The sequence below is a fragment of the Cryptomeria japonica genome, chromosome 2 (genome assembly GCF_030272615.1).
Source record: "Cryptomeria japonica chromosome 2, Sugi_1.0, whole genome shotgun sequence".
NCBI lineage: Eukaryota > Viridiplantae > Streptophyta > Pinopsida > Cupressales > Cupressaceae > Cryptomeria > Cryptomeria japonica.
Window position 1 is genome coordinate 531,462,404 of NC_081406.1, and position 144,179 is coordinate 531,606,582.

At 35.7% G+C, this 144,179-nt stretch overlaps 1 protein-coding gene across 1 annotated transcript; it reads right to left on the reverse strand.

Moving 5' to 3' along the window:
- Positions 1 to 39,524: 39,524 nt before the first annotated feature.
- On the reverse strand, positions 39,525 to 103,510 carry LOC131865151 (uncharacterized). The gene is made up of 6 exons (XM_059215315.1): positions 103,385 to 103,510; positions 102,818 to 103,168; positions 53,384 to 53,529; positions 40,552 to 40,827; positions 39,834 to 40,431; positions 39,525 to 39,743 (listed from the first exon to the last, which is right to left on the reverse strand). The coding sequence occupies exons 1-6, from the start codon at positions 103,508 to 103,510 to the stop codon at positions 39,525 to 39,527; spliced, it is 1,716 nt and encodes a 571-aa protein (XP_059071298.1).
- Between the last annotated feature and the right edge of the window lie 40,669 nt (positions 103,511 to 144,179).

A 144,179-nucleotide genomic window follows, 5' to 3' on the forward strand; every position in this document is an offset into this window, starting at 1 on the left:
TTCACAGCATTAGCCCAAATTTACGGTGCACAGAGGAGTCATCTCAAGAATGGGCCTCTTAAGGATTTTTTTGTGAAAATAGGAGGGTTAACAGTTGTAGGACCCAACACACAAGAGCCCTTCTCATTAAGTATGTTCACCCTGAGGGATAAAGGAATGTATTGGGCACTTTGCCAAGTTTTGGGAGAAGATGCTGAAGCAAATATGCCGAATCATTACTTGTTAATGATCGCTCAGATTTTGAATCCTTCTCTTGCAATCACATTTGATTTTGCCGCTTATATTGTTGATGCTATTCATGGAGGATTGATAGGAATCAAGAATGGAAAGGTGGACAGGCCTTTCGGATGGTACTCACTCCTAATGCATCTTTTTCTCTTCAAAGGTGGTGATTACTTTGCCAGTGGACTGGACCTGGTTAAGGAGAAGGAAGGAGAAAAAATGTCAGTACAATTATGGAGTACTGTATTGTCATGGGACAGAGAGGATGCCAATTTTTTGAAGTTTGATAAATATTTTGCATCTAAAATAAGGACTCTCCTCTGCTCAGAGAACCCAAGAATCCCCAAGGTTCTTCTGGAATTCATAAGACCAAAAGAATTCGCAGAGAACATAAACATTATTCATAACTGGGGTGACATTTATTTATATCCAGTTTCCACAGTTTTCAGAGTTTTTGGTTTCAAAGGTACTCCATTTTTGTTACCTTACCAGGTCCCTCTCAAAGTGGCAATCACGGAGATCCTCAGACAAATTGGTGGCTTGCAAGAGGCAGAGTTGACAGGCAGGGGTAAAGGGACTATTTTCCCTGCAGCTACCATAGCCCACCAATTTGTAATAACAAAGGGAGGCTGGAATTGCTTTGAGGATTTCCTCAAACCTTATCATTTATCTACTTTAGTGTCCAGGTGTGGCGATCTAGAGGACTTCTTCAACGGTATGTTTAGGAAGAAGGTAGCATGCAGAGGTAGGCCTCATCAATTCCAGTTTCCTGAAGACCTCATCAGAAATGAATTTGATCTAGATGAGCAAGAGCTAAGAAAAGAAAAGTGGGTGGCTTATAAGAAAGCCTTGGATTTTGTGCATCAGTTTGATGCTAGCTATGACCCATTGTCTAGCTTTTTCCCACTAGAAGAGAAAATAAAGTTTTTAATTGTTTGCTTTGAGGATGTGATGCAGACATTGAAGGAGAAGAGGGAAGCTGTAATCAAGAGCAACCCTGAGAAAGCCAAAATGATCCTTAGTAGGTTAGCTTCTAGTAAGCCAATCCCTCCTGGTGATTACACACTGCATAAGAAATCAGGTTATAGTGTGCTGGTGCCTACAACAGGGGAGCCCTCTACCTCCAAAGGAAAGAGGAAGATGCAAGATGTCATCGACATCCAAGAGAGCCCAAAGAAGGAAAGGGTGGGGAAATAAATACAATCAGATACACCTTTATATTCCCCATCCCAATCCCCTATCCATATAGGAAATGAGCAACCAGCAGCTGAGCAACTCCTACAATTGGGTAGTCTAGGGGAAATTGCATACACCTATGATGAAGTGGAGGAAGGGATGCCGGAAGAACCCATTGCTGCTGGAATGGATATTACCTCCACTGAACTTAAAGGCCAGGAGTGAGATCCTAAAATAAAACAGGCAAGTAGTGCCTTTCTAGCTGACAACAATTTTGTCACATCAGAAGCATTCATGTAATTTATATGGAAGCAACACATAGATAAATATAATGCTAGATGTGAAACAAGAAAGGCTGAGCAGCCTAATAAAGATCCAGCCTTGGTGGAAGAGGAAATAAAGCAGGAGATGATGGAAGAATTCAAAACCATCACCCCTAAGCAGGGAAGAGACATGGTAGCACAAGCTGGAGTGCTCATATTACCTGAATGGGATATTGCAGATGCCCTGGTATTAGATGCAGTAAGAAAAGAGACAAAACCCATGGAGGGGGTTACTTTCAATAAGGACAATGTTGCGCTTGTCATGTGGTCTCTCAAGAGAAATGAGAGCAAGAAAAGCAAGGACACCCCAGGGTCAAGTTACCTTGGTGGAATGATGGTGAAGAGAGTGCAGAGTACACGGGTAGTAGAGGCTGCCAGTACTGTGTTGGAGACTGGAAAATTCAGTGTTGCAGTAGCAGAGAAAGAAGCCAAAGAGAAAAAGGCCCTCCAAATCAAGTTGGAAACAGTTTTAAAGGCCTATAACAATGCCAAGGAGGAGGTAAGAGGTAAGGATAGCATCATTGCCAGATTGCAGAGCCAGTTGGCTGGACAATACCATCAAGGTGAGTCTTCAACACTAATGATTTCCTCTTCTCCTGCAAGACCTCCACCTACTAGCCCTATCATTGAGTTTCCACCATCTCCAGCACCCTCCAGCTCTCAAATGATTGAAATCACTCCCTAAGAGTTAGAAAATTTGAAACAGGCTCAGGCCTTGTATGCAAAGAAGTATGAGGAGAGAGTAAGGGCTACAATTTCCAGTTTTGCAGATACAATAAATGCCTCATTGCTCTACAACAATGTAGGTAAAATTATGGAAATATGGAATGAGCTCAGGAGAGACAAGGCCATTTTGACGCCTATTTTTGACAGATGGAGGCCTAGGGAGCAGGATTTAGAGTTTATGTGTGTATCTTGTGATGAAGCAAGGGCCAATACTATTATTAAATCCACTTCTGATGTCGCTAAAGTCTTAATTCAATTAGCAGCAGAAGTGGATAATGTGGATAGAAAGGTCGATTTGTGCAAGAAGGAATACACTGACCAAGTTTTTGAGTTGCTCCCAAGAGTTTTTGCTAGCCCGGATCAGTTAAAAGACAAACAAATATGGCTCAAGGAGATAGAAGCTAAATTGTTAGCAAGAGTTAAAGGAATTATTGATCTTGATGATGCTTCTTTCTTCGTTGTGACAATACAAGAGATAGAGAAAATTAAATCACATTATGGTTTTCTCAATTCAGAAGTCAACAAAATGAGAAATTCTTGGAAAAGGTTGACTAAAACTAAAGATAATGTGATTAATTTCTCATGGCTGACAGAAGAGGTATATAGTGAGTGGGCAACTAAATATGCCACCCATGATCCGGAGCAGTTGGAGGGCACCCCTGAAAAGATAGAAGAGGTTGCAACTGAACAAACTGTTGAAGAAACTGCAGAGGCTGAAAAGAGTTTGTAACCGCTTTTGCGAAAAATTTGTAACCTCTTTACTCTAAAAGAAATGATTGTAACAAACTCTCCTCGAGAAGTCCAAAGCTTTGTGCATCCATGTTGTTATAAATGGATACCAGGACTAAAGGAGAGAGGATCTCAAAAAATTGTAAGAAAATGCTGCAGAAATTTATCTGAGCTTTTCTAAGTCTAATGGAGAATCAAAATTTCTTGTAATATTTTTTTTGAATTGAATATCAATATACAAACCATCGGTTTTGAGTAAAGCTCTATGTTGTCTTCAAGTTTGTTCACAAATCTGTTTACTGTTTTTATTCTGAATAATCCAGGGTTATTCTGTTTGAATGGAATTGCAAAGCAATTTTGGTATAAGTGTTCGTTAGCTTTTCTCTTCAGGAGGGAAATTAAAGAGGCGGGGATCACTCATACCAGTAAACTCTCTGGAAGGAACTTTGAATTTTGATGACCATAGCTTGATTTAGAATGCTTGAGTTCTTGTAGGTGTTAGGCATGTACAAGGAATGATAGAAACCAAGCCGACGGGAAGCATAAAGATGTTATGTTTGAGAAGTCTTATTTGAGTTTAGATGACTCTGTGACCTTGGATAAGGCACTGGTATTAATTGAAGTTGTTTATTGCATGCTTTGTTGATCGAAATGCTGAACTTAAGTACAATTTCCATTCTTTGTTTTCAGTTGATTTCAAGGTGAATAGACCCACTGGTTTTCTGGACTGGTTTGCTGTGGGTTTATGTTTGAAAGCGTGAATTTAATTCACAAAGGTATACCCACCTGGGCTCTGAGTAAGCCCGAAGTGTAGAAGGTCTAATCAAACCTTGTCATATGTTGTCTTGAGAATTTCTTTATCTTTGATGTCTCTTTTGCACCAAGCTTTAAACCATATTATTTTAAGGATGTTAAAGGGGATCAGATTTTGAAGACAATAGTCCTCATTTATTAGAAATGAGAGACCCATTGTAAAGAGACAATAGTGTCTTTGAAATACGTTTTTAAAAGTTGTAATATTTTAGTATGCCATTTATTGCAGAAAAGAAATGAGTATTCCTAAATTTGTTTTCCACAGTTCAAAAACTTTGTATCTGATGTGTTTATGATAAATTGAAAAGCAAGAAATTTATTTTATTCTTATGCATTGAAAATAAAATAAAATAGGAAATGAATAAATTAGATTTGCATGCATATTGTAGGCTGGAAATAAAACATTTAGTCTTGTTTCTGTAAATGCAATATAGTATAATAAAGTTATGGAAATTTTCTTTTCATCTATTGCAGAAATTAAAATCTAAGATAAATAGTTTATCTAGTCTATATAAAGATATATTTTTTTGTTGTTGTATAAAATTAATTTAATTCAGTCATTTACTTCGTGCAGAAAATAATATCTAAAGTTAAATGTCTACCTTTAATTTTCATCCTGTTTTGTATAGTTTGCTGGAATAATTTATTTAATTCTCGCAGTAAATTATTGCAGAGATTAAACCTATACTAATTAGTTTATCTCAATCCTAGCTAAACAACATATAAAAAAAAATAGACTGTTTTAGTTCTGGAAGTTCCTTTTTAATGGATCTGTTAAAAAAGTTCATGTAATATTTTGCATGTAATATTATGCATGAAATGTATATATAAATATAAATAATTATATATATATATATATATATAAATAATTATATATATATATATATATATATATATATATATTAAATAAAACTTTAAAAAAAAAACTATATAAAAAAAAAATGTTATTAACATGGGAGGGGGAAAAAGCTGAAGGGTCGAAGCCACTGTGTGGACACATAGTGGTCGCCCGCGGCCTCCACTGTGTGTACACACAGTGGTCGGCCTCGCGGCTTCCATTGTGTGGACACACAGTGTCGGCCGCGGCCGCCACTGTGTGGACACATAGTGGTGCTACGCCCGCCACTGTGTGGACACACAATGGTGCGGCGGGTTCCACTGTGTGGACACACAGTGGCGCCACCCGGTACCACCGCCTCTCCTCCCCTTTGCCATGATTTACATGGCTGCCGCCCAACACAAAAGAAAAACTCGCCCCTGCACAAATACGAGTTAGAAATAAAAATAAAACCCTAGCCAGTTAGGGCTAGGGTAGTAAGAGAATTAAGAATGAAAAAAATAATATAAAGGGTTTCTTTTTATATTAATAAAATTAAGGTTTTCATAATGAGAAAGCATATTTAATTTTTTTTTAATATTTATATATATATATATATATACATAAAAATATAAAATGTGTATATTTTATACATAGAGTTTAATTACATGAATGGATAATTGTAGGTTAAGTATTTTATTAAGTGGTCATAAATTATATATGGTTTTAATAAACATATGGACATTATTTTAAAAAAAAATGTGTTTAAATTCAAAATATTTACGAAAATTATTCTATTATAAATTTTATGACAAATAGGGTAAGGCATTGTGATGAGATTAAACTTTATAGGAAAATTTTCCTTATGAATTTAATCGACTCTTTAAGTCGATTTCGTTTAAACTACATTTTAATCTTTGTTAAATGAAATATAGACACTTACAAATCTATGTGCTAGGTCTAATTTAATTAGATCCTAAGATCAAATAATGGACATTGGAGATTTATTGTTACCTATGTTAATTAATTTATTAATTTAGTTTATTGATTAAAATCGATGAGACAATAAAACTATTCAATTAGAATTCCGCATTTAATTTTAATTATTTTTGATTACTTGAGTTAGTAGATAAAGTTAACTCTAAACATAGTTAAGACAAAACATGTTAGAGCATTTCATATTTGCTAATTTAATGTTTTAAGTTGTGATTTAAAAAAAAAAAAAAAACTTATCCTGTTCTTGCCCTAAAGTTTGGGCATGACACTTTAGATGTAGAAGATGACTTAGTGGGAGATGGAGTAGAATTTGATTGAACAAGGGTTGACTCGGGACTTTATACCTTACAAGGATCTACCTTTGGAGGATCCTCTTGAGGATAATCTTTCTTTTCAAGCAATTCCTCTTTTGATATGACTTTCTTTTTTGGGCATCTTCTTTAGGGGATTCCACAAAAGCATAAGTCGTTACATTAGAAGATAAAGATGGAATATAATGTTGAAAAGATGGAGTGATCATGGTTTGATTGACTACTACCATTTGACATAAGTGCAAAGCATTAGGATTAGCCTTGATCGTGACTACCTGATTATTAGCAACAAAATTAAAAAAAACCATGAAGGGTAGATGAGATAACTCCTAAGGCATACAATTACGAACTGCACAAAAGAATAATGTAAGGTAGAGGCCCTGGCATCACATATACTAGAGTTGGAATAGTAACTAGTTCGATTTGCAAAGGAAAAATTATAGTGCCTAAGGTGGTCTTACTAGTATTATCAAAACCATGGATAAACAAATAAGATGTACCAAGAGTATTTGGATCCACTTTGATTTTCAGTAATAAATCCAAGATATAAATATTGAGTGTTGAACCAGTGTCAATGAGATTCTTCCTAATACCTGTAATGGTGGGCAAATGATGAATGATGGATCAAAAGAAAAACTACTCTTTCCCTCAAAGAGAGATGAGAGTTTCACTATTGATCATCCTTCAATCACTTTTTACCATTACATTAGGAAGAAGGCGATGAGATAATTCAGTAGATTCAATCTCTCCACACAAAGATGGTAGATTGAATTCTAAATGAATTGAGAATGTTAGGATGATCCCCCTTTTCCTTGTTTGATTTGGAAAGGAATTTGATTGAATTATGTAGTGCAAAGGTGACAAATAATTGATTATAACTTGAGATCGGAATATGGGATGAAGTTGTGCACTTGGATCTAGTAGTAAAATGTTGAGATGAAGTCGACCTGCGAATTTGATGAAAAGTTGTCCGGACCGTGGTGGGAATGTACACGATCCTCCGAAAAATCCGCGAAACGAAAAGGGTTTCTCCACCTCTGCAAATACAACTGTGCACCTACAACCTACACATAGAAAAGAGAGGAAAATGGGTTGGGATTGATGGTTTGCCTTTAGGTCAAACCCTAGTTTTGGAATTAACCAAGTAATGAAAGAAAGTACTGGCAAGTAGATTGTAAATGAAAGACCAAATTGTAAATCACCTCAAGGGAGGTTGTAGTAGAAATGTTGATAGAAATGATTGTGTGGAATTGTATGTTGGAATCAATCTCCTCTTCAATGGTTGAATCCTTGACTTGAATGCAACACCTAGCCTTGAAGGGAGACTTGAGAATGCTCAATGCTAGAAAAGAATGCTCGAATGCTCTTGAATGCTTGATCGCTTATGCGACATGACCTTATCAAAATTTCACTTATGCAAATGAGAGGATGAATGCCCCTTAAATGCATGTTTGGAGGATTTGAATTTTGTCAGTGGCCGACATCGAGGGATTTTTCCCATTCACTGCAAAACCCAAAATGCATGCTCTAGGAAGGTCCTGCCCCAAAATAAGGCAGGAACAGGGGCACCACACCCCTGTACTACTCCTTTCTCCAAGGAAGAGTGCAGACAGAGTGATGCAGAGGCCAAGGAAGAAGCCATTTCCACAAGCCGAGCAGTCTCCGGTCTCCGATCAGGCTAGAGGATTTGAGTTCGCATGTGTGAGGACCCTAATGTAGTCGTAAATTGCTAGGGTCACAATTTTATGACACTACATTTAGCCCCCACTTTAGCGGGAGTATAAGCGTACACCAGTACCATCAGTAAAGTACAAGGAAACAAGATTGAAAAAATTTAACCATGTCAAGGAGGCAAGATGCACCAAGCCCCCAGTGGATTTAGGATCTTACGACTTCGATTGACAAAGTAAAAGGGAAAATTGAGAAGGGGAGAACAATGACTGTAAGTAGCAAAGTTACCTTCATTATGAGTCATGAAAGGAAGGATACAAAATATTACAAAGCAAAAGAAAATTCACTAACTAATTCTAAGTATCACAAGAAGGAAAGTATGAGTGGAGTGTATGCCCCCACGTTAAAGCGATCGCATGCGCCTTATGGGGAGCGATTGCTTTAAGGTAGGATACACCCAAGAGAGAGAGAAGAGAGGGAGCACATTATCGCAAGGATTTATCCCCCAATCGAGGAATAAACCCAAGGATAATGAACTGAAAACACGAGGTAGTGTCGCTTTCCTCAGGGTCAGTATGTTGTATGATAACTCATGTATATCATGTATGTATATGCATATAATTATCTTTATTCCCCAAAGAAGGAAACTACCTTAGAAGAAAGGGAAGAGAGGATGTCTTTTGAGTCAACATAAAAGAGGCCAAGAAAAGGTCTCAATGCTTTGCATCGTCCCCAAGTAGACATTAAGGGAACAATAGAAGAACATGGATACACATAGAAGAATGGTCACAAAAGAGAAAGAAAGGAGAGAGAGAGAAGATCTATAGTGCTAGTATTGCTAATCTAGCACGACATTCACCTCCCGATCTTACTGATCACTATTTTGGGAAGGCTAGCAACATGCTAAAGGAGCAACATAGAGCACAACAGATGGAGCTATCACAAGATCCAACCAAGGACTATGCACATGTTGTAAGTCACTTTGTTCGATTCTAGGAGCTAGGATTAGGGTTTGTGAAAACTCATCTGATAAATGTTTGTCCACATCAACATACTCATACTCACTATCAGAAGCATTAGGAGTTGTATTGCCATTATGAATAACATTTTCACCCATTTCTTCATCAAAGTTTAAAGCAAGAGGAGCAAGAACATGAATAGGAAAAATAACGTCACATGTTTTATGCAACTTATGATTTGGAGATGTTGGTTGAACATCTTTCTTAGGAGAAAAGGGAGTCATGTCAATTGTCGGGGTCTGAGGAGATTGAGTATTTTGAGGGTTAGCTTCACGAGCTCAAACATGACGTCTTCATCAGTGTTCTCTTGCACAACGATTCCATCGAGCCTTAGTGGAAGGCAGAGAAGAAGAAGGAACACTTGAAAAAGTAGGAATGTTTCTCTCCTTGATAGTTGAAGGTTTAGGTTGAGGTCTTTGTGGTTGAACAATAGGAGAAGCATGCCTCTTCTCTCAATAAGAGGAAGGAGGTAGAACTATGCCATAGAAAGGAGGAATAATAGGTGTACTTAGGAGACAAATTCCATCATGAGGAGGAGGTATAGGTCTAACCCTAGGAGGAATATTGTGGTTCTCCTTAAGAGAAGGTAAAGTCACATCCATAGGAGTAGGTGGACAATTTTCCTTAGGAGGGAGATTAGTTATATCCGAAAGGGAAAGAACCTCATTGTGAAGAATAATAGGAATGTCAAGTGTTGGAGATCTAGGTTGACTTAAGGATAAGATCATATCATTCTTCCATTTTTTATAAGATTGAAAAAGAGAATTGCTCCATGATGGAAGAGATTGAAATTGTTGATGCCAAAAGAGATCAATAGGAACACCGAGGCTTCTTTCAGATGGACAAAATAAGCCATGGTTCACGGTTATGATTTCTCCATTATGTGGAAATTTCAGACACGTGGATTGGAGAAGCAATAGCCTTCATAGAAGATAGCCAAGGATAGCCCAACTTCACACGGAATTGCTCAGAAGAAGGTATGATAACAAAGTCAACATCCATGGATTTAGCATGAACTTCAACATGAATGGTGATAGAGCCAATGGTAGGACAAGATAAGCCATCAAATAACTTCACAACCACATTAGAAGCATCATAGAGTGGTTTATGCAATCGTAAAGTGAAAAGATACTCTTCAGTTATGACATTAACCATGCAAGAGGGATAAATCAAGGCACTGCGATAAGGGATATCCTTAACCTTTGCAACTATGTATAAAGGGCCATCGGGTGCTCAAATGGTCTCACTAGGGTCAAATGTAATACAAGGATCCTTAGGCGTATCTTGTGTTTTTACCATATTAACCAAGTTTGGAGCCATACAGGTGAATTCTTCAGAAGTGAGAGAATTAGGCACAATCTCAATAACGTTAGAGGTATGAGATGGCAAGGGATCAATGAAAATCTTAAGATTTTGATTCAGAGGAGCAACTGATTTATTCCCTTTATCATTCACACCTGCCACAAATATAATATTATTTCAATCAATTTTTGAACCTTATTTTTCAATGCAAAATATTTTTCAGTATCATGACCAGGTTGTTGATGAAATTGTCAAAAGGAATTGTTATCAAAATAAGGAGATGCAAGTTTGGAAGGATCAATTTATTTTATAGGAGGAAGTTTGATAATATTTCTATTGAACAACTGAGACATAATATTATACAAATATTCATTCAAAGGAGTAAACTACCTTTCTCTTTGGAAAAAATTAGAAATAGAAGGCACACCTGTTGTAGCATTCACATGGTTGTTGTTGATTAGATCATTGAACTTGATGAAGCTTTTTGTTGGTTTGAACTTCACACAAATAGTTGTTGAACACTCTCCCCCTTATCACTCGGAGCCATAGGAGTGGATTGCTCCATTTGACTCACAACCAGTTGATAATTGTAGAGTGTTGCACAGAACTGTGGAAAGGAAGTAAACTCACACAAAAGAAGCTTTTCCTTGATATATTTTTGTAAATTAGAAATGAAAATTCTTTGAATATCATTATCAGGCACATAAAAAGAAATTTGAGTACACAAATGCTTATATCTACCAATGAAATCAGTCACTTTTTCTTTAACACCTTGTTTACATTGCATTAAATCAGTCAAAGTGATTTTAGGACCAATGTTGTTTTGAAATTGTTGATTAAAAGCATTTGATAGTTGTTGAAAAGAAGTGATAGAATAAGAAGACATAGATCAATACCATTGTAAGGCCTTATCTCTTAGTGTTCTTGTAAACAGTTTTGCAAGCAATCGTTGATCATAAGCAAAATCAATACACAAGGTTTGGAATGTTTTGACATGCGTAAGAGGATCACCTTTTCCATTATAGAGTTCTAATTGAGAGATCTCCACATGTTTAGGTGGCATGAATTTTACAATATCAAGATAAAGTGGGCTCGCAACATCAAAGGTGGTCACACTAAACTTGGATTGACTCATGGAAGCAATTTGTTGTTGTAAGGAAGACATGGTTTGAGCAAGATTGTTGATTGTCATTTCGGTGAAAGAATTGATGTTAGACATAGGTGATTGAGAAGGGGTGTGATGTTATTGAAAGAAGGCATGGAATGAGAATAAGGTGGTGGGACATTATGATACGTAGGCATTGGTGATGACTGAGTAGGAAAAGGGACACTTAGGAGGAATAAAGTTGTTGAAGGAATTTCCCCCTTGTGTCACTCTGATTGGTTGAGGAATAATAGGAACACTCATAGAAGACATAGGTATCGATGGAGGATTAAATGAAGAAGAGGGATATCCCCCATGACCCATGGTTGTAGGTGTTGGCATTATAATAGACAAAGGGAGATTGTTGGCATTTCAATTAGGATATTGAGAAGGTTGTTGATGATTGTGGATATAACTGATTAAGGATGTTTACTATCTTAATATTATTATTTTATCATTGATGTCAAGAAATTGATTTTCTAATTCAGTATGATGTTTCCATATCTTAAGAAGTATGATTTGATGAGTATAAAGATGTCGGTAAAAGACACATAAAGAATGTGATGAATAAGGGGAGGAATAAGTTATTCAATGGGCAACTATTACCGAGTTAGACAATGATGAGATCATGATGTTTAGATTGTTTTGATATCCTACATATGTTGTTGATTGAAAGGTTGATACTATACTATGTTACCGAGCAAAGAACCTAGTCGGTAAACCCTAAGGAACCTAGTCGGTAAACCCTAAGGTTATCGCTATTGGTTAATGAAGGCAGAATGTCTACCGAGTGAAGTTTAGTATTTACCGAGTTGCAACTGAGTAATAACAGAATGCATTGAATGAATAAAAGCATTATTTAATGAAGGAAGCTGATGAGTTGGTTATGATTAAATGATTGGTATGTCATGAATGAAATTTGTTAAAGAATCTATGGCAAAGGAAAATTGGCAGGAAGATCTACAACTCAGATTGAACCGCAATACCCTAGCACAAGTTCCAAGAAATGTATGCAAGTTCCAAGGCGGGGTAAAACATTTTCAGATCGAAGGATACATTGAACCTAGTCAAGTTTGAAGATCTGATGGCTATGATTGATCATGAGAAATGTGATCAAGGAGATTAAGCGATTGGCAAATTGTTTATAAATAAGGAACTGTTGATAAACAATGTACGCGGGCAAGTGTATGCACAGGGATGCTACATAGTGATTACCGAGCACAGAAGCTTGAAGACCTGTTTGAATAACAGAGTATAGAGCCCAACAGATGGACAAGATAAGTCTTATTGTATTGAGAAAATAAGAATCTTCTTTAGCATTTTAGATGTGAAGTTGCAGATAGATTTTTATAACTATTATTTTGTAAAGTGACAGAAAATCTCTTAACCGAGTGGACTTAACAGTCTTATTTGTAAAACCCTCTAGCAAGGTGACATTCTGAGTGAGTGTTTGAAATCCTTTAACAAGGTCACTTCTAACAAGGTGAAGATCCTAATAGATCTGAGGGAAATCCCTTAACCAGGTCACATCTAGCAACGTGTTTGTAATCTTTAACAGGATTTGCTTTTAACCGAGCATACTCTAGAAGAGTATATTTCTTAGTGGGTGGTTTTTCCCTATTTGGGTTTCCACGTTAAATCTGGTGTTATGAGTTTTATGATGTTTATATGCTTTTGAGTTTGCATGTTTAGCAGTTTTGGTTATATTACTGAAGTATATGTTACCGAAGTTGAATCTGTTGTTTTTCTGGAAGATTAAGTTTGTATGATTCACCCCCCCCTCTCATCTTATTAGCTTGGCATCTGTACTTAACATTAAGTATCAGAACTATCAGTAGGAATGCCATTTCAAGTTGAAGTAGCCATGATGTTAGGTGTGAAAGTAGGAATACTAGTCATAGGATTAGTCAAAGGAATAGAGGAATTGACTTGTATTGAAGGTTGTGAGTAACCTAGGGTTTCGACACAACTCTTGATAGGCATGACATTAGAATCAACAATATGTGCGATGCCACATAATATATCAATTCCATTCTTATCACTTTGAATCATGTGCTTAAGACCTTCAATTAATGGAAGAGCTTCACTATTAGGGTATTCTTGGGACATCCATTATTGAAAACTGTCAAATTGATTGTCCAATATAGAAAGTTGATCTAAAGAAACCCTAGTTAAAGCTTCTTCTTCATCATGAGATCCATGAATAGGCATATGATGGGAAGAATTAGCATGATCCTCATTAAAGAAGTCACCCAAATTAGGCTCCATCCCCTTGGTAATTAAACCTTGGGAAGCCTTAATTCTAATGCTTCATCTAACAGGGATAGGATAGGTAGGATTAATAGTTGTAAAACTCATGAACTAGAGGGAAAATTTGAATTTTGAATTGTAGAACAAAATTTACAAAATCGAGTAATGCAAAATTCAAGAAAATAATGATTACACAATTTGAACTTTATTGGGGGAAGAGGATGACACAATTTCCAAAAAAGAAAGGAAGTTGGAGTTTTAAAATTAGGGCCAAGGGAATACCACTTAATTTTAAACTTAGAATTTTTAAAATTAGGGCAAACAATTATTAACCTCTTAATTTAAAAAAAATTCTTGCAAGTTGAAATGTTGAATTTTGAAGGTATTTCCAATTCTAGAGGGATAAAAAATTGATAAAATTAGCCAATATTCCAGATTTAGGCTATTAAATATAGTCATAACAGTCTCCTGAAATTTCAAAAAAAAAGTTGAGGACGGTGGCGGGAATGCACATGGTCTGACCAACTTTTTTCAAAATTTTCAAGGATGGATATGATGATGATTTTAAAGCCAACCCCCCAAAAATAGAGAATTTTACGATCTCTAGATGGGTGAAATGAAGGCACAAAGGTGAAAATAGGACCCTATTAGGGTTTTGAAAAAAAGAGGAATTGAATTGCAATTTTGAAAAGGGTCAAACCTAATGGATAGGGACACCTTGGAAAATGTTTAGAAATCTGAATATAAATGAAAATGATTTAAAATTCACACAAAATACAATTAATTTTAAAAATTAGGGTTTGATGACCTAACCACTTAATTTTAAAACTTGAATTTTGGGAAAAAGGGGGGAAATTGAAAATTTGAATTGTAGGATTGAAGACAAATCTGAGAACAATCAGAAATCTGAAAATTAAATGGAAATCCAATTTTTGCACAAGTTAAAGATGATTTTTGAAAATTAGGGTTTTAACTAATAACCTCTTAATTTTGTAAATTTTAAATGCAAATTGAACAAGACAAAGAGGAAATTGAATTTGATAAACAAAGCAATTTTCAGGTCTAAGATAACCACAAGAAATTTTTACAAATCACAAGTTCAATTTTAATTTAAAAACTAGGGTTTTGAATAATTTAACCACTAAATTTGCAAAAAGTTGAAACTTGTAAATGAAAAATATGCAATGTTGTTCAAAAGAAAGCATGCAAGATGTCGAGTTCACCAAAATGTAATGGGGGGAAAATGATGAATGATGGATTGAGAGGAAAACTACTCTTTCCCTCAAAGAGAGATGAGAGTTTCACTATTGATTATCCTGCATGCACTTTTCACCATTACATTAGGAATTAGGGGATGAAATAATTCACTAGATTCAATCTCTCCACACAAATATGGTAGATTGAATTCTAAATGAATTGAGAATGTTAGGATGATTCCCTTTTTCCTTGTTTGATTTGGAAAGGAATTTGATCGAATTATGTAGTGCAAAAGTGACAAAGAATCGATTATAACTTGAGATCAGAATATGGGATGAAGCTGTGCACTTGGATCTGGTAGTAATATGTCGAGACGAAGTCACCCTATGAATTTGACAAAAAGTTGTCCAGACTGTGGGGGGAATGTACACGGTCCTCCGAAAAATCCGCAAAACAAAAAGGGTTTTTTCGCCATTGAAAATGGAGCCCGAATCCAAAAGTACAGTTGTGCACCTGCAACCTACACACAGAAAAGAGAGGAAAATAGGTTGGGATTGGGGGTTTGCCTTTAGGTCAAACCCCAGTTTTGGAATTAACCAAGTAAAGAAAGAAAGTACTTGCAAGTAGATGTAAATGAAAGACTTAATTGTAAATTACCTCAAGGGAGGTTTTAGTAGAAATGTTGATAGAAATGCTTGTGTGGAATTGTATGTTGGAATCAATCTCCTCTTCAATGGTTGAATCCTTGACTTGAATGCAACACCTAGCCTTGAAGGGAGACTTGATAATGCTCAATGCTAGAAAAGAATGCTTGAATGGTCTTTAATGCTTGATCGCTTATGCAACATGACCTTATGAAAATTCCACTTATGCAAATGAGAGGATGAATGGCCCTTAAATACATGTTTGGAGGATTTGAATTTTGTCACGGGCCGACATCAAGAGATATTTCCCGCTCGTTGCACAACCCACAATACACGGTCTAGGAAGGTCCTGCCCCAAAATAGGGTAGGGACAGGGGCGCCACACCTCTGTCTTGGGAGGAAAAGGGTGCCACGCCCCTGTCCAAGGGGGGATAGGGGCACCACACCAATGTCCTACCCCTTTCTCTAGGGCATAGTGTGAACAAAGTGATACAGAGGCCAAGGAAGAAATTGTTTCCACAAGTCGAGCAGTCTTCGGTCTCCGATTAGGATAGAGGATTCAAGTTTGCATGCGTGAGGACCCTAATGCAGTTGTAAATTTCTAGGGTCACAGTTTTATGACACTAAAATACCGACACTATTAACACAAACAATTAGCATTAATGAGCCTGCTAAAATCCTCACTTCTAGAGGTGAAAGTTTATGCATGTAGAAAGTGATATTCGATGTATCTACATGAATGTGATCCATCAACACATTCACATATGTTGGCTTAGTGGAAGAAGGTAACATAATATTTTGAAGAGCCTCTTGAAGTATACTTTGATATAGCAAATAAATCTGAAGCAAATACCGTAGTGAGATCTTAGCAGGAGTAACACGAAGTTTCTCAACAAGATCATAATCATCGAGTTGTTTGGCTATGAGATTAGGTGCTTGAGGAAGGCCAGGTTGAGAAGGTGGTAAAGAAGTAGTGGATTGATCAATATTCTGCTTATTTCTTCTTGTTTTGTAAGTATGCACAATAACATTATAAGAAGTAATAGTATTCTTAGACTGGGTAAATTTTGTAGTTAAATCCTGGAGAATTACTTTCAAAATATTTACCATATATAGACTTAAATTTCTTCAGAGAAGGACTAGCTACAGTCATGTAAATGACTAGTCTCTTAGGATTTTGAGTAGCATAAACCACAATAACATTTAAGGACTTTCCATTATCCAAGAAAGAAGAGTTTACACATGGGCCAATCTTAGAAACTTTACGATCAAGTGGGGATGTCTCTAGGAAATCATCCAAGGCATCATGCGACATATCAAAATCATCTTTCGAGAACACCTTATCGAATGCATCAAACTTTAAGAGAAAAATATCCGACATAAGGCATTCACGTTAGGTTCACCAAAATGTAGAGGAGGAGATTTTCTACTGTCAAGATGATAGGATCTCAAGGAGCAAACCAACCTTTGCTACCTCACTAAACTGACGCCCTGGTGAGCCAGGAAGATATAATAATAACAAAAGAAATGAAACTATACTAAAATACAAATAAAAGCTATTGGATGATGAAAGTATAAAATACAGTTTTTAATTGTCATAAATAAAAACCAACATAACACAAATGTTACCATCAATTTGGCAGAGTCTCAGCTTTAGATGCTAGTGCACAACACTGTCGTCTATACAACCAAAACATAGAGAGTCACCAAAATCCACTCTAAACTTAGCTTCATGCTTTGTATCTATTCACCACCTACACACACTTAGACATGGGAAAAATGTTTAGGATGTATAGGGGCTTGCCTCAGTCAAACCCCACTTGATGTTTCCACCTCCATGAATAGACAGATAGATAGATTTGGATAAAACAACAAATAGATAGTGTAATAGAAACAAACCCCTCTTAATGGAGGAAAACCCCTATTACAAGAGATGAAATAGATAACGTAATAGAAACAAACCCTGCTTAATGGAGGAAAACCCCTATAACAAGAGATAAAATGATAAACAAACTAAATTTACCTAGATAATAAATACATTCATAGATTTGATAAATGAGAAAGTACCAAGATATAGTAGATAAGAGAGAAGAAGAGCATTACATATCCTAGAGTCCTCTCTTGATACAATAGTGTATTGTACTTTGAGTTAAGACAAAGCAGTTACGATGTTGAATGTACATTTTGATAAATCTTTGCTAAGAGCATGAGAGTGAGAGAGCCAAGAGTGAGTCCTATTTTAAAATGAGGAAGAAAAAAAGAGTTTTTCTTTGCATGGGCGAGAGCGACTGGTTCATATATGCACAAGCCAAGGAGCACACATCGGAAAAGGTTTGATATGGAATATACTTATTTAGATCCAAAATATTCTTGAGACGTTTGCGGGTTGCACAGACGTGTGTGCCGCGTTGTCATCCAACCAAGTTAATCAAAAAATCATCTTAGGGGTGGCTAGTGCTACTTCATCTTTAGGATTCATGATTTCAAAATGATAAAAAAATCCCTTTCATAAATTTCATCATAAATGCATTGGGATCAATGCCAAAGTGTAATAAATGCACTAGGTGCAATTTGGGACACTATATAGAAATCATATTATTGTTCATACAAATAGTGGGCCAAAAAGAACCCACAACTGTGAAAATTCAACCTTGTTCTACTAAAATAGAAATGAAAAAACATAATAACAACAAATACTAGATAATTAAAATACCAAATAAATAAACTAAATAGAAAGATTTAATGAAAGAAATAAATAGATCTACTATGTCGTGTGATCTTGATTTTCCCTGCCATAAGGCTCTTAAAATTTCTAGCTCTGCTCATATGGATGGTGATGGTTTTTCATGTGAATGGAATGTTAAGTTTCCTTCCTATCAAGGCTCTATTATCATGGATGAAGATGATGTTTTTAGGTGTTGGAAAGAGATTTGTAGAGGCCTTGTACTATGGTAGTAGGGCTTCTCAGGTTTTCTTCCACTCTATACATCTTACCCATTTGGGTGGGTCTTCTTCTGCTCTGTTAGGGAATGGACACTCTCCTTCCTATTTTCTTGTTGCTTTTAGTTCCAAGGCTTATTAGTCCCATCACAAATGCGCGTCTCCTCCTTCATTATCAAGATGTCTAGGGATTTTGCTTCTAGGAAATTGAGTTGTGTTGTAGGGTGCAAAGGGTATGATTCATCGATCTATGGAAAAGATAATTAGGCCCATTCCCTATTTCATTTGACCCCTCCTAGGAATGTTCCCAAGATTTGTGTCTATAGGCTTGTTCATGACGAAGAGGAGTTTCTCCAAGATCATGCACTCATATGTAGATTTGTTAAAATTTGGTTGAAGCTCTGTGATCTACACGATTGGATTTCTTCCCATTGGTCAAATTGTCTAGAAGATGGAGTTAGTAGTTTCCTTTGTCCTATGGTTTTCTTCATCCTAAATTTGAAGAGGATAAGGACAATATGTTAAAAAGGGCCCATGGGTGTTTCAAGATGATTTTTTATGCATGAAGGTTTGGTATCCTTTATTTGATACTTGCATAGATATTTTTACTTTTGCTTGAATTTGGGTTTGTTTACCATACCTTCAAATCCAATTATGGGAGTTGGATTGTCTATATACCATAAACAATGTCCTGGAAATACTTATGTACCTTTGAGAAGACAATAAACTATGCTATTACCACTTGTGCTTGGATATGTGTGGAGATGGATATCTCCATAGGCCTCTTGACTAAGATCTCATTGAAATTAGGAAAGAGATGTTGGAGGCAACTAGTAGACTATGAAAGGGGGTATTTCAGGTGTATATGATGTTATTCAATAAATCACTTCACTCCTTAATGCCCAAAATTTAAAAATTCTAGGTTAGGAAACTAGACTTCTCGATCCACCCCCACTTTGTGGATTGGTGTTGAAGACCATCATTAGACAATTTATTCCCAACATTACTTGTGCTCAATTGAGGCCCCTTCATAGGATTTCTCCAAAAATATCTCTTCCTTAACTTCTAATACTCTTCAAGGTCCAAAGTCCAACAACACCACTCCTTCAAAAGTTACTATGGCCTCCCTGGGAAGAGTAGGATGCATGCACTTAGATTCTTTTGTTGTGACTTTTTATGCTCTAGTTTAGTTTGATCTTGGTGCCATGATAGACATCCAAGTAGATTTGGTAAAGTTATAACACTCGAGGTGAGTACCTCCTTTTGACTAAGTGAATCCAAACTCTATGGATTCCTCCCAGTCTGTTCATGATTGGACTAAGGTTAAGAGGAGAAAATATCCAACTATAAATCACCAAATGGTGCTTAGGTATTCTATTAAAAAGGGAAATAGAGGATAGAGAGAATACATCTTGGCATAGAGGTATTCTAGACCACATTGTTTAGCATTTTGTTCCCAAAGTAGGTTTTTTTTTATAGTACGCCTTTGTGTTGTTCTTTGTTGCACTCCTTATGGCAAGGACATGTATATTATTTTATTTTTTGGATCCATTTATCTTATGGGAGATTCCCCCTTGGTGATACTTACCAAAATACAAATTAAAAAAATGAAATGAATACATAATAAATGAGCACTTGCGAACTTTTGTGGGGTTAAGTATTCTCAGGATACCTATGAACACCGAGAAAGAGAAATATATTTGGTAGTTTGGAGATTCCCCTTAGTCATATCCTTATTTTGTTATTTCTTTCTTCATAAAAACCAAGATTAATTGGTAGATAGAAAAATAACTAGCGTCTTCTTATTCTAAATGCATGTCGAATTAAGAACATTGAGTAAAATCAAAGAGAAAGGACGTGACAATTTTAATGTGTTTAAGGGTACAATGATAATAAAAATCTTGTACTAACAATAATATTACCTACAAGGTTTGAGGAAGCAAAAAAGAAGAGAGGTAAAAGAATGCTATAAAAGAGCTTGAGAGAGAGATTTGTATGAGCTTAGGAGTGTTTGATGATCTATACAGTGCAAGACCATGCAAGAGAGATACAAGAGAGTTGTAAATGTGACAAGTGAAAAAATTTCTTAGAAATGACCACTAAATTAAAAACTATTGCAATATGTTATTGCAAAACAAACATTTTGCAGGATATAGTAGTGTTGAGAGGCAAGAATAAAATATCACTAATCTAAAAGTGACACCAAAAAATAATCACAAGAAATAAAAAAGACTAATACATGGCTTGAAATAAGCCTACAAGAATACTAAGGGATGGCACCAAAACGGATCAAAAACATAGAGTGAAATTGCAAGGGTGCGTAACTTTTGACACGACAATTTGAATGCATAAACAATATTATTTTAATGATTAGTACAACTTTATTTGAGCAATATCTTTATAAACATAGCATTATATATATATATATATATATATATATATATATATATCTTTGTGTGTGTGTGTGCAATATAGTAGAAAAAACCTAAGAAACAGTGCATTATTTCATATTTTAAAATAAATTTCTAAGATGTATCATTTATCTTCTAATAATTTTAGTATCCATTCTTTAGATTTTTGGTTGCCCTATTTTTTCCCATTTTTCATGTTTTCATAACAATCATATTGTTAGGCCCAATATGGAAAGCTAATGTACTGAGAGGGGAGGGGTGAATCAGTACTTCAAATTCTTTTCTTAACAATATCTTTATTGTTAAGCATAAACTGAATAGTGCAGTAACATAATATAATGCTAAAACAAATAAATAACAATCATACATGATTCACTCCATAACACATATATTTTGGTTGTGCAGAAACTCTTGGTTAGAGAGAAAAACTGTGGTGGGGATGGCACCCACAACTTCACTACTGCAATAATAAAGGTTTCTCGGTTAGAGCTACATGTTTAGCTATTTCTGATAGCTTACCCTATTAGGAGTATCAAGATCTGTTAGATCTACCTTGCTAAAGGATTTTACAACACTTAATCTAAATGTTGCACCTGGTTAGAGGCTTTACAATTTATAGACTTGATTAGAGTCTTTTACCTTGTTAAAGGTTTCTCTTACAACTTCAAAATATTACAACAAAATAATTACAAAAATCTGCAACTTTACATCTGGAATGTTATAGCAGATTCTATGTGCTCAAAATAAGATTACCTTGCTTATAGCATACCTTGGTAACCCATATAGTAACTCGGTAAACCCTTCTATTTACTCTGTTCTTTGACTGTTCTCTGAAATCCTTCTCGGTGACCTCTGTGTCTCTGTAACAGTCATAACACTTAGTGCTTTCACATGTCTTGCTTCATATATTTCTATATCTTCCTTTCTGTCATACTACATGTATATATCTGATCTTAATCCATGTTGTCTAAATAGATCTCTTATGTTGGTGATCCATTCATTGCTTCGATCTTACAAACATGTTTTATCGAATGAATAACCATGCAAAATATTTCATTGGTTAGATGACCTCAAAATCATACACAATCTTTAAGTGCAATTTCTAATGTGATAACGGTTCTATGTTCCTTGATCTTGTAACACATCTCCATATGTATGTCCAGGTTCAATGAATCTGGTAACACGTTTCACTCGGTGTATATCAACTCGGTGTATCATCTTTGCTGCTCGGTAGACATGGAAAGATACTCGGTAGACAGCTCGGTGCATACTGGGCTCTTGAGAATACTTTCTTCTATAACCGACTGGACTGTGCATACCGACTAAACATTTCGGTAGAGAGTATATAGAATAAATATGAACATAAAACTAATGGCAACTTGATAAGTAGTAACAATCTCCCCTTTTGACATTAGTTGAGATGTTTGACAAAACTACTTTCAAAGTCATAACTCAATAATCTATATACTTTGCAAAATTTGACTATACTGATAGTATATACAATAGTCAATGAAATAGTAAATCTAGATATACGCCCCTTATCAATATACTGCACAAAACTCTAATTTTGTATGCTCGGTGATGTTCTGTTCACTGCTCGGTTCACTGCTCTTGGATACTCTGCTTACTCTACTCAGTATACTCCCCCTGTATACTACACTCCTTTTGTTTGATACTATACTTTGATGCTTTGAATACTATATCACTCCCCCTTTTTGACAAACATCAAAATTTAGTTAAAGTTCGGTGGTGGCAACTGGTCAAAAATGGATTTGTACTTTGTCTATGCTTCGGTGAGAGCGACAGAGAGGGCATCCTTTACACCATCCATTAAAGAATTCTGCGCTTGAATATCAACCAATAATGATATTAAGCCATTTAAAGTGCTTCCCTCTTGTGTAGTAGATAAGTATGTGGCTCGGTTGATCTGTTCTTGGACAGATGAAAGATGAGGAAGGAATAATGTCTGAAGTGTCATTATGTCCATCCTGATCTTGTGTTCGTCATTTCTTAGGTCCAATTGTTGAGCCATGAGCTATTGTAACTTTGTATAGAAATTCTGAACTGAATTGGGCTCTGTGGTCAACTTATTTGAGAGATCGGTGATCTCTTTCTCAATTGCTTCAGTTTTATTTTTGATGCCTTTAATGAATAAAGAAAATGTACAGAGTTTCTGAAATAAATAAAGAATGTGTTTGAGTTGAGGGGACAACTCAGCAATAAATTTGACAAGTTTGACTTTGCCAATAGCTATAGCTTTCTGTACCTCTTCTATCATTTTTGCAGTGAGCTCCTTGTCTTTTAGCTTGCTCAAATATTCAGATGCATCTACTCCAGATGTCTCTATCTTGGTTAGGAGTTCATCCAGTTGAATGTGGATGGCTGCATCTTTGGTTATTGTAGCTTTAGGTAGCATATCTGTTAAGAGTGCTTTCACCTTCTGAAGTACTTTATTTTTCTTTTGAATAGCCATTTGCTTCTCTTGTTTGACCTTTTCTTTGCATAGTTCACCGAAATCAATGAGTGCTTGCCCCTTTAATTTTGATATGTCTACATTGGGCAACACTATTGGTTTTGACAAATCTACTTTGAAACTATGCTTTTTCATCTTCTTTTCTTTTCCTTTCACTGATTGAACTAAGACAATGGCTTGTGAGGCTTGATGACCCTCGGTAGGTTGTTCGATAGAGGCAACACTTTGGTCAGTTTTTTTAGCCTCTGTAGTGTCCTTTGGTGTCTCGGTACTCAGTGTCTTAGTTGCAACATTTTCAGTGCTAGAAGGATCCTGAGACATCTATTCTTGAGTTAGTACCTTCTCCTGTTGTAGACTTGTGACCTGCAGTGCCTTTATCCATATCATGAGGGGCTTCGGTTGAGACAGGTTGGTTGACCGGTGGATAAGGCTGAACTTGTTCCAAGACTGATTCATTGGATACAAGTTTTGCATATGCATTGCCTTCTATCATTTCCTATTCTGGTGCCTCTGTATCCATGATATCTTCATCTATTTGAATGGTGTCAGCAGGGTCTTGCTCGGTAACATCAGGATCTTGCTCGATGACATCAACTATTTCAACTTCAGCTTGCTCACCTGCCACTTTTCTTTTGTCTCATTTTCCACTTCAATATACAGCCCATTCATCAGTTTCAAGGCTTTTTGTTTGACGAGGAACTTTGTGTGGTAGGTTGTCAGATGTTCTTTTATTTCAGCTACCGATATGTCAGGAAAGAGATGTACCAAACTTCTTTCTCTGATCTGTTTCTCCGAGTCCAGGGCATATTGCCACCTATTATCAATATGTACATATAATTCTTTTGGAAGAGAATTAGAGACTTCTAATGGGACCAATCAAAATTTCAGAAGTGTGCAGATGACAGCTTCTTCTATTTGTCTCTTTTCATCTTCATTTCTGGATTCATACTTAACATATATGAATCCTCCAAATCCACCATATTCCTTCAGATTAGTACAAAAATTTTCAACACTATGTACATTTACCTTCTTGCTCTTGACAATCAAAAATTTGCTTGCATCCTCAGATTCAGTGTCACTAGACTCTTTTGCCAAAATGAGTCTCCGAGTAGATTTCTTGTAAGTTTTTGTTACCTTGGGAATAGTAACACTCTTTGTTTTCTTACTCGGTGAAGCTGCAGATGCTCTAGTGTTAGGTTGCTTTGCTGGAGGAGTCAGTAAGGCCTTTGATGAATCTCGTTTCTTTCTTTTCAACACTTTTCCCTTAGGCAATTCGGTGCTCAGTGTTATAGCTGCCTCTTGGGCTTCAAATTCCTCTTCAGTAATGGCTATAGTGCCTTTGACAAGTGTGGAGGAATAATCTTCCCTGAATTTCTCCAATAACGCCTTTATCATCTTTGTTGCCTTTCTTGTAGCTTTGGGTACTACAATGCTCATTTTAACTTTTTCTTTCACTTCTTCATAGGTTCCATACCTCAGCTCGGTAGCATGTCTTGGCAATGTAAGAAATGCATCAATTTGCTGTTGTGTGATGTCAAAATCAATCTCATAACCCATAGGTGACAAAGATTAAGTTCTTGGTTCCACAACATTCACATAACAGTAATCAGTGTCTACTTCAAAACATATGTCATCTTTGTATTTCTCCACTAGCTTGGGTGGAATCTGGTACCTGTTATGCATTTTCTCTTGAAACTTACTAAAGTAATCATCCATAATATCATTAAAATTATCACCTAGCTTCTTAATGAAGTCATTGATCTGATGGGTGATTGGTCGGTGTAGTTCCCAAACAACTTTACCGACTGATGGAAAGAATTTTTCAAAATAGAAAAACATGCATACAAGTAGTGATCCAAACTTTAGTGTATTAGCCGAGTTATTCTTCTTCGGCTTCTTGATGGTGTTTAGATTATCAAACAGGTTTTTCAACAACACCTCACATAGATCAATTTTCATGCCTTTCTTCACAATTTTGTATGCTAAGTCTATTGTTGTACAGGGTACACTGTTTTCCCTTGCCGATTGGAAGAAATAGTAACCTATTACTCTAATGGCAAATTTTAGTTCTGCATCAGTGACATTGTTCAATTTCAGTCCTCTGCAATCTGATTCCACTCCGGTTAAACTGATCAATTCCTTCTATGATATCATCTTTTGAGCTCGGGCATGATCATAAATAGGGTAACCGGTAATTAGATGAATTATTTCCTTGGTAATCTTAAATGGTTGCTCTTCTAGCCACATGAAGTCATCATGAACTCTGCTCAGAACAAACTTGACCCACTGGGGTTTGAACACACAAGGATAGGTTAGGGCTTCAGTTAATCCCTTGATCTTAATGTGCTCATACTTGCTATCCAATTTCCCATCGGTGCACAATTCATCATATGTGTATTTGATTTCAACATGACCGAGTTCTTCAACACGACATTTGGTGAATAATCTCACATCCTCGACTAATAACACTCTATCTGGGATGAGTGAAAATGTAGTTTTGTCATTCTTAACAATGATGGGATCTTGGATCTTAGGTGCCATTTGTAGATTTCAGATAAAAACTAACAAAAGATCCTTAGGGTTTGAGGATTTTCAAACGACCGACGCTTTACACTTAGCAGATAATAATAACTTGATAAGATCGGTAAACCAGCTCTCTCGAAAACTTGGTAAGTAAAAAATGACCGCGCAAATGTTTTAAGTACACAATATACCTTATCGGGCTCCGTGCAGGTTAGGTCAAAAACATTAAATGCACTCGGTTCCACTAAACTTTCTTTCCTTTTTTTTGTGCTTTAACTGAGTAACCAAACTTCCTTCATTTACCGACTTGACAGGTTTCCTATTTTCACCGACTTGACAGGTTTCCTGTATTCACCGACTTGATAGGTTTCCTATATAGTGCTCCAAAAGACTTTGATAGAATTTCAAACTTACTACTACATCTTAACTATGCAGATTTTGAATTAAGTACATAATAAAATAGGAACTGTTAAGATTTAACCTTGAGAGAATGCAGTCCCTTCATACCTTTACTGATTAATTTGGAATAGGAGCACCTAACTCGGTAGGTAAGGTGCTTTCTTCATTTGACACAATTTCCTTCTTTTTCCAAATCATCTTTAATTTTTCCTTTATTTCCTCAGTGTCTTTTCTAGGTTGATCTCTGCAATCTCCAGCCAAGTTTCCTACTTTGTGACAATGAAAACATGCCATACCAAGATTTCTCCATGATCTTCAGTTGTTCATCCCAAACCTTATAAAGCAGTTGACACTTATATGTCCATATCTTCCACAACATTCACACCATATCCTTGTATTGTAATCCCATGGTACTGCAACATATTATCAGTTAAGATCTCTGTGGGTTCGGTAGTGTTGGCATTATGAGAACTGGCATGAGCCTTATGTAAACTGGCATGAAGACATAATGATATTGTATGTTGTCATTGATGTCAATATGAGACATAGTGTGAACCGGCACATGAGATAAGAGAAGAAAAAGATACCAGCATATGTGTGAACTGGTATATGCCTAAGTGAAGCGACACATTTGTTCAAAGTGAACCAGCATGCAGTTATGGTAACCGGCACATGGAAGCACTGTATGACTACCGGTTGGTAAGGCAGCTTCCACTTCGAGGTTTCTGGTTGGAGTATCTCAAGTATGTGTGACTCAATCGGTGATCTTTGTGTGATGAGTCAGTAGTATGATGGAGGACAGATCGTGTTGCCACGTAAGCTCTGTGCGCATGAAGAATCTTGCATGAAGAAGACTATTCCTATCTACCTCGGGAATGTGCGAAGTTTGTCAAATAGTGATAACACGTGATGGGTTATCAGCTGCCATGAAAACAGTGGATAATGGATGATGAGAATGTCTTGAGATCGACTCAAGACTGGTGCATTCAATGCAGTATGTTTCAACGGTTAGGATCAAACTGTTTGAATTGCTCAACCTAACAAGTTTAGGGTTTAGGGTTTTTGCTACCGACCTGTATGCTCCCTATAAGGTCGATGTTACATTTCTGTCTAAAGTTGTTGGCAAAAAGTAGTGAGTGTGTATCCAACGAAAGTGATACAAGATTCTTGCCAGCCCATAGGAGAAAAGAGATACCTGTAAAGTGTATGTGTAGAAGGAGAAGAGAAGCCCAAATGGATCTATATTAGTATTAAGTACTGTTAATAGATCATTGTAATACCTGTTGATCTCTAACCACTTCAACAATTGCAAAATCCCCTAACAGGGTAGCCTTAACTGGCTTGATTCAAAATCCCTTAAATCGGGTGGTCTTAACCGGCTTGCTGTAAATCCCTTAACCGGGTAACTCAAAGCTAATGAGTTCTAAGAAGCTAGAAAAGCTTAGGAGATCCTTTCAGCTATTGAGTTCTTAAAATCCTCTAACAAGGTGACCCTACTGGGTATCCCTTAACCGGGTGATCCCTAACAGGATCGGTTCCTACCAGAACCTATTGTAATGTTCTTAATTGGACAAGGCTCCTAACAGAGCGGACTTCTAAAGAGTTCAAAAAGCAGCTTGTGGGTATTCATCCCCACTATGGTTTTTCCCAATTGGGTTTCCACGTGAAAAATATGTGTGTCATGTGAAATGCTTTTGTCTTGTGATGCTTTGTTTTATCTGTTATGCACATGAAGTTTCTATGTTTTATGCCTGTCTATAAAACATATTGAACTCACTATTGTGAAGATTTGATGGTTAGGTCTACTAGTTCATGCATGAGAATATTATGATAATGTGGTATTGAGCTAAGAGAAAAGCTTAGTAAGTGATCGGTTCATGACTGATTGAGTTATTCTAGATGCTACTGGTTGCACTCTATTTTACCGGTATCTCTGTTCATTAGTCATTGAGAGTGGTTGCTGTCAAACCGGTTTTGAATTGTATTTGTGTCTGTACTGATTCACCCCCCCCCTCTCAGTACCGGTTTGGTACTAGTGGTTCATCATTGAGTTATCAGGTAGCTTCCAGTATTTTCCTGGTGTGCATACCACATATAGTTCTTTTGCTTATACCAACACTTCTCGGTACTATGTCCATATCTATTGCAGTTTTTACAAAACCCTTTGAATTTTGCCTTCTGATAATTGTTAACAGACTTTGTCCTACATTGATTAGATGTGTGACCATATTTATTGTGATTGTAACAATAACCTTTGGACTTAGTGACATTTGATTGCTTACCTTTTCTGATTTGGTACATGTTGGTAGTGTGACCTTGATTTCCACAGTAGTTGCAAATAGACTTCTTTCTTTTGATGATCTTCTTGATTCCAGCTTGCTTTGATGATTCTCCTCTCTCGGTAGTATGGATTCCCTTCTCAGTAGAGTCTTTTCCTTTGTAACCGAGTCCTGCATCTTTGTTGGGTCGTCTTGTATTCAGTTGCTCATCCAACATCTTTGATGCTTCATAACTCTTCTTTAGTGTTTCTTTGGATTTCTTCTCCGTTTCAAGTTCATTGGTCAGCCTTGATACTTCAAGTTTCAATGCTTGATTCTCACCATCTTTCAGATTTGCTTCATGATGTGCATAACCTAGTTGATCTGACAGGTTTTGTTGAATTCCAGTCAACCTTGTGATTTCATCATTGTTATCAGATACTAAGGCTTCAAGTTGTTGTTTGTCTCTTTCTAGATCTCTTACTTTATCCTCGGCTATCCTCAATGCATCAATATTTTTAGTCATCTGTGTGCTGAAATGTTCTTGTTCTCTTTTCATTGCTTTTAGTTGATCAACTAGTGTTGTGTTCTTTTCTTTCAATACTCCAATCATTTCTTCAGTCTCTTCATATATACTGTTCTCAGATGATGTCTCAATTTGTTCCACTAACTCTTGAGAGTCCTGCAAATCATCAGATAATCTTCTTCTCACTTTCAGAGATTTTTGCATTTGCCTTTGCATGTCTGCAATCACTTGATTAGCATGATCCAACTCTTCTTGCAGATACACAATCCTCTGAGATTGTTTATAGCCTTCCATTGATAAGATCTTTCTCTTTAGGCAGTTAAACCCTTTTCCAAGATTGAAGCTCTGATACCAATTGTTAGGCCCAATATGGAAAGCTAATGTACTGAGAGGGGAGGGGTGAATCAGTACTTCAAATCCTTTTCTTAACAATATCTTTACTGTTAAGCATAAACTGAATAGTGCACTAACATAATATAATGCTAAAACAAATAAATAACAATCATACATGATTCACTCCATAACACATATTTTGGTTACGCAGAAACTCTTGGTTAGAGAGAAAAACTACAGTGGGGATGGCACCCACAACTTCACTACTACAATAATAAAGGTTGCTCGGTTAGAGCTACATGTTTAGCTATTTCTGATAGCTTACCCTATTAGGAGTATCAAGATCTATTAGATCTACCTTGCTAAAGGATTTTACAACACTTAATCTAAATGTTGCACCTGGTTAGAGGCTTTACAATTTATAGACTTGATTAGAGTCTTTTACCCTGTTAAAGGTTTCTCTTACAACTTCAAAATATTACAATAAAATCATTACAAATATCTACAACTTTACATCTGGAATGTTATAGTAGATTCCATGTGCTCAGAATAAGATTACCTTGCTTATAGCATACCTTGGTAACCCATATAGTAACTCGATAAACCCTTCTGTTTACTCTGTTCTTTGACTGTTCTCTAAAATCCTTCTTGGTGACCTCTGTGTCTCTGTAACAGTCATAACACTTAGTGCTTTCACATGTCTTGCTCCATATATTTCTATATCTTCCTTTCTGTCATACCACATGTATATATCTGATCTTACTCTATGTTGTATAAATAGATCTCTTATGTCGGTGATCCATTCATTGCTTCGATCTTACAAACATGTTTTATCGAATGAATAACCATGCAAAATATTTCATTGGTTAGATGACCTCAAAATCATACACAATCTTTAAGTGCAATTTCCAATGTGATAACAGTTCTATGTTCCTTGATCTTGTAACACGTTTCCATATGTATGTCCAGGTTCAATGAATTTGGTAACACGTTTCACTCGGTGTATATCAACTCGGTGTGTCATCTTTGCTGCTCAGTAGATATGGAATGATACTCGGTAGATAGCTTGGTGCATACTGGGCTCTTGAGAATAATTTCTTCTATAACCGACTAGACTGTGCATACAGACTGAATATTTCGGTAGAGATAACCGACTAGAGTATATAGAATAACTTTGAACATAAAACTAATGGCAACTTGATAAGTAGTAACACATATGTGAATGGTGGCATTGTTATTAGACCTTCTAAAAAGTTTACATGAGATATAGATACAATTTTCTTTTTGCCTTATGAAAATAGTAGCTTTTAAATGAGTTAGACATTGTGATTTATGCATTGTCATACCCAAATCAATCTTAATAATATTTGGATAATTGACCCCTTTGTATTGGTGTATCTGGAGTTGGTTGTTGTGTTTGTGTCATTATTATTCCTTGTTATTTGTGACTTTCATGCATCAATAATTAGATTTGCATCTCTTAGATTTGCGAGAAGTTGACAAATTATTTCTCCTTTTTATCTATATATATCATCCAAAGTAACAAAACTTAAATTCTTTCCATAGTAGTTTACTATGTTTATTACTAACATATAGTGGTTTGTCATTCATAGAAAGTAATTTCCACAAATTTATAACTAGAATTATAGATATATCTATTAAATAATTAAAAATGATGGCTTTGATTCTTGTGTACTATTAGTATAGGAAGTTTATTATAATAAAACATATGTATTTACCTACCAAAAAATTTCTATCTTTAATCAAAATCAAATATATACCTTCAAAACTCATGTTTGCATGTTTAAGATGTTTGTTGAAGTCGAGAGTCTATGTTCTCTATCAAATTTTGTCCATTGAATCTCATTTCATAAATTGATATGCATATGATGTGTTGAATCTCTTCTTGTCAACATATACGTCTTGATCCTTTTATTTGAAAAAAAAATTGTGATTGAGATTCAAAGTTGTGAAAGAATTGTGGGACTAATATTGAATATTTTAATTTTAAGGCAAGTGATAGAAGTGGAGAATGCCCTAGGAATGTTTTTTCAATATTTTGATGGATGACACCAATTAGATATGGTTTTATTTTTCCTATTCCTATTATTACTTGAGTTATAATAAATAATGACACTATATTTTGACTTTTGCAATAATGTCCCATAGTGATTTCAAATGGTATTTTTCCTTCATAACCTAAGGTTACATAAATTTTAATATTTAATAGTATATCATCTATAAAAAAAATATTATCTTTCATGGTGCTCATGAATTTTAATGGTTTATTTGTATAGTATTCGATTGATTAGATTGTTGAAGAAATGAGATGCCCAAGATGAAGTTGGCCAAGCTTGACAACCAAGCAATAATAAAAAACACAAAAGAGAATGTTGCATATAAGTAATGAACACCAAATGAGATTGAGATGCAATGCTTGAATGGATAATGAATTGATGATTACAAATTTACAAGATAGCTTGCTTATATAGGCAAGTGAGATGGAGGAGGTACAACTGCCTTGTAACAAAATTAAAAGCATGATGCTGACTCGTGTCTATATAGAAGGACACCTATGATAACTAACATGAATAATATAAAATGATTATGTCATGTGATATTTAAGTTATCCTAAGTAAGCTTAACAATCATGAATAGGTGCTAACTAATCACTAGTTAGGAAATGCCCTTATTCACACAAACACCCCCTTAAGTGCAACTTAGGGAGAAAAAATATTATGCAAATGATGCGAGACTAATTATGAAGATATAATATATGAGTCCCAACAACTAGGCCATGTTAGGTACCCATGCATACCTAATCATGCAACTAATCTCTTACAAACAAAGAAAAGGAGAAAACTACATGGGACAAAAATCCTCTCCAAAAAAGAGATAATGCAAATAAAGATAAGTGATAGGATGAGAGAAGTATGGAGGTATCACATCAATACCCCCCAATAAATACATCCATCATGAGAATACAATCAATAAACCCCATAGGAGGGAAAATGAGAGACGATGTAGCCCCCCCATAATGAATAATCACTTGAAATAATGGTAAGTGTCTGAAGGAAAAACATGCTCCAATGCATACAAACCACTTGTCTCCCCTTAGGAAGAAACAAAACCACATGTAGATGTAGGAATGCTTCCCATTCTAGATATGCAAAGAAATATGGAAGCATGAAGAATGAAGTTTATGTCTTAAAAAACTGCTCATGTGTTTCCTTGTCCATGAAAGATGATGAAGACACACTCTAATTAGCTACAAACCCAAAAATATTATAAGAAAATGACAAGCTAGAGCTTTGTAGAAACTGATATGGAGCAAGATACCAAGATGAATATACAAAAATATTTTCTCCAACCAAACGAGAAGGAAAATAATGTTGGCATTATGGATGAATTGATTATGTGTTGCATTGATGTTTTGTCATTTATGTCAACACTAGCTGTTATGGTTGGTTACCGGTAGACAAGTTTTGGTTACCGATAGAAGATCTAGTGTTACCGACTAAAGAAACTATCTGTTGGACACTTCCATCATGTTTGGATCAATGGAGTATGTTTGGTTTTATGTGTTATATTCTCCTCAAGCATGTTTTGGTTAGTTGGTATTGACTTGGTAATATGATGCTATCATACACTCTTGTAAACCCTTACCAACATTGGTTTAAGGTTTAACCGATAGAGCTTTCACTGAGGAATCTTGACAGGATGCATAAGTGGTGTTGGTGTGGCTTCTAGATGGATTGTAGGATGTTGAAGATGTTCTTTGATCATGCTTCAACTACTTGAAGACATTGTTTTAGCATGGTGGAACCAAAATAGGTCCAGTACCTATCTAGGTTATGGACCGATATCATGTTAACATGTACTCTACATGTTATCTAGATGTTTCAGGATGTTCTATGGATTGGTTATTGTTGTTTTGATCTTAAGCTGACATGGCATATCACTATAATATGGATTTATGTAATGATCTTATTGTAATATATTTTAGGTGGCTAACCTAATTAGTTTAGGCCTTAGGGTTGGTATAAAATGATGTAAGATCTCATTGTAATAGTGTATCATGGTCTTCGAATGCAATATCATATGCGAAGGATATTTTGTCGATCATAGGTGATTGAATTGGGATTAAGGAAGAGGTCAAAGGCCTCTGATATTGAGCTTAACCATGATAGTAATTAGGCATGGTAGATGCTATCTCCGGCAGTTCATTATTCTGGATTGTTGTCCTTTTATCTTGAGATGGTTGTTGCCTCTTTGTAGTCAGTGAGACTCTTTTGTAATGAGTAGTACGCTCTAGGTAGTGTGCCTTCCTGCATGTGCAGGCCCCTCATTGTATTACATACTTTCTACAGAAGTATCATCTGACTGTGGGTAGGCTTCCCACTATGGTTTTTTCCTTTCTGGGTTTTCCACGTACAAATCATGGTGTTATGTGGTATGATTGCATTGTGTTGATTATCTGTTTCATTGTTAAGTTTTATTGCTTACCGGTATCTATTTCTGCTTTACTGGTATTTAATCTGGTTAAAGGTTATTAAGTAGATTTAATGATATAATATGTCAACAACTGATTCAACCCCCCCTCTCAGTTGTTCACCGCTTATCCTAACAAATAATAGTTCCCCTAGTTAGGAATGATGAATGTCTTAATCAATGTTCTAGAGAAGAAGTTAATGAGAGTGAAGGTGGATCAACTATCTTTGAAGAATAATTTGGAACCTCTGAAGCAACCTCGACTGGAGTGTCAAAAAAATCCAAAGGACCACAATCAATTTTTCTAGGAGAATGGGTGGTAATCAAGGCACAACCCTGTTCTTTGCAATCAAGAGATCTATCCTCATATTTGGGAGGAGAGGAACTTGACATAAATATGAAATAGATATTATATTGTGGAGCCTGAGTAGCTATCACAACTCATGAATTTCATTTTTCAGAAATTCAATCATTGGGTCTTCCATGATATACAAGAGCATAAAAGGAATTTTTTTTCCAAGATATATCCCCCCAGAATAGAGACTTTTACGATTCTCAAATGTCAAATTTACCAAGTGAACAAACAATTACAACTATAAAAATTTGAAAAATAGCATATTAAGCTGGAACAAAGCACTTGAATGGATGATGATGGCTAGTAGGGACGGTTGATGACAATGGACCGATGTTGGAAGTTATTGGTTTTGATGAATTAGTTGGTCACCAAATGAACACTCTCCCAAATAAGTCACAACTTTCTGAGACAATTTTGATAAAAAATAAAACAATACTACTGCAACCTTTGTGATGATCTTTGATATCACTTTATATGTATCGCTTCAAACCAATAAAAAATGCCTTATTGATAATCAAACCACCTTACAAATATTGTTGTGCATATAATATCGAGTCTCTAATCTCAAAAAATTGATGTACAAAAGTGTTAGCATGATGATGCAAATAGATTGTATACAAACCACCTTTGATTAGATGTTAGCTCCCTAATATCGCATCAACTATATGTTGGTGTATCAACTTTATCGTTGCCTTGGAGTTGAAAATGAAACGATATATGTGTATTGCTATCAACTTGAGCAAAGACCATCCGAGTCACTATTATCAATGTCTCAATAATAATCGCACTACCTCCAATGGTAAGATGAAAGGCGATGAAGCTAAGGACAATCGATGAACCCGTGAAAAGATATGAATATTGTTGTTTATAATATTTTCTCCATTATGAAACAACACCAATTCATATATGAGTTTGCCTTAGGTATATAATGTTTCCCAATAAGACAATATACCCTTCGCAATATCACCACTCAATGTTAAATAAATGTTGCAAGCAATATATTCGAATAATTGATAAAGGTAAGGAAACAATTGTTGATATCACAACTGCCTAGAAGAAATAATATTTATCGCAACCCAATACACAAATATTGAGATGGTTGGAAAATAAGATATCACTACAACCATATGTTAGACCATAGGAAATGAATGTATATTGCTGCCAATAGTAGCGTTGGAGGAAATGGACTCTAGTGCCAATGTCAATATAGTGTTGCCTTAAAAATGATTGCTCCAAAGATTGCAAAAATATCACTGGCAGTAAAATTTCAATGATAAATCACTCCTCCAATTTTTGTAGGTATGGATATTGCTGTAATTGACAAACAAAAAGAGGAAAATACCACCACAATCAAGAAATACAACAGTGAGGCAACTTCTGAAAATTCTGAGAATTTTCAATGCCAAATGAATTTTGACTTTGCAAACAAGATTGTAGGAAGATGAATGTCGATTATCGATTGATTACTCAATCATTTGAACAAGAAGAAAACTAGCTTGGACCAACTCTGATACCATGTTGAAGAAATGAGATTCTCAAGATGAAGCTAGCCAAGCTTCACAACCAAGCAATAACCAACCACATAAAAGAGAATGCTACAATTGAGTAATGAACACCAAATGAGATCGAGAAACAATTATTGAATGAGTAATAAATTGATGATTACAAATGCACGAGATAGCTTTCTTATATAGGCAAGTGAGATGGAATAGGTACAACTGCCTTGTAACAAAATTAAATGCATGATGCTGACTCATGTCTATCTAAAAGGACGCCTAAGATAGCTAACATGAACAATATTAAATGATTGTGTCATGTGACAACTAAGCTATTCTAAGTAAACTTAATATGTGTAAATGTTGGAATCAATGAACACTAAGAGGGGGGGGGGGGGGGTGAATCGGTGTTTTGCAATTTATTAATATATTAAAATGATTCTTTAACCATCGAATGCAAAAGAAGGAAACTGTAATGCAGAAACACAATGTAAATAACCACACAACTATGACATTGAAATTTTTATGTGGAAACCCGAAAAGGGAAAAACCACAGTGGGATTGAGTACCCACAATATTATTAAACTATGGTCAGTAGTAAAACAATATTACAAAACTGGAATGCACTTGCATTCAGGCTCACTGCCTAGAGCTCACTGCTCAATTATAAAATAGGGTTGCAACCCTAGAGGAAAGCTCATTGCCTTACAGGCTAATAAAAAATGATTACAATGGTATCTAAATTGAAGTATAACATCTATCTATGCCAAAATACAATTCTGGTTAAGCTCAAAATGATCTATTGCCAATTCTCTAAGAAACTGCTATGTTCTGCTCTGCTGCCAAATACTGGATCACCAAAAATCAAGATGGGAACATGAAACTGCACTCTATCACACCCAAAATGATTTCTCTCACACCATCCACACATCAAATCATCATCCACTCCAATATTATATATCTGCACCACCAAAATAGATGTCCAACAAGTCGGTTTCACAAAACTATAAAATATGAAACGTATAGTCTCATGTCAGCTCAATCCACCATAAATCCATATACCAAACCTAAAACATGTGATCACAATCTTCACATGTGATGACACAAACTCCTCAAACACAACGCTAATCACTGAAATCATCCCTTTAGTTCTACAATACACATTACTCAACTTGTCCATACAATAGCTCTGCTCTTCCAGAATAACCAGATATTGGACCAAGAATTATGTGCTAGAATCAACATCGGAGGCTAGAATTACAAGATGATCTACCTTAAACAACCAATCGACTATCCCAAACACCGCAACCAAAATTGCATCACTGGAAAGGAGTTGTACTCACATAACCTGTACACTCTATTCATACTCTGTCAGACTAATGATTAAAGTCAATATGACTTCCGATAGATCGAATGTACACGTACCAGATAGGATTACTAAGCTAAGTTGCCATAAATGAAAACCCCTAAGTAATCTCCATGCATCTAACATCACTAGAACAATGTCTCTTGCCAACAATCTCTCCCTTTGGCATTGATGGCAACACTGTGAAATTTTTTACAATTGCAATCAATTTGAAAGTATGTACACTCAACTGACTGCCCCTAATAATGTGCACCATTTTTCAGTGCTCTCTCTCCCCCTTTGACATTAATGTCAATGGTAGGAATCCGCCAAAACTTGTATACAAAAGAATGTGTACAATGATCTATAGAAACTTGAAAATATCTGCATAGGTTACCTTCAAGGACTTCAGATACTCAGTCCATCCTCTCAGGAAACAATCCAAAATGTTATTTAAAGAACTAAACATGTATGCATGTACTTCTACACCCTTAAGATCTGTCGGTACATCTTTTCCCAAAGCAGTTACCGCATCTTGTTGTGCTCCAAGCAAAGTGTCTAACCGGGGAGTGATTAGACTCCTCAATTCTCCTACTCTGCCTAATAACCAATCCTTCTCTACACTCAAGCTCTTGATTTTGTCTGTTAGATTCATAATTTTGGCTTCAAGACTGCTAGCAAAAACTGAAAGAGGGGCAAAGGATTGTGAAATTGTAGCTAACTGCCCTTCATATTCCCTTATCTTTTTGTTAATGTCTATTGTAAATTTAGGCAAAATGAGACATGACTTAAAGATCTTACCACCTTCATCTAAAGCATCCTCAACATTCTTTACTGCAAATTTCAAACCTGCCCTATCAACCTCAATTGTTTTCAAAAAGGTTTGGAGTCTCATCTCATTAAATTTATTCAAAACTTTTATATTTGTTGCTTTCTCCAATGATATAAAATTTGATTCAACTCTGTTTAACATACCCTTAAGCTTACTAGAGGGTGTGTCACTGGAATCTTGCTTAGGGTTAGGCAAAATTTTCTCCAAAACTATAGTAGCCAGAGATATAACCTCTTTTTCTTCAGACATGGACTTAAGTAAGTCCTCATTCGCTTTGATTTGAGTAAGGGTGGCTAACTTTAGTGCTTGTATGGGAGACAATGTTCTCAAATCAATCGATCCATGGGAAAAGTCATCTCCTTCAGTAGCAATCTGCTTCCCTTTGTCAGGAACAGTGGCTCTTGCCATGATCATCAGTACCTCTGTTAGTAGCAATCAAGAAGGAATATTGAGAGGGGGGAGTGAATCGGTCTTCACTGGATCCTAATAAATTAAACTGATAAACTATAGCAATAAACAGATAAGCAAATTAACAACACAACACACAACACCAAGATTATTGATGTGGAAAACTCAGTCAAGGGAAAAACCACAGTGGGAACCTACCCACAGTAAGATGATACTCTGTAGTAGTATGTGAAAATATTACAATGGGGAATGCACATGCATTCAGGCACACTACCTAGAGCTCACTTCTCAAAAGATATTTTCTCGGAAGACTACAACCCTTAGGGAAGTCTCACTGACTTACAATATGATTCAGACTACAATCTGAAAGAAATGAACTGCAATGATAGCATCTACAAATGCCCAATGACAGTTTTGGTTAAGAACAATTGTCTTCACTACAACACCAATCTCACCTTAACACTTCACTGAATAATAAATCTCTTGTTCGAACATTCACCTCTCTGTGATAATATAGACACAATACCGACACCAAAACCAAGTGAATAATTCACCTATATATACAATTCATCAACATTGATAACAAGGTCGGCTAAACCCTCCACCCTCAACTCACAATTAAAAAAATTAGATTACACGATACAAATATCGATCATCGGACCAATATAATGATTTACATTACATAACATGGACCCAATTAAAGTTCCCAAACAATCACATCCACCAGAAATCACACCAAGATCAACCACAACACGCTACACCGTCAGAAATACCACATAACACGAAAATCAATACTAGTTTACAAAAACCACTAAAAACTTACACAACGATCAATGTGGATCACCAAAAAAAATAGGACATGACTAGGAAACACCAACAAGCATGTTAGAATCATCACCAATAGCTTCACCAACTCCACTTATCAAATCTTCATCGATCAACATCAGGAAGCTCAAGAACACAACCAATCAACAATTGTCAAGAAGAAAGATAACTTACGGGGCACCAAATCATGAACCATATGAAATGAAGATAGACAAGATCATCCCAAACAATATCCCAAAACCTCAACACAAGATTTGATCACATCGAATTATACTAGAGGAAATATCGAATCCTACAAAGCAGTGATCAACATAACCAAACTACAAAACCGGATCAGAAGATCTTCCCAAACTCACCAGAATAAACCACAGGAATATGTTGATATCAATGACAATAACATATCCTAGCAGCAACAATGAACAACTATATCCAACAACTCCAACAATCTCCCCCTTTGGCATTGATGGCAACATATGAATGTGAAAAATAGTCAATGCAAAGAAAGAAGATATCACCAACAAACTCGCCCTAAGATCAAGATAGATATCACAGGTATCTTCACTAGCAATCTACTTCTCTTTATCATGAATAGTGGCTCTTGCCATGATCACCGATGCATTTTTATCCTTTTCTTCCCCTTTATCTTTCTCAGCAACAACACTAGCATTTGTGTCACTCTTTGCTACATCAACTTCTTTTGTAGCTTTCTCATCTGCCCTCTTCTCATCAGCAATCTCCTTGGCTGCTTCCTCTGAGTACACTTCAATAATAAGAGAGTCTTTCACCAACTAATTATCAGTGGTGTCATCTTTGATTTCTATTGGATCAATCTGTACAGGTGGCTGATCATGAGAAAATTTTGTATGAACATGAATTACCAGAGGAGAAGTATCTTTTCTTGATTGTCCTTTCGGTTGGGAGTCATCCTTCTTCGGATTGACCTGATAGTCATTTTCTTTCAAAATTTTCTTTAGAATACCCTTTGTATCTTTAACTACTTTGTCGATTCTTCCAAATATTATTTTATTTACTCTGTGTCTACTTTGGAAGTTTTCCTTAGCAAGTACCAAAATTCTTTGTATTTCATCTTTTGTTACATCAAGACAAAACTTTACTAAGGTATATTCTTTTAACCTTTCATCTTCTAAACTAGCTATGTGTCTTTGGGCATCTAAACTATCATATAACTCTTTTGGGATCATGGATGACCGTTCAATCAATGCTTTACTAAAAGAGTTCATATAATGTACAACTGCTTCCTCAATAGCTCTCCAATATTTTTCATTAGAATTCTCATAATATATAGAAAGGTTTGTCAAATTACCTTCTTTTACTATAGTGTCTATAATCTTTTGTAACAGAGGCACAATAGTGTAAGGACCTTCAAGCTTACTCGACTTGAGAGCTTTATCTATTTCTGATTTCTGCTTCTTGCTTGGTCTTGCTTTACCAAATGGCTCACCTTGAGTTCTAGGCCTTTTTGTAGGTTGAGCTTCATCGAATGAAGGCTTTCATACTACCCTAGCATATGTGGTAGTCTTATTCACCTCTTTAACTTCTTCCTCTAATTTGGTTTCCTCTTTTGTAGCCACATACTTTCTCATCGGCTTCTCCTTTCTCTTTTCTGCCCCATTGGTTGTTGTTGATTGAGATTTAGGTGGAGGAACTACCTTCTGTACATTGGAGGTAGGTGCAAACTTTCTCAGCTTGGCCTTAGCTTGCTTGGGAGGAGTGGGAACTGACTTATCTTGTTGCTTCACCATGTCTTCCTCCTTCAATATTTTTTTCTCTCGGGCCCTCTGTACATTTTCTCTTGTTATGCCCATTTGCTTTGCAAGTTGTTTAGCTTCCTTCCTCACCTTTCTCTTTCTTCTGGATTCAATGAACTATTTGTGCAGGCTTAAGTCCTTTTCTTTGAAGGTACAAAATCTTTCCTCCTCATCAACCAACTTATTGAGGAGCTGATATGCATATGTATCAAGAGTAATTTCTCTACCTCATAGCCCATTGGCAATATCCAGCTAGTCCTTGGCTCTACTGCTTCCACGTGACATTGATCCTTGTCCACCATGAAGCATATTGTGTTCTCATATTTCTCAACTATAGCCTTTGGAACTCTTTATCTGCCTTGCATCAGCTCCTGAAAGGTCTTGAAGTAACCCCATAAGGCAGATTTTTGTGCAACTGCGTCACCAACACCCTACAAACCTTCTTTTATTTGCATTGCCACTGATTTGTCATAAGCCCATTGACCCTTTCCAATTTTTGGAATCTCATTTAAGTAGTATAGTGCCAAACAAATGATCAAAGAACCATATCTAAATACATTCTTCTTGTCCTACTTGATCTTCTTAATATTGCTCATTAATTCATTTAGAAGCACTATGCATAGATCATACTTCTTACTTTCTTTAAGAATATGACATGCTGCATAAATTGCGGTACCAAATACAAAATTTTGCCTAATTGACTGATAAATTTAATAATCGATAACAATCGAAGCAAATCTTACATCACATTCCACTATATCACTTATGGTCATTGATCTTGTGGTCATGTTTTGAACTGGTTGCCTCCATTACGATGGTGTTCTTTACATTCCGGAGGGCAGGAACTTCACCGGTAGCATTCGGACAGGTCATCGCTGGAATATCCTGCCTTGTGATCTTATAATGTTTGTCTAGCCATAAGAATTCATCATGGAATTGGATTAGAACATACCTTACCCATTCGAGTTCATTGAATACCGAGAAATGAATGAACTGAATGAAACCCTTTTCCTCCAAATTCTTAAAATCTGATTTCAGATTGCCAAATCCATCAACCATGTGTTGTGCGTACAGGGATAGCATATATGAATTTCCTAATTCCTCAATATTGCAGTGAATGTAAGCCCTAACATCTTCATTGTGCAAAACTCCATACAACATAGAAGAAAATGCACCATTCAAATTGTCTTATACAGACTTAAATGGATGTTTCTTGAAAACTTAAAAATAGGCCTAACTCTTTCAGTGATATTAACAACAAGTGGAGTTGCAATGCCAGAAGATGATGCCATTTATAATTTAGGGTATGAACTAATTGCTTCGAGAATGGATAAATACCTTTTTGATCACAACCGGATGCAAGAAGTCTCTTTCAGATTGCTACAAGCTTGAATTTCGCTTTGGAATATCTTTCACTTTGCTGCTCTGCTCTTCTCTCTCATTCACATTGTGAAGAATGAACTATTGAAATACCTTTTTATCCACTGAAAACCTAGTTTTTAGTTGTAATAAATGCACAATCCTAAAATTTTCCGGATACACTGTTTTTCATCATTTCATTCACCAAATTATTAGACCGCCATAAAATCTTACGGTTATCAAATGCATAACTGATCTCCATCATCTACAACCATCCTTGACCAGTTACAGATCTCCGCAAGGGTGTTCTAAATATCAACATGATAATTTGCCCCCAAGGCAAAAATGCCTTAGTTACTGGATGAGGTTCTAGCACCAGATTCAGGTGTGGAGCCATTTTACACATTTGAATCTTCCTTTTTCACCCACATCTTCTTATGCTAATCTTTGATCTCTTCAACTTTAGCTTTTCCTTTTTTATCTGATTTGTTCTTGTTCAACATAGCATTCTTGCTTTTGCAGTATCTTGCAATATGTCCAGGTTTGTTACATGCATGACAAACAACATTCCTTTGCATAGGCCTGAAGTTCATCTGATTTGGTCTCATCCTACATTGGTTAGATATATGTCCAAACATCCCACAAGCATAACATCTCCTTTTCTGAAAGTTATTTATCACTGTTCTACACATGTTTGACTTATGACCAAAGTTGTTGCATATGAAACATTGACCAGTAAAGGTAGAACCATTATTCATCGCTTTACTCATCATCCCATTATTCATCCTACTTTTTCATTGAATCGTCATATGACAAAATTTACCACAAATAAAACATTTACCATTGAATTTGTAGGCATTAGGTTGTCTTACCAGAGGTTTCTTGTCCTTCTTATAATTGCTTTGACCAAAATCAGAGGATTCTCCTTTCTCAAATCCAAGTCCTCACATGTCTTTCCCATGTCTCTGACTTTCCAGCATCTCATCCAACTGGGCTGAACTAGCTTTGAATTTTTCTTTGTACTCAATTGTAGTAGTCGGATCATCTCTCAGAATTATGATTTATCTTTCAAGTTCTTGTCCATTATTTTTTGTTTGTACTAGTTCAAGCTTCAACTGATCATTCTCATATGTTAGTTTGCAACATTCATTAGATTTTTCCTTCAGTGACCGAGTTAGGGTTTCTTCATTCTTCTTTTGGTCTTCAATTTCCTTTGTCAGCTTCATTACTATAGATTGCATCTCATTCTTCAAAATTGTATTCTCCCTAGCCAACTTTTCACATTCATCTATCTTGTCTTGTAGGACTTGATTGTCAACACTTTGTTCTTCTTTCTCCTTCAACTTATCCATCAACTCCTTTCTCTTTTCTCTAGAAGTACTCAATTGATATTTTCATTTCTCAATGAAATCTTCAGCTGCATTCAGGTTTCTTTTTAGGGAACTCGCTTCTTTTCTTGCTTCATCAAGATCTTCAAGTGCCACACTAAGTTGTCTCTGCAAACCGCAGTCCATTGATTCAATCTTTTGGATCTTCCTCAAGGTGTTAGGATTCCTCGGAGGAACTAGGCTTTGATACCAATTGTTTCAATCAATGAACACTGAGAGGGGGGGTGAATCAGTGTTCTACAATTTACTAATTTATTAAACTGATTCTTTAACCATCGAATGAAAAAGAAGAAAATTGTAATGCAGAAACACGGTGCAAACAACCACACAACCATAACACCAATTTTTTTATGTGGAAAGTTATAAATGGAAAAACCAACCAAAGTGGGATTGAGTACTCACAATATTAATATACTATGGCCAATAGTAAACCAATATTACAAAAGTGGAATGCACTTGCATTCAGGCTCACTGCTCAATTATAATACAGGGTTGTAACCCCGAAGGAAGGCTCACTGCCTTATAGGCTAATACAAAATGACTACAATGGTATCTGAATTGAAGTACAACATCTATCTATGCCAAAATACAGTTCCGGTTATCTCAAAATGATCTACTACCAATGCTTTGAGAAACTGCTATGTTTTGCTCTGCTGCCAAATACTGGATCACCAAAACTCAAGATGTGCACGTGAAATTGTGCTCTATCACACCTAAAATGATTTCTCTCACACCATACACAAATCAAATCATCATCCAAGTCAATATTATATATCTGCACCACCAAAATGGATCTCCAACAAGTCAGCTTCACAAAACTCCAAAATATGAAACATATAGTCTCATGTCGGCTCAATCCACCACAAATCCATATACCGGACCTAAAAAATGTGATCACAATCTTCACACACGATGACACAAACTCCTTGAATGCAACACTAATCACCAAAATCATTCCTTTAGTTCCGCAATACACATTACCCAGCTTGTCCATACAATAGATCTGCTTTTCTAGAATAATGGGATACCAGACCAAGAATCATGCACTAGAATCAACATCAGAGGCTAGAATTACAAGATGATCTGCCTTAAACAACCAATCGATCATCCCAATCATTGCAACCAAAACTGCATCACCGAAAATGAGTTGTGCTCACAAAATCTATACACTTCATTCATACTCTGTCGGAATAATACCTAAAGTCAATATGACTTTCAGTAGATTAAATCTATAGGTACCGGATAGGATTACTAAGCTGAGTTGCCATCAATGACAACCCTTAAGTAATATCCATGCATCTAACATCACTGGAACAATGTCTCTTGCCAACAGTAAATAGGTGTTAACTTGTCACTATTTGAGAAAAATCCTTATTCACCAATATAGATTATGACATTTTTCTATTGATATCTCATATTCCTAACATGTCTACTCTAGTCACTTTTGTAATTTAACCATGTTGTAACTTGGATATGATTTTTCACTCATGTTTTATTGTGTTTCATTAAAGAGATTGACTATTTTAAATTTTAGAAACTATTATATTGAACATCTTCTATAGTGCTTATTCGTTCTACATGCTATAAATTATAATTGAGTCCCAATTTGATATCATTACATAATTATGAAGAATAATATTTATTTCTATATTATGAAATGACATGTCATAATATAAACCTGTAGAGTCAAAAATTGCATACCTCTTCACAATTCCACCTACATTTTTGTATTCACTTTAATGTCCATCCTCCTAGCATTTGAGTAGGTTCATTTTAGCCCTTACATCAACCTTTTCCCTCTTAGGATTCTCAAGACAAATTTTCAACAACTATCCTTTGGCTTCTGTTTTGCATTAATAGTGTGTTTCTCTTGCTACTCGTCTTTTTTAGGGTGATTTGTCTAGACACTATCATGCCACATGAACATCCACACATCACACACTCGTCCTGCAACATCTCAACATTCAAATATCGATTTTGAGTGTTTTGACAATCGTCACTTTCCCAGGTCGGTGGAAATGACTCAAAATCTTCTAAACGGTTTGCCATCCTCTTCTTTCCCTCCTATTCTCTCTTTTAAATATATCCTTTCAATCCATGCAAACTCTCTAGCTCTCTAGAATTTTTTGGTTATTTCAACAATGTCTAATGCTTTCTCAATTGTCAAAACTCTCTCTCTCTCTCTCTCTCTCTCTCTCTCTCTCTCTCTCTCTCTCTACAGCTATGTCTAACTTGTCACAATGTACTCTTTGTATCTCTCTTGGCTCTCTCAAGCTTTGCTGGTAATATATTTGTATCTCTCTTGTGTCTTTGAGAATCTTTGGATTTATCACATCCCCTATTTATTTGATCATTTATCATTCTATCTATATATATTTTGATCTATCTATCTATTTGGTTGTTTGTGTAGGTGGAAACACCAAAGTGGGGGTTTGACTGAGGCAAACCCCTATACAACCCCAACATCTTTCCTCTTCTTCATGTGTGTAGGTTTTGTGAAGGCATTCAACCACATGGAGATTTGCAGTATATATTTGTTATTCATTTATTTTATTTAAATCTTTATTATAATTCTTTGTATCCCTATTGCATAGTATTTGTTGGTATATTTCTTATTCTAGGTTTTGCAAGTTCTTTGAAACATAGAGTTGGGTTTTCTCTATTTTCTAAGTTTTTTGTTTGCAGTCCATACGAGACTACAGTGTGTCACACTAGCATCCTTGATTGAGATGCTTAGATTTAGACCGAAGACTCTCTATCACATGCTCTTTCCATTTCTATAATTGGATATCTTCACTAGTTCACTAGTTAGAGATATTTGAATGTATGTTGTGGAGTTGGCTCTCAAGGGAACATAGTTCTTCCCTTTGTAGGGTCACTTTTACACCACTACAAGACCAACATAAATCAACCTATTTATCCAATTCATCTACATAGATGGATACAAACCATAGAAATATTCTCACAATAGCTATCATCCCCTTGCCTCTTATTTGTTATCTATTTTATTGTCTTAAATTATATGTCAAGGATAAGTGAAACACTTTCCATGAAAAAAATATAATCATATATCCATCAATGAAATCTTCTATATTTTTCATAGCCATCTTCATCATTTTAGTTGCATGTTTGAATATCTCACATGAGACCTTTAGATTGATTTTTTTTCCTCTATTAATGAATTTTTTTACAACATGTGACATGTTTCTTGTACCCCAATGCCTATTTCTATAATTATTTGAGTAAGAACTATACTATATGCACATGTGGCCAAATTATTAGGGTTTTTAATATTTGCAAGCTACATCAACATTTGATGTTCTAAATTTTTTTGTACTTTAGTTGCATACTTGATAATGTACTTGATTACAACATGTTTGAAAAGAATAGGTTTTCAATCTATATGTTCTCTCCAAATATATTGAATGTAGAAATTGTGTGTGTTTACTCTGTCATTATTATTTGCATGCTTAAACTTTTTTTTTCACATTTGTCTAAGTCTTGATATAACTTAGATCTTTTAAGATTTAACATGGTCATAGAGAATTATACCTATAATTAATAATAATACATTTTAATTCTTTGAAATCATATTATATTTAATTTATATAGAATGTTTTAATGAGTGAACCTCTTATCTACAAATCATTCATTATCTTTTCTTATGTAGACATGAACCTTCGAGCTATATATTGTATGCCATTATACACAATCTAGGATTGCTTCAAAGTCATGTTTTGTATCTACTTGTGTAAATTATCTTGTATTTGGAGGCGCATGTATATTATATAAAATTTTGTAATTTTTATCATTCAAAATATAAAAGAATTAATTGTTTGCATTGAAGCACAAATTTCATACATATGAAATACAAATTAAAAAAATAATAAAAGCATACTTATATATTACATTGATGAAAATCTTCTACAGGATTCCATGTGTAAAGAATATGATGAAAGTATTTATCCATATTTTTTTGTTCCTAATCATTTGTCCAATCAAGATTGTTTATATTTGGTTCCCCATCAAACCATACGAATCTATGTATATGTGGTGGGTAATGAATATCCTAGACAACTGAGAGGAGGGGTGAATTAGTTTTACCAATAATAATCTTTTAATTGATCCACAAAAACAAATCGGTAAAAAAACTTCTAACCATAAACATATATAAGCATGAAAGAACACACACAAGAACACCAGATATACGTGGAAAACCCAAGAAGGGAAAAACTACAGAGAATACTATTTTTCAATTATGAAACACTTGTTAGGGTGACACCGGTTAAGGTGATTTTTACAAAGGGTGACTCATTGCTAGAATGCTCACTGCAAGTGGGTTCACTGCCCAGCTACAACCACTAGAAAAAGAAGGGCTCACTATCTAGAAGAAGAAGAAAGAAAAAGAAATAATCCACCATTGAAGCACAACTACCACAACATTGCAATGCCAGAAGAAACCTTTGGTTCACTACCTTTGGTATCGAACAACAACATCACACAATATCATCTCTATCACAACTCTTCACAAATTTCCACACATTCATAGAAAATAGATCTTCCTTTTCAATCCACTAGCTTCCATTACATTTTCACATAATAATGATCCTTAATGTATACTGATCTCTTGAATTAAGAATCTCTCCAAGTCACCTAGGAAACAATTTACCAAAAAATAATTTGAAATAGGCCTACACTAAATATTCTTGTGGTGGAAAGGAATTAGAACTGGACCGCACCACAACATTGATCAAAACAACACGTTATCCATATGCCACAAATACTGGAGCAAAAAAATAGAATCATTCAAGGTCAATAGGACCTGAAATGCATATCAACTACCATGACTCTGGAGCTCATCATCACATGCCAAATTAGATTATCAAAGATAAATACATGAATAAGATAAATATGAAATCTTGTTATTAAAACTAGAAATGCAGAAACTGGAAATGCAAACTCTGCCAGAAAACATCATCATTACTACATAGATTTTCGAAGCACAACTTCTAGACAAGCAAAACATAAGAATAACATCTCAAGGCAATATCCAACAACATGCCAACACATCCTGAACACATCTGCAATATAGAAAAAATGCAAAGAAAAAGTTAAACACTGAATCACAAAATCAATGCATTGACATCAATGACAACCATACCAATATACCATCAACTTCATATTTGCAACAATCTCCCCCTTTGTCATTGATGGAAACATTCATCAATGACAAAATCAAATCTTATCTTCTCAATAACTCCCTCTTAGAAAAAAAATGACTATATTTCTCCCCATTTGACATCAAAGGCAAAGGTAAGCAACAACACAACTCCTACTAAGAGGAAGCCCCAAAACATTAGTCCATACTAAAATATACTTGAAGTTCCCTGGACTAATGCATTGCCAAAAATGCACTATTTCAAACTAGGAAGGGATAATACCCCAACTTCTGCTAGAGATACTCAAAGGTATCTCTACAAAAAGCCTTTGTAAAGATATCTACAACTTGTTCTTTTGTAGGAATATATTCTAGCTTCACTTCATTATCCAACACCTTCTCCCTCAAGAAATGATACCGAATAGAGATATGCTTTGTTCTAGAATGCAGTCCCAAATTCTTAGAGAAATTTATTGCACTTGTATTATCACACATGATTGAGATCGGTTCATCAAACATCACACCAATATCTTTCAATGTTTGTTTCATCCAAAGTATCTGAGTGCAACATGATGCAGTTGCAATGTACTCAACTTCTATAGTTGATAAAGCACATAATCCTTCTTTTTAATTAACCATACAACTAACTGAGAGTCAAGGAAAAATGCTCCACCACTAGTACTCTTTTTGTCATCAATGTTCACTTCCTACCCAAGCTACATCAGTATAAGCTTTTAGAGTAAAATTTGATCCTTTGGTACACCACAATCCAAAATCTTACGTAACTGTCAAGTATCTCAAAAAATTGTCTTTGCTGCAACAATATGTGACTTTCATATCTTGTTGAAGTCTAGCTACAAGACAAACAACATATATGATATCTAGTTTGGTAGCAATAAGGTATAACAGTCCTCTAATCATTGATCTATACTTGCTTGCATCAGTCTTCAGAGATTTATCATCATTAGTCAACTTGCAACCTGTTGTCATAAGAGTACATATCGGTTTAGAATTTTCCAATCCAAAGTTTTTCAACAACTCTCTAACATACTTTGACTGAGAAATAAAAATACCTTTATTGTTATGATTTACTTACAATTTAAGAAAGAAATTATGTTGGCATATGTGCAGAGTATGTTGACATGATGATATTGTGTTGTCATTGATGTCAATATGCTGAAGAGTGAACCGATTTATTGAAGTTTATCAACTGGCAAAGTGAACCAGTATGCTGTTGAGAACCGGTATATGTGAAATAGTGAACCGGTATGTTTGTTCAGGTGAACAGGTATATGGAATTTTTTCTATCAAGGTTTAATATAGTATGACTATTGGTTGGTAGTCTCAGCTTTAGGGTTTCCGGTTGAAGTGTTTCGAGCCTATGTGATTCAATCGATGGCATTATGTCATGAGTTAGCAGTGTAATGGAGATCAGATTGTGTTACCACGTCAGCCTCGTGCACATGAAGGATCTTGCATGAAGGAGATTGATCCTATCTACCTCAGGAATGTGCGAAGACTCTGCAAACGGTGGAGAATGCATGATGGGTTATCGCCTCCATGAAGCGGTGAAGAATGAACAATGGAGAATGTCTTGAGATCTATTCAAGACTGTTGTATTCAAATGCAAAGTGTTCAATGGTCAGGATTGAACTGACTGAATTGCTCAACCTAAATGTTTAGGGTTTAGGGTTTATGTTACCGATCTATCTGTTTCCTATAAGGTCGATGTTGTGTCTCATGTTGAAGTGTTGGCAAATGTTGTGTGTGTATCTAAGTGTAGAGATACATGATTCTTGCTAGACCAAATAAGAGAATTGATTCCTACAAAGTGTGTGTGCAGAAGGAAGGAACTAAAGTGGATCTGCATTGGCATTGAGTGCTATTACCAGATCATTGTAATACCTGTTGATCTTTAACCACTTCAACAGTTGGAAAATCCCCTAACAGGGTAGCTTTAACCAGCTTGCTGTAAATCCTTTAACAGGGTAACTCAAAGCCATTGAGTTCATAAAATCCTCTAACAAGGTAACCTTTAACAGGGTTTAACCCTTAACCGGGTATTCTAGCCATCCCTTAACCAAGTGATCCCTAACAGGATCAGTTCCTAACAGAACCTGTTGTAACAATTTTTAATCGGACTAGGCTTCTAACAGAGTGGACTTATAAAGAGTTCAAAAATAGCTTGTGGGTATTCATCCCCACGTGGTTTTTCCTAGTTAGGTTTCCACGTGAAAAATATGTGTGTCATATGTGATGTCTTTTTCATGTGATGCTTTGTTGTTTTCTGTCAAGAGGTGAATCATGTTGATCTAGCAAGTTATTATATTTCTGATGATAGATTACCTGTTTATGCACAAGGATAATATGGAGATGAGGGTGTAGGTTGTGTGGTAAGCTAAGTGTTTTTAGTTTATATCTTTCACAGTCTCATTGTGCTTAACCGGTAGTAATTTGGTTTATGACTGGTGTTAGTGATTGTCAGTCAAGTTCACTGTTTGCAGTCAAACCAGTTCAGGAAAAGTGTTTGTACCTGTACTAATTCACCCCCCCCTCTTAGTACCGGTTTGGTACTCACTGTTCATCATTGTGTTATCAAATTCAACTCACCAATCATAGACATTTCAAATTCCTTTTGCATCTCACCAACAAAATTATTGCATATGTCACCATTTCCTCCAAAATTTATGTCATCCAGATATACAACAACAATTAGGATCTTTTCTAATTCAACTTTAAAGTAAAGATTACCATCAAGAGATCCCTTTTGAAATCCTTGATTCAACAAGTACTTGTCCAAATTTCCATACCATTATCTAGGTGCTTGCTTCAACACATACAATGCCTTCTTCAATCTTCAAACAACATCTAGATCATTTGACAACTTAAATCCTTCTGGTTGTTCAATCCAGACTTCTTCTTTCCATCCTCCATTAAAAAATGCCTTCACTGTTACAAGTGTGGTTGCGGTTGCACCAAAAGATCGACCTGTTAATGCCTGATACAACCACTAGACTTATAGAATCCACAAGAGGTGGTAAAGCCATGTCATAAACCCAAGAATTGTGCTGCACAACACCAAGAGACCAAGGCACACACCTTGCAACAATCCCCCCCTAGCGCAAGTGAGAGGTTTGAACTCGTGACCAAGCTCTGATACCATTTGTTACAAGTGTGGTTGGCATTGCTGTCAATGGGGGAGAATAAAGGTAAAAAATTTATAGTAGAAGATTGTAATTATATAACTATTTATCTAAGGGGGAGCCTTAGAAATTCTTTTGATCCGGTGTATAGCTTTTCCAACACTTACACATTTTCACGAGTGTTTCTATCAATGCCAATGGAGGATATTGTTGGCAATTGACACTCATTCGGTGGCTGTTGATGCTTGATTAATGGTTTAGAGTTGTCATTGATGACAACTCTTCTTGAGATTCCTATCCGGTAATCACGGATCTTGATATCCAGAAGTAGGCGTCAACCGGTAGCCAGTTAATCAGTATTTCAGGTTGAACAAAGCAGTTTTGGTCCGGAAGCTTTCCAATGATTGTGGTGTTATGAATCATGTATAGGATGATTGGGTCGACATAGAGACATCATTTTATCATTTTTTTAATGATCCACATTTATCTTTGGTGATCCAGTCAAGCCGATATATGACTACACGTTACATTAGCAGGCCGACTTGGTGAATGATATATTTTGCGATTGCAGATATATAAGATCGGTGCAAAAGATATTTTTTACGTATGGTATGATTGTATGCGAGCAATTGGTGATCGAGAATCCATTTTCACACAGTTTCACGTGCACATTCTTGATCCGATAGCTGGCTAAGACAAAAACAAAGCAGAAGATCAGAGGTGATACAGTCAGAGTATTTGGCACTTAACCGGAAGTCATCCAGGAATTGTTAGTTTCTATTTTAGGGTTCTTTCACTGTATTTCATCCTTGTAATTGATTAGTAAGGTAGTGAGCCTTCTGGGGTTGTAGCCCTTATTGTAATTGAGCAGCGAGATCTAGGCAGTGTGCCTGAATGTCTGTACATTCCCCCATCATGTAATATTGTTTTTCTACTGGCCATAGTGGAATAATATTGTGGGTTCAAATCCCATCGTGGTTTTTTTCCATTTGGGTTTCCACGTAAAAATCTTGGTGTTATGATTTTATGGTTGGTTATTTTATTTTTTTGCATTTCAGTTTTATGCTTATGCTTTCAGTGGCTTAAAGTTAAATTGGAAAATCAGATAATCGGTAGAACACTGATTCAACCCCCCCTCCTCAGTGTTCCTTGATTCCAACATTCACATCCATCTGATAAACTTTTAAATCTTTGCATGCTGCAAAAGCCAAAAACATCCTAATAGATTCCATTTAGGCAATAGGAGCATAAGTCTCTTCAAATTCAATTCCTTCAACCTAAGTGTAACCTTTGCATACCAATATATCTTTATATCTTACTATATGACCATCTTCATCCAACTTATTCTAGAGCAACCACTTTGTTCCAATAATATTCTTATCTATCGGTCTAGGGACTAATTCCCAAGTTTGATTATTCTCAATCTGATCTAACTCTTCCTTCATAGACTTCATCCAATTCTTATCATTACATGCTTCTTCAACTGTCTTTAGTTCAACTTCAGAAAGTAAACATGGCATAAATTTTTCTTCAACAACTTTACTTATTGTAATAACACCTCTGTTCTTATCTCATATGGTTTGATTTTCATAATGATTCTTTTGAACATACCTTAGGGTTTTAGATACAGTTGCCAGAGCAACCTGAGTTTCTTTTTGCTTATCTTCTTCTCTTCTCTTCCCCTCTTCTTTGCTTGCCGACTCATCAGATTCATATCTTGCTTGTATACCCGAGTCTTTAGAAGTATTTTCATCAACCTTCACATTTGTACTTTCAACAATTTTATTCAATATCTTGTTATCACATGTGTAAGCCTTGCTCTTTGTAGAATATCCTAGGAATATGCCTTCATCTGCTCTGCTATCAAACTTTCCAAGATTTCCTTCATCTCTTTGGATATAACATTTACTTCCAAAAACTTTGAATTACCTTACTAAGGGAATCCTTCCATGCCATAATTCATATGATGTTTTACCATACTTCTTTTTGAATAAAACTCTATTATGGGTATATACATCAATATGTATTGCTTCTCTCCAGTACAATTCTAGTAGGTTTGCTTCTTTGATAATAATTCTTGTTGCTTCTTGAATAGTCCTATTCATTCTTTCTACTACACCATTCTATTGAAGTTTCCTAGGAGCAGATAAATGTCTTCTAATTTCATATTTCTCATAAAAAGTATCAAAAATAAATTCTCCTCCTTTGTCCAATTTAAAGCATTTGATTCTTCTATCAACTTGATTTTAACTCTAGCTTTGAATATCTTAAAATTTTCTAATGCCTTTGATTGTTCTCTTAGAAATGAAACCCAAGTCATTCTAGAATGATCATCAATTAAGAGCATGAAATAACTCTTGCCTTGGAAACTCCTTGTTCTGGTTGAACCGACATGAGTATGTGTGAACCAAATCCAATAGTCTAGTAGAAGATTGTTCCTTTCTTTTGAGTGTTCCTTTTGTATTCTTTTTTCACTTGACATTCTTTGCAAACATTGTTATTTGGTTTTATCATCCTCAATAAATCTCTCACATCTCTTGTCAAACCAATCTTCACCAAATTATCAAAATTGATGCAACACATCCTCTGGTGCCATAGCCAACTTTTCAACCACCATCATACTTTTCAAGTTTTAAAAACTTATTTTTGTCATCAACCATATGATTTGAACATCCACTATCAATCAACCATTCATTTCTATCTCTTCTAACATGAAATGTTGATGCAATAGTTTCAACAACTTTAGACATCTCCTTATTATTTCTAGGTTTAGATTCATCTTTTTCAACATAGAACAAACAAGCACCATCTTCATTATCTGACTCATCATCTGAAATACTAGCATCATCTTTAACACAGTAGGCTTTCTTATTGAATTTTTATTTATTTTTCTTAAAATTTTGTTTTGATCCTCTCTCCAGATGTCTAGATGCATAATGACCAATCTTTCCACACTTAAAACATTTAAGGGGTAACATACCTTTATACTTTTCGGTTCCTCTCTTAAACTTTCTCACAAAGTTCACTTCCATTTCATCTAGGCTCTCATCATCTGAATCTTCATCCGCAACCTTTGATGATTTAAATATTTTCTCAAAATTTTCTTTGTCTTTATCAAACTTCCTCATCTCGAATGTTGTTAAGGTGCCATACAACTATCCTTTGGTGAATTTGGATGTATCATAAGTTTCTTCAATAGCTAAAACCTTATCACTGGAACATTCTGGTAAAGTCCTCATAATATTCTCTATCACATCCTTATCATCCAAGGTACCACCAAGATCTCTGATCTCATTCACTACACTATCAACCTTCTGAAAAATAACTTGTTATGTCTTCACCTTCTTCCATCCTTAGTTCTCATATCTTCCTTTAAGAATCTGCATCTTAGCTAGCTTAACTCTATCATTACCTTCATAGATGTTTTTCAATCTTTCCCAAACTTCATAAGCAGTATCCAATGCAACAACCTTCGCTAATTCAATTTTACATAGGGAACTAAAGATAACATACCTTGCTCCTTCATTCTCTTCATAGGCTTCAATCTCATCCAGGGTAGTAAGACTATTTTCCGACATCACATACTTTGTCTCCACAACTTTCCAAGTCTTGTAACTCAGAGAAATCAAGTGTCCTCTCATCTTCACTCTCAAAAAACTATAGTTGAATCCTTTAAAGGTTGGAATAGTCAATTTATGTGTCATCGGATCTTCCTCAAGCAGTTAGTCTCATTTTATAGGAACTAAAGCTCTGATACCAATTGATGAATATCCCAAACAATTGAGGGGGGGTGAATCAATTGTACCTGTTACCTATTTTTTCTAATAAGCTCAATCAGATAGAGCTTTTATGTTTTTTATGAATAGAAAGGTATATATTTTTTTGTATCACATTCATATGCATAAATATAGACAAAGAATATTATAATACCATAATTGAGAAAAGTAATCTTTATTGATAATTTAAATGGATAATGTCTCACACAAGTCGTGAGACTAATTCCTAGAATGCAAATAAAGGAAAAAGCTATGCATTTGTAGATGCAAGGAAAGATAAATGCACATATAAAGAAGGGCGATTCGTCATTGCCTAAATGATAAGCCCTAATTGAGTTGACTGGTTTCATCTTTAGTCTTTCGCTCGTCTTTTGTCCAACTATTGCTTCCTTTTTTCTCCTTTCCTACATCAAAGAGAGAGAATGTTGTTAGAGCAATGAGGGTCATCATTCATTATATGTGCATGCATATATAAACACACAATCTGATCCTCATATGCATTATAACAACTAGCATGTCATATAACTCGAACAAAATAAAGTGCCAGACCAAATCATCACAAAGAAATCATCGAGTTCACTGCTTTTACTAACTTGTTTGTTCACTGTGCAGATACAAGAAAAGTTAGGTTGCTATCTTGATTCACCAAATTGCAACATGTGGGTTTAAATGTGGCTCCCACAAGGGTTGAGCCCAACATGTTCTCCTTTTATGATGACATATTTTTTTAAGACAGTAATTGATATATGCTAAGAAAGATTGCAAGAAAAAGGGCAACATTCATTACAAGGAAAAAATAAAGTCCTTGTCAGGGTTTATGTAGTCATGATATAGTAAAGAGAAACTACTAGAGACACAGTAGTGTTGGCAACAATGCAACAAAATGAGAGGGGGGGTGAATAAGTTTTCTCAAAAACTTACTGCAACTTAAACCACATATCAGATCTGATAATTACAAGTTAAAGCATGAAGCATCACTACATCAATATCACATATAACACCAAGATTTCTGACATGGAAAAACCAGTTAAGGGAAAAACCATGGTGGGAACCTACCCACAATGAGATAATACCCTTTTAGGAGTAAATGAAATATTACAATGGGGAATGCACATGCATTCAGGTGCACTGCATAGAGATCACTACTTAAACAAGAGAAACCCAGAAAGGCTACAACCCTTAGGAAGGGCTCACTACCTTATAGGAAGTCTCACTAACTTACAAAACCATTTAGATAACAATTCGGATTACATGAACTGTGAAAATAGCATCTCCATATGCTTGAGTACAGTTTTGGTTGAGCTCACTATCAAATCTTCTCTTCGCACAACTTCCATGCTATTGAATGATTAATACAATATTCACACATAGCATGATACATCTCAATGATTATTACATTCATTTACACAAGTCATCAACCTATGAAATATAGGATGACCAAACCCTTAATACAAATTACAAAATAATAACCTCACACGCAACAACAATACATGTAGACCAAAAGAATGTCAGCTAAGACATAGTCTAGACCCAAATAAATATCACAAACGTGCAACACCTCCAACAATTATGCATCGATCATCCGCAACATGTTACAATTACGAAGAATATCGCATAACACAAAGAACATCACCGAACAAGAAAAATCTTCAATAACGCACACAATAATCAATGCAGACTATTAATATGCATAGAACACAATCTAGAAACATTCACAAGAAACATGAATTGCACCACGACAACCACAACAACTTGGATTACTAGAATCATCATCATCTCTCTACCAGAGCTCAAGAACACCAACATAACTGACTGTCAACCTGAAATATTTGCTTGTGGATTTTCAAATCATGAACCAATCAAACTGAGGACACACGTCAACATCCAGAATACATCCCACACATCCACAACTAAATATATTATAATTACAGAGCAATACAAAGCACAAACCAGATTACTGAATAATACAAACAATTGAATAACATCCTCAATACCATACCTCATAACTTGATCAAAACATAATGCAAACCTCTGCAAATGGGAATGAACCATCTACAAACAACATACCATAAACCCTTTAATCTGCATCAACTCATCTGCAACACACAGGCTAAAACAACTCATTTAATCTGACTACAACATTGGAATACATTGAAGAATATGTTGACATCAATGACAACACATCATTCCAACAAGTAGAAAGTTGCATTGATAATGATAAGAACAATGTCAAAAAGATAGTCGCATTCTTAGGGTTTCAATGTACATGCCACTACCCATAGTTGAGAGCATTCAAAGAAGGCCAAGACAATCATAAAGGAACATCATATTGATAGAGACAATCCCTATAGGAAGAGATGACAATATAAAGATTGTAGCCTAGAATACTTAGCCACTGTCAATATCTCATAAGGAGCAAATTATTTTTTGAGAAAAGCCACCATCAAAGACAAAGAGCAATCTGAAAGGAAGTATGAGGGTGACAATAGTCCCTCCATAACACCAATAAGTAGTCACAAAGGGTAGTAGCACCCCTTGAAGATTTCATGTTTCTTTGAGTATACACATTAGGAGTAGTCACAGTCATTGAGAAATCAAGAAAAGACACTTCAACAATGAAACATAGTAAAGATAGTTAGTGCTAGATGGACCAATGATAAAGGATATTTCTTTAGGTGCATCTCTCATATCATGAATAGTGGAAATACATAGAGCTAAGGAAAATTCAGAACCTCAAATCATGCTTAGAACAATAATGACATCACAATGCTTATCGATGTTCAAGTATTTTCAAAAGACAGTAATAGCATCTAACAAACCCTTTGTAGTAAGAAAAATATTAATGATCTAGTGATACAATAATAGTGAAAAGGGTAGGCATGAATAGTCTCAACCAAAATATCTCAGAGCATCCAAACAGTGAGCTAGAGCAGGAAAATCTTAGAGCCAAAGAATGATGAGATCACCACCATGTTACAGCTAAGAGGTCATAAAATTTCAGGCATAAGGCCATAAGACACCAAATAACTATCAAAGGATCACTAGAGCACCAATTAGACTTAGCCACAAACCCAAAGAAAGAGTATATGAGCAATTAAAACAACAATTAGGATTATAACTTCCAGGTTGTAATCATGAAGCTATCACAGTGCCAAATACCAAAATTGACATCTGTCATAATGGCTACAATAAGGTCATTGTTAGATGAAGACTATAAAGCAAAAGGTCTAAGACTGTGATAGAGGTTGACACAAAGTTAATAGCATGTTACCGTGGTTAGGCAACCTATAAAGAATAAAGGAAAATATAGCTATCAGGAGCCATCTTAGAGCAGATCTTAATGGAGGTATAAGGTACAAATAGTGATATATTATATGTCAAAACCCTAATGACAACCTAAAAAATAATAAATCAAATCAGTGAGCAGGGTTTTTGAATTTCAGAACAGTGATGTAAAAGGCATAGTAGGCAGTGATATAGATCAAATGCTATAATCCTTATAGATAGTCCATAGTTGCAAGAGCTTTCACTATCGAGATCATAGTCAAAGGACCTAAGAAAGATATAAATAGTGAAAGGGTAATACATCACCATATAAGTGACAATAGTAAGAAATGAGCCATTATATTCATCTACCCATATAAGGACACAGGGTTCTAGGATTCTAGATCAAATCAATGCAAAAGAAGTTAAAGGTCAAGCCTTGGTAATCCATTCATGGTAATAGGGGAATGCTTATCAGGAGAAATATTTCTAAATGTAGATATACAATCAACAATGTCTTCTAAATACTTTAGCACCTATTTGAGAGCATGGATATTTTCAAGCTTGCATCAACACCAAGGAGTAGTTGAGATAGGCCGAATACTACAATCATAGTTTGAATAGTGCCATTAAGATACAGGGAAGTAAGTTCTCATTCTTACAATGCAAAGTAGGAGCCTTGGGATTTTCAAAATAGTGAGAAATTTTTTAGTCATAGTCACTGTCAAAGGTTGTAATGAAAGGCCACACAAGCATGGTCACAAAGAAGGAAAGTTCAATGACAGTGCCAAGTAATGAAAGAGTAGTATAATTACAGCTAAATACAATCCCACTACTTTTGTTACAATTACAAGAGAAAGGACCTTTCATTTACTATGGCCATTAAAAGTGATGGCAAAGAGTTATGAGCATCCTTTGTGAAGACAAACCCCAAGGGCATTCGCTGATAAGGCACACTCATCATATAGTGAGCACATATATGAGAAAGCAATAAATGTAACCTTATCACTCAACATCACAAATAGTGGTAGCCATTTAAAAATGATAGCATCAATTTGAAAAGATAGTGGAAGCCACAAGAACAATCCCCATCAAGATTTGCAGGCATGAAGACAACCACCAAAATCAGAAGATACAAGCCATGTATTCAGTCAAGAATCCTTATGAACTCACAAAAATCCTTCATCAGAAAGAGTATAAATGTAACAGAGTAATCTTACCATACATTTCACTGTGAAAGTCTTCTGCAAATCATCAATAACAAAAAGGATGCAGAGATTTCAAACTCCAAAAGTGAAGGTTTCAGGCGGCTAGGGTTTCGATGGTGGCGGCACCCTAAAAGAAGCAACAAAAGAGTGAACGAATGAAATAAAGATGAAATGTTTTCATCTTTTCACTTTTTGTTTTAGGGTTTGGAAGCCCTAAAGATGCTGATAGAAGAAAGGCATTTTGCCTTTTGTTTTTTATAAAAAGAGATTTACTCATATAAAATATACCTAAGTTTTTATATGCCTTGTTGTCTTTTGCATATTTTAAAAGACCAAATCAACAAGTCTTAGGTTTTTTTCTGCATTTTAATCTCAAAATTGTAAATATTTATTAGGGTGATAATATAAATCACTTTAGTAAGTGTTATTTATTAATGCAAAGGGATGCGTTTCTTTTTGAAAACCATAATCTCATAGGAGGCTTAGTTAAGCTTTGATGCTTTTGCATGCATCTAGGAGGCAATTGAAGATGTTTGAAAACATGTGGAGTGAAATCAAGTGATTTGGTCACCTAATTGGGAGTTTAGCTTCAATCAAAGAGTCCAAGTGGTTGGAGTTTGAGCCAAGAAGGATTTTAAGGAACATAACTCCTTGTTTATTTTAGTTACATCCCTATTTTGGAGGGATTTTCAATTGCATATGACCCCTTGGAGTGGTTTGCAAATTGACAACTCTTTGTGCAGTTTTCTTTCAGTCACATGCCTAATTTTGAGGAGAGGTGACAACACATCATTTTTTTTGGAGCCAAAATTCAAAATTAAAATTTTTGGAGCCTTTTGTATAAGTATTTCTTCTTCTCTTAGTTCTCTTTAGTTCTGAGATGGTACCTACAGTGACAACAAATTTTTCAATCTTTGTAACTCATTTTCTTACGAGTTTAGCAGATTTTGTAATGCCAATACCTCTTGATTCTCAATAAAATAAGTTTATCTCCTTCTCAGATCTGTGTTGTTCAAGCATTATGAGTGAGTTCTTAGATTGAATTTTTGTGTTTTCCATGAAATCCTTCTTTTCAATTTTTTGCCTCAGTGTTTTGTTCAGGTGCAGCATGTTATAGTGCAGGACAGTAATTGTGTTTCTCCCGTTTGTTGAGTGTTTGTTATGAGAATATTATTGTTTTGTTTCAATCAAACTTCATTCATAGAAGCCTTTCAAATCAAATATTTATGCAAAAAATATTAGCCCGAGTTGTGAAAGTTTGTAGCTTCATTTATAGAGTCATCTTGTGAGGTTTAGAGGCAAGTTTAAATCATTTTTAGTTGGTGAATTACCTAATAGTTTAATTTTCAGTTTTTGCATATCCTTCTTACATTTTTCCCTATCAAAAGATATTAGTTTATGGATATCTAAAGGGAGCCAACCCATAATCTAGAGGTCTACTCTCATCATAGCATACCTACAACTTGAGAGTATTCCCATGTTGCACGGGATTGCAAATTTTCCATATTTTCATCGGGTGCAAATCTCTATGACAACAGTACCAATTATAATATTTTACTTAATACATAGAAATAGATCCGATAAACAAAATTCTAATCATAAACATATATAAGTATGAAAGAGCACACATAAGAACACCAAATATATGTGGAAAACCCAAGAAGGGAAAAACCATGGAGAATGCTATTTCTCAATTATGAAATACTTGTTAGGTTGACACTGGGTAAGGTGATTTTTACAAAGGGTTGCTCACTACTAGAGCTCTCATTATAGGTGGGCTCATTGCCCAACTACAATCCCCAAAAAAAGAAGGGCTCATTGCCCAGAAAAAGAAGAAAGTAAAAGAAAGAATCTCCTACTAAAGCACAATTGTCAAAATGTTGCGATGCTGGAAGAAACCTTTGACTCATTGCCTTTGATATGAAACAAGAACAAAACACAATCTCACTGCTCTACCACAACTCTTCACAACTTCATACACATTCACAAAAAATAGATCTTCCTTTTCAATCCACTAACTTCCATTATATTTTCACACAACAATCATCCTCAATTTATATTGATCTCTTGAATTAAGAATATCTCCAAGTTGACCAGAATTTTTTTTACCAAAACACAATTTGAAATAGGTCTATACTAAACATTCCCATGGTGGAAAGGAATGAGAAGTGGACCACACCACACCATTGATCAAAATAACACGTTATCCATACACCACAAATACCAGAGCAAGAAAAAAGAATTATACAAGATCAATCGGACCTAGAATGTGCATATCAACAACCACGAGTCTAGAGCTCATCATCATGTGCCAAATTAGAATATCAAAGATAAATACATGAATAACATAAATCTGAAATCTTGTTAATAAAACTGGAAACACGGAGAAACTCGGAGCTCTGCAAACTCTGCTAGAAAACATCATCATTAGTGCATAGACTTCTGGAGCACAACTTCCATACCACCAAAACACAAGAATAACATCTTAAGGAAATATCCAATGACATAACAATACATCCTGAACACATCTGCAATATAGCAAAAATGCGGAGCAAAAACAAAGCATTGAATCACACAATTAGTACATTGACATCAATTACAACCATACTGATATACCATCAACTTCACATTTGCAATAGTAAGCTTCTTTATTGTCATTCATATCTATACTATTACTTTTTTACTTTCATTATTTTTTATAAAAAAATTTATATTTTAAATTGTATGTCACAGGTGCACATAGTGTGCCACAATATGAAGGTAATTAATAATATTTTATTTTCACCAATTATTTACTTCTAATGGATTTGTTGGTATTTTTTCATATATTAGTGCATGCAAATTTGGCCACTACATATCTATTGTACTCAAACTTAAGATTATTGTCAATGATCTCATTTGATGAAGCATGTTATTTCATTTAGTGTAGTTTTCCTAATATGATCTTGTACCCCTTTAGGCTGTTTAAAACTACATCAAATGGTTAAATAGTGTTAGATTCAATGACAGTCCCAAAGACACTGAGAGGGGCCGGGGGGAATCAATGTCTAACCGGTTAGCAGAATATTTAAACTTATTTATAACTTTGCAACCCAAAACAGTGTACTGGTAAATAAAAATTAATGCAGTAAACACAAATAGTAGAGACAACATAGAAACACACCATAACACAAGATATTTAACGAGGAAACCCGGTGTGGGAAAAACCTCAGTGGGATTTGTGACCCACAATATTTACTCACTGGACAATGAATAAATACTACTTACAATAGGGGCTTGCACATTTAGAGAGGCCAACGACTTAGATCTCATTGCTCAATGAAGAGTCACACTAACTAAAAAATGGATAATTAAATCTAGTACAATGTACTGCTCAAAACAACATCTCTAATGTCAGGTTCAGTACCGATTTAAGCTCATATAGATACCTTATCCAAAAACCTTTGCTGTCACTAAACAATTATTTTCTACCATACATATCTCTTTTTCAATCCTCTCAAAATGACCTATAAGATCTCATACATATATGAGTCTTTTACAATATACCATGTCGGCTTACAAAAGATAATTATATTACAATAAATAAAAGTTCATTCCATGTCAGCTGGAGTGTCAGTATGCTTTGTTGCCGATATAATCTGAATGTCGGTGAAGTGCCTGCCGGTGCCGGTGTTTGCCGGTGTATGAAGTTTGTGATGTCGGACGTGTAGAAACCAATTTTCGGTGAGTTTCCAGTTGGTTGCCATCAATGACAACATCAACTATTCTCATAAGAGTGTAGAATGCCAACAATCTCCCCCTTTGGCATTGATGGCAACACTCATGATAAAAATAAAAAAACTGTTATTCCAAAACTGAAATCCAAAAAGATGTGCTCCCCTTGAGCAAGCGATCTCCTCTGTACATGCATTTTTCTCTCCACTGTCCACTACTCCCTATTTGACATCAATAACAAAGGATGTCATAAATAATCAAAGGAGTGCAAAAATGCTACCTCAAGGTCTGTAATCGATTGGTTACAATCTAAAGATGTCTGCCAAAATCTTATTCAAACTCTGCATAAACTTGTTGTTGTCAGTTAAAGTTGCCTCAGTCTGCTAGGTCACACCAGTGAGATAGTGCAATTGCTGCTCCAGTGATCGCTCTCCTTGAACTGTTGCCTTAGATAATTCAACTCTCTAAGTAATCAGACTATCCAACCTCAGACCAAGTTCATCCTTTAGTTCCTGGGCATTAGACCTTATTCTTGCCTTCTCTTTCTCAAGTTTCTCCAACTTCTCCTCAAAAACTGCCATTTCCTGCTCAAAAACTGATATAAGTCCAAATGAACCTATTATATTATCCGCAATGTCATCAATTTCTTTTTGTGTCTTTTTTATCTCCTCATCAATGTCCTCTGTCAAACAATGAGGTTTACATGCTTCCCTATATAACTCTTTATACTCCAAAATTGTAGAATTGAGTACCGGTAAAAGTGTATCCAAGTGATCGGTACATTTCTTTATGGTGTTATCAAATAATGTGTTTTTCTCTTTGTCAACTCTCTCCTTTATGGTGTCCTCATTCACCTTATTTATGGTTATTACATTATCAGCAATGAATTTGGACAATGTGTCCAATTTCCCTAAAGAATCATTAATGTGATCTATCTTACAATTAGGTGCAATCATCTTTAGAATAGGTAACATGTTATAAATTCCCTTAAATGCTAAGGCATTGTAATCAATAATCCATTTAATAGAATCCAAAAGTACCTCTTTTATGTTAGTGGGTCTGAATTCACCTGTAGATGTGCTTGGTTATGCTATAGGTTTCTTCTCAACAGATGTCTGACCAATTATCTTCACTACTTCCTCTTTACTCCCATCAGATGCATCCACTTTACTTACCTTTTATTTCAGTGGATCAATTTGTGTTTGTACCTCTACCTTTAATGGTTTCTCAGGCTGATTAAACTTCTTTGGAACTGCCGGTGTCACAAACTCAATATGAACCTCTGCCTATGATTGCTTCTCTATCAGTACCACTGTCGGTTTCTCAGATTCTGGTGGCCCTGTGTTAGTTTTCTTGTCCTTTGATGGTTTCTCAGTCTCCATTTGCTCTGTTTGAGCTGGTATCTTAGTTTCCTAAGAGTCAACAGTTTGTGCCAGTTTCTCTAAAATCTTGTTGTCCTCAACACTGTTTGCCTTAACCTCTATAGTTTTCTTGTCCACAACAATGTTTATATCTTGAATATCTACATTCATGGTGAAAAGTATCTCATATTATGGGTTAGTATCATCATGAGTTAAACCTTCAGTAGCTATATCCGGTGGATTAACTGTATGAACCGGTGATGAAGGTGCTAATGGAGGGGTGTCCTGAGTCGGTGGAGGGATGTTATTTGTTATTTTAATAGAAGGTGATCAATTGAGACTTTGTCATTGTTTTATCATCAAAACTCTTAGGTTTTTGACATCTTTTGGATTGCATAGTAGTAGTGATGTATTGTAAATTGACTATATGTATTCCATGTGTTAAACCTGAACTTATGAAATCATGTTTAAACTTTGCCAGTCTATTCCTGCAGCCATGCCATTTATTCCTGCAGCCATGTGATTTGTTCCTATTGCTATGCGGATTATTTAGGGTAATATCATATGTGAATTAACGAATGTTTTAATTGAATAAAATGCGTATGCATGTCCTTGTATGTTGTTTTTGTTGTAGTGCAGATAATAAATGATGTCGCGGTGGATATTCTCCTTTCGCGCCTGAAGAAGGAAGGATCACATAAGAAATAACTGGAGATCAAACTGAAGAGGAGCTGAGTGAGCGCAAGGTACTACATGGGTGGAGCAGCCAAGCAACACTACTAAAGTTTAACTTTAGTGGGCGTTGAATTCGCAAATCATCGCCACGACATGCAAAGACTGTGGTTCAGTTTTGATCCATGTTTCCTGCAGCCAAGCTCTAGTTATCTTCTTTATCAGTCAATCATCCACCTCTTCTTCTGGGTGTGATTTGTGTTGTCTATTGTAGTTGATCTACTCTTTATTAATAAGCTCTTCCTTTTTCTTAGAGGTTAGACATAATAGAAAGGAATAAAGCAGAGAATTTTGATAAGCATTCTTAAGTTTCTTTTCAAAATATATAATCATTTTCAGGAAGCAATGAATAAAAGATATGTTGTTCTGATCCGTTAAAGGTAGTTTTCTGGAAGCTTGATATTACTCATCCAAGGGGCCCCACTTGGTGAGTGATCCTGTGTGTATGCTCATTGAAATTAGTTTTTCTTTAGTTGTAGTAGAAGTTCTTGCTTTGACTATTCCTGTAGCCACTAGAAACAGATCCACTGACTATTCCTGCAGCCAAGCCAGAACAAAGTAATTTCTGTTATCTATATTAAATCTTTCCAGCATTGTCTTTATAAGTTTTTCCTGTATCCTTTCATAATTTCCATTCTTTCCTTTCCTTTTCGCATAATGTTAGTTGCTATAGTAATGCAAAATAGCCATTGAAGGAACTTAGTGCATATATAGTGCAGACCCATTCCAAGTACTACGTCCTTGGGTTGATAACTAAATGAGCACTAACCATGAAAATAGTAACTTTACTAGATGAATGTCCAAACTTCGGGTTGAGATTTCAATTAGAGTTATTATTATTATTGTTGGAGTAGACAGAAGGTACACCACCTACTTTACCTTTTCCTTTGTCTTTCTGATATACCTTAAATGTCTTTTCCATTTTTGGTTTTCTTCTTTCCTCTTGCTTTTCCTTCTCTACAAAGAATATGTCCCATTTATCTGCAGTCTCATCTGTAATTTCCTTAACCCTTCCAGCCATCAGACTCACTTGTCGGTGTCCACTAACAAATACTGACTGATTAGCTTCAAAAATAAACTCATCTATCTCTTCGTTAGAATTTACCGGATGTACAGCCAAGAGTGCTTCAACTTTAAACTTCTTGTCTAGTTCCATCATAGATAATCTTTTATCTTCCAATCTCATGTACAAATCATTTGGTAACTCATCAATCACTTCTATCAAAACTTTTTTGTAAATATCTAAATGTAAAATAATGCTTTCTTCAATATCATTTTTGTCAAAATCATTGGAGGAATTATACCATTTATTTACATTAGATAGATTTCCTTTCTCTGTAATCTCATTCAATAGATCATTTAGTGTGGGGGTAACCAGTGTTTGTTTCTTCTTTGGTGTAAGCTTCTTCTTCGGTTCTCTAATTGCTTGCTGCTTCTTTCTTAGTGTTCTGGTTTTCAAAGGAGTAGAAGAAGGTATTGGTAAGGTTTTCCTTTTCCTTTCCACTCTCTTAAAATCAACAACCTTACCACTATCAGTATCAGAAGATGTTACAACCGGTGAAACATGTGCTTCAGGTTGTAGTCCTTCAAGCTCACTTGCTGATATACCACTGATATTCATGATATTTTCTTTGATTTCTTTGACCTTCTTGGAGGCATCCTGGACAAACTATTCTCTTCTTTTTGTCCTCTTCTGCATAGATAGATTTATCTCAATAGTTTTTGCATTACCAAAGAATTTCTTAGATGGCTCCCTTGGTGCATCAAGTAGAGCTTTAGCATATGTCTCCAGAACAAATAGGTCTACCTCATAACCCATCTCAGTAACCCAAATAGTTCTAGGGTTTATTGCTTCCATCCAAGTTTCATCACGCTTAATGACAAAACAAATTTGCTTATCATACTTATCAATTATGCTCTATGGTAGTCTCTCTCTTGCTCTCATCTTAGTTTGAAATGTTTTGAAGTAGTTTGTGATATTCTTAACACTGTCAATGACCATACTGGTGAAAGCTTCCTGTATCTGTCTTCCTATTGGGATGTCATAACCAAAATCATTGTGACCTATGCCAGGTATCTCTGTGGTAAAGTATAGCATCAGACATACTAGTATATTTCCAAAATGGAAAGTACCTTTCTTGTCTCCCTTAATCTTCTTTAAGTTGTCAATTAATTCACCTTTGAGCCATTCACACACATCAATCTTAGCATTATTGTTCATCATCTTATATACAGTGTGAATACAAAGGCTAGAAATAGAATTTAGTCTATTTGAATGAGTTGCTTTGTATCCTAGTACCATACTCACATATCTCACATTTATATCCTTAACATCATTCACTCTAAGTGACCTGCTATCAAATGTGGCTCCGGTTAAATCCATAATTCACTTGTTAGATATTTTCTTGGTTTTATCAGGCCTACTACCGGTTGAAGGTAAACCAGTAACTACCTTAATTGCTTCCCTAGTTATCTTGCAAACTGAATCTAACCACATAAACTCTCCATGGACTCTGCTCAATACAAGTCTTACAACTTCCTTTGGAAATTCGGGAATGTTCAGAATCTCTACAAAACCTAAGTCTTCCACAATCTTATGTTCAGTTTTAATTACACTATTTTCATCAGTAATAACCTCATTAAATATTTTCTTCAAATCCTCAGTCCCTAAGTTTTCTATGTTGCAATGTATGTAGATTCTAGGGTCTTCAGCAAATGCTACACCCTATGGAGTTTTTGAAAAAACTACGACGAAATCATCCTGCTTTGCAATCTCAGGGATAATCTTAAATCTGAGTCTAGGGTGTTTGACATTTTCCACAATGGTAGGGTTCAAAATAAACTCAAGAACAGAGGACGAGGATGCCATTTCAAAAGATAAATACCTTTTAACCGAAATTTTGAATGCCTGAAAATCACTTCATAGCTTCACCTTAGAATGCCCTTGCTTAGTCTTGCGCTCTCTGATGTTTGAATGCTCGGTGAGTTGAAAATGAGGGTTATCCGATATTATATAATGAAATATTTCAACAACCGCATTAAATGCTCGTCGGTTAAGTGAAAACTTAACACATCTACCAGTAAAGAAGAAATGTATCTTCTCACCATCAACCGAGGGTAGAATGCATGATTTTCAACTTACTACAATACCCACTAAGGATTATTCCTTAGTTCGATGAAGAATCTACTACCGGTGGAGGATTACTCTATTCTACCAATGCAAAGATAGTTTCATCAGTTCTTTGATCACTATTCTTAATCCATTGTTTTGAAAATTCTTGCTTTACTACATCTACATTTTCTTTACCCTTCAAACTAGATCCTTTATTGTTCACCAGTGTATTCTTGCTTCTACAGAATTTTGCAATATGTCCAATCTTGTTGCATGCATAACAAGTTACATTATTCCTCTGAATAGCCTTTCCATATCCTTAACCGATTTGTGATCTGCATTGATTAGATAAATGCCTAAATCTACCACAAACATAGCATTTCACATTCATTTTGCAATTTTCTGAATTATGACCAACTTTGTTGCATTTGGAACATTGACCAGTGGGTGAGTTTATATTCTTTTAAATCTACACTGATTTGCTCTATGACCATATTTATTGCAGTTAAAACATTTCCCATTAAATTTATAAGCATTAGGTTGTCTTACTGGTTTGTTCAAATCTTGATTATTTGCAGTACCAGAACTTTCTCCATGTTCAAATCCAAGTCCATTTGTATCTCCATCAAGTTTCTGTTTTTTAAGCATGTCATTAAGTTCTTCTTAACTTTTCTTGAATTTGTCTTTGTGTTTATTTGCAGTAACCAACTCATTTTCCAGAATTCCAACTTGTCTCACAAGCTCATCTTTATCATGTTGCATGTGAATCAGATCTGTTTTTAACATATCATTTTCATGACCAAGTCTTAGATTTTCATTGCTAGCATCATTAAGTCTCCTATCCAAGTCTTCTTCATTCTTCTTTTTATCTTCAATATCCTTACATAACTTCATAGTAATATCTTGCATTTCATTCTTCATATTAGTGTTCTCTTGCCTTAACTTATTTGCAATGTCTCTAAGAGTTTCCTTTTCATCATCATCATTTTGCATCTTCTCATGAAGTTATTTTATTTTATTTTATGCTATAACAAGGTTCTCCTGAAGTCCTTTAATGAATTCCTTAGCAGTCCTTAGATCATCTTCAAGTTTGATATTCTTCAATTTTTCTACATCAAAATCTTCAAGAGCTCCTTCCAACTGTTTTCTTAAGTTCTCCATCTGTATTGGTGTCAGAATCTTCCTCAAGTTGTAAGGCTTTTGCAAATAGAGGACTAGGCTCTGATACCAATTGTTAGATTCAATGACAGTCCCAAAGGCACTAAGAGAGGGGGGGGGGGGGTGAATCAGCGTCTAACAGGTTAGCATAATATTTAAACTTATTTACAACTTTGCAACCCAAAATAGTGTACTGGTAAATAAGAATTAATGCAGTAAACACAAATAGCAGAGACAACATAGAAACACACCATAACACAAGATATTTAACGAGGAAACCCGGTGTGGGAAAAACCTCGATGGGATTTGTGACCCACAATATTTACTCACTGGCCAATGAATAAATACTACTTACAATAGGGGCTTGCACATGCAAGGAGGCCAATAGCCTAGAGCTCACTGCTCAATGAAGAGTCACACTGACTACAAAATGGATAATTAAATCTAGTACAAATGGACTGCTCAAAACAACATCTCTAATGCCAGATTCAGTACCGGTTTAAGCTCAAATAGATACCTTATCCAAAAACCTTCGCTGCCACTAAACAATTATTTTCTACCATACATATCTCTTTTTCACTCCTCTCAAAATGACCTATAAGATCTCATACATATATGAGTCTTTTACAATATACCATGTCGGCTTACAAAAGCTAATTATATTACAATAAACAAAATTTCATCCCATGTCGGCTGGAGTGCCGGTATGCTTTGTTACTGATGTAATTGGAATGCCGGTGAAGTGCCTACTGGTGTATGAAGTTTGTGATGCCAGGCATGTAGAAACCAATTTCCGGTGAGTTGTCAGTTGGTTGCCATCAATGACAACATCAACTATTCTCATAAGAGTGTAGAATGCCAACAAATAGTTGGTAGTGGGATTTTTTTTTCAATTTTAATGTAGCTCACTGATAGTGATTGGTATATCTTGAATATTTTTTATAGACACTATCGGGTAAGTGCACCAAGATGGTGTGCAAAAAGGGGGTATAAGTGGACACCTTTTTTTTTTTTCACTGAAATCAGCTAAACCTAAACTTGGAGGAGCAATTTGAGACTTGTCTACTCAAAACATGAAGATACTAAAAGAACAAAGGTTGTAGTACTTTGAATCTAGTTTCTAAACTACTAATTTTTTGAAAAATTGGATAATATTAAGGGGGTCAAATCCTTCACGTGCAAAAAATAGTTTCTGATTTTTTTTGAAAAAACATAACATAGTGTCTAGCGCGCATCAAAAAAGTCATAGTTAGATTTAGTATTTTGACAAATCATTTGGTAGAAAGATAGTTAAGAGTGAGCACTAGAAGTTGTGTTATTTTTGTTGAGGTTTTATTTTATTTTATGAAATGGGCACATCCTGAAAATTAGGTACCTGTTCATATGCGAAGCAGAACTTGCACCAAAATAATCAAAAAATACAAATTTTCTTTTTTAAAAGTGTAAAGAATCAAGTGAAGTACTTGATAATATATATATTTTTTAAAATTTGGATTAATAGATCAAAGGTTATTAAAAAGATGGTACACATACGTCTCTAAGAACTATGGAGACACTTGTAAAAGAAATTCAAGATTAATATGTTAATGTTGTTCAAATTTTAAAACAATTATATGGTTAGAAAGCTCAGAAGATGGGAAAAATTATGGTGGAAATTTTAAAAATACCTAATTGATAGCGTGTAAACCTAATGAAGATTAAGTTGAGAAACTAGATTGGAAGAATAAAACATGTAAAAAGGAGGGAAAGAAGGCTCCCAAGCATCAACCTTTCTATCCAAGCCTAAGTACAAGGAAAAAACACGTATGTTTTTTTTAAAACAAAAACACGATCATGTTTAAAAGAAAAAGAAAAAACACAATCGTGTTTTTAAAAAAAACAAAAACACGATCGTGTTTAAAAAAACAAAAAAAAAACGATCGTGTTTTAAAAAAAAAAAAACGTGATTGTGTTTTTAAAAATAAAAACATTTAAAAAAAATATTTACAGGTTATGTTTAGCAAGATAAACACGTACGCGTTATGCTTATATTAAGTTAGATAAGGAACATGAACATAGATGACACTTCCTTTAAAATTCCCTTAGTTTTTTCATGAAGGTATATACATAAAACATAACATTTAAGTGTAAGTTATAGTTTCTCTTTGTCTTTTATCTTTCTTATACTTTAAGTTATATTTTATCTATATATTGTCAGGATGTTTGAGAGTGGTTTCAGATTTCTAGGAGTCATAATGCAGATTCTAGATTTTAAGAGATCTTATAATTTTTCAGATAGTCAAATTTCAATAATCAGTGGGCTTATATCATCATTCAATTGCTATCTCTCTATCTCATTGTCTTTGTCTCCCCTAAGCTCTAGACCTATCTATTTTCCTATCTCTCTCCTCGTCTCTTCACCTCTCTCTATCTCACTCTCTCCTCAAGATTTAGATCTTATAATTTCTTAGACATAATCAAATTTTAGTAATCACCAAGCTCTCTCTCTCTCTCTCTCTCTCTCTCTCTCTCTCTGTCTCTGTCTCTCTCTATTTCACTCTATTTATCTTCCTCCATCTCTAGACCTATCTCTCTTCCTATCAATCCCCCTCTCCCCTTCTCTCTCCCATCTCTCTATCTCACTCTCTCCTCTCCTCCAAGATTTAAACCTATCTCTCTCACCCTTCTTTATATATCCCCCCTATTCTCTAAATATGTGACCCACATTCTCTCCTCTCTATCTCACCTCTCTAACCCATCCCCAAATCTCTCTCTCTCTCTCTCTCTATATATATATATATATATATATATATATATATATATATACACACACACACACATATATACCTTCAATTTGTCTCCCTACATACATCCCCTCTACTTCTCTACATGCCCCCCCCTCTCTCTCTCTCTCTCATATGGTGTCCTAACAGGTTGTATGAGGTCTTAAGGGATCATATGTTATCGTTAGGGGTAATATGGGGTCCTAAGGGGCCACACATGTGTTAGAACACTATATGAACCCTTAGGACACCATATGACCCCTCAGGACATCATATTGTCCTAAGGAGTCATATAGTGTCCCTCCCCTTAAGTATTTTTAGGACCTCTCTCCCTTTCTCCCCTTTTAGCCTTTTTAATACTCTCTCTCTTATGGTGTCCTAAGGGGTCATAAGATGTTCCAACACCTATGGCCCCTTAGGAACCCATATGACCCCTTAGGACACCATATGACCCTTGAGAACACCATATGACCCCTTTTAACATCCTAGTACATGACATGGCCCCTTAGGAGACTATATGAACCCTTTCATCCTAGTACATGACATGACCCCTTAGAACACCATATGACCCCTTAGGACAATATGATGTCCTAATGGGTCATATGGTGTCCTAAGGGGTCATATGGTGTTCTAACACATGTGTCGCCCCTTAGGACCACATATGACCCCTAACAACACCACATGACACCTTAGGACACCATATGACCCCTCAGGACACCATATGACCTCTTTTAACGTCCTAGTAGATGACATGATCCCTTAGGAAAAGATGATGGATCCTAATGGGTCATATGATGTCCTAAGGGGTCATATGGTGTTCTAACACATGTGTGGCCCCTTAGGACCCCATATGACACCTAAGGACACCATATGACCCCTTAGAACACCATATGACACCTAACGATACCATATGACCCCTTTTAACATCCTAGTAAATGACATGACCCCTTAGTACACCATATGACCCCTTAGAACACCATATGACACCTAACGATACCATATGACCCCTTTTAACATCCTAGTAAATGACATGACCCCTTAGTACACCATATGACCCCTTTTAACATCCTAGTAAATGACATGACCCCTTAGGATAATATGATGTCCTAATGGGTCATGTGGTGTCCTAAGGGGTCATATGGTATTCTAATACACATGGCCTCTTAGGACCTCATATGACCCCTTAGGACACTGAATGACCCCTCAAAATACCATATGACCCCTTACGACACTATATGGCCTCTCAGGACACCATATGACCCCTTAGGACACCATATGACCCCTTTTAACATCCCCGTACATGACATGACCCCTTAGGACACCATATGACCCATTTTAACATCCCAATGCATGACATGGCCCCTTAGGACACCATATGACCCCTTAGAACAATATGATGTCCTAAGGGGTCATATGATATCCAAAGGGGTCATATGGTGTTCTAACATGTGTCACCCCTTAGGACCCTATATGACCCCTAATGACACTATATGACCTCTTAGGGCCCCATATGACCCCTAATGACACCATATGCCACCTTTGCACATCATATGACCCCTAAGGACACCATATGGCATCTTTTAACATCCTAGTACACGAGATGACCCCTTAGGACACCATATGAGCCTTTAGGACAATATGATTTCCTAAGGGGTCATATGATGTCGTAAGGGATCATATGGTGTTGTAGGTTCATATGGTGTTCTAACACATGTGTGGCTCCTTAGTTACCCTTATGACCCCTAACTCTACCATATGATCCCTCGGGACAACATATGACCCCTTAGAACACCATATGACCCCTTTTAACATCCTAGTACACGACATGACCCTTTAGGACACCATATGACCCTTTAAGACAATATGATGTCCTAATGGGTCATATGGTGTCCTAAGGGGTCATATGGTGTTCTAACACATGTGTGGCCCCTTAGGACCCCATTGTTATTTGTGAGGAACCGATTTTACTGAGAGGGCAGTTGAATCAATAATAACAATAAACTTTAAAACTTTTACAACCACCAAAAAATTCTTTCAAAACAACTCATAAATAGTACCGGTAACAACTGAAATCATACTGCTAATCTGATTCATCAAACTGTTCTTCTCGGTGTTCATCAACATGCATGCAATAGAAAGATATCAACTCAACACATAAGAAATCAATCAACACATTAACACTGGGATTTTCACATCGAAACCCAAATGGGAAAAACTATGGTGGGAATTGGTACCCACAAGATTTTTGCACTCTTTCGGAATGCGCCCTATTAGGAGCCTAGCCCGGTTAGGAGCAAACCCTGTTAGGAGTCCCCTGGTTAAGGGATTTACCTTAGCCCTATTAGGAGCTTTACTCTATTAGGAGTAACCTTGTGAAAGGATTTAGAACCCAAGCTAATGAGTCACCCGGTGAAGGGATTTATACAATCAGGTATGTCAGAACCTACCCAGTTAAAGGATTTTGAGTCTGCTGCAACTGTTAGTGAACAACATATGTATGATATGAAAATAGAACTCTTTCTTGTATAGATCCTTTTCTATTCCAATTTGCTTCTCTCTTGCAGACACACACTGGTTTGGCCACACACTCTTCCTTTGATCACCAACACAGTAAATCATCACAGACTTACCCTAAATAGACTTTACAACTTAGTCGGTTACAAAACCCTAAGATTTACATCATAGATCATCACAAATATTTACAACTCATTACATAACATCATATGGATCATTACAATCAATTAAAAATCCATTACATAAGATTTGAATACTGATTCTTAAACCCTACTAAAACCCTATAGAAAATACATCAATGAATTACAAACATGACTTATGGTAGCCAAAATATGATGTGATATCGGTCATAACCTCATTACAATTTTACCAACATATGTTCCAAACCGTAACACCAAATTCTTCATCAATCTCAAGATCTAATTACTTAAGCATAACACAGTTTCACATTTACCGGTTAAAGTCGTATTTGTTAGTTAACTGTCAAATCCATTCCATAGCTTTTCGGTCAATCATAGATGACTTAGATAACATGATAACATAATGTAACCATAGTTTCCATCAATGAAAACACAAAATGATCATCAAGTCATCAAACAACATCTAAACCATATCATTACCAACAGTCCTTATATCAGTTCATCAATATCATCACATTATTAGTTATGCCAATATGCCAGCAATATCGCCCTTTGGCATTGATGGCAACACTGAAAAACCTCATGATGCTGAACTGAACTAATATGTTCTATACTTGCTCTTCTACTTATCAGGGCTGATCTTCAACTAGTACTTCTCCCCCTTTGAAAGCAATGCCAAAGGTGCAAATACCTTTGTTGTCTTCATCTCTATTGCTGCCATCTTTGTTCATCTCATCATAGTTGCCCCTCTGAGGAGTAGCCCACTTCACATCAATCCAAAACTGAAAGATATTCAATGAATTCATTGGATTGATGCATCACCAGAATCTTAGTTGTTTTTATGCAGGGGTACAACCCCTAATCTACCTCTGAGATATTCAAAGGTTGTCTTAGTTAAAGGTTTAGTGAATATATCTTCTAACTTCTCTTTGCAAGACACATACTCTATTTTTAGTTTCTTCTCCTGTACGCTTTCCCTTAGAAAGTGGCACTTCAACTCAATGTGCTTTGTTCTTGCATGTAACACAATATTTTTTGAAATGTTAATATCACTAGTGCTATCACAATAAATAGTCATTGGTTCAGACATGTCTTCCTTCAAACCTTCCAAAATATGTCTCATCCATATAGCCTGAGTACAATTCATTGATACTGCCACATATTCTACTTCAGCAGTAGATTGTGAAATACAAGATTGTTTCTTTCTTTTCTAGGACACCAATCTTTCTCCTTAAAAGAAAGCTCCACTAGTTGTTCTTTTCTGGTCATCAACATTTCCAACCCAGTCTGCATCTGTGAAAACTTTTAAAGAAAAATTATCATTGTAAGGATACCACAAACCATAATCAACTATTCCTTTCAAATACTTGAATATCCTTTTTACCGCTACCATGTGTGTCTCCTTAGGATCTTTCTGAAATCTTGCAACCAATCCAACAACATGTGCAATATACGGTCTACTATGAACAACATAATGCAACTTTCCAATCATAGACCTGCATTCTTTCTCATCCACATATGGTGAATCATCTTGTTTTGACAATTTACAACCTGTCACCATTGGAGTACCAACTAGTTTACAATCTTTCATGCCAAAAGTTTTCAAGACTTCTTTTACATACTTAGTCTGACAGATAAATATTTCATTCTCTAGTTGTTGAATATGTAAACCAATAAAGAATTTTATCTCACCGATAAGAGACATCTCAAATTCTTTCTTCATTTCATTTGAAAAAGACATACACATGTCATCAATTCCACCAAATATTATATCATCAACAAAAACTTCAACAAGTAACATTTTGTCTCCATCAATCTTCAAATATATGTTACAATCTTCACTAGTTCTCTGAAATCCTATCTTGATTAATTGTGCATACAATCTTTCAAACCATGCTCTAGGAGTTTGTTTCAATCCATATAGTGCATTGTGTAGTTTGCAAACCATATTTTCATCTTTGCTCAATGCAAAACCATCCGGTTGTTCTATATATACTTCTTCTTCCAAGATACCATTCAAAAAAGTTGTTTTAACGTCCATCTGATATACCTTAACTCCTTTAAAAGAAGTAAAGGCAAACAACATTCTAACACCTTCAATTATTGCCACTGGTGCAAAGGTTTCACTATAGTCTTCACCTTCTTCTTGTGCATACCGTTTGTAAACCAACCTTGCCTTGTTTCTAAAAACTTCACCATCCTCATTGAGTTTGTTTTTGAATACCCATTTTATCCCAATAACATTTTTGTCTTTCAGCCTAGGAACAAGAGACTGTGTATTGTTCTTCTCAATCTGTCCAGTCTTCATCTTTCAAAGATTCTCTTATAGTCTTCGACTCAATAGTTAAAATCAGACAAAAATTCTCTCTAATTTTTCTTCTTGTCTGCACACCAGCATTCTTGTCACCTATAATATGGTCTTCTAAATGATTTAGCCTTACATATCTTGGGATTACCATTTCTGATGCAATGCTTTCTACTTCATTTTCACCCTCTTCTTCATCGTTTATTGGTTGAGCTCCTATTTTTGCATTGTTTTTCTCATCTTCCTTCTGCACTTCTGATTCAATATACACAAGTTTTTCTTTATCATCATCAGGCTCAGATCTACTGGACTCATCAGGTTTGTCAGAAAACTTATCAATTTTAACATTAACACTCTCAACAATTTTCTTTGTCCTTTTATTATAACATTTGAATGCTTTACTCTTGGTAGAATATCCAAGAAATATCCCTTCATCACTCTTAGCATCAAACTTTCCAGTAAAATCATCTCTTAATAAAACATCTACTACCAAAAACTTTAAAGTAACCGACAGTAGGAATCTTACCATGCCAAAGTTCATAAGGTGTTTTATCATTACCTTTCTTCACAAGAACCCAGTTTAAAGTATAAACAATAGTGCTAACTACTTCTCTTCAAAACATTTTTGGAACATCTCCTTGTATCAACATTGTTCTAGCAGCTTCCACTATTATTCTGTTTCTCTTCTCTACAATGCCATTCTGTTGTGGATACCTAGGTGCTGACATCTATCTCTTTATTCCATGTTCTTCACAATACCTAATAAACTCATCAAAAGTAAATTATCCACCCCAGTCAGATCTTAAGCACTTCAGATTCTTGTCGATTTCCTTTTCAACTAGGGCTTTAAAGATCTTGAATTTGTTGAATGCCTCTGATTTCTCTTTCAAAAAGGTTACCCACATCATCCTTGAAAAATCATCAGTGAAAATCATAAAATACTTATCACCATAATAACTTCTAGTCCTCATAGGACCACCAGAGATCAGTATGCACTAAATCAAGAATATTCTTTGAAGAAAAATATTTACTCTTAAAAGATGTCAAAGTCATCTTACCCATCTGACAATCTTTGTATAACACATTTGGTTTAACAAGTTAGGGCATACCTCTCACCATACTTGATTTTCTAACCTTTATCAAATTATCAAAGTTGACATGACAAAACCTTTTGAGCCACAACCAACTATCTTCAATTTGAGCCACCAAACAACTATTCACATTAGCATTCGGATGAAAAAGATTACCTCTAGTCTGTTTACCAGTAGCTATCAAATCTCCATTGCATCCCATGTTCCTGCACACTCCTTTTTTTAAACTCAAGGTGATATCCTTTATCATTTAGTTGTCCAACACTCAACAAGTTATGTTTTAAGCCTTCAACCAAATAAACATCATCTGCATTACTCTTACTATTCAATAAAATAGATACTTTACCTTTTACCATACAGGGTGAGTTATTACCAAATCTTACCACACCACCATCAAACTCTTCAAGGGATATGAATTTGTTCCTATCATCAGTCATGTGATGTTAACAACCACTTTCTATTATCCACTCATCACTAGAGTCAAAATGAGATACCAAGGCCTTTTCATCAGTCATATATTCCTTCACAACAACAAAGACAATCTCCTCATTGACATCATCTTTAGACTCCTCATCTGTCACACCTTCATCAACTGCAACATAGCATTGTTTCTTCCATTTTCCTTTAAATTTCCTAAACTTTTCCTTACTATCATAGTTAGGGCAATTTGCAACAATATGTCCAATCTTATTGCAAGAGAAACACTTAAGAGGTAGTTTACCTTTATATTTACCAGTGCCTCTTGGAAGTCTCTTAGCCAGAAGAGCTTCAAACTCCATTAGATGATCTTGATCATCATTATCTCCTCTACTACTGCCATGACTAGATCTGCAATCATAACTGTGACATACATCTTTCCCTTTTTTGACAGGTGTACTGCTACAGATGCTTTAAAATTTGATTCAGATGTCTTAGAAATGATATTTGTTAGGTCCTAGGAAGGACAACTGAAAGGGGGGGGGGGTGAATCAGTTGTGAACTAGTTGTCAATAAATTGTAATCCAAATGCAAGTTATTCTAATTTAAACTTAATGACGATAAACCAAACTTAAGTGCCGGTAAATCAGATTAACATTTATAGTAGTACCGATATAACTTAATGCATGAAATAGAAAGAGAAACAACATCCACAACACATAACACAAAGATTTTGACGTGGAAACTCGGTAAGGGAAAAACCACGGTGGGAAAGCTTACCCACAATTAGATGATACTACTGTAGATAGTATGTGTATACAAATGGGGTCTGCACATGCAGAAAGGCCAACTACCTAGAGCTCACTGCTCAATCACAAAATAGGAGTCACACTGACTACACAATTAGATGGTTAAATCCAATGATAATGTATTGCTCAAAGTAGCATCTCCAATGTTGGATTTAGGTTCAGTTAAGCTTTGAACATGAGTGTCAAAACACCTTCATAACCTTCCTTCAACCTTCAAATAATGTCTGTGTGATTCGTACAAGGATCTGCTTATTTTCGCTCTTCAATATCCACACTCACTCATGATTTTCATGATCTTCAATAAGATCTTACAATCATATATATGCAAAACCTAAGATCAAATGTATAGGTCGGCTCACTAAAGATATTACATTTAAATCAATTACAAATAAGTCTTGATGCGATACAACATGTCGGCTCAATACATTTACCACATTAACCAATCAATAAAAAAACCTCCATAATGTGTCGTGCTGATCTAGAGTACCGGTCCATAACCTAGACCTATTTGTCGGTTAAGACAAATCCGTTAACCCGGTTAGACCAATAAGCATAACACCAAAACCAAACTTCCAATCCATGTCTTCAAAATAACCAAATTATCTCCAGATGATAACAAGTCATCATTGCTACCGGTGAACAATATAACCTGTTGGTGAACACATATCGATGATTGTGCATAAGCCACTAACCATATCGGTGAACCATATTGTCGATTCAATAGTAAACCAATATAACCATAGTACCAAAACAACAATGTATACTTCCAAGAAGATAAGTGTTGACATCAATGACAAAACTAATGCAACACATGACGAAGTCATCCATAATACCAACAATCTCCCCCTTTGGCATTGATGGAAACACTAGATGGAAAAACATCTAAGTGCCAAAAACAGAATGCCAAAAACCAATAGACCAACAATCTCCCAAAGATAGATCAATACAAAGTTTGTTACAAAACCAAAAGTATATCTCTCCCTCAATGAATAATTTCTCCCCCAAATACAAAGTATAAAGTTTTTCCATAGATATCTCTCCCCCTTTGACATCAAATGCCAAAGAAGTTAAGAATTAAAAACTTAACATTCAACAAACTACTCCCCCTGAGAAGTAGCTCTCCTCCATCAAAGTCGGAAAAATATTTTTCTGTTAGTTCCTGCCGGTTTGATGCCAATCTTCAACATCTAAGTCTCTGCCGACGTGTAAATTACCCCAAGCTACGCTCTGAGATATTCAAAAGTTTCCTTAGGCAAAGGCTTTGTAAGGATATCTGCAATTTGCTCTTTAGTATTCACATAAACCAATTTCATTTCATTTGCTTCAACATTCTCTTTCATAAAATTATACTTAATAGAACCATGCTTTGTCTTGGAGTGAAATACCAGATTCTTTGATATATCAATTACTGCTGAATTATCACAATAAATGATTATTGGTTCTTTGCATTTTACCTTTATATCCTTCAACATTTTCTTGATCTATAATACCTGAGTACAATTAGTTGTTGCTGCAGCATATTTTGATTTTGCTGTTGATAAAGATGTACAAGTCTTCTTCTTGCTGATCCATGAAATCAATCTGCTACCAAGAAAGAATGCACCACAAGTGGTACTCTTTCTGTCATCTACATCTCTTGCCCAATTTGCATCGATGTATGCATATAAATAAAAAAAGTTCATCTTTAGGATACCATAAACCAAGATTTGTTGTTCCTTGTAGGTACCGGAAAATCCTTTTAACTGTCGATTCATGATTTTCCTTAGGATTGATTTGAAATCTTGAAACAATACATACTGCATTCATTATATCAAGTCTTGTTTGTGTCAAATACAATAATCCTCCAATCATAGATTTGTACCTTGTCAGATTGATAGGAGTTGAATCATCCTTCAATGTCAATTTATCAATTGTAGTCATAGGAGTGCTTATTGGTTTGGAATTTTCCATACCAAATTTCTTCAAGAGTTCCTTCAAGTACTTTGTTTGACATATGAATATACCTTTATATGTTTGTGAAACATGCAAACCTAGAAAGAATTTTATCTCTCCAATCATAGACATCTTAAATTCTTCCTGGATCTTGTTAGCAAAGTCCTTACATAATCCATCTTCACCTCCAAAAATGATATCATCTACAAAGACTTCAATAACCAAAATATCATCATTGGTAACCTTGTAATACAAATTGTTTTCAGCATTACCTTTTGTGTGACCAAGATTCAAAAGATATTTATCCAATCTAGCATACCAAGCTCCGGGAGCTTGCTTCAAGCCATATAAAGCTTTCCTTAACCTACAAACCATATCCTTATTATCTATCAAATAAAATCAATCAGGTTGTTCAATGTAAACTTCCTCCTCTAGATCTCCATTCAGAAATGCACATTTTAAATCCATTTGATAAACTTTATAGTTCTTATGAGCTATGAATGCAATAAATAGTCTAACTGCCTCAATTCTGGCTACCGGTGCTAAGGTTTCATTATAATCTATTCCTTCTTTCTGTGAATAACCTTTACAAACTAATCTTGCTTTGTTCCTAATTACTTCTCCATCCTCATTGAGTTTATTCCTATATACCCATTTAGTTCCAATTACATTTTTTTCTTTAGGCCGGGGAACTAATGTCCAAGTATTGTTCTTTTCAATTTGTTCTAATTCATCTTCCATTGCTTTTATCCAATGTTCATCCTTACATGCTTCAATAATAGATGCTGGTTCAATTTGATAAATTAAACATACCTCTTCATTTGCCAATCTTCCTCTAGTCATAAAACTTTGATTCTTGTTTCCAATTATTTGATTCTCTGAATGATTCAATCTTACATACCTGGGTTTGTTTTGATTAACATTCACATGCTGTTATTCTTCAGTCACAGTTGAGTTTTTCGATGATGCCTATGTGACTAGGTCTTCACTCTGTACCGGTGCAATCTGTGTCGGTTGATCTATGATCATTTCAACTGTCAGTTCCATAGATCTTGAATCTCCTCTAAAGTATTCATCTATCTTCACATTAGTGCTTTCAATGATTTTCTGTAACCTTTTATTATAGCATCTATATGCCTTACTTCTAGATGAATAACCAAGAAATATTCCTTCATCACTTCTAGGATCAAATTTTCCAATATACTCATCTCTTCTAATGTAACATATGCTTCCAAATATTCTGAAGTACTTAAGAGTAGGAATATGACCAAACCATAGTTCATAAGGGGTCTTACTGGTTTCACTTTTGATGTGAACTCTGTTGAAAGTATAAACTGTTGTATTCACTACTTCTCTCCAGTACACATGAGGTAGATTTGCTTCCATTAACATTGTTCTTACTGCATCCAGAATATTTCTATTCTTCCTTTCCACAACTCCATTCTCCTGGGGTGTCTGGGGTGTTGATAGTTGTCTTTTGATTCCATTCACTTCACAGAATGCATTAAATTCTCTAGATGTAAATTCTTTTCCTTGATTTGATCTCAAACATTTGATTTTCTTGCCAGTTTCATTCTCTACCATTGTTTTGAATATCTCAAATCTTCCAAAAGTTCTAATTTCTCCTTGAGGAAAGTAACCCAACACATTCTAGAATAACCATAAATTATTAGCATAAAGTATCTATCTCCTTGTAGACTTCTTGTTCTTGTTGGACCACACAAATCAGTATGAATTAAATCAAGAATACTATTGGACTTCTCAGTAATGCTCTTAAATGTTGTTCTAACTTGCTTTCCCATTTGACATTCCTTAAATACTGGATTATGAGGTTTCACAATCTTAGGTAAATTCCTTACTACCTTAGTTGAACTGATCTTTACAATGCAATTAAAATTTACATGACAGAGTCTGTTATGCCTTAACCAACTTTCATCAATATGTGCAATTAAACATGTCTTATCACTAGTATTCAAGTGAAAGATATTACCTTTAGTCTGATTACCGGTTGCAATATCCAATCCATTTTTGTTTATGATTTTGCATTTCCCATTCTTGAATTGTAATTGAAATCCTTTTTCCACTAACTGACCAACACTCAAAAGATTATGCTTTAAACCTTCTACATAATAAACATTTTCAGTATTGTGCTTACCATCCAAAGATATAGTGCCCTTTCCTTTGATTAAACAAGCTTATCATCTCCAAACTGTACTAGACCCCCATGAATTTCCTGAAAAGATAAGAATTTGCTTTTATCACCAGTCATATGATGCGAGCATCCACTATCTATAATCCATTCATCTTTTTCTTCATTTTTTCTGCCAGTGCTTGCTCTACCGGTTTGACAATAGGTGCCAATGAATATTATTTTATTGCAACAAAAGCCCATCCGCTATCTGCTGGATCTTAATTTGAATAATCTATAACACCTTCATCTGCATAGTAGCATGACTTATCTCTATTTTTCTTAAATCTATATCTCTGATATTCATGGTTAGGCTTATATGATCTTTTTTCTTCCTCCCTTAGTCTTGCATGTCTATCAAGACATCTAGATGCTATATGAGAAACCTTATTGCAATTAAAATATTTGAAAGGTGCTTTACTTTCATACTTACTTCCTACTGGACCTTTAGGCATTTTCCTTACAAATAGTGCTCCAAGTTCTTAATTTTCTCTCCTCATATCTTCAAGTTCTTTTGCATAAAGTGCTTTCCAATCAGTTTTGTCAGATGACGATGATGTTGATGATGCTTTGAAAGCCAAATCAGTCTTTACAGTAGCAACAAGACCAAATTCCTCAAGTTCAAATGCTGAAAGTTTTCCAACCAAAGTATCTCTAGAAACTGAATTATTAGGCATTGTTCTCATTTCATTAATAGCAGTCACTTTCAGTTTGTAAGCTAGTGGCAATGCTCTTAAAACTTTAGATACAATTTCATCTTCACTTAAGGATCCTCCACAACATTGTATTCCTAAAACAGTTTCATTAACCGTTTCCATAAATGCCAAAATTCTTTCATCTTCTTCCATTTTTAAATTTTCATACCTGACCTGGTAACATTCCAATTTTGCAATTTTGACAGTGGTATCTCCTTCATTCAAGGTCTCTAGCTTATCCCAAATAGCTTTAGCAGTAGACCTGTGTGATAATCCCATGATTTGTTGATCTGATAATGTGCTCAAAAGTGCTTCTCTTGGTTTGCAATCATTGTCCATGTCCTTAGCTAATGTTGGTGGATGAGGTTGATTCAGAATAGGAGCAACATAGCCATTCTTTGTAACATCCCATATATCTCTTCCAATGCAGTTCAGATGTGTTTCCATTATGATCTTCCATATGCCATAGTTAGTTCCATCAAGCTTTGAACTATCCTTCCTGAAAATATTTGCTGCCATAGGATCTCCTCAAGTTGTTAGGCTTTTGCAAAAAGAGGAGTTTGCTCTGATACCAATTGTTAGGTCCTAGGAAGGACAACTGAGAGGGGGGGTGAATCAGGTGTGAACCATTTGTCAATAAATTGTGATCCAAATGCAAGTTATTCCAATTTAAACTTAATACCAGTAAACCAAACTTAAGTGCCGGTAAAACATATTAACAGTTATAGCAGTACCGGTATAACTTAATGCATGAAACAAAAAGAGAAACAACATCCACAACACATAACATAGAGATTTTGATGTGGAAACCTGGTAAGGGAAAAACCACAATGGGAAACCTTACCCACAATCAGCTGATACTATTGTAGATAGTATGTGTATACAAATGGGGTCTGCACATGCAAAAAAGCCAACTGCGTAGAGCTCACTACTGAATCACAAAATAGGAGTCACACTGACTACACAATTGGATGGTTAAATCCAATGATAATGTACTGTTCAAAGTAGCATCTCCAATGCTAGATTCAGTACCGGTTAAGCTCTGAACATGAGTGTCAAAACACCTTCATAACCTTCCTTCAGCCTTCAAATAATGTATGCATGATTCATACAAGGATCTTCTTATTTTCACTCTTTAATATCCATACTCACTCATGATTTTCACGATCTTCAATAAGATCTTACAATCATATATATGCAAAACCTAAGACCAAATGTATAGGTCGGCTCACTATAGATATTACATTTAAATCAATTACAAATAAGTCTTGATGCGATACAACATGTTGGCTCAATACATTTACCACATTAACCAATCAATAAAACAATCTCCATAACATGTCGTGTTGATTTGGGGTACCGGTCCATAACCTAGACCTATTTGTTGGTTAAGACAAATCTGTCAACCTGATTTGATCAATAAGAAAAACACCAAAACCAAACTTCCAATCCATGTCTTCGACATAACCAAATGATCTTCAGATGATAACAAGTCATTATCACTGTCGGTGAACAATATAACCTGTTGGTGAACACATACCGGTGGTTGTGCATAAGCCACTAACCATACCGGTGAACCATAGTGCCGATTCAATAGTAAACCAATATAACCATAGTACCAAAACAACAATGTAGACTTCCAAGAAGATAAGTGTTGACATAAATGACAAAACCAATGCAACACATGACAAAGTCATCCATAGTACCAACAATGTTATCAAAACTATTTAATTCAAATGCAATCAGTTTACCAAAAAGAGAATCAATAGTGACTTTATCACTACTTATTGACCTTAACTCTTGAATAGCATAAACTCTTATAGCATAGGTAGGTAAAAGAGTTCTTAACATCTTACTTACAACAGTGTCATCTTCAATCTTTCCTCCAACACTTTTAATACCACCGACAACCTCTTTAATCCTTTGTCCATACTGAGCTATATTTTCACCTTCCACCATTCTCATATCATCAAATTTGCCTCTAAGACTCTCTTCCTTAGCTTTTTGAACATGTTTGTCACCACCATAGACTAGTTCTAATTTCTCCCAGACTTCAGATGTAGTTTCTAATCCATGTACATCAATGTATTTAGTATCGGATAGTGCAGTTACAATAGCTTCTAGTGCTTGATTGTTTTCTTGCTGCTCCTTGAGTTGATTAGGATTTAGAGGACTGGTATGGGGGTACATATCTAGTAGTAACACGTTACCAAAGCTGAGAACCTATAACTTTGATATAAATTTTCATTCTATCTTTCCATATTGTGTAGTTGTCCTTAATAAACTTTGGACCCTCCTTCTTCATCATTTTCCTTCGGATCTTTTCGTCAAGAGGTTAACCTTCTACACACAGAGGACCAACGCTTTGATACCAATTATTATTGAGAGGGGGGGTGAATTAGTAATAACAGTTGACTTTAAAACTTTAACAACCACAAAAAACTTCTTTCAAAACAACTCATAAACAGTACTGGTAACAACTGAAATCATACTGCTAATCTGATTCATCAAATTGTTCTTCCAAGTGTTCATCAATATGCATGCAATAGAAAGATATCAAATTAACACATAATAAATCAATCAACACATGAACACCATGATTTTCATATGGAAACACAAATGGGAAAAACCATGGTGGGAATTGGTACCCACAAGATTTTTGCACTCTTTCAGAATGTGCCCTGTTAGGAGCCTAGCTAGGTTAGGAGCTTACAAATATGTCTGGTTAGGAGTAGACCCTATTAGGAGTCCCTCGGTTAAGAGATTTACCTTAGCCCTGTCTAGAGATTTACTCTGTTAGGAGTAACCTTGTGAAAGGCTTTAGAACCCAATCTATTGAGTCACTTGGTGAATGGATTTATACAATCTGGCCCGTTAGGACCTACCTGGTTAAGGGATTTTGAGTCTATTGAAACTGTTAGGGAGCAACAGATGTATGATCTGAAAATAACATTCTTGCTTGTACAGATCCTTTTCTATTCCAATTTTCTTCTCTCTTATAGACACACAAACTGGTTTAGCCACACACTCTTCCTTTGATCACCGACATAGTAAATCATCACAGACTTACCCTAAAAAGACTTTACAACTTAGTCAGTTACAAAACCCTAAGATTTACTTCATAGATCATCACAAATCTTTAAAAATCATTATAGTTTGTCATATGGATCATTACAATCAATTACAAATCAATTACAATTGTTGAATGATGACCGCACATCGATCTGATACACTTTCAAAACCTTATCTCATTATACTACACTTCGCTCATTCCCAAGAAATTCGCTCTTTGAATGCACCAAAACATCATTTAAACACTTCACACAGATTCAACCACGTCATCGCCATCTTACAAACATAATGTAATATGCCGCCAAACTCAAAATCATTACTAGTTATAAGATTTGAATACCGATTCTTAAACCCAACTAAAACCCTATAGAAAATACATCAAAGCATTACCAACATGACTTTTGGTAGCCAAAACATGATGCGATTTCAAGCATAACCTCATTACAATCTTACCAACACATATTCCAAACCACAACACCAAATTCTTCATCAATCTCAAGATCCAATTACTTAAGCATAACACAGTTTCACATTTATCGGTTAAAGTCCTATTTGCCAGTTAACTTTCAAAACCATTCCATAGCTTTCCGGTCAATCATAGACGACTTAGATAACATGATAAAACAATGGAACCATAGTTTCCATCAATGACAACACAAATTGATCATCAAGTCATCAAACAACATCTCAACCATATCATCACCAACAGTCCTTATACTGATTCATCAATATCATTACATTATCAGTTATGCCAATATGCCAACACCCATATGACCCCTAATGTCACCATATGACCCCTTAGGACACTATATTACATCCTAAGGTGTCATATGGTGTCCTAAAGGGTCATATGGTGTTCTACCATGCGTGTGGGCCTTTAGGACACCATATGACCCCTAACGATACCATATGACCCCTTAAGACACCATATGACCCGTTAGGCTCATATATTGTTGTCTTAATGGGTCATATGGTATCCTAAGGGTTCATATGGTGTCCTAATGGGTCATATGGTGTACAAATACATGTGTGGCCCTTGTGGACCCCATATGACCCCAAACAACACCATATGATCCCTTAGGACATTATGATGTCATAAGGGGTCATATGGTGTTCTAACATATGTGTGGCCCCTTAGGACCCCATATGACCCCTAACAACACCATACGACCCCTTAAGACACCATATGATCCCTAATGACTATATGACCCCTTTTAACATCCTAGTACATGACATGACCTCTTAGGACACCATATGACATCCTAAGGAGTCATATGGTGTCCTAAGAGATCATATGGTGTTCTAACTATTGGGATCCAAGAACACTAAGAGGGGGGTGAATCAGTGTTCTGCCAGAATGATTAAATTTAACCTTATTAACACAACAACTCAACAACCGGTAAACATAAAAGCATATCAATAATTAATAATGCAACCACACAGATCAACACCATAACACCATAAATTTATATGTGGAAAACCTCAATGAGGTAAAACCATGGTGGGATTGGAGACCCACAATATCTATCCTCTGATCAGATGAATAAATATTACAATAAGGGGCCTGCACATGCAAGAAGGCCAATAGCCTAGAGCACACTGCTCACCATAAAAGGAGTCTCACTGACTACAAAAAACATTGGACTACAATATGAAATGAAGATTGAACAGCAAGTGTAGCATCTCCTATGTCTGGGTACAATTCCGATTTAAGCTCAATGTTGAAGGTCTTAAACCTCTTACACAAACCCAGTTTGATCACCTATGATTGACCAAACCTTTTGCATATGATTATAAATTTATTCGCACACAGATAATCCCATAACTATCATCCCATACCATGATCTACAAAGAGATCTTACATCATATTTATACCAACCCGAGACCTAAACAATTAGGTCAGCCACCTAAAATATAATATAATAAATCCATTACATAAATCCGCAAACCAATGATAATCCAAGTTAGCCTAAGACCAAAACAATATTAACCAAAGAATAAATCCAACTGGTAACGCATCAGGAGCATCCACCAACACGTTACATAAACTGGTCCATAGCCTAGCAGAATAAGATAGAATAGGTCCGGTGCTAAATGCAAACACCATCAATAAATTGGAACACAAACACGATAACCATCAACATCCTGATAAACTTGTAGAAGCCACACCAACACCACTTATCGAATCCATGAAAAGATCTTCAATGAAGCTCAGCAGGTAGAACCCTTACCAGTAACCAAAAGTCTCACTAGAACATATGATAGATTCCGGATCACCAAATCCTGAACCAACTGAATGTGACATGCATCTAAATAACATGAATGACCAAACCAAACTAATTCTACCAATCAGAACATACCAGAGTCAAATATCCTGATCATCATCAAAGTCCAACCACTCTACCAAAACTGGGTAGACAACAAAACAACTAGTGTTGACATCAATGACAAACATCAATGCAACACATAATCAATTCCTTCAAATTGCCAACAATCTCCTGCTTTAGCATTGATGGCAACACTAGATGTGAAAAATATCCAAGTGCCAAGAAGTGCCAAACAAGTCTCCCCAATGGAAGACAACCAACAATCTCCCACAAATGATATATCAATAATGTTTTGAAACAATTATATCTATACCAATTAACCATCCATAGAACTGAACCAAACTCCCCCAATGGGATACAAAAATTCTGAAATTATGTTCCTTCTCCTTGTGCCAACAATCTCCCCCTTAGATTGATATCTCTGTTAAGCTTTATTTTTCACATGTATATCTCTCCCCCTTTGATATCAATGCCATAAATCTGACATAAACATCAAAGAAAAATCATAAAACCTTTGAACCATACAACTGACTACTCCCCCTGAGTAGTAGCATCATCTCATCAATCCAGAATGAATGATAGTTCTGATAATGCATACTGGATTGATGCCAATCTGCATCACTCAAGTTTCAACCGAAGGGGTAGAGACCCTCAATCCGTCTCTAAAATACTCAAATGATTCCTTGGGCAAAGGTTTAGTGAAGATATCGACAATCTGCTCTTTAGTGTTCACATGAACCAATATGACTTCATTTGCTTCCACCTTTTCCTTCATAAAGTTATACTTGATTGATATGTGCTTTGTCTTAGAATGAAATACCATATTCTTTGATATGTCAATAGTATCAGAGTTATCATAGTGAATAACTACCGGTTCATTATAATATACCTTTATATCTTTCAACATTTGTTTCATCCATAAAACTTGTGTACATCTAGTAGCAGTAGCAACATACTCAACTTCAACAGTAGAGAGGGAAGTACATGACTATTTCTTGCTGATCCATGAAACAAGTTTCTTTCCAAGAAAGAAAACTCCATTAGATGTGATTTTTCGATTACCTATATCTCCATCCCAATCCGTATCTAAATATGCATGTAGTGTAAAGTCATCATAAACCATAAACCATACTCAAAAATATTTGAAGATATTTGAAAATCCTAGCAACCGGAGCAAGGATTTAACATAATTAATTCCTTCCTTCTGAAAATATCCTTTACAAACCAATCAAGCCTTTTTCCAATAACATCCAAGTCCATGTGTTGTTCTTTTCTATATGATCCAATTACTTTTCTATAGCTTATATCCAACATCCATCCTCACATGCTTCATCTACTAATGTTGGTTCAATTAAAGAAATTAAGCATACCTCATCAGCTGTCAACCTTCTCCTTGTCCAATTATCTGATCTTCTGAATGATTCAACCTTACATACCTAGGAGTCTTCCGACTTTCCATTTCTTTGCTCTGATCTTTAGTTACTGCTGAATTTTTGTATACTACCGGAGTAACTGGTTCAACATTCTATTTTGGTACAGGTGTTACCAGTTCAGTTATAATCATCTCCACGTTCGATTCTCTCTCATAAGTTCTGATTTGACCTTTGTACTGCTCATCCACCTTGACATTAACACTCCACAATTCTCTGCAATTTTTTTAATAACATCTATATGCTTTTCTTTCATTTGAATAACTAAGAAATATTCCTTTATCACATCTAGAATCAAACTTCCCAATTCACTACCAAGGATTTTGAAATACTTAATTGTAGATGCATTACCAAACCATAACTCATAAAGTGACTTACCGATAACCAAACCAAATCCAAGATCGAACAAATCTTCACTGGTTAACCTTCAAACTGACTACTCTAAAATTTGAAACAGGATTTCATACCACTACTAGGGGCAATGCAAGATATGTCATCAATTTACCTCCCCTAAGGCGAATGCCTTAGATATCAGATGAGATTCCTGTCGGTGCATGAAAATTTTGCTCTACCAGTTGAGTAACCGAGGTATATGCTTCAATAGAATGAACTTCTGGGGCATTTGATTGTGTTGGTTGATCCTCAAACTTCATAACCCACTTCTTCTCATGCTCCTTACGAATATCATCAATCTTCTACTTTCCCTTCTCATCATTTCCTGTCGGTAGGTTCTTGCTTTTGTAAAATTTAGCAATATGTCCTACATTGTTGCATCTATAACAAATGACATTGTTCTTCTGAATTGCCTTACTACAACCTTGACCATTCCTCGACCTACATTGATTAGCCATATGCCCAAACTTTCCACATGCATGACATTTCACATTCATTCTATAATCTGTTGTCCTATGACCATACTTCTTGCAATTGAAACATTGAACGACACCTGAATTATTATTCTGATTGACTCTATTTCTGCATTGACTTGCCATGTGACCAAACTTATTACAAACAAATCATCTACCATTAAATTTATGTGCATTGGGTTGCCTTCTCAATGACCTCTGATTCCGGTTGTCAGGTGAATTCTCCTTATTGTTCTTCTAACAAGATGTATCATCCTGATTTGCAGTACTAGAGCTTTCACCATGCTCAAATTCAAGACCTCTAGTGTCTCCATTGTCCCTTTGATTCTTCAATAACTCATCAAGCTTAGAAGAACTAAACTTGAACTTATCGTTGTATTCATTTGTAACATCCATATCACCTCTCAGGACTGTCACCATTCTCTCCAACTCTTGGTAATTGTTCTGTGATTGCACCAATTTAGTTCTCAACACATCATTTTCATGCGCCAGCCTAATGCATTCAACAGATCTGTCTTTAAGAGATTTAGCAATATTTTCTTCATTTTTTTCTGATCTTCAATCTCCTTAGTCATCCTCATAGTTAGGGCTTACATTTCATTCTTCATGACACCATTTTCCTGACTTAGCTTCTGACATAGTTCCTTTTCTCCATCATCCTCATTTTGTAATTGATCACATAGTTCCTTCCTTTTAGCTTGTGTGGATGACAACCTCTCCTATAGAATAAAAATGAATTCCTTCATAGATCTCAGCTCATCTTGCAACTTCATGTTCCTCAACCTTTCAGCATCATAGTCCTCAAGAGCTACTTGAAGTTCCTTCCTCAAACTTATCTTCATAGATTCTGGATACAAGATCTTCCTCAAGATATTAAACTTACTCTGAGGCACTAGGATCTGATACCAATTGTTGGGATCCAAGAACACTAAGAGGGGGGAGGGGGGGGGTGAATCAATGTTCTGCCAGAATGATTAAATTTAACCTTATTAACACAACAACTCAGCAACCGGTAAACATAAAAGCATATAACAATACGTAATAATGCAACCACGCAAATGAACACCATAACACCATAGATTTATATGTGGAAAACCTCAATGAGGAAAAATCATAATGGGATTGGAGACCCACAATATCTATCCACTGATCAGATGAATAAATATTACAGTAAGGGGCCTGCACATGCAAGAAGGCCAACAACCTAGACAGTGAAAATTTTAGTGGCTAATTTCACCAATTGGCTATTTTTTAAAATTTGGGAATCAAATTTGGCTAATAAGTTCAACTTTTAAGGTGACCTAAATCACCACATTTTTATAAATTTTTTATTTTAGTGTTATTTAAATCGCCAAAGAATTTATTTAATTAATTTTTTTAACTCAAAGATTCACCACAATATTCGATACATGATTGGATCATATTCGCCAACATTTTATAATTTATTGTAGAAATCTAAATTAGTTTGCCAATAATATATCATAATTATTAGTTACTTTAGGGTTATATCAACAATCTTTAGTTGCCACCATTGATTTAAAATATAATCTAACGACCTTCATTATATTCCATGAGGTAAATTGTACCTACAAGTTGTAATACTTGCGGGGTTTAAAATTGCTTTTGAATTGTTGAACTCAATGAAAATCAATGGTCTAAAAGAATTTTTTTACCCCATGAGTATTATAAATTGCTGGTACATTTTATTTCACAAAATACAAAGATGGATATTAGATTATTTTAAGTTACTGGTAGAAACTAAATAAAGTAGAGTCTACCTCTTAACTCATTGATGATTTCCACCTTCAGGTCTTTACTTTTCTATAAAATATATATTTTTTAAATGAAAGGATTTAGAATAGTAATTAATGCATACTCTTATTATTTTCTAGGATTTGCCAATATTTTCTACCAAAAAAAATTGATATAAAAAATTAGCCAATAAGTTAATTTTTTTGTTTAAAAAAAGGAAAGATTCACCAATAAAAAATATTATTATGTAAAAATAAATAAAAAATATTCACCAAGATTTTATATAATTTTTTGACAGAGGGTTTCTTAAAGTTATCATTGAGCCTAGAGCACACTTCTCATCACAAAAGGAGTCTCACTGACTACATAAAGCATCATACTACAATCCAGAATGAAGATTGAACTACAAGTGTAGCATCTCCTATGCCTGAGTACAATTCTAGTTTAAGGTCAATGCCGAAGGTCTTAAATCTCTTACACAAACCCAATTCAATCATCTATGATCGACCAAACCTTCTGTATATGATTACAACTTTATTTGCACACAGATAATCCCATAACCATCATTCCATACCACGATCTACAAACAGATCTTACACCATATTTATACCAACCCGAGACCTAAACAATTAGGTTGGCCACCTAAGAGATAATACAATAAATCCATTACATAAATCCGCAAACCAATGATAATCCAAGTCGGCCTAATATCAAAAGAACATTAACCAAACAATAAATCCAATTGGTAATGCATCGGGAGCATCCACCAACACTTTACATAAACCAGTCCATAACCTAGCAGAATAAGATAGAATAGGTCCGGTGCTAAATACAAACACCACCAATCAACAAGAAGATGAACACGATAACCATCAACATCCTGAGAACCTTCTAGAAGTTGCACCAACACCACTTATCGAATCCATGAAAAGATCTTCAATGAAGCTCTGCTGGTAGAACCCTTACTGGTAACCAATAGGCTTACTAGACATATGATAGCTTCTGGATCACCAAATCTCAAACTAGCTGAATGTGACATGCATCTGAATAGCATGAATGACCAAACCAAACCAATTCCACCAATTAGAACATACCAGAGACAAATCTCCTGATCATCATGAAAGTCCAACCACTCTACTGGAACCCGGTAGACAAAAAAATAACTAGTGTTGACATCAATGCAACACATAATCAATTCCTCCAAATTGCCAACACTAACACGTGCGGCCCCTTAGGACCCCATATGACCCCTAGTGACACCATATGACCCCTTAGGACATCATATGATGTCTTAAAGGGTCATATGGTGTTCTAAGGGGTCATATGGTGTTCTAACATATGTGTGGCCCCTTATGACCCCATATGACCCCTAACGACACCAGCTGACCCCTTAGGACACTATATGACCCCTTAGGACAATATGATGTCCTAATGGGTCATATGGTGTCCTAACAGGTCATATGGTGTTCTAACACATGTGTGGTCCCTTAGGACCCCATACGATCCCTAATGACACAATATGACCCCTTAGGACACCATATGGCCCCTTAGAACACCACATGACCCCTTAGGACAATATGATGTCCCAAGGGGTCATATGGTGTTCTAACACATGTGTGGCCCCTTAGGACAACATATGACCCCTAATGACAACATATGACCCCTTAAGACAATATATGACTCGTAACGACACCATATTACCCCTTAGGACACTATATTCCCCTTAAGACACCATATCACCTATTAGGACATCATATGGTGTCCTAAGGGGCATACGGTGTCCTGAGGTGTCATATAGTGTCGTTAGGGGTCATATGGGGTCCTAAGGGGCCACACATCTGTTAGAACACTATATTACCCCTTAGGACACCATATGACCCCTTAGGATGTCATAGGGTGTCCTTAGGGCTCATATGATGACCTAAGGGGTCATGTTGTGTACTAGGATGTTAAAAGGGGTTAGAGGGTGTCCTGAGGGATTATATGGTGTCGTTAGGGGTCATATGGTGTCCCAAGGGGTCATATGTTGTAGTTAGGGGTCATATGGGGTCCTAAGGGGTCATATGGGGTCCTAAGGGGTCATATGGTGTCGTTAGGGGTCATATGGGGTCCTAAGGGGCCTCACATGTGTCAAAACACCATATGACCCCCTAGGACATTATATTGTCCTAAGGGTTCATATGGCGTCCGAAGGGTTCATATTGTTGTTAGGGGTCATATGGGGTCCTATGGGGCCACACATGTGTTAAAACACCATATGACCCCTTAGGAGACCATATGACCCATTAGGACATCATATGGTCTTAAGGGGTCATATGGTGTGCTAATGGGTCATATGGAGTCCTAAGGGGCCACACATGTGTTAAAACACCATTCTACCCCTTAGCAAACCATATGACCCCTTAAAACATCATATGGTGTCGTAAGGGGTCATATGTTATAGTAAGGGTTCATGTCATGTACTAGGATGTTAAAAGGGGTGATATGGTGTCGTTAGGGGTCATATGGTGTTGTTAGGGGTCATATGTTGTCCTAATGGGTCATATGGTGTCCTAAGGGGTCATATAGTGTACTAAGGGATCATTTGGTGTTATTAGGATCATATGGTGTCCCGAGGGGTCATATGGTGTCGTTAGGGGTCATATGGGGTCCTAAGAGGCCATACATGTGTTAGAACATCATATGACCTCTTTGGAAACCATATGACCCCTTAGGACATCATATTGTCCTAAGGGGTCATATGGTGTCTTAAGGGGTCATATTGTGGCATTAGGGGTTAAATGGGGTCCTAAGGGGGCACACGTGTTAGAACACCATATGACCCCTTAGGACACCATATGACCCCTTAGGACATGATATGACCCATTAGGACATCATATGGTCCTAATGGGTCACATGTTGTCCTAAGGGGTCATACAGTGTCATTAAGGATCATATGGGAACCTAAGGGGCCACACATGTGTTAGAACACCATCTGACCCCTTAGGACACCATATGACCCCTTAGGACGTGATATGGTGTCCTAAGGGGCCATATTTTATTCTAAGGGGTCGTTTCATGTACTAGGATGTTAAAAGGGGATATATGGTGTCGTTAAGGGTCATATGGTGTCGTTAGGGATCATATTGTGTCATTAGGGGTCATATTGTGTCCTAGTGGGTGATATGGTGTCTTGAGGGGTCATTTAGTGTCCTAAGGGGTCTTATGGTGTCATTAGGGATCATATGGTGTCCCTAGGGGTCATATGGTGTCATTAGGGTTCATATGGAGTCCTAAGGGGCCACACATGTGTTAGAACACCATATGACCCCTTAGGAAATAATATTAATGTAAGGAGTCATATTGTGTCTTAAGGGGTCATATTGTGTCCTAAAGGGTCATGTCATGTACTCAAATGTTAAAAGGGGTCATATGGTGTCCTAAGGGGTCATATAGTGTCCTAAGGGGTCATATGGTGTCTTGAGGGGTCATATAGTGTCTGAAGGTGTCATATGGTGTCTTAAGGGGCCACACATGTGTTAGAACACTATATGACTCCTTAAGACATCATATTGTCCTAAGGGTTGATATGGTACTTTAAGGGGTCATATGGTGTCCTAAGGGTCATGTCGTGTACTAGGATGTTAAATGGGGTCATATGGTGTCCTAAGGGGACATATGGTGTCGTTAGGGGTCATATGGGGTCCTAAGGGGCCACACATGTGTTAGAACACCATATGATCCCTTTAGACACCATATGACACATTAGGACATCATATTGTCTTAAAGGTTAATATGGTGTCCTAAGGGGTCATATGGTGTCTTCAGGGGTCATGTCATGTACTAGGATGTTAAAATGGGCCACATGGTGCTCTAAGGGGTTATATGGTATCCTAAGGGGTAATACGGTGTCCTGAGGGTTCATACAGTGTCCTAAGGTATCATATGGTGTCTTAAGGAGCCACACATGTGTTAGAACACTATATGACCCCTTAGGACATCATATTGTCCTAAATGGTCATATGGTGTCCTAAGGTGTCATATTGTGTTGTTAGGGATCATATGGGGTCCTATGGTGCCATACGTGTTTTAGAACACCATATGACCTCTTAGGACACCATATGACCCATTAGGACATCATATGGTCCTAAGGGGTCATATGGTGTCCTAAGGGGTCATATGGGGTCCTAAGGGCCCACACATGTGTTCGAACACCATATGTCTCCTTAGGACACCACATGACCCCTTAGGACATCATATGGTGTCCTAAGGGGTCAATGTTATCTTAAGGTGTCATGTCATGTACTAGGATGTTTAAAGTGGTGATATGGTGTTTCTAGGAGTCATATGGTGTCGTTATGGGTCATATGGTGTCCTAATAGATCACATGGTGTCCTGAGGGGTCATATAATGTTCTAAGGGGTCATTTGGTGTTATTAGGGATCATGTGGTATCATTGGGAATCATATGGGGTCCTAAGGGACCATACACATGTTAGAATACCATATGAACCCTTGGGACTATTGGAATCAAGGATCCAAGGAACATTGAGAGGGGGGGTTGAATTAGTGTTCTACAATTTCAACTTAGTTATCCAAATTTATAAATGACTTAATGCAGATTAAGAAAAATAAAATGCAGAAACACAAAGTAAGGAACAACAACACTATAACACCAATATTTTTACATGGAAAACCCAGTTAAGAGAAAAACCATGGTGGGATTCAAATCCACAATATTAGTATACTCTATTAGAAGCATAAAAATATTACAAAAGGGAATGCACATGCATTGAGACACACTGCCTAGAGCTCACAACTCATATTACAAATAGGGAAACAACCCTGGAAAGCTCACTACCTTACAAATGATTGCAAGAGATTACAATGAAGTTTTAACTATGAAGTAGCATCAACAAATGCCGGGATATAGTTCTAGTTAAGGACATAATACTGAATCTCACTCAATTCTGCAAACCTGCTCTGTTCTAATATTTTGCTTCAATTTGGAGCACAATTCTAATACATGCGCACAATTTCTCATACACACTTCACACACTACCACCACACATAAAAATACCCATTACAATCGATCTTGTATAGCTACATCACAAATTAAAAACCATTTCATGTTGGTTTCAATAATATGGCCCAAAAGATGAAGCGTTTAAATGAGTCTGCTCAAATCTACCTTTAAAGCATATGCAGACCAAAAAGAAATGTCCACACACATCCCACATGACAACTCATCAACCTCAAATATGCAAACAATCACCAAAATCAATCCGCAAGATCTGCATAAGCGAATCACTACACACTACGACTATTATACACTATTCATACCAAAAACATGATTACCAGATCTTCTAACTTGCACGAAACTCATCACTAGAGGCCACAATCTAGGAATTAGGCATATTAAATGACCACAAGCCTTCTCTAAAATCCGTATAAAAAAATACACAACCAAAATAATTCGCTAACAAAAAATGTTCACTATCGGATATCCTGCTCTGCTAACCAGACCTCATCGAACTCAAATAATGTTCACTCAATCTACTGGAATGATGAAAACATGAAGTCCGGATACCAAAACTAATATGAGTTTCCATCAATGACAACATCTGAACATAACTATGGTGTCTCTTGCCAACAATCTCCCCCTTTGGCATTGATGGAAACACTTAGTGAAAAATGACGAAGTGTCGGACCAAGACCAAAATATACACACTGCGACCAAAAATTTCTTTGCCAGATTCCAAAAAAAAAAAAGCTCACCCTAAGATCAACATTTTTCTCTCAACTACTCTCCCTATTTGACATCAATGGAAAAGTTAGAGTGCTAGAAACCAAAAATGCTATGTACACACAATCCTTTTATACTCACAAAAATTTAAAGATGTTAGCATAATAATTCTTCAAGGAATTTAGGTGACTATCCCAGCTTTTCTTAAGACTCTCCATAATAGTTATGAGCCCATTAAGCAAGTATGCAAGTGCCTCTACTGATCTGTGATCGGATGGCTTAGACGAGTTCATGGCAGCTTGGGCATCTTCCAATCCACTAAGCATAATATCCATCTTAGGAGTAATTGTTAGATACTTGATCAGTCCCAAAGACACTGAGAGGGGGGGTGAATCAGTGTTTAACTGGTAGATGAAATATTTAAACTTGTTTGCAACTTTATAACCCAAATTAATATACTCGTAAGTAAATAATAAATCAATAAAGAGAAACAAAAGTATAACCATCAATACACACCATAACACATATATTTTTGGTGAGGAAACCCGGTAAGGGAAAAACCTTGGTGGGATTTGTGACCCACAATATTTACTCATTGACCAATATGAATAAATATTACTTGTATAATAGGGGCCTACACATGTAGGAAGGCCAACAACCTAGAGCTCACTTCTCAACAACAAAATGGAGTCCCGCTGACTACAAATGGATGGTTAGATCCAATAATAATGTACTACTTCAAAATAGCATTTGCAATGTTGGATTCAGTACCGGTTTAGGCTCTATTTGATACCTCTACCATAAACCTTGCTTCACTCTGCTCTTCTCTTATTCGCTCATAAGATAATTACATCAAAATGCATATATAGTTCATTCGCTATCATAACATATCGCATCTCATATATCGCTTCCTTACATTACCTAATTACATTTCATAATGACCTACAAGATCTCATACATATATGAATCTTTACAATACATCATGTCGGCTATACAAATATAATTATAATACAAAACAATATTATTTCGAGTCATCTTAGAGTGTCGGTATGATCTGTTGTCGGTGTAGACTAGATGCTTGCACATGCAGGAAGGCCAACAGCCTAGAGCTCATTGCTCAACAACAAAATGGAGTCCCACTCACTACAAATGGATGGTTAGATCCAATAATAATGTACTGCTTCAAAATAACATCTACAATGCTGGATTCAGTACCGATTTAGGCTCTGTCGCATACCTCTACCATAAACCTTGCTTCCCTCTGCTCTGCTCTTATTCACTCATAAGATAATTACATCAAAATGCATATACAGTTCATTTGTTATCATAACCTATCACATCTCATATATCATTTCCTTACATTACCTAATTACATTTCATAATGACCTACAAGATCTCATACATATATGAGTCTTTACAATACATCATGTCGGCTATACAAATATAATTACAATACAAAACAATATTATTTCGAGTCGGCTTAGAGTGCTAGTATGATCTAATGTCAGTGTACACTAGATGCCGGTGTGAATAAACTTGTAGTGCTTGTCGGTGCTGGTAGATGATGTCTATTGCCGGTGTGGCCTGTGAACCATGTTACCAGTTGGTTGCCATCAATTACAACATCAACTATTCTCATATGAGTGTATAAAGCCAACAATCTCCCCATTTGGCATTGATGGCAACACTCATGAGAAAAATCCAAAAACTGATATCCAAAATTTGAAGTCCAAAAATTGATAGTGCTCCCCCTGAGAAAATGATCTCCTTATGTAGATTTTTCTCATACACTACTCACCCTTTGACATCAATGACAAAGGATGTCAAAAGAATAATAAAAAAATCAAAATTTACCCAGAAACCTGTAACCGGTTATGTAACCAAAATTAAATTAAGACCTTGCAAAAACTTAGTACTATCAGAAATTACAGTCTCTGTCTACCGGATCATACCAGTGAGATAATGTATTTGTTGCTCTGGTGATCTTTCTCCTTGAATAGATGGCTTAGACAACTCATTTCGGTGTGTTAATAAGTTGTCCAATCTAGGACGAAGCTTGTTCTTCAACTCCCAGGTTTTCACTCTCAGCCTTGCTTTCTCCCTTTCCAATTTCTCAATCTTCTCTTCATAGATTACCATTTTCTGATCCAAAAATGAAGTTCCAAAGAACCAATCATATTATCAGCTATATCATCAATTTCCTTTTGTGTTTTCCTTATTTCCTCATCAATATCCTCTGTTAGATGGTGAGGCTTACATGCTTCCCTGTACAACTCTTTGTATTCCAGAATGGTGGAATTTAGTGCCGGTAACAAAGAATCAATTTGTTCTGTACAATCTTTAATTGTCCTATCCAAGAATTCATCTTTCTCCTTATTCACTCTTTCCTTAACAGTCTCTTCATTTATTTTATCCACAGTTTGAATGTTAGAAGCAATGAATTTGGACAATGTGTCCAATTTACCTAAAGATCCATCAATATGATCAACTTTACATGCCAGCGCAATCATTTGCAAAATTGGTAAAAAATCATCAATGGCCTTAAATGCTAAGGCATTGCATTTTGTAATATTCTTTATTGAATCTAAAAGTACATCTATAACATTTGTTGGTCTATAATCCATATTAGAAGTGCTAGGCGAAGTGCTTGGTTCTACAATTGGTTTCTTTTCTTCTCTGGATGTTTTTACAATTACCTTGACCACTTCTTCTGTCTTGTCCTCAACCTTACATTCAACCTTACTTTCTATCTTACTATCTACCGGTTCAGATATATTCTGTTCATGCCCTATTTCTGTTCTAGTTTCTGCTTCTGCTTCTACTAGTATTTCAGTGTTAAGTTGAGTATCATCAGGGATGGATTCAGATTTCCTAACTTCAGCTATTTCCTTGTCCATTACAATATTAAAATCCCGAGTGGCAACATTCATTATGAATAGAATGTCTGACTTGGGATCAACATTATCTACTTTTACTTCCTCTGACTTATCTTCTCCAGGCTGACTATCTGTTTGTGTCAGTGCCTTTGAAATTATTGGTGGGGTGTCCTGTGCCGGTGTCGGTAGATTATCCTTAACCGTGATATTAGGTATACTACCAATTTTGCCTTTACCTTTATCTACCTTCTGATATACCTTAGTAAATGACTTGTCCATCTTTTTTTTGTCTTTCTCTTCTTTCTTCTCTCTCTCAACAAAAAATATGTCCCACTTATCAGTCGTTTCATCTGCAATTTCTTTAACTCTGCCAATCATAAGACTAACTTGTCGATGACCACTCACAAAAATAGTTCTATTGGCTTCAGATATAAGGTCATGAATTTCCTGTTTGGAATCAACATGATGCATAGCTAATAGAGCTTCTCCCTTTAATTTATTATCAAGTTCCATAACAAACATTCTCTTTTCTTCAAGTCTTAAGTATAAATCATTTGGTAGAACATCTATTACCTCAATAAGGACCTTCTTGTAGATATCTAGATACAAAATATTACTTTCCTCTATAGTTTCCTTATCCGAATCTTTAAAAGAATGATAAAATTTATTTACATTGCTAAGGTTACCATCTTGGGTGATTTCATTGACTAACTCTTCTAGTGAAAGAGTATCTGGTTCCTTTGGTTCAGATTTCTTCTTTGGAGTAACTTTCTTCTTAGGACCACTAGGCTCTCTTACAACCCATTGCTTCTTTCTGAGTGTCCTTGATTTCTTAGGAGATGGAGCAGGTGTCAGTGAGGGTTTTCTTTTCTTCTTGTCCACTCTCTTGAATTCAGCTGCCTTGTCATTGTCAGAATCAGATGAGGTAGCCACAGGAGAGATATGTGCTACCGGTTTCTGTTTTGATTTACTTTCTTTTATACTTACAAAAATATCACCAAGATTCATTAACCCCTCTGTAACATCTTTTACAAATTTTAAAGCATCTTTCATTAATTTTTATCTTTTCTTTCTCTACTTCTGCATAGCAACACCACTATCTATAGTTTCAGCATTACCAAATATCTCCTCTGTCAGTTCTGGTGGAGCATCTAGGAGTATTCTAGCATACGAATCTAAGATGTGTGAATCCACCTCATATCCCATCTCTTTAGTCCAAATAGTTCTTGGTCTAACTGCCTCCATCTAAATTTCATCTCTTTTGATAACAAAGCATATTTGTTTATCATACTTATCAACAATGCTTTGGGGAATCCTTTCCCTTTGTCTCATTTTATCTTGAAAATTCTTGAAATACTCTTTTACCAGTTTGTCACTATCAGATCCCATACCGGTAATTGCCTCCTTTATCTGTTTTCCAATAGAAATATCATAGGCAAAATCCTTATGTCCAATACTGAGAATCTCGTATGAGAAGTAAAGCATTAAACACACAATCAGATTTCAAAATTTAAAGGTTCCCTTCTTATCTCCTTTTTTTTAATCCAAATTCTCTAGCAATTCATCCTTTAACCATTCACAGATGTCAATTTTAGCATTATTCAAGATCATCTCATGAGCACTAGGAATGCATAAACTAGATACAAAATTAAGTCTGTTAGTATGAGAAAATTTATAACCAATGAGAATACTTGCAAATTTAACATTGTTATCTTTCATATCATTGACCCTAAGTGACCGGTTGTCAGATGTTGCACCGGTTAAGCTCATAACCTCTTTGTTTGGAATTTTCTTTTTCTTGTCAGGCCTACTGCCGGTGGAGGGTAAACCAGTAACAACTCTTATAGCTTCTTTAGTGATCTTAAATACCGAGTCTAACCACACAAATTCACCATGAACCCTGCTAAGAACATAGCGGATGGTTTCATCTAAGAATTTCGGCATATGGAGGATGTCAATGAACCCTAAATCCTCAACAACCTTGTGTTCTGGTTTAACTACCCCATGTTTGTTAGTGATAACATTTATGAACATATTATTCAAATCTTCAGACCCTAAACTTTCAGTGTTACAATGTATGTATGCCCTAGGGTCTTCAACAAACACGACTCCCTTCGTGATTCTAGAAAATGCACCAATGGAGTCATCCAGTTTTGCTATCTTAGGGATTATTTTAAAAATGGGTCTAGGTTGTTTTATGTTCTCCACAATGGTAGGGTTTGTAATGAATTCAGCAACGAAGGATGAAGAAGCCATTGCGTAAGATAAATACCTTTTAGCTAAGGAATCCTTGAATGCTCTGAAAAACCTTTGTTGCTTTGCCTTTGGGATGCCTTTGCTCAATTTTGCTCTCTTCGAATGCTTGAATGCTTTGTGAGATCAAATGAGAAGTTATAGTGCCTTTATAACCAAAAATTTATATTACAGCCACAATAAATGCTTTGCCGGTGAAGTGAAAACTCCACATATCTACCGGTAAAGAATAATTATAACTTCTTACCACCAATTGAGGGTAAATGCATGATTTTCAATTAGTTTTCTTACCCCTAAGGATTATTCCTTAGTTAGATGAAGAATCTCCCGCTGGTGTAGGATTGCCCTGTTCTACCGGTGCAGAGACAGATTCATCAATTCTTTGATCTCTCTTTCTGATCCATTATTTAGAAAATTATTGCTTGATTTCATTCACCTTTTCTTTACCTTTGTCATTAGATCCTTTGTTGTTCACTGGTACACTCTTTCTTCTACAAAATTTTGCAATATGCCCAATCTTGTTACATGCATAACAAGTTACATTGTTTCTTTGAATAGCTTTTCCATAACCTTGACCGGTTTGAGTTTTGCATTGATTAGATAAATGTCCAAATCTACCACAAACATAGCATTTCACATTCATTCTGCAATTGTCTAAGTTATGACCATTCTTATTGCATTTGGAACATTGACTGGTGGATAAGTTTGTAATCTGATTATTCCTAAATCTGCACTGATTTGCTTTATGACCAAATTTGTTGCAATTAAAATTTTTCCATTGAATTTATAAGCATTAGGTTGCCTTACTGGTTTGTTGTGATCATGATTGTTTATAGTTTCAGAACTTTCTCCATGTTCAAATCCAAGTCCAACTGTTTCTCCATCAGGTTTTCGACTTTTCAGCATATCATCAAGCTTATTTGAACTCTTCTTGAATTTATATTTGTATTCATTTGCATTGACCAACTCACTTTCCAAAGAGCTAACTTGTCTCATAAGTTTCTCTTTGTCATGTTGTATGTGAATCAAATCTATTTTGGGCATATCCTTTTCATAACTGAGCCTTAGAGAATCAACTGATCTTTCATTAAGTCTTCTGGTCCAATCTTCTTCATTCCTCTTTCTATATTCAATATCCTTGCATAGTCTCATGGCTAAATCTTGCATCTCATTCTTCATGTTACTATTCTCTTGTCTCAATTTTTCTGCAATATCTCTAAAATTTTCCTTTTCTTCATCATCTTGGTTTTGCAATTGCACATGTAATTCTTTTCTCTTATTCTTTGCTATCACCAGGTTTTCATGAAGTGCTTTGATGAATTCCTGAGCAGTTCTGAGTTCATCTTCTAGTTTGATATTCTTCAATTTTTCTACATCAAAATCTTCAAGAGCTCCTTCCAACTGTTGTCTCAAACTTTCCATCGATACTGATTTCAGAATCTTCCTCAAGCTGTTAGGCTCTACAAATAGAGGACTACACTCTGATACCAATTGTTAGACACTTGACCAGTCCCAAAGACACTGAGAGGGGGGGGATGAATCAGTGTCTAACCGGTAGATGAAATATTTAAACTTGTTTGCAACTTTATAACCCAAATTAATATACCGGCAAGCAAATAATAATACAGTAAAGAGAAACAAAAGTATAACTATCAATACACACCATAACACAGATATTTTTGGTGAGGAAACTAGGTAAGGGAAAAACCTCGGTGGGATTTTTGACCCACAATATTTACTCACCGACCAATATGAATAAATATTACTTGTACAATAGGGGCTTGCACATGTAGAAAGGCCAATAGCCTAGAACTCATTGCTCAAAAACAAAATGGAGTCCCACTAACTACAAATGGATGGTTAGATCTAATAATAATGTACTGCTTCAAAATAGCATCTGCAATGCTGGATTCAATACCGGTTTAGGCTCTGTCCGATACCTCTGCGATAAACCTTGCTTCACTCTACTCTGCTCTTATTTGCTCATAAGATAATTACATCAAAATGTATATATAGTTCATTCGTTATCATAACCTATCACATCTCATATATCGCTTCCTTACATTACCTAATTACATTTCATAATGACCTACAAGATCTCATACATATATGAGTCTTTACAATACATCATGTCGGCTATACAAATATAATTACAATATAAAACAATATTATTTCGAGTCAGTTTAGAGTATCGGTATGATCTTCTATCGGTGTACACTGGATGCCGGTAGATGATGTCTGTTGCCGGTGTGACCTGTGAACCATGTTACCAATCGGTTGCCATCAATGACAAAATGAACTATTCTCATCCGAGTGTATAATGCCAACAGTAATAAGGCTCCCGAGTTCACAAACTTTATCAACTATCTTCACCTTTTCATGATTCATACTCCTAATCTTCTCAAGCAAAAATACTACTTGTGCTTCATGAATGTTGAAGGAGAGTGACAAGGGATCACATGAATAAGATAATTGATCAAGATGATCCTCATTCTCTTTAATATTTCTCTCAATATCTTGAGTAAACCGAGATAGCTTTAAACATGACTTATAGATATTTCCTCCCTCAGACAATGCTTCCTGAACACTTTTTTATGCCAGCATCCAAAGTGACTCTATCATCAATGACCATGTTCTCCAGTGTCTGAAATATTCTAGCATATAATTCCTTGTGGATCTTCTCTTCAGTAGATTTTTCAAATGATTGAAAGTGATTGTCCACATAATTGATTAGGTTTTTCAGATTATCAGATGGAGTGTCTGACAAGTCCTTTTGAAATGAAGGTATTATTTTCTCCAATACATCGGATGCCAAAGTGACTAACTCACTGCTCTTTGTGCAAGATTTTACCAAGTCTTCACTACCTTTGTCTTGATCAAACATAGCTAATTTGAGCACCTGAATAGGGGACAAAGAAGCTAGGTTGATGGGGCCTTGAGGAAATTCAGGATCCTCTACATAGATATACTTCCCTTTTACCAGATCCTCAGTGTCTCTTGCATCAGTAGAAACCTTAACTTTTGACTCCTCTAAATCAACCTAATCTACACCATTGGCATCAACATTAATATTATATCCTTCATCTTCAGCTTCTTCTAGAATAGACTTCTCAACATCTTCTTGTGATTTCTCCAGAACCATCTCATACTGATTATCTAACAAAATTGCTCTTAAAATTTCTTCAGTTTCTCTTCTAACCTCTTCACTTCTACCAATCATTTTCTTATTCACTCTCTTCTTGCTTCTAAATTTTTCCTTGTTTTCTCCAAGAATCCTATCAATTTCTGCCTTTGCTATCACAAGACAGAGTTGAACTAATATATATTCTCTTATTCTCTCATCCTCTATTCCAACAGTTTCTTTCCTCATGTCTAGAATGTCATATAAGCTTTGAGGAATCTCTGACATTATTTCAATAAGAGCTCTATTATATTTATTCAATTATTCAATAGTTGCCTCTACTATAGATCTCTTTTCGACATAATTCAATAACATAATATTTGAAAATAGGTTTGAGGTTACCTTCCTTGACAATGGTTTCCTTAACCTTTCTTACAGTCATAACAGTGTCATCTGACTGGGTCTTCTTGCTGGACTTCTCTTCACGAGATGATTTAGCTTGGGGCTTGGGTGAACTGATAGGTTTTTGACCACTAGATCAAGGTACAAAAACCTTTGATTTCTTCAGCTTGGGAACATGAAATTCCAGTTTAGCCTTCTTTGGTTTAATCATATCTTCTTCCTTCAAAATGTTCTTTTCTCTTTCTCTCCAGACTGCCTCCTTGTTGATTCCCATATTCTCAGCTAGCTGCTCAACCTCCTTCCTAACTTTTCTCTATATATTAGGCTTCTTGAACTTATAGTGAAAGTCCAAGCTCTTCTCTTTGTAGGTTCCAAATCTTTCTTCTGACATGTCCACTGATTTTCTTAACAAATGTTGGGCATATGCATCAAGAATGTGACCTTCAACCTCATATCCCATCGGTAAGATCCATGAGGTTCTAGGCTCTACAAATTCCATAAGACACTGGCCTATGTCAACCATAAATCATATTGTGTATTCATACTTCTCCACTATCTCCTTAGGGATTATTTCGATGCTCTACATCATGTTTTGGAATGTTTTGAAGTATTGCCAAATAATTCCATTCTGGCCTGTAGCTTCTTTGAGACCATAAAGTGTTTCTTTTATTTGCACTTCCATCAGTTTGTCATAGGCCCACTACACTTTGCCAACACCTGGAATTTCATTCATAAAGTAGAAGTATAAACACATAATCAAGGTTCCATACTTGAATACATGCCTTTTGTCTTGCTTGATTTTCTTCAAATTTCTCAATAACTCTCTCTGGAGTACTTCACACAAACATACTGCTTATCTTCCTTCAATATATGATAGGCAACATATATTGTTGTACCAGATATTAAATTGTCTCTACTAGACTGATATAACTTATAACCCATCACCATTAATGCAAACTAGATGTCATACTCAACAATATCAATGATTTTCATTGATCTACTACCAATTTGTGAATCAGTAGCCTCAGTTACCATTTGATTCTTCACATTTCTTAACATAGGTACTTCACCAACTGAGCTTAAGAAAGTAACTACCTTAATTGCATCATGGCTAATATTGTAAGGTTTATCAGGCCACATGAAATCATCATGTACTATGCTCAGAATGTATCAAACCCACTTTGGCTCATCGAACATCGAAAAATGAACAACTGCATGAAACCCCTCTCCTCAATTGATTTGAATTTAGGTTTCAAGCTTCCCATTCCATAAATCACATGCTTTATGTACAAATTCAACATTTGAGCACTTCCAAGCTCTTGATTACTACAATGGATATAAACCCTAATATCTTCCACATGCAATACTCCAAACGAGATGGATGAAAAGCACCATTTAGATCATCTTTCATAGATTTATAGGGATGCTTTTTAAATATTCTCCTAGCCCTTTTAGTGACATCAACTACCAATGGGGTCACAATACTAGATGATTCCATATAAAAATTTCAAGCTTCAAACTAGGAAAAATGTTAGTCGATAATAACCTTTGAACTGAATACAAAATCAAATGATGATTCCTTAATTCGCTCTAGATATCTAGAATTTTTTCTCTTCTTCTTTCTGCTACTCTTTCACTTTGAATGCAAAGTGAGAAAAGAAATGTTTATTCTCCTTTTATCCATGACATAGCTAGCTTTTAGGTATAATAAATGCACTTAACCCTAACTCTTTCGGTTACTCTGCATTTCGACAGATCTTTAGGTAATCTTCTGTAGGTCATCAAAATCTTCTAGAAAATAATTAAACAAGTGTTTGCAACCTACCGAAACTAGGTATAGATCTCCAACGGGGGGTTTGAAATATTTTTCATGAAAATATCCCCCTAAGGCTTGATCCCTTAGCTTAGTTATCGGATGTAGTTCCGGCACCAGAATTAGGTGCGAACTTAATTCCTTCATCATAACTACTCTTCTTTACCCAAGTCTTCTGCATTTGATCTCTGATCTCTTCAACTTTTTCTTTACCCTTTTCATCCAGCTTCACATTCTTATTCTTGTCTTCCGAACCTCTCCTATTCACATTTCTGCTTCTACAATACTTTGCAATGTGACTGGATTTGTTGCAAGCATAACAAACAACATTTCCTTGCATAGGTTTGAAATGAATCTGATTTCCTATTTTTCTGCATTGATTAGCAACATGTCCAAACATACCACATGCATAGCATCTGACATTTCTTTTATTTTGAAAATTATTCATCACAGTTTTGCATACATTTGCCTTATGACCATATTTATATCATTTAAAACATTGACCAGTAAAAGATGAAGCATTATTGATCATCCTATTTCTGGATTGACTAGCCATATGACCAAATTTATTGCAAATAAAGCAGTTACCATTGAATTTATGAGCATTAGGTTTCCTTACCAGAGGCCTTCTTGAGTTGTTCTTCTGTTGTGTTGATTTGGAACTTTCACCTTTCTCAAAACAAGACCTTGTGTGTCATTAGGATTCTTCTGGCTCGCAAGCATCTCATCAAGTCTAGTTGAACTGATTATGAACTTCTCCTTATACTCATTTTTAGTATCAAGATCAAATTTAAGAAGTAGGACCAGCTTTCCAAGATCTTCCTCATGTTCTCTAGCATTTTTAAGGTCACTTATCAAGTGTCCATTCTCATTCTCAAGTCTGAAACATTCTTTGGATTTGTCTTTCAGGGACTGAGCAAGCTTAAATTCTTTCTTCTTCCTTTCTTCAATCTCCTTTGTCAATTTCATCACAATATCTTCCATCTCGTTCTTCTGAACTGCATTAGCTCTAGCAAGTTTCTCACATTCTTTAGTCTTCTTCCTTAGAACTTCTTCATCAATGCTTTGACATCCTTTCTCCTGAAGCTGATCAACAAGATCCTTTATTTTGTCTCTTGAATTGTTCAACTGACCTTTCAGTGATTCAATAAAGTTCTCTGCATCTTTCAGATTTGCCTTCAATTACTTGACCTTAGCTTTGGACTGACCTAGATCATCAAGTGCAACAAGTATTTTTCTCTAAGACTACCAAAATCCATTGATTCACTTGCAGGATCCACCTCAATTTGTCACACTTCTTCCGAGGAACTCATCTTTGATACCAATTGTTGGAATAAAGGATCCAAGGAACATTGAGAGGGGGGGGGGGTGAATTAGTATGAACAAAAACACCACAACACCAAGATTTTTATGTGGAAACTCGGTTAAGGGAAAAAACATGGTAGGATTAAAACCCACAATATTAGTATACTCTATTAGAAGTATAAAAATATTACAAAAGGGAATGCACATGCATTCAGGCACACTGCCTAGAGCTCACTGCTCATATTACAAATAAGGGAAACAACCCCAAAAGGATCATTGCCTTACAAATGATTGTAAGAGATTACAATGAAGTTTGAAATATGAAGTAGCATTAACAAATGCATGAATATAGTTACGGTTTAAGCACAAGATACTAAATCTCACTCAATTCTGCAACACTGCTCAGTTCTGATATTCTGTTTCAATTCGTTAAACAATTCTAACACTTGCACACGTGGAATTGCGCACAATCACTCATACAAAATTTCCACACTACCACCACACACAAAAATACCCATTACAATCAATCTTGTATATCCTCATCACAAATTAAGAACCATTTCATGTCGGCTTCAATAATATGGCACAAAAGATGAAACATGTAAATGAGTCAGCTCAAATCCACTGTTAAAGAATATGCGGACCAAAACAAAGTCTCCACACACTTCTCACATGACAACTCATCAACCTCAAATATGCAAACAATCACCAAAATCAATCTGCAAGATCCACAAAAGTGAATCACTACACGCTACAACTGTTATACACTCTTCATACCAAAAACATGATTAATGGATCTTCTAACTTGCACGAAACTCATCACCGGAGGCCGCAATCCAATAATTAAGCATATTACATGACCACAATCCTTCTCCGAAATCTTCATAGAAAAATACACAACCAAATAAATTTGCTAACCAAAATTGTTCACTACTGGATATCTTGCTTTGCTAACTGGATCTCACTGGACTCAAACAATCTTCACTCAATCTACTGGAATGATGAAAACATGAAGTGTGGATACCAAAACTGATTTGAGTTGCCATCAAAGATAACATCTAAATACACCTGTAGTGTCTCTTGCCAACAAGGACATCATATTGTCCTAAGGGGTCATATGGTGTCCTAAGGGGCCACACATGTGTTATATCACCATACGACCTATTAGGACACCATATGATCCCTTAGGACATGATATGATCCATTAGGACATCATATGGTGCTAAGGGGTCATATAATATCCTAAGGGGTCATATGGTGTTGGTATGGGTCATATGGTATGCTAAGGGGTCAATGGTGTCGCTAGGGGTCATATGGGGTCCTAAGGGACCACATGTGTGTTACAACACCATATGACCCCTTAGGACACCATATGGTGTCCTAAGGGGTCATATGTTATCCTAAGCAGTTATGTCATGTACTAGGATATATGGTGTCCTAAGGCGTCATATGTTATCCTAAGGGGTCATGTCATGTACTAGGATGTTAAAAGGGGTTATATAGTGTCGTTAGGGGTCATATGGTGTCGTTAGGAGTCATATGGTGTCCTAATGGGTGATATGGTGTCCCGAGGGATCGTATAGCATCCTAAGGGGTCTTATAGCACCATTAGGGGTGATATGGGGTCCTAAGGGGTCACACATGTGTTAGATCACCATATGACCCCTTAGGACATTATATTATCATAAGGGGTCATATGGTATTCTAAGGGGTCATATGGTGTCCTGAGGGGTCATATAGCGTCCTAAGGTGTCATATGGTGTCTTAAGGGGCCACACATGTGTTATAACACTATATGACCCCTTAGGATATCATAGTATCCTAAGGGTTGACATGGTGTTTTAAGGGGCCATAGGTGTCCTAAGGGGTCATGTCATGTACTAGGATATCGAAAGGGGTCATATGGTGTCCCGAGGGGTCATATGGTGTCCTAAGGGGTTGTATGGTGTCGTTAGGGGTCATATGTGGTTCTAGGGGATCATATGGTGTTGTTAGGGGTCATATGGGGTCCTAAGGGGCCACACATGTGTTAGAGCACCATTTGACCCCTTTAGACACCATATGACCCCTTAGGACATCATATTGTCCTCAAGGATCATATGGTGTCCTAAGGGATCATATGGTGTCTTAAGGGGTCATGTCGTGTACTAGGATGTTCAAATGGGTCATATGGTGTCCTAAGGGGTCATATAGTGTCCTAAGGGGTCATATGGTGTCTTGAGGGGTCATATATTGTCCTAAGGGGTCATATGGTGTCATTAGGGGTTATATGGTGTCCTAAGGGGTCATATAGTGTCGTTAGGGGTCATATGGGGTCCTAATGAGGGACAATGTGTTAGAACACCATATGACCCCTTATGACACAATATGACCCATTAGGACATCATATGGTCCTAAGAAGTCACATGGTGTTGTTAGGTGTCATATGGGGTCCTAAGGGTCCACAAATGTGCTAGAACACCATATAGCCCTTTAGGACACCATATGACCCCTTAGGATGTCATATGGTGTTCTTAGGGCTCATATGGTGTCCTAAGGGGTCATGTCATATATACTAGGATGTTAAAAGGGTCAAATGGTGTCCTGGGGGATCATATGGGGTCCTAAGGGGCCACACATGTATTAGAACACCATATGACCCCTTAGGACACCATATGACCCTTAGGAAATCATATTGTCCTAAGGGGTCATATGGTATCCTAAGGGGTCATGTCATACATACCATGATGTTAAATAGGGTCATATGGTGTCTTGAGGGGTCATATGAGGTCCTAAGTGGCCAAACATGTGTTAGAACACCATATGACCCCTTAGGACACTGTATGACCTCTTAGGACATCATATTGTCCTAAGGGGTCATATGGTGTCCTAAGGGATCATGTCGTGTACTAGGATGTTAAAAGGGGTCATATGGTGTCCTGAGGGGTAAGTATAGAGGTGGAGGAAATTAGGGACAGATGTATGAATAGAGAGAGAGGAAGAGGGGAGATATTGATAAGTTGAGAGGGATGAAACAGATAAAGAGAGGTGGAGAGGGAAGGAGATAGAGACAGGTGAGATATATAAAAGTGGAGGGGAGAGTTGGAGTGAGGGAGATAAGGATAGGTATTCAAAGAGAGGGAGGGAAGGAGAGGTATTCTTTTCTCCACCTCTTTATAACGTACCCATCTATCTATACTCTCCATCTCCCCTCTCCCTTTATGTATTTATATCTTCTCTCTCTATGGGTATCTATCTTTTCTCTTGCTCTCTTTATCTCCGCTCTCCCTCTCTCTACCTACCTCTCTTTCCATCTCCATCTACTTTTATATCCCCTAATTCTCCACGTCCTTCGCTCCATTCTACTATTTATCTCACCCCACTCTCTCTTGAGCTCTCTCTTTATCTCTCTCCCTCCCTCCTTCCATCTCCATACTCTCTCTCTCTAGCACTAATCTCTATCTACCTGACCTCTCTTTAAATACTTGTCCTCTCCCTCAAATTCCAAGTCTCCCCTCCACTTTTCTATATATCACCTACCTCTATCTCTCTCCTTCCCTCTCTGACTCTCTCTCTCTATTTTCTCCCTCTCAACTTATCACTATCTCCCCTCTTCCTCTCTCTCTTTCTCTATATACATCTCCCTCCCTACAAGATCTCTATTTCTATCTTTTCTTCTGTCTCCCAAACCTTTCCTTACCACTTTTATCAATCTCTCTCTCCCCACTCTCTCTCTCTATTATATTTTTCTCAAACTACATCTCTCTCCCTCCCTACCTATATCTCCACCTCTCTCTCCTTTCATTTCTCTCTACTTATCTACATGTAGCTACAATTTTGCACTCCCCCCATAAACTATTTATCTAAATACCTAGATAGATAGAGAGAGGTAAAAAGAGGAGAGATATATAGAGAGGTTAGATAGATAGAAGTGGAGGTGATATATATATATATATATATATATATATATATATATATATATATATATATATATATATATATAGAGAGAGAGAGAGAGAGAGAGAGAGAGAGAGAGAGAGAGAGAGAGAGAGAGGATGTATGCAGGGAGACAAATAGAAGATATATATATACACACACATGTATACATGTATATACATATATACTATTGGCATTATGGATGAATTGATTATGTGTTGCATTGATGTTTTGTCATTGATGTCAACACTAGCTGTTATGGTTTTGGTTACCGACAGACAAGTTTTTGTTACCGGTAGAAGATCTAGTGTTACTGGCAGAAGAGACTATGTGTTGGACACATCCGACATGTTTGGATCAATGGAGTATGATTGATTTTATGTGTTACATTCTTTTGGAGCATGTTTTGGTTAGTTGGTATTGATTTGGTAATCAGATTCTATCATACACTCTTGTAAACCCTTACTGGTATGGGTTTAAGGTTTAACCGACAGAGCTTTCGCTGAGAAATCTTGACAGGATGGATAAGTGGTGTTGGTGTGGCTTCTAGATGGATTTCAGGATGCTGAAGATGTTCTTTGATCGTGCCTCAATTGATTGAAGATATTTCTTTGGCATGGTGGACCCGGATTAGGTCCAACGCCTATCTAGGTTATGGACCGGTATCATGATAATGTGTTCTCTACATGTTACCGAGATGATTTATGGATTGGTTATTGTTGTTTTAGTCTTAAGATGACATGGCATATCATTGTAATATGGATGTATGTAATGATCTTATTGTAATCTTTTAGGTGGTTGACCTAATTGGTTTAGGCCTTAGGGTTGGTATAAATTGATGAAATATCTCATTGTAAATAAGATATCATGGTCATGGAATGTAATATCATATGCAAAGGAGGTTTGGTCAATTATAGGTGATCTCATTGGGATTAAGGAAGAGGTCAAAGGCCCTCGGTATTGAGCTTAACCATGACTGTAGTCAGGCATGGTAGATGTTATCCCTAGCAGTTCATTATTCTAGATTGTTGTCCATTTATCTTGAGGTGGTTATAACCTCTCTGTAGTCAGTGAGACTCTTTTGTAATGAGCACTACGGTCTAGGCAATGTGCCTTCGTTCATGTGCAAGCCCCTCATTGTATCACATACTTTCTGTAGAAGTATCATCTGACTATGGGTAGGCTTCTCACTATGGTTTTTCCCTTTTTGGGTTTTCCACATGCAAATCATGGTGTTATGTGGTATGGTTGCATTGTGTTAATTCTCTATTTCATTCTTAAGTTTTATTTCTTACCAATATTTGTTTCTGCTATTCCGGTACTTAATGTTTATGTGATCTGGTTACAGGTTATAAAGTGGTTTAATCGATATAATATATTAACAATTGATTCACCCCCCCCCCCCCCTCCCTCTCAGTTGTTCACCAGTTATCCTAACAATTGGTATCAGAGCTTGGGTCCTATTTTGCAGAAGCTTAACCGCTTGAGGTCGATCCTATGGCAGCCAATACTTCTAATCCACCGACAACTATTTTCAGAAGAGAAATTCCTAAGCTTGATGGAACAAATTATGGGAAATGAAAAATTTGAATGGAGACTCATCTTAGATGTCTTGGCAAGGATATTTGGGAGATCACTGAGAAAGGATATACACCTTATGTTCCGGCATCTAGCAATCCTACTCCTATAGACCTGGACAAGAATATTGAAAATGATTGCAGAGCTAGAGAAGCCCTCTTGTGTGCACTTACTGATTAGCAAATCATGGGATTGACTGATAAATCATCGACAAAGGTTATGTGGGATAAATTGCAAACTCTGAATGAAGGTTATCCTACTATCAAAATTGCTAAACTTGATGGTTACTGGGTAAGGTATGAAAACTTGAAGATGGAAGATAATGAAAGAATTGTTGTGTTTATGGAAAGAGTAAATGTGATTGTTATGAGAATTAAATGTGGTGGAGGATCTTTGAGTGAAGATGAAATAGTTTCCAAAGTTTTGAGAGCTCTTCCACCGACTTCTAAGATGAAGGCAACTGCAATTAATGAGCTGATAACAATGGCAAACACTTCAGTTAATGGAGACATTCTGATTGGGAAATTATTTGCTTTTAAGCTTGAAGAATTTGGACCTTTTGGAGCTGTAAAGTCTGAACCTGTTTTTCATGCATCATCATCTACCGATAAAAGTGATTGGAAAGCCCTATATGCAAAAGAACTGGAAGATATGAGGAAAGAGGATGAAGAATTTGAGCAACTTGAAGCTTTATTTTCTAGAAGAGTACCTAAAGGACCGATAGGAAGTAAGTATGAAGGAAAAGAACCTTTTAAATGTTTTGCATGTAATAAGAGTGGTCATTTTGCATCTACATATCCTGAAAGGAATCCAAGATTTGAAGAGAGAGTTAAGAAAACATTTAAGCCTAATCAGAATAGATATAGAATCAAGAAAAGTAAACAGTGCTACATAGTGAATGAGGAAGGAGTAAGTGATGACTCTGAGGATGAACTGACAATAGACTCTGTTAGTGGATCCGACAATGGAAAGGAGGGTGTTCTATGCTTTAAAGGAAGATGAACCGGAACTGGCTATCATGAATGAGGAAAAGGCAAAACTTGAAGATAAGGATGAATGGATAATTGATAGTGGATTCTCACATCATATGACTATAGATAAAAGGAAATTTCTATCCATGCAAGAATACAATGGTGGTCAAGTCAGATTTAGAGATGACAAAGCATGTATGATCAAAGGTAGAGGTACCATTTCTCTGGATGGTAAGAATAATATTGATAATGTCTATTATGTAGAAGGTTTAAAGAATAATCTTTTGAGTGTTGGTGAATTGGTGGACAGGGGATTCCAACTTTAGTTTAAAGATAGAAAATGCAAAATTATTAACAAAACTAGTTTGGAGATTGCAACAAACACTCAGACTGGAGGTAATATCTTTCACTTGAATACTGGTAATAAGAAATGTTTGATTGCTCATATTGATGAGAGTTGGTTATGGCATAAAAGGTTGTGTCATGTTAATTTTGATTGTATTGTTAAGATCAGTTCAACAATGATAGTTAGAGATACACCTAAGATTATGAAGCCTCATAATTCAGTATGTAAGGAATGTCAATTGGGAAAGCAAGTTATAACATCTTTTAAGAGAATACATGATAAATCTAATGATGTGCTTGATTTGATTCACACTGACTTATGTTGTCCAGCAAGGACTATAAGCTTTCAAGGTGATAGGTATTTATTGTTGATTATTGATCACTATTCTAGAATGATGTGGGTGAATTTTCTTAGGGAGAAGTCTGAAGCCTTTGAGAAATTCAAGATCTTTAAAGAAAAGGTTGAAACAATAACTGGACTGAAAATCAAATGTCTAAGATTAGATCAAGGTGGTGAGTTCACTTCTCATGAATTAAACAGTTATTGTGAGACAAATGGAATTAGGAGACAATTATCTGCACCTCAGACTCCTAAGCAGAATGGAGTAGTGGAAAGAAAGAACATAACCATTTTGGATGCAGTAAGATCTATGATGATAGAAGCCAAATTGCCTCACATCTACTGGAGAGAAGCAGTGAATACAACAGTCTACACATTCAACAGAGTTCACATCAAAGGTGAAACCGGTAAGACCCCTTATGAATTATAGTTTGGACATACACCTACTGTTAAATATTTGAGAATTTTTGGAAGTAAATGCTATATCAAAAGGGATGATTCAGTTGGGAAGTTTGATCCTAGATGTGATGAAGGGATATTTCTTGGTTATTCAATTCAAAACAAAGCATGTAGATGTTATAACAAAAGATTGCAGAAAATTGTGGAGAGCGCTAAAGTGAAAGTGGATGAGCAATACAAAAATCAATCTATATCATATGACAGGGAACCGACAGTGGAAATGATCATATCTAAACTGGAAATACCTCAACCAGTACAAGAAACTGAGATAGTTACACCAGTACAATCAAAAAATTCAACTGTGACTGATGATCAGAGTAGTGAACCTGAAGTTCAGCAGACACCAAGGTATGTAAAATTAAATCATTATGAAGATCAAATCATTGGAGATAGGAACAAAGGAGTTATGACAAGAAGACGACTAGCAAATGAAGAGGTATGTCTTATTTCTCAAATTGAACCGACATCTGTTATTGAAGCTTGTAAAGATAAACATTGGTTAAAAGCTATGGAAGATGAATTAGATTGGATAGAGAAGAATGAGACTTGGACTTTAGTTGCCTGACCTAAAAATAAGAATGTTATTGGAACTAAATGGGTTTTTAGGAATAAATTGAACGAGGATGGTCAAGTTGTAAGAAACATGGCTAGATTGGTTTGTAAACAATATTCTCAAATGGAAGGAATTGATTATGGTGAGATATTTGCACCTGTAGGTAGAATTGAAGTTGTTAGACTATTTCTTGCCTATGCAGCTTATAAGAACTATAAGGTTTATGAAATGGATGTTAAATGTGTATTTTTGAATGGTGAAATTGAGGAAGAAGTATACATTGAACAACCTGATGGATTTTCACTAACAGATGATAGAGATATGGTTTGTAGATTGAAGAAAGCTTTATATGGATTGAAACAAGCTCCTAGAGCTTGGTATGCAAGATTGGATAAATATCTTTTGATGCTTGGTTTTACTAAAGGCAGTGTTGATAGTAATTTGTATTATAAGATCACTGATGATGATATTCTAATTATTGAAGTATTTGTTGATGATATCATTTTTGGAGGAGAAGACAATTTGTGCATGGAATTTTCTAATAATATGAAGAATAAATTTGAAATGTCCATGATTGGTGAGTTGAGATTTTTCTTGGGTTTGCAGATTACTCAAACTAACAAAGGCATTTTTATCTATCAAACTAAGTATATGAGGTAATTGTTGAAGAAGTTTTCTATGGATAATTCCAAACCGGTAAGTACTCCTATGGTGACAAGTGAGAAATTATCTATCAAGGATACATCTGTTACTACTTATCAGATTGCCATTAGTTTTATGTCAAAGTTATACTATATACTCTAGTCAGTTACTATTATCGAAATATTCAGTCGGTATGCACAGTCTAGTCGGTTACAGAAGAAAGCAGTCATAGAACATAGTATACACTGAGCTGTCTACCGAGTATCTTTTCATGTCTACCGAGCAGCAAAGATGACACACCAAGTGAAACGTGTTACCAGATTCATTGAACCTGGACATGCACATGAAAACGTGTTACAAGATCGAGGCACATCTAACCGTTATCACATTGGAAATTGCACTTGAAGATTGTGTATGATTTCGAGGTCATCTAACCAATGAAATATTTTACATGGTTATAAATCGTGTTTGTAAGATCGAAGCAATGAATTGGATCACCGTCTTAAGAGATCTATTTATACATCATGAGTTAAGGGTGTATGTATGAGTGTAAGAAGACTGTTACAGAGACATAGAGGTCACCGAGAAGGTTTTCAAAGAACAATCGAAGAACAGAGTAAACATAAGGGTTTATCGAGTTACTATATGGGTTACCGAGGTATGCTATAAGCAAGGTAATCTTATTCTGAGCACATAGAATCTGCTATAACATTTCAGATGTAAAGTTTCAGATATTTGTAATGATTTTATTGTAATATTGTGAAGTTGAAAGAGAAACCTTTAATAGGGTAAAAGACTCTAATCAAGTCTATAAATTGTAAAGCCTCTATCCAGGTGCAACATTTAGGTTAAGTGTTGTAAAATCCTTTAGCAAGGTAGATCTAACATATCTTGTTACTCCTAACAGGGTAAACTATCAAAAATAGCTAAACATGTAGCTCTAACCAAGCACTCTTTATTATTGCAGTAGTGAAGTTGTGGGTGCCATCCCCACCGCAGATTTTCTCTCTAACCAAGAGTTTCTGCATAACCAAAATATATGTGTTATGGAGTGAATCATGTATGATTGTTATCTATTTGTTTTAACTTTATTTTATGTTACTGCACTATTTAGTTTATGCATAACTGTAAAGTCATTATTAAAGAAAAGTTTTGGAGTACTGATTCACCCCTCCCCTCTCAGTACATTAGCTTTCCATATTGGGCCTAACAATTGGTATCAGAGCTCAAATCTTGGAAAAGGGTTTAACTACCTAAAGAGAAAGATCTTATCAATGGAAGGCTATAAACAATCTCAGAGGATTGTGTATCTGCAATAAGAGCTGGATCATGCTAATCAAGTGATTGCAGACATGCAAAGGCAAATGCAAAAATCTCTGAAAGTAAGAAGAAGATTATCTGATGATTTGCAGGACACTCAAGAGTTAGTGGAACAAATTGAGACATCATCTGAGAACAATATATCTAAAGAAACTGAAGAAATGATTGGAGTATTGAAAGAAAAGAATAAAGCATTGGCTGATCAACTAAAAGCAATGAAAAGAGAACATGAACATTTCAGCACACAGATGATTGAAAATCTAGATGCATTAAGAACAGTTGAGGATAAATTAAGAGATCTAGAAAGAGAGAAACAACAACTTGAAGTCTTAGTATCTGATAAAAATGATGAAATCACAAGGTTGATTGGAATTCAACAAAACCTATCAGATCAACTAGGTTATGCACATCATGAAGCAATTCTGAAGAATGATGAGAACCAAGCATTGAGACTTGAAGTATCTAGGTTGACCGATGAACTTGAAACAAAGAAGAAATCCAAAGAAACATTGAAGAAGAGTTATGGAGCATCAAAGATTTTGGATGAGCAACTGAATGCAAGAAGACCCAACAGAGATGCAGGACTCGGTTACAAAGGAAAAGACTCTACCGAGAAAGGAATTCATACTACCAAGAGAGGAGAATCATCAAAGCAAGCTGGAAATAGGATTAAAATCAAAAGAAAGAAGCCTATTTGCAACTACTGTGGAAATCAAGGTCACACTACCAACATATGCCAAATCAGAAAAGGTAAGCAACCGAATGTCACTAAATCTAAAGGTTATTGTTACAATTGCAATAAATATGGTCACACATCTAATCAATGTAGGACAAAGTCTGTTAACAATTATTTGAAGGCAAAATTCAAAGGGTTTTGTAGAAACTGCAATAGATATGGACATAGTACCGAGAAGTGTTGGTTTAAGCAAAAGAACAACATGTGGTCTGCACACCGAGCAAACACTAGAGGTTACCAAACTTACACAGATCCTTACCGGCAATATGCAGTAGTACCATGGGATTATAATACAAGGATATGGTGTGAATGTTGTGGAAGATATGGACATATTAGTGCTAACTATTTTATAAGGTTTGGAATGAACAACCAAAGATCATGGAGAAATCCTGGTATGGCATGTTTTCATTGTCACAAAGTTGGACACTTGGCTGGAGATTGCAGAGATCAACCTAGAAAAGACACTGAAGAAATAAAAGAAAACTTACATATGATTTAGAAAAGGAAGGAAATTGTGTGAAATAAAGAAAGCACCTTACCTACCAAGTTAGATGCACCTATTCCAAATTAATCGGTAAAGGTATTAAGGGATTGCATTCTCTGAAGGTTAAAATCATAATAGTTCCTATTTTATTATGTACTAAATTCAAAATCTGCATAGTTAAGATGTATTAGTAAGTTTGAAGTTCTATCAAAGTCTTTTGAAGCACTTTACAAGAAACCTGTCAAGTCGGTGAATACAGGAAACTTGTCAAGTCGGTGAATATAGGAAACCTGTCAAGTCGGTAAATGAAGGAAGCTTGGTTACTTGGTCAAAACAAAAAAAGAGAGTAAATGGGTTAAAGAGGAACCAAGTGCATTTAATGTTTTTGACCTAACCCATACGGAACCCGATAAGGTATTTTGTGTACTTAAAAGAATTTTCGCGGTCATTTACACTTACCAAGTTTTTGAGAGAGCAGAGAAAGTGATTCCAAGGCGATCAAAACCTCATACAAAGCAAAATCCAAGGTATTTACATCAAATCTCATCGCATTGTTAAGCTAGTTTACCGATCTTATCAAATTGTTATTATCTGCTAAGTATAAAGCGTCTGTCATTTGAAATTCTGAAACCCTAAGGACTCTTTACTAGTTTTTTACTTGAAATCTTAAATGGCACCCAAGATCCAAGATCCCATAGTTGTTAAGAATGTAGAGAAGCCCTCACTGAAATACTCTTTGACTCCTAAAGTCACCTTCGAACCGGATGACAAAACCGCCTTTTCACTCATCCTGGACATAGTGTTGTTAGTAGAAGATGTGAGATTCTTCACCAAATGTCGTGTTGAAGAACTCAGTCATGTTGAAATCAGAGACACCTATGATGAGCTATGTACCGATGGTGTATTAAACAACATGTATGAACACATCAAAATCAAAGGATTAAATAAAGCCCTAACCTACCCTTGTGTGTTCAAGCCCCAATGGGTCAAGTTTGTTCTGAGCAGAGTTCATGATGATTTCATGTGGCTAGAAGAGCAACCATTCAAGATAACCAAGGAAATCATTCATCTAATTACCGATTACCCTATCTATGATCATGTCCGAGCCCAGAAGATGATATCACAAAAGGAATTGATCAGTTTAACCGGAGTAGAATCTGATTACAGAGGACTGAAACTGAACAATGTCATTGATGCAGAACTTAAGTTTGCTATTAGAGTAATTGGTTATTGTTTCTTCCAATCGGCAAGGGAAAACAATGTACCCTATGCAGCAGTTGACTTAGCTTATAAAATTGTGAAAAAGGGAATGAAAATTGACTTATGTGAGGTGTTATTGAAGAATCTGTTTGAGAATCTGAACATAATAAGGAAGCCGAAGAATAACAACTCGGCTAATACTCTCAAGTTTGGATCACTACTGGTATGCATGTTTTTCTACTTTGAAAAATTCTTTCCATCAGTCGGTAAAGTAGTTTGGGAGCTACACCGACCAATCACCCATCAGATTAATGACTTCATCAAGAAGTTAGGAGATAATTTCAATGATATCATGGATGATTACTTCAGTAAATTTCAAGAGAAAATGCATAACAGGTATCGAATCCCACCCCAGCTAGTAGAGAAATACAAAAATGATATATGTTTCGAAGTTGACACCGATTACTGTTATGTGAATGTTGTGGAACCGAGGACTCAATCCTTGTCACCAATGGGTTACGAGATTGACTTTGACATCACAAAACAACAAATTGTTGCATTTCTTACATTGCCCAGGCATGCTACTGAGCTAAGATATGGAACCTATGAAGAAGTAAAGGAAAAGGTAAAAATGAAAATTGTAGTACCCAAAGCTACAAGAAAAGCAACAAAGATGATTAAGGCATTGTCAGAGAAATTCGGAGAAGACTCTTCCTCTACACCTGTCAAAGGCACTCTTGCCATCACCGAAGAGGAATCAGAAGCTCAAGGGGCAGCTATAACACTGAGCACCGAATTGCCTAAGGGTAAAGTGTTAAAAAGAAAGAAATAGGACACTTCAAAGGCTCTACCGACTCCTCCAACAAAGAGACCTAACACAAGAGCATCTGCAACATCGCCGAGTAAGAAACAAAAGAGTGTTACTGCTCCCAAGGTAACAAAGACATACAAGAAATCTACTCGAAGACTCATTTTGGCAAAAGAGTCTAGTGATATAGAATCTGAAGATGCAAACAAATTCCAGATTGTCAAGAGCAAGAAGGTAAATATACATAGTGTTGAAAACATCTGTGCTAATCTGAAAGAATATGGCAGATTTGGTTCATTTAGATATGTCAAGTATGAAACTAGAAATAATGATGAGAAGAGACAAATTGAAGAAGCTGCCATTTGCACACTTCTAAAGTTTCGGTTAGCTCCTTTGGAACTAGCAAAGTCACTTCCAAATGAACTTTACTTGCATATTGATAATAGGTGGAAGTATGCAATGGACTTAGAGAAACAAATCAGAGAAATAAGTCTAGTCCATCTCTTTCCTGATATGTCAGTAGCTGAAATAAAGGAACATTTGACAACCTACAATTCGAAGTTTCTTGTCAAACAAAGAGCGTTAAAACTGATGAATGGGCTATATATTGACGTAGAAAATGAGACAAAAGCAAAGTGGCAGGAAATTTTCAAAATCAAGGATGCCCGTGAACAAACTATAGTTGAAATCGTTGATGTCACTAAGCATGATCCTGATGTCACCGAGCAAGGTCCTGATGCTACCGAACAAGACCCGACTAACACTATTCAAATAGATGAAGATGTCATGGATACAGAAGCACCGGAGCAGGAAATGATAGAAGGCACTACATATGCAAAACTTGTATCTAGTGAATCCATTTTAGAACAAGTTCATCCTTATCCACCGGTAAATCAACCTATCTCTACCGAAGCTCCTTAGGATACAACACAAGGCATTGAAGGTCACAAGTATACAACAGGAGAAGATACTACTCTAGAACAGACCTCACAAGCACCTTCAAGTACTAAACATGTTGCAGCTGAGACACCCAGTACCGAGACACCAAAAGACACCACAGTGGCTACATGAACCGACCAAAGTGTTGCCTCTACCGAGCAACCTACTGAGGGTCAGCAAGCCTCCCAAGCTATTGTCTTGGTCCAACCGGCCAAAGGTAAAGAAAAGAAAGTGAAAAAGCATAGTTTTAAAGTTGATTTGTCTAAACCAATAGTGTTGCCCAATGTGGATATATCAAAATTAAAGGGGCAAGCACTTATTGATTTTGGTGAACTGTGCAAAGCAAAGGCCGAACAAGAAAAATAGATGGCCATACAAAAGAAGAATAAAGTTCTTCAGAAGGTGAAGACACTGCTATCAGATATGCTACCTACAGCTACAGTGTCATCCGATGCAGCCATCCATATTCAACTGGATGAACTCCTTAATCAAATAGAAACATCCGGAGTTGATGCATCTGAGTATTTGAGCAAGCTAAAAGACAAGGAGCTTACTGCAAAAATGATAGAAGAGGTACAGAAAGCTCTAGCCATTGGCAAAGCCAAAACTTGTAAAATTTATTGCTGAGTTGACTCCTCAACTCAAGCACATTCATTATTTATTTCATAAAATCTCCACATTTTCTTTATTCATTAAAGACATTAAGAATAAAATAGAGACAATTGAGAAAGAGATCACCGATCTCTCAAGCAAGTTGACCATAGAGCCAAATTCAATTCAGAATTTTTATACAAGGTTACAACAACTCATGGCTTAACAATTGGACTTAAGAAATGAAGAACACAAGATCAAGATGGACATAATGACACTTCAGACATTATTTCTTCCTCATCTTTCATCAGTCCAAGAATAGATCAACCGAGTCACATACTTGTCTACTACATAAGAGGGAAGCACTCTTGATGGCTTAATATCCCTATTGGCTGATATTCAAGTGCAAAATTCTTTAATGGAAAGTGTAAAGGATGCACTCTCTGTCGCTCTCACCGACTCCTGGAAAAAGTACAAATCCATTTTTGACCAGTTACCACCCTCGGATGGAAATTAAGTTTTTGATGTTTGTCAAAAAGGGGGAGTGATACAATATATTTGGGGAGTGATACAATTTTGATACAGTATTGAGAATGATATAGTATTCGGAGTATAGTATACAGGGGGAGTATACCGAGCAGAGTATCCAAGAGCAGTATATAGGACAGTACGCAAAGCACACAAGAACAGAACCGAGCATGCAAAATCAGAGTTTTGTACAGTATAATGATAAGGGGAGTATATCTGAATATATTATTTCATTGACTATTGTATATACTATCAAGTATAGTCATTTTGCAAAGTAAATAGATTTTTGAGTTATAACTTTGAAAGTAGTTTTTGTAAAACATCTCAACTAATATCAAAAGGGGAGATTGTTACTACTTATTAGAGTGCCATTAGTTTTATGTCAAAGTTATACTATATACTCTAGTCGGTTACTATTACTGACATATTTAGTTGGTATGCACAATCTAGTCGGTTACAGAAGAAAGCAGTCACAGAACGCAGTATACACCGAGCTATCTACCGAGTATCTTTTCATGTCTATTGAGCAGCAAAGATGACACTCCGAGTTGATATACACCCAGTGAAACGTGTTACTAGATTCATTGAACCTGGACATGCACATGAAAACGTGCTACAAGATTGAGGCACATCTAACCGTTATCACATTGGAAATTGCACTTGAAGATTGTGTATGATTTCGAGGTCATCTAACCAATGAAATATTTTACATGGTTATAAATTGTGTTTGTAAGATTGAAGCAATGAATTGGATCACCATCTTAAGAGATCTATTTATACAACATGAGTTAAGGGTGTATGTATGAGTGTAAGAAGACTGTTACAGAGACACAGAGGTCACCGAGAAGGTTTTTAGAGAACAGTCGAGGAACAGAGTAAATAGAAGGGTTTACCGAGTTACTATATGGGTTACCGAGGTATGCTATAAGCAAGGTAATCTTATTCTGAGCACATAGAATATGCTTTAACATATCAGATGTAAAGTTGCAGATATTTGTAATGATTTAATTGTAATATTGTGAAGTTGAAAGAGAAACCTTTAATAGGGTAAAAGACTCTAATCAAGTCTATAAATTGTAAAGCCTCTAATCAGGTGCATCATTTAGATTAAGTGTTGTAAAATCCTTTAGCAAGGTAGATCTAATAGATCTTGTTACTCCTAATAGGGTAAGCTATCAGAAATAGCTAAACATGTAGCTCTAACCAAGCACTCTTCATTATTGCAATAGTGAAGTTGTGGGTGCCATCCCCACCGCAGTTTTTCTCTCTAACCAAGAGTTTCTGCGTAACCAAAATATATGTGTTATGGAGTGAATCATGTATGATTGTTATCTATTTGTTTTAACTTTATTTTATGTTACTGCACTATTCAATTTATACATAACTATAAAGTCATTATTCAAGAAAATTTTTGGAGTACTGATTCACTCCTCCCCTCTCAGTACATTACCTTTCCATTTTGGGCCTAACAACATCTACACCGGTAAATCTGTCAAGGTATAAGTCTATGATTGGTGGTTTATTATATCTAACTCAGACTAGACTAGATATTATGAATCCAGTAAGTATTGTTTCAAGATATCAAAGTAATCCTAAAGAAAATCATGAATGTTCCTTAAAGAGGATATTCCGGTATTTGCAAGGAACAATAGAATATGGCTTGTGGTATTCTAGAGATGACGATTTCACTTTATGTGCTTATACAGATTCAGATTGGGCAGGAGATACTGATGACAGGAAGAGTACTTCTTGTGGAGCTTTCTTTCTTAGAAAGAAACTGGTTTCATGGATCAACAAAAATTAATCATGCATTTCTTTATCTATTGCAGAAGTTGAGTATGTTGTAGCAGCCACTAATTGCACTCAAGTCTTGTGGATGAAGCAAATGTTGAAGGATATCAAAGTAAATTGTAGTGAACTAGTAGTTATCTACTATGATAACTCTGCACCTATTGACATGTCTAAGAATTCGGTATTTCACTCTAAGACTAAGCATATATCAATAAAATATAACTTTTTTAAGGAAAAGGTAGAAGAAAAGGAAGTCAAATTGGTTTATGTGAACACTAAAGAGTAGATTACAAATATATTCACTAAACTGCTGTCTAAGGAATCATTTGAGTATTTGAAAGATAGGATAGAGGTTTATGCCCCTTTGATAGAGACTTGATTGATGCAGTTTGTCATTAGTCCAACATGCATTATCAGAGATATTATTCATTCTAGCACTGATTAGTGGTGCTACTACTCAGGGGGAGTAGTCAGTTTTGAGATTCAGAGGTTTATATTCTTTCTTTGATATTTTTGTCAGATTTCTAGAATTGATGTCAAAGGGGGAGAGATAGTGAGGTGAAAAATAAATTCAGAACTTTACAGAGATATTATTTAGAGGGGGAGAGCTACTGATATTCAGAGCTATATACAGGAGATTGTTGGTTGTCTTCCACAGAGGGAGACTTGTTTGGCATTTCTTGGTACATAAATATTTTTCACATCTAGTGTTGCCATCAATGCCAAAGGGGGAGATTGTTGGCATTATGGATGAATTGATTATGTGTTGCATTGATGTTTTGTCATTGATGTCAACAATAGCTGTTATGGTTTTGGTTACTGGCAGACAGGTTTTGGTTACTGGCAGAAGATCTAGTGTTACCGGCAGAAGAGACTATCTGTTGGACACTTCCGACATGTTTGGATCAATGGAGTATGATTGATTTTATGTGTTACATTCTTCTGGAGAATGTTTTGGTTAGTTGGTATTGATTTGGTAATCAGATGCTATCATATACTCTTGTAAACCCTTACTGACATGGGTTTAAGGTTTAACCGATAGAGCTTTCATCAAGAAATCTTGACAGGATGCATAAGTGGTGTTGGTGCGGCTTCTAGATGGATTTCAGGATGCTAAAGATATTCTTTGATCGTGCCTCAAATGATTGAAGACATTTCTTTGGCGTGGTGGACCCAGATTAGGTTCGGTGCCTATCTAGGTTATGGACCGGTATCATGTTAACGTGTTCTCTACATGTTACCGGGATGATTTATGGATTGATTATTGTTGTTTTAGTCTTAAGTCAACATGGCATATCATTGTAATATGGATGTATGTAATGATCTTATTGTAATATCTTTTAGGTGGCTGACCTAATTGGTTTAGGCCTTAGGGTTGGTATAAATTGATGAAAGATCTCATTGTAAATAAGATATCATGGTCATGGAATGTAATATCATATGCGAAGGAGATTTGGTCTATCATAGGTGATCAAATTGGGATTAAGGAAGAGGTCAAAGGCCTCTGATATTGAGCTTAACCGAGACTGTAATTAGGCATGGTAGATGCTATCTCTGGCAATTCATTATTCTAGATTTTTGTCCATTTATCTTGAGGTGGTTATAACCTATATGTAGTCAGTGAGACTCTGTTGTAATGCAAAGTATGCTCTAGGCAGTGTGCCTTCCTGCATGTGCAGGCCCCTCATTATATCACATACTTTCTGCAGAAGTATCATCTGACTGTGGGTAGACTTCCCACCATGGTTTTTCCCTTTCCGGGTTTTCCATGTACAAATCATGGTGTTATGTGGTATGGTTACATTGTGTTAATTCTCTGTTTCATTCTTAAGTTTGATTGCTTACTGGTATCTATTTATGCTATTCAGGAACTTAATATTTATGTGATCTGGTTAAAGGTTATAAAGTGGTTTAATTGATATAATCTATTAACACATAATTCACCCCCCCTCTCAGTTTTTCATTGGTTATCCTAACATATACATGTATACATGTATATATACATGTGTATATATTGTTGGAATGAATTGATATCGACAATAAATTGAGAGGGGGGTGAATAAGTTTACTAACAATAACAACAATCAATTCAATTATAAACCTTAAACTAGAGCACAACCCAATGAAACATATAACATAAAAGCACAACATAAATAACACCAATCTTTGCTGTGGAAAACCCGAAAAGGAAAAAACCATGGTGGGAAACCCTACCCACGATCAGATGAATACTGTGCAGTAGTATTGTGAATAATTACAAAGGGGTCTGCACATGCAGAAAGACCAACAACCTAGAGCACACTGCTCATAATAAAGGAAAGTCTCACTAACTTACAAAATCATCGAACTACAATCTGGAATACAATGAACTATGAAAGTAGCATCTACTAATGCTTGATATAATTCTAGTTAAGTACTGATGTCTTGTCTTCAATACAAGACCTTTCCAACCTGCACCTAAATGATATGACTTTATTCACACTTAATCCTTCTCTGATAATGCATACTTAACCAGCAATCGATATCCCATCTATCACATATGAATTACATGAACAAGTCACCTATAAATACAGATTATCAACATTATTGACAAGGTCGACTAAACCCTAAACCCATAATTACAAAATTACATCGTATGATACCACCAGACCAATATTACATTTTACATTACATAGCATCGACCTAAATCAAGTAACCAAACAAATATATCCATCGGGGATTCCGCTAAGACCAAAATCCAACACGCTTCACTTGCTGGTAGAAACCCTATGTAAAACTTTAACCAGATCTAAATAGGACCACCATAATAGCACACCATCCAAAGAAAAGCTACCAAATGCTTAGGATATGATCAAGAAGCACCAACAACATGAAAGAAATCGATACCATAAGCCGGACCCAAAAATCCACTGACCAAGTCACCAAAATAGCATACCGGTAAAGCCAAGAACAAGCCGGTAACTAGAAATACCAAAAGCGACAACCAAACCAAGAAATCACCAGAATATAGAAAGAATATAACCATCAGAATACAAATCCAAAACCGATTCCAGAGGCCTGATCATACCAGATCAGAATCACAACCAAAAACAAAATGATCACAAGGACTAACCGGGATAGATCCAACTGGGATAGTCTCCAACCAGGATATGGTGTTGACATCAATGACAACACTTAAACAAATCCAACATACTGCCAACAATCTCCCCCTTTGGCATTGATGGCAACATTGAATGTGAAAAACATCCAAGTGCCAAGGAATGCCAACAAACTCCAAAACCATCAAAAGATCTACAATTTTCACATGGATACCTTCTCCTCCTTTGACATCAATGACAAAGGATGGATACTAAACCAAGAGTACTAAATTAACACAAGGAAACCAAGGATGCACACCCCAAAGATCTGATCCGTTACTTTTAACCAATTTTCATCCTTACTTGCTTTAATGAAAAATTCCGGTTCAATTTGAGAAATTAAACATACCTCTTTAGCAGCTAACCTTCTCCTAGTCATCACACCTTTTGTTTTATCTCCAATAATCTGATCTTCAGAATGATTTAGCTTTACATACCTGGGAGTCTTTGAATTTTCTTGATTTGATGACTCATTTTGTTGTTCTTCTATCACTGTTTTTTTTTTTTATGCTACCGATGTCATTGGTTCACTGTTCTGAACTGATTCTTGCATTACCGGTTTAGGTCTGATAAATTCATCTTCCGGTCCATAATAATATGCTCTGATCTGATTACTACCATGCTCATCCACCTTGACATTTATGCTTTCCAATATCCTATTCAATCTTTTGTTATAACATCTATATGCTTTTCTCTTAGTAGAATAACCCAAAAATATTCCTTCTTCACTTCTAGGATCAAACTTTGCTAATGCATCATCTCTTCTAATGTAACATTTTCTTCCAAAAATTCTAAAATATCTGATAGTAGGAGTATGACCAAACCATAGTTCATAAGGAGTCTTACCGATATTGCCTTTAATGTATACTCTATTGAAAGTGTATACAACGGTATTGACAGTATCTCTCCAATAGATATTAGGTAATTTAGTTTTAGTCATAATAGTCCATGTAGCATCCAAAATTATTTTGTTCTTTCTTTCCACCAATTCATTCTGTTGTGGGGTTCTAGGTGCAAAAATTGTCTCCTAATACCATTCCTTTCACAAAAGTTGTTGAACTCACCAGATGTAAACTCACCACCATGATCTAATCTTAATTACTTTATCTTCATTCATGTCTCAGTCTCAACCACAACCTTAAATATTTTGAATTTTTCAAAAGCTTCAGATTTCTCTTTCAAAAATGCCACCCACATCATTCTAGAATAGTCATCAATAATTAACTTAAATATCTATAACCTTGAAAAAATTTAGTCCTTGCCGGTCCACACAAATAAATATGAATAAGATCAAGATTTTCATTAGATTTATCATGTACATTTTTGAAAGAAGTTCTAACTTGCTTACCCATTTGACATTCTCTACATATCTAATTATGAGGTTTAACAATCTTGGGTAAATCTCTGACAACCAGTATTGAACTGATCTTTACTATGCAATCACAATTAACATGACACATACTCTTATGCCATAAACAACTCTCATCAATTTGAGCAATCAAGAAATCCTTCTCACCAAAGTTCAAATGAAAGATATTACTATTAGTCTGAGTTCCGGAAGCAATCTCCAATCCAGATTTATTAATGATCTAACATTTTCCATCCTTGAATTGCAAATGGAATCCTCTATCTACCATTTGACCTACACTTAAAATATTATTCTTTAAGCCTTCAATATAATAAACATTATCAGTATTAGTCTTACCATCCAATGATATTTTTCCTTTTCCTTTGATCCTACATGCCTTGTTGTCTCCAAATCTAACCAATCTGCCATCAAATTCTTGTAGTGATAAGAACTTTCTTTTGTCACCAGTCATGTGATGTGAGAAACCACTATCTATAACACATTCATCCTTTTCTTCAATTTTAGCACTCAAGGCCTTTTCCTCAGTATGTGTTGGTTCAATGACATATTCCAGAGAATCATCCTTGATAGCAATAAAGACTCAATCTTTGTTGGATGAAGCACCATTATCGGATCCACTCATAGGTTTATCATCATTATCATTAGAAATATCATCACCAACACCAGCATAATAACATGATTTATCTTTATTCCTTCTGAATATAGGTCTGCTCTGATAATCAAGATTAGGCTTATAATTCTTCATAAATCTTTCATGATTCCTAGCAGCTCTCTCAGGACATCTAGATGCAAAATGACCAATCTTACTACATGAAAAACATTTAAAAGGGAATTTTCCTTCATACTTACTTCCAGCTGGTCCTTTAGGAATTCTTCTAGCAATCAGGGCTTCCATCTCTTCAAGCTCTCTTTCTTCTTTCTCATTTTTCTCCATATCCTTAGCATACATCTCTTTCCAATCTATCTCTTGTTTATCGGATGGAGATTCTCTAAATACAGTCTCAGTTTTAGTAGCACTCTGATCTCCAAGTTCTTCAAGTTCAAAAGCAGTCAATTTACCAAGTAGTGTATCTCTAGTCACATGGGTACTTGATATTGTCTGGAGTTCATTGATAGTAGTAGCCTTCATCTTGTAAGATAGAGGTAGAGCTCTTAGATCTTTTGACACAATCTGATCCACCACAACATTTGATACCCATGATAATCTCATTGACTCTATCCATAAAAGAACTTATCTTCTAATCTTCTTCCATCTATAAAGTCTCATATCTTACTCGGAAACCTTCAAGTTTTGCAATATTCACAACCTGGTCACCTTCATAAAGAGTTTCAAGCTTTGTCCAGACCAACTTCACATTCTCCAACTCTATGACATTCAATAGCTTTTCATCAGATAGAGCGCTTAACAATGCTTCTTTCAACTTTGTTCTCCTCATCAATAGGTACCAGTGTTCTGGAATTAGGATCATGAGGTATATACCCTTTCTCCACTATCTCTAAAACTTTATCTCCAAGACATATGAGATGAATCTTCATTCGCTCCTTCCTTATCTTGTAATTTGTACATCAAATTTGGGACTCTCCTTCTGGTAAGGATTGAATGTAGAACTAGATGCAGTTGCCATCAGATCTCCTCAAGCAGTTAAGCTTCTGTAGAGAGGACATCACTCTAATATCAATTGTTGGAATGAACTGATACCGACAGTAAACTGAGAGGGGGGGGTGACTCAGTTTACTAACAATAATAACAATAAATTCAATTATAAGCCTTAAACTGGAGCACAACCCAATCAAAGATATAACATGACATTACAACACACATAACACCAATATTTGATGTGAAAAAATCAGAAAGGGAAAGACCATGGTGGGAAACCCTACCCACAATCAGATGAATAATCTGCAGTAGTATTGTGAATAATTACAAAGGGGTCTGCACATGCAGAAAGGCCAACAACCTAGATCACACTGCTCATCAAAAAGGGAAGTCTCACTGAGACTTACAAAATCATCGGACTACAATCCAAAATACAATGAACTGTGAAAGTAGTATCCACTAATGCCTGATACAGTTCTGGTTAAGCACTAATGTCTTCTCTGCAATACAAAACCTTTCCAACCTTCACCTGAATGATATGACTTTATTCGCACTTAATCCTTCTCTGATAATGCAGACTTAACCAACCATCAATATCACATCTATCACATATGAATTACATGGACAATTCACCTATAAATACATATCATTAACCTTATTGACAAGGTCGGCTAAACCCTAAACCCATAATTACAAAACTACATCATATGATACCACCAGACCAATATTATAATTTACATTACATAGCATGGACCTAAATCAAGTAACCAAACAAATATATCCACCGGGGATTCCGGTAAGACCAAAATCCAACACTCTTCACTTGTCGGTAGGAAACCCTCAGTGAAACTTTAACTGGATCCAAATAGGACCACCATAATAGCACACCATCCAAAGAAAAGTCGCCAAATGCTTGGGATATGATCAAAAAGCACCAACAACATGAAAGAAATCGATACCACAAGCTAGACCCAAAAATGAACTGACCAAGTCACCAAAATAACATACCGGTAAAGCTAAAAGATAGCCAGTAAAGCCAAGAACAAGCCGGTAACTAGAAATACCACAAGCGATAACCAAACCAAGAAATCACCAGAATATAGAAAATATATAACCATCAGAGTAAGCATCCAAAACTGATTCCAGAGACCTGATCATACCGGATCAGAATCACAACCAAAACCAAAATGATCACCAAGACTAACTGGGATAGATCCAACCGAGATAGTCTCCAACCGAGATATAGTGTTGACATCAATGATAACACTTAACCAAATCCAGCATATTGCCAACATATATGTATATATTTATGTACATACATATGTATGCATATATGTGTGTGTGTGTGTGTGTGTGTGTGTGTGTGTGTGTGTGTGTGTGCCACATATTTAGAGAATAGTATGCACATAGAGAGAGAGAGAGAGAGAGAGAGAGAGAGAGAGAGAGAGAGAGAGAGAGAGAGAGAGAGAGAGAGAGAGAGAGAGAGAGAGAGAGAGCATGCGTGTCACAGATTTAGAGAATAGTGGGGAGATATGAATAAGGGTGAGAGAGATAGGTTTGAATCTTGGAGAAGAGAGAGAGAGTGAGACAAAGATATGGGGGAGAGGGGGAGTGATATGTAGAGAGATAGGTCTAGAGATGGAGGAAGAGAGAGAGAGAGAGAGAGAGAGAGAGAGAGAGAGAGAGAGAGAGAGAGAGAGAGAGAGAGAGAGAGAGAGAGAGAGAGAGAGAGAGAGAGAGAGAGAGAGAGAGAGAGAGAGAGAGAGAGAGAGAGAGAGAGAGAGAGATTATTGATTACTAAAATTTGAATATGTCGGAGAAATTATAAGATCTAGAGCTTGGGGAGAGAGGAGAGAGTGGGATAGAGAGAGGTGAAGAGAGAAGGAGAGAGATAGGAAAATAGATAGGTCTAGAGCTTAGGGGAGACAAACACTGTGAGATAGAGAGATAGCAAGTGAATGATGATATAAGCCCACTGATTACTGAAATTTGTTTGTTTAAAAAATTATAAGATCTCTTAAAATCTAGAATCCGCATTATGACTCCTAGAGATCTAAAACCACTCTCAAACATCCTGAAAATATATACATAAAATATAACTAAGGGAATGCTAAATGAATTTCATATAAGTCCATGTTAAAAAAACGTACGTGTTTTTCTTACTAAACATAACACGTACACATTTTTTCATTTTTAAAAACTCGTATGCATTTTGGCTTGGATTTAGGCTTGATAATGCAAGCCTTAACGCGAACGGGTTATTTAAATTTAAAAATAACCTGTCCGCGTTAGTAGTTTTTGAGAAGTTTTTTTGAGAGGGTGTCAAATTTTTTGCACACCTTCTTGGTGCACTTACCCTATCATGATCATCTTCATTATTCAATATATAGGTTGTTGGTTTCAACCAAAAGGGTGCTCCCTATATTGAAATAAATATTTGAGAAGTTCATGTAGATGTACTTGTCTCGTGTGTAGTTCTATCCAATCAGATCTACCATCTAGAAATAATGTTAAAAAAATCATATCAAGTAAGTCTAATGTAATGTCACATACTCGTTGATAGGAGATGCACCAATTTTGGGTCAATTAATTAATATTCTTAGATATACATTAAGATTATTTACCCATGCATAAATTAATTATATCTCTCTTAGGGCATCTAATGGTTTATAATATATTGATGTTGTATGATCAATTTGACATTCCCTTCATCTATTTCCATCAATGAACCCACAAATATAATTTCATGAGTTTCAAACTACATATGCACTATGTTTAGTTGGTTGAATATATTTTTATCACAATTTGGTGAAATTCTATTAAGAAGATTTCTAACATTTTAGACATCAAAATAGAACTTGTCATATTTAAATTTGTATGTTAATACCTTATATACTCACTCTCTATTGGTTGTAAAATTATAGTTTGTGTCATGTTGATCCCTCTTCCAAATAGTAATCATTGACAAATATTTCATTCAATATGGAAAAATCTTAGAAATATATTTTATAACCATTGAAAATTTATTGTGTGTCCTTTGCATTTATATCGATCTCGAGTTACATATATCACTTGTAAGATCAAATTGACACACACTATCAATATTTGCTATACTTGTGTCAAGTTTGCAAAAAATTGTAGGTGTGAGACAAAATCCATATTATTTGATGTCGAAAATTTATCTTACCTTTCTCTTGCTAACATCTACTACATATAAGACCTTTAGGTGTTCAAGAAACCTTTGTTCCAAAGCAATATTTTTGACAAATATAACATATATTTGGTGAAACAAAGCTATCTAAACAACTTTGAAAATGTATTTCAAAATAATTGAAATCTTTGTGAAGAATTCCATTAGGATTTGATATATTCTATATATTATTTTCTATCTAAGATGCAATCTATGAATCTTTAATTTCTATCTTCAACATTAAAATTAATGTTAAAGTTTGATCTATGATAGTAGTTTCAAGTTTATTGATGATTATATTGTTGTCTCTCTTTTTTTAGAGATATTGGGTTGTTGAGATATCAATGTATGACTTTTGATCATATTTATTTATTGTCAATAAATTATTTCAAATTTTCAACTATTAATTCAGTCATGCATCTAGAATATCTTTCTTTGTCATTATCATTTAATTTTATATTTATTATTTTTCTATTTGTATATCCATCATTTGTTATCATTGTTATCTTCGACATTTTCTTTAATATTGTGATCGTTGCTCGTTAATTTTGAAATTCAACTTTGTTTGAACTATACATATATTTGAAAACACATATTTGTAATATGAATATCTTATTTTTAAAAAAAAAGTAAAAAAATTAAAAACCATCTCCATATAATATAAATATGCATATTTATTTATAGAAAATGCATGAAAAGAAAAGAAGAGAGAAAAAAATAGATGAAGTTCTATTTTTTATTAATTCAATTATAAAATAAAGATTTTAATCTATCTATATAGAAATGTGGGTCTTTGATTATATTGACTAAGAATTGCAAAATAAAAGAATAAAAATAATTTCAATAAAATAAGTTAGTATATATATATATATATATATAAAATTAGAGTTTTATAATATATATATATATTTTTTCAAATATAGATTTTATCATACATTTAGAAGTAGAATTATATGAAAAAATTGTGTCATTTTATAATTATTTTCTAAACAATATGAATAATTAATAAGAAATGGATTAGTCACTTGAAACTTCTTTAACTTGAAGGAGTTAAGGTATATATAATTGGTTTGAAGGGATGACAAAAACGTATGGCCCACAGTCACTTCTAATGTCTTATTTATTAATATTTTTCAAAGTGATTATCTAAATTGAGAATTTAAAATATTAATATATTGTTCAAACTTAAAAATTAGTTATGAAAATAATCTAATTAAGAGATAAGCACAAATGCATCATTTTTTTACAATAAAATTATTGTTATTCTCAAATGAATTGCATTGCTTGTAGTCTAATTTGAGAATTTTTTTAAAATAGTCTCTTTATAAAAATCTAAAATACATATCATGTAACTACTTATTTTATTTTCTTAATTTTTTCTCTAAATTTCTCATTAAATGAAGCGAGCTTAAGCATTTGAATACAAATAAAGCAAATAATTTTGCTAAATAAGTTTATTTTGAAATAATTTTTTATGTAGCTTTCAAAGATTTATTTTTGTTAAAAAAATTCCAAAAATTTATAAATAATTAAATAGTATATTGATTAAAAGTGAATATTTAATGGGAACACTTGATATAATTTAATTAGTGTTTAACATTCCAATAGATGAGAGGATTAATATATCCACTTTATTTTCTTTCTTTATTATGTAATTTAAATACCAATTATAGGCTCTAAAATACTATAGACTATCTAAAAAGAATAAAAAACAATTAAATATCATTATGTAAAAAAGAAAAGAAAAGAAAGATGGTGTATAGTAGAATCTATAAAGTGTTTATATTGTATATCTAGTTGGGTAGGGCTATGCCAATCTGCACACCAAAAATTAATTCAGTTAACCTTATGAAACAAACATTATTTGATATGAAATGAAATAGTTGTTTATAAAGTAAAGGCTTCCACTAAAAGACTAGAAAGTGGGCATGATGTAATCAACTTTTATTTTGCAATCAAAATACTCATACATAATTTGCACTTATCATTATTGTGCGATGAAATTCATGTTCAAAATGTGAATGATTTAAAAATAAAATCAAACAAAACACAAAAACCAAACAAATACTCAAGATAAGGCAAAAGAGGTCAAAAGTGCATATAATTTAACGAAATGAAATTATAAAAACCTTCCATTGTGTAGATTTGCCCAAGATGTTTGGTTGGATGTGTGCCCACTCAATGCACAATCATTGAATACCAACATGCAATCGCTCAACCTACAACAAAATCGTTGAACTATAACTTATATAAGAAATGAACTAAAAACACACAAATTGATTAATAGACAAAGATGTGGGTTCCAATAGAAATACCAAAAATATGTTGAATGTGACTTTAACAAACAACTTGAAACAACTTAAAATTTATCAACCAGAAACAAATACAAGCACAAAGTAAATGCTAAATAATATTTAAATAACACAAATCATCATAGAAAAATCCATATAATAAAGTGGATTTTCCTTATGGACCAAGGATGTAAGTGCTCAATTTATTAGTATAATCTTGCATTCAAAATTGATTGATGAAAATGGCTTAGATGAGAGAAAATTTATAGAGATGTGAGAATTTGATTTGGAGAACAAGTGGTAAGGGGGGAACAACTTAGCTTTTATTTTGGACAACATTCGTTATACCATGCAAGACAAGTGGCATCCCCATGTGCATAGGGTTAGGAAATAATTAAATAATAAATATTTAAAAATAGATTATTGAAACATTAAACCTTAGTGGTGGAAGAGGAAAAAGTTTTTTTTATGGTGAAGGGGAATGAGTGAATTAACGGGGAATATTAATTAATTATTAAAAAATATTATTTAACTAATATAAATGTTTAGAATATGGATAATTGATAAAAAATAAATGATCAATTTTAGAAGAATAATTGAGAATTGACAAATTGTCAATTTTAGGTGTTTACATTAATAATAAATATGATAATTATCAAATTCAAACTCTTCAAATCATGAAAGTAATGTCCGACCTATCAAATTTAATATAAAATATGTAGTTTTAGTCTTCTACATTAATAAAACAAAAAAGGTGATACATTAGTCAAATAATGTTTGTGATATCTCAAAACCATGAAAGTTATGTTTGTATGTTAGGGAGTGCATATTTTGTGTTTGATCATTTTATTTTATTTTTGCATGCAAAGAAACGACATGCATGTGTCTTGTGTCCATTTTTTTGAGTTGTGTTTGTCATCATACCACATTTATTGCAGGAATTAGTGTTTTATGATGGCCTCAACCAATCTCAACCCAACAATTGATGTTGGTGTTGGAGTTCTAGCTATGAGCGTCCATGGCTCCCCTGAACAAACAACCAAGGAAATTTGTTCCCAAGGTTATTCACGAGGTACATCTTTTGGTACCCCTAATGTTTTTTTGCCTGTTCATGATTTTGATAGTGCATGCCAATGGCTAGAGTAGTTTACTTTAAAAAGATATTTTGTGGGGATTGTTCCACCTGAAAGCATGCTTCATGACTGGGTCACCAAGTCCTAGGTCCCTCATGGGGTTTGACTGTGTCCAAAACCTTACTAAAGGTTTTTTTCTATTTCGCTTTGTTGTGTCCAAGCATGTTTAGGCCATTCTTCAATATGGGCCTTGGTATGTTTGATCGTCCTTGCTTATTTTTTAGGCATGGTCACGTGACTTCTCTGTCTTTGATGAGAAGAAACTCAAGGTCCCTATTGGATTGAATTCCTAGGCCATCCTTTTCCTTGTTGGCTATTTTTACAAGTCATAGCTCAATCCCTTGGCAAAGTAGTTTGCGTTGAGCCTAACCGCTTTTATCATGCTCACCCTCAAAAGAGGGTCTATGTTGAGATCAATCTTGCTCGTGGTCTCAAAGATACTATTGATATTCAGATTGGTGGTATGTGTCATATACCCAGAAGTTGCTTTAGTTGAATCTGTCAAATACTTGTTTTCGTTGTCAATCTTTGGAACACAAGATTAAGGATTATCCTTTGGTTGTCCCTGGGTTGAAGTCTCCCTCCAAGGAGCCTGAGCTTCTTCATTCTTCAGGTCTTGCTAAAAATGAGGAGGAGGGCTAGATTACTGTTGCCTATAAATGGAAGCATTCTACAGGTCCTCATAAACAATCAAATGTTGTTGCTTCTCAACCTCAACCACAACCACAACCACAACCACAACCACAACCACAACCACAACCACAACCACAACCACAACCACAACCACAACCACAACCACAACCACAACCACAACCACAACCACAACCAAAACCACAACCAGTGTAATCGCATGAACAACCACAACCCAAACTGTCCTCTTAGTCCACTATTTCTTAGGGGAAGAACTGGATTGGTGATAGTGGTGCTCACTCTATTTGGGTTCATACCCCTCTCCCAACGACGACAGTTTTAGGATAACCCACTACTCTTCGTCACTCATGTAGCCTTTTTGGGTGCAATACAGATGGTGGTCGTGCTCTTGAAAAACATAGAGTTTCTCACTCTGGTGTTCAAAAAGATTCATAATCTTTGCAGAATAGTTTCTCCTCTCTTGAGGATGAGGATAATATGCAAGAAATTTATTTATGAATTTCTTATCATGGATTGTTCATGGTCTTATTGATCATGCTAGGTAGTATTCTATAAGAGATAATCGACAAAGATTTCTTGGTTTAGATATTCTTTTCCTTCAAGAAATAAAAATTTCTTTGTTTCTCCCAGATGTTGCATGTCATGTTATTTGGGCAGTTGGCTTTGTTTTTTCTTCAAACCATGAAGCGGGCTGGGGATGTGTTGTTACCATTCTTGCACCACGTTGGAGGTCATCCATTGTGGTGCATTTATTTGATCCTTGAGTGGTCTAGATCCTTTTGTTCATTAACAATAATTCTTTTGGGATAATTCATGTTTATGCTTCCAATGATGTTGTTGAGAGATCTTGTTTATGGTGGTGGCTTGCTAATTCTCTACCACTTTCTTCTAATAATGTTTGGCATTCGTGGAGTAATTTTCGGGCCATCTCTGACGTAATTTTTAAATAGCTCGATTGTGCCATGATTATTGCAAAATCTTTATTTTCTTTTAGAGTTGTTATGATCTCCTGGTTCAGCCTCTCTTTGTTATCACTTTGTCAAACCACTTTACCATACAATTTATATTGTTTGGCAAGTTGGTAATATTTGCCAACCTAAGACAGTTTTTTTTGAACACTTCTTTGTTGATTCATCCCTCCACAATGGCTCACATTCAGCAGGTTTGGAATCTTGAAAGTCGTCCTACTTAGTCTCATGGGTGGATTGACCAGGGTGGAATGGGGCTATCCAGTGCACGATGCATTTCCTCAAAATTTATGGCTAACAACTTGCCATTTTTGGTCATTGGTCATATGAAGCCACTATTTTAGATCGTCGTCATGCTATGAAGGATTTGTCTACCGACCCTTTTTCTCCTGCTCTCTAGATTAGGGTTATAGAGCTCCACCATCACAAGAAATTTGTTGATAGTTATGCCACTCAAGCACTACTTGATTAAGGCAAGAATTCACTAGCTTAAAGTGGGGGATCGTGCCTCTAATTTTTTTTTTTGGCTCTTCAATCCCATTATTCCTTACCTTGTATTAAGTGCATTAAGGAACTCGTACAATGCTCTATAAGCTACCAGACATCTTACAAGCATCTATGGACCATTATGAGAAAGTCTTCACTACTTAGGACCCCTCTTTGGAAAGTGACGAGCTCTTCAAGAATGCCTTTCTGTTGTGCCTTCTCCATTGTTCAAGGACCAAAAATATTTTTGTGATCAAATGTTCACC

What these genes read in the sequence shown, in the direction of transcription:
- LOC131865151 (XM_059215315.1), bottom strand. Translation starts at nt 103,510, where the DNA reads ATGGAACTTGATAATAAATTAAAGGGAGAAGCTCTATTAGCTATGCAT. An exon ending in AGACAGAAGAAGTGGTCAAG is followed by an intron (nt 53,530 to 102,817) that starts GTAATTGTAAAA and finishes ACAAATGTGAAG; the next exon opens with GTTGATGAAAATACTTCTAA. An exon ending in ACTGTATCTAAAACCCTAAG is followed by an intron (nt 40,828 to 53,383) that starts GTATGTTCAAAA and finishes CATTGAATCCAG; the next exon opens with AAGAAAGAGAAAGGTGAGGA.